The sequence below is a fragment of the Chroicocephalus ridibundus genome, chromosome 1 (genome assembly GCF_963924245.1).
Source record: "Chroicocephalus ridibundus chromosome 1, bChrRid1.1, whole genome shotgun sequence".
Taxonomy (NCBI): domain Eukaryota; kingdom Metazoa; phylum Chordata; class Aves; order Charadriiformes; family Laridae; genus Chroicocephalus; species Chroicocephalus ridibundus.
In genome coordinates, this window is record NC_086284.1 from 20,167,717 (window position 1) to 20,298,915 (window position 131,199).

The following is a 131,199-nucleotide window of genomic DNA, read 5'->3' on the forward strand; positions in this document are numbered from 1 at the left end:
ACTGATGCAACCCATTGTCTTGAGCAAGACAGGCAAGGTACCCTGTGCTGCTCTGGTGGGACCAGCCAGGGTCCTCTGGCAGCTGCCCAGAGCTGGCATGCCTCTCCCGGCCGCCGCCTCCAGCGCTTCTCTGCTCATACCCATTTGCGTGTGATATCCCTGGAGACATTTCCTTTTCCTTATCTAGAGCAACCAGCAGGATGATGGCAAGAAGGTACAAGCACCTGGAATTGCTCCAGGTTATCAAGAACGAACCTGCAGTTGGGCAGGGAGGGTTTAGCCTGGTACCCACAAAACCCAGTTTTCCCTGACATCTTTTATCGGTTTGTGCCACTCCTTCTCTGGGTTGTAAACTGTTCGGGCCAAGCACAATCTTATTATGTATCTAATTATGTAATAATATGTATATATTATTATTATGTATATAAGGTGTCTAGTATGGGAGGTTACCTGGAACCCCAAACTACATCGAACAGCTTTGGGATTTCTGCTCTTGCCTCCCTCCCCAAGGCTTTTCACGTGAACTCCAACAGCTCTGAGAAGAAATGTTGTGTCTCAGGAGAGCTGACCTTTGACTAAGGCATCTGCATCTTTTTAAACTCCTGGATCTTTTTTCTAATTAGCATCCTGAATGCTGAACATTAGGTTGATGCGATTTTCAATGAGCGAGTGGGAAATACCTCAAAAATACAAGATTTATAATGGGATTGAGCCAAAGACCACAAAATGGCCGCAGAGCAGCCATTACAGAGTCATATGCCTCCAGCAAGTGAGTAATACATTTTAAGGCAGCCGCAACAGCTACAAGAACTTGAGTCATTACTCCTCACAGGAGGAAAGAATTACGTTAGGGATCAAAACGTGCTGAGGCTTCTTAATGTAAAAAGATAATCGAGAGATTAGTGCAAGCCCTTGTTAGGTGATGCTGTCCTGAAAACGCACAGAAAAAGCAAGTTGAAAGCTAGTATTGTCTACGAACTTGTTGGGAAATCTTTATTGCTCAGCTGCAGCCTATGTGTCAGACAACCCACACCGTCCTGGTCAAAAGGCTGGTAGAAGAGTCACCCCAGCTCCTTGGGCTGAAGGTGCAGGAAGTCAGTCATTTCTTGGTGCAGTCTTTACTCAAGTGTCTAAAGAAACTCCTCTTTGTACAGTTTCACAACGAATTATTTCCAAATTGAGATTTAAAAAAGAAAATGAGATTTTACTTTCCTTTGGAAAAATCACATTAAAAGAAGCTAGAGCATATCCTGTGCCAGGGAATGGCAGCCTTTGTTGTACCTAACCACAACGCTAAAATCACTAATTAATGGAGAAAAAATATTTCAGAGACACTATGATCTGTAGGTCCAGATTAATTAGGACAACACTTTAATTATTCAGTGTTATTACATGCCACCTTTGAAACGAAAATCATCCAAAGTGGGTGTTTGCCAGCTCAGCAACGACCCCAAACACATCTCTTTCTGCTTGTATTAAGACAGCAAGCAGACTTTATGCAATTGCAGCTTTCTCTGCAGGGCCTAAAGCCACCTCGGTTAGGCAGACTGACTCCCAGCAGCACACCCTGAAGAGGAGAGAGGACTCTGCAGAAGAATATTTCACCCCCAAATTAGAAGAGATGACTCAGACCTGTTCAAAACTCTTTTTTCTCTATTAATCTTCATACCGATCAGGGGTGAAACTAAGAGGGAAAGCACTCACTCTCGGCCTCTTCTCTCAATTGCCCTTCCAATTTTTCATTTTTCTTATTATTTCGAAACATTATTTTTGTACTTTCTCTGAACAAGCTCACCCAGCATAATTTCAAGGCCTTCATCCCCTCTGATCAACTTTCCTAGCACTCCTAGAGCAGCCTGACCTTTTGTGCCATGCCTCTCTTTTGGGATTAGCTTCTCTTCAGGTCGGCAGGCCCTCCTATCACAGAAGCCATATCACCACCAAAACTATTAATCATGGCTCTGCCACAGGCAGGAGCCCACATCAGGCTGTAACTAGAGGCAGTCAGAAAAACAAGGTTTCAACTAAAGGCTGGACATCACTCAACTGGGTAATTACAATTCCTTCTGGCTTCCAAATTACACAGAGTAAACCAGCATTATTTTGAAGACGCTGTGTCCAGCAGCTCTGTGGGAAGTAGGTGATGATGGGATATGTACTTGGAGGTGGCCTTTTGCTTTATGTGGTTCTGGCTGTACCGCAACGTACATCACCTAGCTCTGCCTTAAACCTTACAGTTCTGTTGCTTCTCCTGCTTGGCATGCGCAACAGTTTCCCCAGAATTTTCTGCCCATTTTCTCCTCAGCTATGAGTCAGTGGGTGCTGGAGCTGGGGATGCCAGAGGTTTCCATCACTGGAAACCCCAAGGTACGTTTTGCCCTCAGCCTAATCCCACGCTTGGGCCCAAACATGCCATGGAGCGGAGTCATTATGAAAGTGATGCCAGTGAGATCCATTGTCACACAATTAAGGCCCCCACATAGGAGCTTTGTAATTAAGGAATAAACAGAGGCAATGAGCCATTGCATTTGGTGCTGTGGGAGTTTTAGGAAAGCACGTTTTCTGTAACTCATGGAAATAACACACGACCTTTGACATGACTTCTTTTTTTCTTTTATTGTTAGCAGATGCCATTGCAGACCAGGGAGGCAGGATACCATATGGACACTGTTTTAAGAGAGTCATTTAATTGAGTCCATGCCTTTCATACCATATACTTAGAGTCCTCAGGAAAGCCAGTCAACTACAAAGTAGTCTTCAAATATCTCAGATGCTTGCAGGTTCGGACAACAGCGAGGCTGACAGTGCATCCCAGACACAGAGGACACTGACACAGGCTGCCACTGACCACACAGCCTTTGCCAGCACCCCCACAAGCGCCATCAGTGTTCATATTCAGACACCGATAGCTCAGCCTCATCCCTCCTCTCCAGCTGGTCAGGATTGAAGCCCGCTAGTGAGGACACACATGCCTTTGTGCTCCAGGGTCACAAACATGTCTGCATTCACAGGTCCCTCAGATGTCAGCACAGCCCCTGAGTCCACCTAACGTCCATGCCTGAATTTGGCCCACCCTTACCCCATATGCAGGTCTCCTCCTACCCACCAGCTTGCCCAGCTTGATGCTCACTAGCAAAACAGGTACACACACTCATGCACTCAGCTCACAGGCATCCCACACCCACGGATCCCTCAGGTATCAGCAGAGGCTCTCATGGACCTAACGTCCATGCCCAGACCCCGGAACCTTTACCCGGCCACCAACTCAGATCTCAAGTCTTTCAGGAGGCAGGTGTCTTCCCACTCACTGGCTAGTCCAATTCAAGTTTCACTGGCAAACGTATGCACGTGGGATTAAATTCACCAGGGAAATAACAATACCCCCATTTTTTCCCATTGCTGGCATTTAGCCCTCTTGCATACAAACCAGTCTCTCCAGTCGCTGACAGCTAAAACCCCAGGCACTGGGACCCCCCATCACCTTTCCCAGCTGCTGGCATTTAGACCTTGCAGCACTCACACAGCATAGCAAGACTACAAAGAAAGAAAGGCTCAGGAAAGGATTTAATAAGAAGATAGGATAGATGTGATAGTCAGGCACAGGGCTCAGTCCAGCCAGCCCTTTTTATCCCTCCTTCTCTCCATTGCCTCATGTTTGTTCGTCACCCATCCACCCTGATCCTGATTCCCCTTCCCTTAAACTTCCTGGGATAAGTTTTACATAACCCACAAACCCCTTCTGATATCCCATAATATGCTTCACACAGTCCCACAAGCCCCCTCAATCATCCAACACCACTAACAATAATTGTGTTTTCCCTCTATCAGTGACACAGCTGAGGCTGATGTCTTCAAGGCTGTGCCTGAGTAGTTCCTTTACTGGCCCATTGATCAGCAACCAAAGAGTTTTGGTCTTCACTGTTGTCTCCATTACTAGCTTGCTGTTAATGATTGCAAGTCCTTGTGTTTAATTTATCGCTTCCCTTGTTTAAGGGGGATTTGGTGCATGGGTTTTTTTCCATACTGAAAAGTCCTTAACCAGGTAACTTAATGGACAAGCTGCTCTTTTTTTCCACTTACCCCTATGTGCTGGAAGTACCTTTCCCTCACTGCTGACTATAGACAAAGCCTGAAAAGCTCTTTAACTTAGACAAGACAAAATCAGGCAGTTTGCTACAGCTCAAATAGGCTTAAGGGAATCTCATCTGCTAGGCGTTAGTGCACCTTTCCGGTCACAGGGTAGCATTTCATATGTCCATCACCTGGAGACACTGAAGACCCTATAGCACGTTTCACAAGACCTTTAGTGTTAGATTTAAGTTCTACCCAAATGCAAAGTCACCAAAGATAAAGTAATGTAAGATACCACTCTATTGGATAACCTCTAGCCCATCCTCCCACCAGGGCAGGGGCCCAGCACTTTCTGAAGAGTATATCCATTATTAACTCAGCTTAGCCTTAATCTCATGGACAATTGCATTTAGCCTAATGAGCAGTCTTCACTGCTGGTGCGTAGTGCTGCCTTGGAACCCAACAGCTGTCTCTGTCTTACCAAAGGAGGGACCACAGTTTCTATGCATGAAGTTTTTGGTTCAGGCAGCTGAAAGGTGGCAGGTAAATGCCAACACTTCTCATGCTCAAACTTGAAAGAAATGAGCGCACAAAACTATTTCGTTGAATACAAGTACCCATAATCACAGCTGTAGCATAAGAGGAAAAGTTGTCTTTCTGTACACCTTTATTTCCCATCTGTAAATAGTAGGCTAATAGTCCTTCCTTTCCCACAGGTGATGATGTATTTGGGACAGAAACTGCTCTTGTTCATATATTCACAACATTTCTTGTCTGATCCTGTTAGACACCCAAGTAGTAATAAAATAATGTATTTTTTCTCTGTTCCTAGAAAACATTGTTGTTTCATCAAAGAAACAACCATCAGACAATAAAATTATCATGCTAGAAGAAAACTGTTAATTAGTATCCTGAAATCTATATAAGAAGGAATGAGCAAATTAGGACTGAAACATCACTGCGTAATGTTTCCAAAATCCTGAGCAGTTCCACCAAAGTTCTTCAAAAAAGAGAAACAAAAACAGAACAGTAAAAAACAAGCATACTCAAACCTCTGTTCTTCTGATATAGTTGCAACAGCAGCAGCAGTCAAGATTCATATAACAACTATATAATCTTCTTAAATTTAAGGAAATATCCGGGCTACTTCTTGTTTGAGGACTTTGGAAGGCAGATGCCACATCCTGGGCTGTTCAGTCTTGAGCCAGGGGCTTTTCTCAGTCTTCTGAGCAACAGTTAAAAAGAAGATAGACTTTCTTGCAAATGTAGGCAGTCATGAAACCACAACCAAACTCATGGCCTTTACAGCTGTATGTTATTTTTTAAAAATCTTCTATTTCCTGCTGTATTTTTACATAGCATTGAACTGCTGCAACTGGTACACTAAAAAACATCTTCTGGAAGTGTTTATTTTTGTTTGAGTTCTTGCAGTGCATCCAGAAATGTGAGCCACGAGGAACACTAGATCCTCCAAAGATACATATCTTACATGAAACAACGGGTCCACTGTCAGAAAGAGCCCAGAGCTCCATGCCAGCAACTCTTCTTCTCAGTTATGCTCAGCACAAGGAAAGAGCCTGGAGCTCCCCTACACCTGGGATTCCTGCCAGTATCTGACAACCTGGCTGAAAACGCTGCGCTATCCACAATGTGAGGCGTGAAGCGAGAGATTTCACCTGTGCGGAAGCCTGTACTAGGGAAAGCAACAAAAGTCCACCTGAAGTCATTAAATACATTGGTTAGTAAAAGTTAGTGGGAATTAAAGGCAGGAGGACTTAATCAGTCAGACGAAGAGGCTACTGATCTAAACTAGGGAATACATAGCACCGTTTGTGCAAAATACACGTGAGAACTGGAGCTCAGCAGAACACAACTCTGGCCTAACCAGGTGAGGGGAGAAGCCGCAAAAAAGGTGTGTTGCTCTTCCCATGTTGTTTTCATTCAGGGCAGGGGGACAAGGACAAGAGGGTGTGACTGCTTCTGTCTGATCTACATCCTTTGATCTTTTCCATCACCTCTGGTACATGATCACCTTGTTTTTATGTGAAAGGCAGCAAAACTACACTCCAATAGCATGACGTGTTGCTAACACACAGTGCCTCATCCCATCTTGAGCCAAATGGTCTTTTGAGGTCCTCTGTCTTGACTAAAAATTTCAAAACAAGTTCAAATAATTTCCTTTCTGTCAAAAGTACTTCCTTGCTGTTCTTCACATTTTCTAAGGCTTTACATATCACATGTCCCAAACCTAATAAACATGACATTTACTGACAACATAGGAACCATCTGGATCCTAGTGCTACATGAGACAAAAGACCAAGAGATGGATTGAAAACTAGAACGAACTAACATTTTCAGGGTTTCATGATCCTCATAGGTTGCTTATGGAAGTATCACACACGAGTTACAGAATCATTAAAATTCCACAACTATCATATCTATTGCTTTCTCTGTAAGCCATTCAAAGAAAAAAAAATAGACTCAAGAAATTTTCAAAATCCTCTTTTTTACTTTGTTTCTTACCTTTGTTTATCACCCTTAGATGTTTACTTGCTTTCTTTCCAGTTTGAAGTTATGGGTCAGAAGAGTGTAGGTCCCTGTGTTCTCTTTAGCCTGTGTTTTGAAACATGTTTTTATTCTGCACGACCTCTGGGGTGTTGTCCAATGCCTTTGACTTCTGAAATATAACAACTAACCTATGTGAAAACTTAACCTCAATTTTTAGGGGCTGACCTCATTTAAGATCCAGTGCCTTCAGTGCCCTTGGTTCTCCCCACAGTCCCCACCCCTCATTAGAACATTAAACTATATTAACATGCATTAAACATTCAATATGTGAAACATATTAAACTTTCCCATTGTTAATAAGACCTAATTTGGCTAATATCTTAAGACAAGGAAATCCAATGCTATTCTGATGGCTGCTGCAAGACTCATAGTAGAAAAGTTATATTCTATAGGATATAACTCTTATCTACAGGGGAAAAAATCATGACAATAGTTTTCTGTATAGAAATATAGGCTATAATCCTGCCTTCCTGGATCTGAGTGTCTACAATGCTGTTTCACATGTCTACGTGAGACAGGTGTCTGAGCTCCCATTACAGTCCATGGAGAACCAGTCAGGACATGGCTTGGAGTGGACTCCACATTTTTGGCTCATCCCAAAACCAGCCTCAGTGGGCTGAATCACACTGTCAGCTCCAGTAACTGTATTGACTGTAACAGGAGTTTAGGGACATTCCCTATACTAGTGCTACATCACCCCCCTAAATTTAAGGTGAGATATGTTCTACTACTTGCCTCTCATAGTTTTGTAGTGAAAAGCCTACACAGTTCACTACATTCCCTAGTGAAACTGCAGAATTCATTTCCAAGCAAATTCTGAAGGTTACAGAAGAAACGAAGGATGAGGGTTACTTGCCAGCCAAGGGTAACGATGTCTTAGGAGGCTTCTTAGAGGAAGAAAGGTAAACTGCTTAATGTGAAAACTGGACTGAAGAGAGACATAAGGGGTCCTGGTTGAAATGCATCTACAGGCCATAATTGCATATCAGGTTCTCCTCTGGAGGATGCTGATGGGCATTTGAAAGAAGTTTCTTTCCACATACAGACAACGCACACACAAAGTTTCAAGCAGTTCTGTGATTTAGCTGGGAACAAACACAGACAAGTCCTGAGGTATTCAGGCCTTCACTACCTCTCATTGATGCCTGCCTTGGAAAGAATATGTAAATTGTTTCACTACTGAAGCAATTTCTCCTCTTAAAGGGTTTCTCCCAACAGAAGGAAGAACGATGTTTGAAGATGCAGACACAGAACCACAGCTCTTTTTTTTTTTTTCTTTATTTCCAAAGGCCATTTTTCTGTGATACTACAAAGCTTATCAAAGGTGACAAGCAAGTAGTATAGGACTCCTGTCTGCTTATGTAGCTATTAACCATAAACTGTCACAGATGAGATTTTTTCCCAGCATTGTAGAAGGGAAAAGTTTCATTAAAAATGCAGTTCTTTGAATATATCCTTTTGGAAACAGAGGAGGATTACTTGACTGTAGGGAGAGGGCACACAGGTGACTTTGAGGTTCTGAGCACTTTGCTTCTTGCAGCAATGCGTTTTATTCGCTTCAGGGAATTTGAGACTAAAACAAGAGCCTCATGGCCACAAGAGGGTGCAAAATTACCCAGCACAAAGAGCAGGTTTTGTGCACTTCAAAACAACCTTTCTGCTGCACAAATCACCGAGAGAATAGTGAAAACTATACTCTTTTTCTTGGGCAGTAAAGCTCCATCTGAAAGAACTTTTTCACTGATTAATTTTATTTGGACTGCATAATGATAGAAAACTCAAAGTAGAAATACTGCAAGCTTTGCTCAGAGGGAGAGGTAACTTTAAAGGAAGCGTGAAGATTCCCACGGAGAGGATGTCAAAAAATTTATTCTTTTTGAAAGTTTGATTAATTTATTTAAAAAAAAAAAACGTCCTTGACAAAAGGAACAAAGCTATGGGCCACAAGTCTAGGCAATTTTAGCCAAGGTGTAACATTACACTATACTTGAAAGTCCTTGTAAGTATTTATTAGTCTGCAGTAATAGTATTTTCACATCTCCCTCAAATACTCCAAGCCATCCAGATAGTTTCTTGCTGATTTTTCAGAGATTGGCATGCATGGCATGTTCTACCTCTTTCCTTATTCCTGACGACTATTTCCTCCTTTGAAAATTTAATTCTGTTTAGGGCCTGGTCAAAATTAATCTTTTTTACAAAGTTAGAATCCAAAATGACTCCATCTGTCTTTTGCACCATCAGTTATTTGCTGTTCTTCCTAACACAGCAATGATGCCTTCCTCTTAGCGTAGGTGTAGAAGCTGCTCTCCTTGTCTTTTATGACCCTACAAGTCACTAGATCCACTTCACATCTTAGCCCTTCTGATTTTATCCCTACACATTCCTATTACGTCTTTACATAGACCTCCAATAATTTTCCTTTCCATAAATTAGAAGTGGATTATCGTCCCTCCCATTAAACATTGTCTGAGCTGACCACGTCTGAGCAGGAGGGACTGCACAGTGGTAAGTGAAAACCCCCACAAGCTCTAATCTTTCTGTGGGTCATTCCTCATTAGCAAAATGGGAGTGAAAAGTGTGAGTTTTCCTCTGCTCTGAGGTGGTTTTTTTGGCTAGAACTCTTTATGATATGGGTGGCCTAGTTATGGGACTGGGCAATAGCCACAGCACAACAGCTGATTCAGTCTGCTGATAGCAATACAATATTCATAAATTCTAAAACATAATATATTTGCTGTATTTGAGAAACAGTTTCAAAATGCCAATGCTAATACTATTCCCTTCCCATTATAATGAGTAGAAAAATATATCAAGCAGAGACCTGTGACAGTATTTTTCTGTTAACAGTTCTCAGTCTTCACTACAGGCTGCAGATAGATACCCAACTTTTCTAGGCAACCAAGTATTCCAAACACTATGAACATTTGCTAACTTCCAACTTCAAGACCAGCTTGTTCAAATCCAAAAGATCTCCAAACTCTGTCTACGCATCTTTGCGTTCCCCGTTTTAAATAATAATCCATCAGGAAGACAACCTTCATAAGGATCAACTCCCTCTTTACGACTACTTGTTGCATAGACAGGTATAGAGTCAACTGCTGGCCAATGTAAGTTATAAGCTGGGATTAGGTCTTCAAATATAAGGAGAGCAGGGATCTGCACCCCAGCACAGCAGTGAGAAGGATTTTGCCCAGAAACATGATTGCTCATTACCAAAAGAGATCTCTCCAGCTTCAAAGGGCTGGAGAGAGAATGAATCCCACCAGTGACTACCAGTGGGGACTATGAATCAGTGGGAGAGTCAGACCTGATGTCTCCAAAGAAAATAAAACTCTGAATTAATTAATTTCTTTAATCAAAGAACTGAAAGGAATCGAAATTTTCTGCCAGGCATGCTGTCAAACTGACAAAGTGACTCAGCAAGCAAAATAATTGGTCTGTAATGTGATTATATTTGTGGATTCAGGTTGGGGTTTCGACATGCTGTTAAAGACTAAACTGAAATAACCGATTTAACACAAAGTTGTCAGGCCTGCAGTTTTAAAAGGTCCTGCTGTCTGCCATTAAATAAGTGGGAGCTCAATGTAAAAAATAATTGGCTGCTGTGTCACCACACTCGGGCTTCGTTAGTAAATATCCTTAATAAGCTGATCCAGACATGGAAAACTAGAAGGTGAGGGTGATCCTGTTTAGATTATTACCCTCAACCTGTCCTCCTGCATAACTCTCTGCCTTCAGAAGAGGGAGACGGTCAATAACCACACACTCCATCTCCAACAAACAGACCCTGTCCCCAAGACCCCCACCTACCCAGAAAGGCAACGGCACCGGTCTCCAAGGACTCCCCAGCATCAGGCAGTGCCGGTTACTCAACTAAGAGGAATTCTCATACGGAGATGGTAAGCGTGATACCAGGCAGGAGACGCGTTCTTGCTGGTACCCTCAAATTAACAGGTGAGCTGCAGGCAACGTCTTACAGGGGAAAAAAACCCCAACACGCAATGAAAACTGCGCAGCCAGAAATCTTCTGGGAGTCTCAAACACATTAAGCAGAAGTTGTACAAACATGACTCTGTTACTGAAGTAACGCGTATAGGCTAATTTCAGAAAATGAAACATCACAGTTCCATTGTCCTAAATAATGCAGCCATACGTGCAAAACACCCCAGGACTGGCAGCGACAGAACTGAGGAATCACCTAATTATAAAAGCAAAGGAAACTATATGAGCAGCCGAGAAATAGATTTCTTTTAACAAAAACTTTTATTAAGAAAAGTTGTACTGTTATTAGCAAAATACTTATTAATGGAATGGTCTTTCATGGAGGAGACCTTAAGCTGGGGTTTTCCAGTTACAAGAAATTCATTGCTGGATGTTTAAGGCTGCTGACAATTTTTCCGCAAAGTAATCATACTGAATGTGGCCTCCTTCGGTGTAAAAATGATTCCTGGATTATTTCTTCACTCTCCTGTGAAACACCAGAGCAAAGCTACAGGAAGAGATGGGATGTTCTGTGTCTATAAGTGACACTGGAAATCCTTACAGATCCCTTTTTTCCCCCGCATTCATGGCTAGCTGTTGCCTGGCTTCTTGCCTCTTTGTATCATGAGTCACACTCTATTCCTGAGCAGCATCAGTTCCTGCTACTGAAAATAAAAAATGAAAAAAAAAAATGATGCCACTTATTTTCTCTTGCTTGCTTCCTGTAACACTGCAATTGCTGATAGCTTTTCTGGATCTCTGCTTTTTGTTTAGACTTACGAATCTGTGCAAGTTGCTTGTAACACGAACAGTCAAGCCCGATGTTTGTGGATTGGTCCCCTGGAACCAGGGGTCATAAAATGAAGTTTAATGATTCTAAATACTTTGAAGAACTTGACTGGGTCAGCTAAAAAATTGAATCTGTCGTGATACATATCACTATGAGATTAAAAAAATTATCCCTATATCTTTATGAGCCATGTATAATAAAGAAGGGGAGCGGGGGGAGGAATTCAAGGTCTTTCCTTGCTGTGACAGCAAGGAAGAGAGCGACCAGCAGCTTATTCTCTCTCCTCATAAATTCATTAATCTTCATTTGTAACTTCCTCTATGAGAAGAAAGGTACATTTTTTTTGGCGATGGGAAACTACTGTCTTTGCCATATTCTTGTATATGAAGTATTATGCTCCAGCCCACACAACAGCCTCAACTCAAAGATAACCCCTGTTGGAGCGGGTCCAGAGGAGGGCCATGAAAACGATCACAGGGCTAGAACACTGCTCCAGTGAAGACAGGCTGAGGCAGTTGGGGTGGTTCAGCGTGGAGAAGGCAAGGCTCTGGGGAGACATTACTGCAGCCCTTCAATATACAAAGGGGGCTTATAAGAAGGATGTACAGAGACTTTTTACCAAGTACTGACAGGACAAGAGGTAACACTTTTAAACTGAAAGAAGGGAGATTTGGGTTGGACATAAGGCAGAAATTTTTCACTCTGAAGGTGCTGAGGCACTGGAACAGGTTGCCCAGGGAAGTTGTGGATGCCCCATCCCTGGAAGCGTTCAAGGCCAGGCTGGATGGGGCTTTGAGCAACCTGATCTACTGACAGATGTACCTGCCCAAGGCAGGTGCATTGGACTAGATCATCTTTAAAGGTTCTTTTCAACCCAAGCTATTCTGTGAATTGGTGACAAAAATAACTCAACTGTCAAGCAAAGGAGTTGTGCAAATTCCCTAGAAACCACAGACAATGGACAATGAGGGACTCTGAGGGTGATTTAGTGCGCTCCACTGCGCCAAAACAGTCACCCCACCTGTGCCATTCCCCACAAATGCTTTTCAGCATGTTCTCAAAACCTCCAGACTCCAGAGCTGTGGAGCACAGAGCAGGGTATGTGAGCCCAGCTTGGGCATTGCCACCACTGGCTGGAGAAGACACATCACACATGTTGATATATGCTGGTATAACGCACTCTAAGCAAGTGAAAGAAGCTGCAACAATTGTCAGTGTTACCTGTGTGGGTTACAAGCCATGTATTTGCAACACAGAGGTGTTTTGCTCACCTTTCAGCATCTTGCTTCCAGTTCCTCTCAGTTTTTTTCAGAGAAAAAAAAAAAACAAACACTAAACAAACCTCTTTTTCAGAGAGTCCCTAGTCTTCTTGAATGCAAACATGTCCCATACTAATTTCATTCTGTTTCTGCCTTTTGTCCTTCTCTCTGTAGAGCCCTCACGGACTATGGCTGCAGGGATCAGTGGGAAGGCAATATTGCCACTGATGCTTGGTCTCTAACACAAATAAAGTCAGCATTCTGGCCAGCACATGGTCAAACACCTCACAAACTAGTCCTTCCCTTCTAGTTTAGAGGAAACATTTACCATCACCTTATATTTTTGCATCTCTGATACCGTAAAAATTAGTATTGATGTTTAAATCACAGCAGTTCACAGAAACCAAATATGATGAACAGGCTGGAAGGTGGGTGGGAGAAGTGAGCATCCTCGCTGCACAGCTAACTCAGTTCCTATGAATGCTGCACAACTCTTCTGTGAATCAAGAGCACGAAAATGGTGAATTGGAATCCTCACAACCCGCTTGCTTGTCCTCTCTTCCCACCATTAAAAGACAATCCAGGCTTTCTAGCATTGCTGTTTGCTTAGGCAGGGACTCATTAACCTTTTTAAAGTTAATTATTTTAATACGCCAGAATCATATTACTGTTCTCATCTACCTGTATTCCTGTTTGATTTGTATAAAAATGTACTAAGGAAGACAACCACACCGCTTAACTGCAAGGCTGAACTTGTTTTTCATTAGTGGAGAGGAGGACAACAAAATTATCACAGGCAGCAGTTCCCACCAAGATTTGATTTGGAAGCTTTGCACAGAAGCTAAAAATAAAAGACTGTGCAGTCATAAATCATTTAAAACAGTGTTCACGGACGAGGAGCACTTCAAGGAGGATGTGATCAACTGAAGTGAATGGGATCTCAGGGGTGCACAAGGAGCTGGGATCTGAGAGGACCTTCTGGGTGCTCTGAGCAACCCAAAGCCCAGGTGCTGGGTTGGGCCAAGGGATGCACTGAGGCCAGGGGGGCAAATTCATGGGGTCCAAAGGGACTGCAGTTTCACAGCTGTCAGAGGGAGTTATGTTGGTCAAAGCCTTCAGACATATGAAGTTAATGTCTGTAAAGAGCTGTGAAGATGAAAGTCCTGAGGATTAAGATTTCCTCGGAGAGTTTCATTCTTTTTTTCAGTTTTAAACAAAGTTTTTAAAATGTTTTGTATTTGGTAGGAAATATAAAATGCTATTTATCTACACAGTCTTCCAGACAGCTATACACAGAGACAAGAACTACTCACACAGATGTGAGGTAAAATCCATATCATCTGTTTCTGTTCTGATACTGGCCAAAATATTTTTGCTCTAAAGGGAAAATAACCCAAAAGGTTCCCACAAAAGACTACACTTCAGGAAAAGTGGAGAGATGGTCCACAGAAATCTCTCGAGAAGCATGTGCTGTTTGTAAAAAGAGATAATAGCCAAACTCTGACCGCTCTCTGTCTTCAAAAGCATATTAAGTTGTTTAGGGCTTTTAAAATCACGAATCTATGTTGTCATTACAGATAACATTTTCCCCAGAGTACATACTTTTCAATTCAACAAACCTGTTTGGAAATCACTGGCACATACTCATGGCACATAATTTCAACCAGGTCTCTCAAAACTTCTGCTGGGTGATGGTCCTCTTGCTACCTGCCAACAGCAAAGGGCAAAGGAAATAGGTAATTTGCCCCGAGACCAGTATGGGCCAAACTAGGACCCACGTCAAGCTTTCCAGGTCTGTTTTACGTGGGCAGTTGCTTTCCACTCGCTCTAAATGCAGTTGGCTAAAAATACTGAACATGGGAATACCACATTAATTTTCAACACATAATAAGTAAAGAGAGAGAACTACTGAGAACACCATCCACAAAGTATAATTCAATAAGTTGTTTCAATAAAGCTGAGCCATTCTGTTGAAATACATTGATTTTGACTAAGTTTTCTTTGATGACCAACTAACGCTCTAATCACTTCTGATTAGGGAGAAGAAAACCCGAGGAAAAAAAACCCTTGGATTTCTGATTGTTAAAATCACTATTCGACATAGAGACGCTTTGCAACTTTTGAAAGATTCCTTACATCCAGGTGGAACAAAGACCAACACTATACAGGGATAGCCACACTAGTGGCTAAACCTCCAACAGGTGTTTTTCTTAGAATCATAGAATAGTCTAGGTTGGAAGGGACCTTTCAGATCATCCAGTCCAACCATCAACCTAACTCTGACAAAAACCATCACTAAACTGTGTCTCTAAGCACTACATCTACCTGTCTTTTAAATACTTCCAGGGATGGTGCCTCAACCACTTCCCTGGGCAGCCTCTTCCAATGCTTGATAACCCTTTCAGTGTAAAAATTTTTCCTAATATCCAGTCTAACCCCCCCCGGTGCAACTTGAGGCCATTTCCTCTTGCCCGTTATTGTAGAAGTTCATGAACTTGTAATTTTAAACATTGTATCCTGCTCAATGATCGGTCTAGCACAACTGCCCAGCTGTCTCTGTTTATGAGACTAATGGTAAAGCATCTATGAAGTACTAGAACTATGTTTTAAAAGGACTGCATAATTGCAGGACATCTTTAACTACAAGTGCCTCTACCCTCCCTGGTGTCCTGCCTCCTAGGTGTGACCTGCTACTGTATGTAGAGAGCCCAGAGGCACATCACGCAACACAAAATGTGTTGGTTGCATTAGAGAAAGCACGGTCTGAGTTCTTCACGTGTGGGTTGACGTAAAAAGTTCATTCCACAGTGCCCAAGCTTTGTGTGCCTTTGTACACGTGGTCTGAGAGCAGCTGGTGGCCTGAAATGGCTCTGGTGAACTTGCTTTAAGATATTCCTCAGACTTGAAAATCCATCAATTCATTCTTTTTCAGTTTTTGATTTTTGTAAAGCAAGTATCTTAGAGCATACGTGCAGGAACAAAGAATTTAGCAAAAAACCCCATCATAATTAGCCCTTTGGAGTTAAGTTGAAGGCATTCTTCACGGACCAGTGTAAAGACAATATTTGTATTCAAGATTTCCTAGTTTGTGATTTTTGGTCATTGATGCACAACCACTGGTCACCCGTCAATCTGGAATTGGAAGGTACAGTTTGTCTGGTCTTGAGACAAGGCGAGATGACTTTTCAAAGTCTCTCCCAGCTCTTTGCTCTGCGATTTTAGGACCTTATTTAATTCTGATATTTTATGTGAAAATGGCTTCGAGCAGCACTTGTAAGACAAGATGTGAATAGCTAACCGAGCTGATGTATTTAATGTGGCATAAATACACAGTTATCACTGTACAGCTTCCCCATTGCTGTTATTGCAGGTTTACAAGGCTTCATTTGGGAATACCAACTGATCTCTCATGTCTCCGGATGCTTTTTATAGCCATCCCCAGACGTGTGCTTTGTGGTTGTTGGAAAGCGTTATAGCTCTTCCAGCTCTTCCAATGTTCTCCTTTTTAGTGACAAACAACTCTTTGAATGCGTGACCCCAGTTCAGTAGGTCCAAGAAGTTGCTTGCCTGCGAGGTTGTCCTGGTTTGACGACAGAGGTGGGAGAGGACAACTGGTAGTAAAAGTGGCTTTGTAGATGATGGCATCTCCAGCCGGAATGAGTATGTAGGCTCCTAGTTTAGACTTTACATGGGCAAATTCAATCAGAAGTGGTGACCTTGTGCTCTTTCAGTCCCTTTCTCTTCTTTCCTGGCTGCTATTGCAGGAATTAGGTTTCCACTGTCTTATCCAAGCTGCTCTTTCATTAGGTAGATCGTCTTAGCAATACTTGCAAAGACTTAGCAAGTATTTGCCAGGACTGGCCGGTTCAGCCAGTCAGCCACAAACATTGACCAGTCGGTACTGAAATACCGGGTCTTTGCCTGAGTCACCCTCTCCCATGGTTGACAGTGAGGGTTGGCTACTATTACGTAGTAAAAAAAGGTACAAAAACTGGCATGCCTACGGTGTGTTAGAGCAGCGCCAGCACTCCGGTTCTCCGTGTGACTGTGTGCGTTAGGGTATGTATTGATTACATTTGGAGAACAACTGCTGAGACTTAATATGATTTTACTAGAGTTACACTGGGCTTCACACCATTACAAATGGCAGGATGTGTCCCTTATCATGAGAAGGAGGTAGTCTTAAGTAGATGAAAGGAATTACAACTTTACTTGTTTATGTACTTAATCTGCTAACACTGGATTTATGAAATGTATTAAGTAAACCTTAAGCCTTTCATAAGCGGTTTGTGACATCCATAGAATCAGAAGTGGAGGACAGGAGATAATTTTATTTAGTTGATCCCAAGATAACATCAGGTACATTTGTGGCATTCCTAGGTCTTTTTTCTCTATGAAGATCTCTGAGGAGGGAAAATCCACGGCCTTCCTGAACAATATATTCCAGTATCCACTCTTTTCATCATTAAACATTTGTCTTCCTACTCTTAAATCTGAATTGTCCGTGATTCAAGTCTGTTATGAGTGTGTGAAACTTTATTTCATTCTTTGGAGCTTCCTTTTACATGTTTGAAGACTGCAATTTAGTCATCTTTCCAAATTCTAGTCCTCGGGTTAAACTGTGAATATTTTTTTCAGTATTTCTTGTAAGTTGTTTTTTCTGTTATTTTTAATCATTCTTTTATGCTCTGGAGTCTCTCTGGTTCATAAAGATGTGATGTGGTGGAAGTCTCTGGAGTAGCTGTGATATCTCAGTGAGGTGTTATCGGTGTGTCTGGTGTGGAAGGGTAACTGCCGTTCTTGGTGGTGTATCCTATTCTCCCCCCACACACACTGCAGTGTTTGCCTTTTTCACAGGAGTACGACATAGTGAAGCCCGTGACTCCCTGTAATCTTCGATCCTCTCCTGCTCCCAAGTCAACAATTTGCTCTTATTACATTGGATATTTTTTGGCCAAGTCTAGGTTCTTGCTCTTATCTTTGTTGACTTTTTTTCCTTTTCATGGACCATTTTTTTTCCATTTTGCTGAGATAATTTTGAGTTCTGCTTTTGCATTTTTTTTTTTTGGTTGGTTTTTTTTTTTTTTTACAGCCCTTTCGGTCATCTACAAAATTAAGCAGCAGTACTGTATCGCAACATCCATGTGTGCCCTGCAGTATTTGTGTACACTGGCTAAACTGTTTCCCTGCTATTACTTTTACTGTTGCTGATGGACTTGCTGCGACTTCTGATACCGTTATTCTTGCTACGGATGTAGGTGCTGTGGGCATCACAAGCAGCAAAAGCAATAGGAAGGGTGGCTTTAGAAGAGTCAGGGACCAATATCATCTGGGAAAGGTGCGGTGGAAATGAACTCCAGGATTATATTCTGTTTTTCCATGGGGAAAAACTGGGTTGAAAACCAGACATTCCTGTAATACCATTCCCATTCAGGTCATCTACCTAGATGTGTCCCCTTCCGACCTCTTGTGCACCCCCAGTCTATTCACCGGGAGGCAGAGGGAGAAACAAAGACGGCCTCGACGCCGGGCAAACACTGCTCACCAACAGCTGAAACATTAGTGTGTTACCAATCAGCATTGTTTTGGTCTCAACTCTAAAACACAGCACTGTACGGGCTGCTATGAAGAAAATTAACTCCCTTCTAGCCAAAACCAGTTCAGATACATATATCTGAACATATCTACATAATTGCAGAGCTCTAGGAGTAGGATGAACGTCAGGTTCTACTCAGACTTGTGCGTGGTTTGACTGTCTGGTAATTGTATCGGATCAGAAGGTAAGGTGGCAAATCTCTAATTCCTGAGCTGTTTCTTCTCCCTTTAAAGACCGTCACTGCATTTCAGCAGGTTTAAGATGTGCTGGATTCTCTGTCTCAGACTTAAACGAGTGTCACTTTGCTGCAAAGCAACATTTCTTCTGTTTCCATCTATTGCTGTTCATGAATATCCTCGCACGGGGAATAAATCTTTTTTACACGCTGCAGGTGGGATTCAGCACAATGTTAAAATGCTTTTATGTGGCCACCTGTGAGCTGTGTGTCTAAGTTCACAAAACAGTTGGTGTTGGCCTAATCAAGACAGTTAATGGAGCCTTAGAGAGTGATTCCTCTTGCGCTACTGTAGGTGACCTGGTGGGTTAATCGAATCATTCACTAGGCTCTGGTGACTGTACTGGTTAGGGACCAACGACTACTATTATGAATTTTATTATGTAAAAGCAGTCTAAATTTGGCAAATGTCTGACTCTCTTAGACAAGTAACAGGCAATAGGACAAGAGGAAACGGCCTCAAGTTGCGCCAGGGGAGTTTTAGACTGGATATTAGAAAAAATTTTTTACACTGAGAGGGTTATCAAGCATTGGAACCGGCTGCCCAGGGAAGTGGTTGAGGCACCATCCCTGGAGGTATTTAAAAGACGGGTAGACGTGGTGCTTAGGGACATAGTTTTGTGATGGTTTTTGTCAGACTTATGTTGATGGTCGGACTAGATGATCTGAAAGGTCCCTTCCAACCTAGATTCTATTCTATGATTCTATTCAATGATTCCAATAGATAACTCTTTTACAAAGATTTCCCTGGGACAATCCCGGGATTGTATTATTAGCTTTGAGATCTGGGACCCATGGAAAGCTTAAATCTTCTTTTGGAACCAACTTCCAGTGGTTCTTAACGTGGGGGTAAAATTTCCACCAACTTCCCTGTAAAGGGCGTAGCAGTGACTTTCTTGAAGGAAGCCTGTTACCCTTCCTTTTCACTTTAACTACATAAACACATGCAACATCTAGGAAAATAACGTTACCACACAGCTACATCAATATGTACATGGAAATTACCATGTTAGCAAGCTTGGATTTCTAGAGTCTGTTCCTTAATGCTGGATTAGGCTGCCTTGATTTGCAAGGGCTAAAAATGGCACTTTGAGCTAGGATATAAAGGATCTTGTTTCCAAAAGAGCTACACTTAAAATAAGAGTATAGCAGCCTGTGTCACCACATCTTCTCATTCAGGAGTCCAGCTGGAATCAGAGGTTTAATGATAAAAATATAGCTGCACAAGACAGGAAGTGCTGAAAAAATTTCATCCAGAGACAGAACCCTTAAAGGACCCATCAAAATGTTTCTTCTTTCATAGATTGCAAGAGATTTGTGATCTCTTGCCATGAGAGTTACTATTTATTTTAACATGATACTTTCCAATCAGAACTTGGATGAAATTAAAAACAAGTTGGTTGAACTCAATATGTAAAATCCCACTAAATCATATTTGATTATGTCTCTGGGAATAACTCATTGTTTGGATTCACAAACTGAAAAAAATCAGCCCAAACAGACCTAAGATGGGGTGTTGCTATATTGATTTTCTAGCAAAGCAACAAAAATCCACACTGTTCTTTCAGGTGTTCTAACAAGTACAAAGCAACAATCCACTACTGTTACACCAAGACTGCACTAAATGCAGCATCCCACTGTCTTACTCCAAAGGAAAACACAAAAGGAGAAGGGAAAAGCAAGTGGAATATGGACATATACGAGAACTACCTATCTGGAAGAACATCAGTAACTAGCAGAAAGTCTTTCTTTCCTTTTAGCGGATTTTACCTTAGCTTACATCAACCTCATTTCACTGTACCTCAGTTTACATCAACAGACGACTTCAGGCAATCACCTTGACATCAACCAACCGCTGGTTATAGATAAGGATAACGACACCATGGCAGCTTTTACACTTCATTTGGTAGCTAATGGTGCGGTACAAATTCATGGTGCTTTCCTTCAATTTGAGCAAAAATAACAACCTCAAAATGTGGGTCCTTAATATGAAGACAACCCTCTCACGCATCAGGCAGCTTTCTACAGCAACCACACGGCCCCAGGGAATACCAGGTTGAACAGGACAGCCTGAGAAAAAGCAAGGAAGAAAATGAACATCTCACAGAAGCCTGTTTAGCTCATTTTCCTCGAGACAGACCCAGGCTGGGAATCTTCAAGGTACCAAGCCCTGAGGCAGATGGTGCACTTCGCTGTATCATCCATCCTGGTTCTCTGTAGAGAACTTACTGGCAAACATGATTGAATAAAAAGCTCTGGAGTCGGAATTCCTGCTCAGACCTCACCCAGGGCTTGACTGAGGAGCAGCAGCAATGGTGGTGTGGTGGTGCAGTACACCTTCCCCAAAACCACTGAAAGACCTGGAATGCAGGTGAAAGGACGCAATTCCTTCAGCAGAGCAAGGAAATACAAAGGCAGGGCTTACTCTGCACTGGAAAAAGGTGACATGATAGCAGAGAAACATTGCATTTTATGCCAGGCACTAGGCAGAACAGCAGCAGGCATCATGCAAAAGGAGAATCTTCCTGTCTGACAGGACATGGCTACGTCCTAACACCTGTTAGATCACACACATAGATTCCCTTGAAGAGACAAGTCTCTTTTTCTTCCCCGTTACACCAAAGAGTACATAGGAGCACATTTATAGCAATGTAAGAAATACAGCTTCTGATCCCTGTTCTCCCTAAAGACATGTGAATTTACATTTTCCAACTCTTAGTGCCGAAACAATTTAGGTATTGGGTATTCTTCTGGATAAAGGAAGTCTATTTAAAATATTTTAATATTTATAGGAGTAAGGACTGAACTCTAAGCATACCATGCCTTCCTCATAAGTGCCCTAACAAGCTGTGTTCGCTCTCCTGGCCCCATGAATATTTAGAGACACTTACAAAGAGGAACAGTTTAACCTGAAGACATGCACATCTGGTCTGTGACCAATTACAAGAAGATACTATTCTCAGTGTACGTGATAAGCACAGTCTCCCATTCTGAAAAACTTCTAATAGGGTAAGACACATTTTCCTCTATCACTAGCTTGAGATTATTACCCTCACTCCGTACTTCAGAGTCCTTTCTGGTCCAACGAATATCAGTAGTTTTGCTGAAACTTGAACAAATAAATACGCGCAGACCATGAGTCAGGGAGGAAGACTTTTTGAGGTATAAGTTAGATATCTTTTGTGAAACACAGTGCTTCCCTTGAGGAACACAAATTGTGAGCAGAAGTGATTCCATTTAGAAAAACTGCATCTCCAGCACAGCGCTGGATAAAGGCTTTTCCGCGGCCTCCAAAGACAAGTCACCTCTGCCGCTTCCTGGTTGTCCTTGGGGGTGGGGGCAGATGAGACCAGAGGCAACATACACTTTCAGAGGAAACAATTTTTAGTCATGCTTTACACCACTGTGCTGGTTTTGTCTGGGATAGTTAATTTCTTCACAGTAGCTGGTATGGTGGTATGTTTTGGATTTGTGCTGAAAAGAGTGTTGATAACTCAGGGATGTTTTAGTTACTGCTGAGCAGGGCTAACGCCGAGCCAAGGCCTTTTCTGCGAGCAGGCTGGGGGGGCACAAGAAGTTGGGAGAAGACACAGCCGAAACAGCTGACCGCAACTGACCAAAGGGATATTCCGTACCATGGGACGTCATGCTCAGTATATAAAGCTGGGGGAAGAAGAAGGAAGCGGGGGACATTTGGAGTTAACGGTGTTTTGCCTTCACAAGTAACCGTTACCCATGACAGAGCCCTGCTTTCCTGGAGATGGCTGAATACCTGCCTGCTGATGGGAAGTAGTGAATGAACTCCTTGTTTTGCTTTGCTTGTGCGCGTGGCTTTTGCTTTACCTGTTAAACTGTTTTTATCTCAACTCACAAGTTTTCTCACTTTTACTCCTCCGATTCTCTCCCCCATCCCACCGTGGGGGGACAGAGTGAGTGGCTACGTGCTGCTGGGGTTAAACCGCAACCACCACCAAAGACTGCACTTTACCTAAACTCACTTCTGCGTTACCACATTCGAAACAACTCCTGGCAGCTACTGTTTCACATCCTGTTTGCTCTGTAATCTCCTCAGCAGCCTAAGGAAGATCAAAACTTACCAGAGAATAGTAGAACTGTCTCTTTTACCCACAGCTTGCTGGTGAAAAATTGTACCAATCAGACATTAAATCACCAAAATTATCATGACATCTTATTTTTAAGTTATTTCTCTTGCAGTGACACAGATTTACAAAGATACTACGAAAATAACTCACAACACAGTAGATATTTACCCCTACCAGACTACCTTGCCAAAAAAAAAAAAAAAAAAAAAGTACTAGCTCTTGAGGAAAGTCGCAAAACACCGCCAAGGGACTCAAAATGAACACTTACTCAACCCTGTAATATTTAGTGATCCTTTTCTTAATCTGAGCAGTTCACAACAGGTAGCAGAGCTGTACAGGGCAACGGTTCAGGAGGAAAAGAGCAGGAAGGACGTTGAGACACTTGCATGATGCCTTAACCTCTGCTGTGCTAAGGGCCTCCGCTTGCCACTCCCAGCCTTTCCCTGTAGCGCTGCAGTCTTCTGTTTGCAAGTTTGCACCCTTTCCCTTAACCACTGGGAGGACGCTGTGGCAATGTTTCCATCCTTGACCCTCTGTCCTTGCCCTGTGCCCCCAGCTCCGCACCCGCAAAGCCCAAGCCTGCTATGTCAGGTTTCCCACAGAAAGTGATTGACCCTGGTGAGAGAATCACCCTTTTTTCCCCCCTCACGCTTCCTCATTTTGTAACCTTTACACAAAAGAAAAAACAAAACCTAGTGAATAACCCAGCAGACAGTAGTCCTTTAAATAGCAGTCAGGCATTTCCCAGTGACATCCATACACAAAGCTGAACAATCAATTAACGGGCAACTCTCACCCCTGATCACAGCGTGCTCCAATCAGCGCGAACAGCATCGCAAGCGGGAACAACTGGCAGGGAGTTTGAGCAGGTCTCAACAAAAACTCTGTAGTTAATATTAGAACAGTGTTATAGTGGACTGCCTGCCACACCAGCGGGGATGCCGGGGAGAAGAGTCACCTGGGGAGATCTCTGTGGCGATTTGTTTCTTCTCTGGCCATTGGAGAGTGTTTTTCCTTAAGGTTCTTCACCGCTCCTCTCTATTTCTTTTTTGGTTTTTTATTGTCATCGTAAGTAACTGCTACCATTAAAGTTGTCATTTGCCACCAAAATGTCTCATCATCCTTTGTGCACCAGGTCAGCTTGAAAATACTACTTCATATGGAAAGAAAGTACAGAAAATTCTTGCGCAAGGGGGCAGCAGCAAGTTTATCAGTCACACCATACCTGAGCATTTGTATTACTGCAATGACCTCAACTTAAAGAACAAAGAGATTCAAAATCAGAAAATAATTTTCTGTACAGTGTCTTTTTGCAACAATGTATTTGTGTTAATCAAAACATTCTTAAAATTTACACCATTTTCTACAAAAAGTCACTGTGATAACTAAGCACCGTTATGCTACATAAATAAAGAAATTATCAGTTGCCTCAAAGATTATCAAAAACTCCAAAAGCAGAACATTTATTTTGAAGAATACCAACAGGGACATGGGTATTATTCTTTTGGCTCAGCTGAAAAATTAAAAACTAAAAACACTGTACACTTCTGGTCTGTCAGGCTTTCAGGTTCATGCGACCCACAGCATCTAAACCAGAAACAGGTAACGAGCAATTAAACAATATCCTTGGTTTTAAAATATATTAGCAATACTTAACACGTTGGTGTTATTCTTAACGTATGAAATATCCTTTAATGTAATTTATGGCTTATATGGTCCTTGACTGCAGGGATGTACTCATTCTTTCTTTTTGGTAAAGTCATATGGCTTCCACCACTGTGCAAACTGCAGCACCTTCTTCCTCTGATCCTCAAAATTCTGCCTGATTCCTTTTCTCCAGAGCCGCGGTTCCAAGTCCAGCATGCCACCAATGATTTCCTTTGCAAGTAGAACAAAGAGAGATCATGATAAGTGCAAAATTACCATTACTTAACACTATTTTACCATAGAATATAGAAATAGACATTTTCAAATGATTATTCGTCACTGCTTTCTTCAAGTGCTTTTTATTAAAACTGGAAATTCTGAAAAATACACCAACTCAAAAATTAGAACTGTAGCTGTTAGATGGTCGCCTTGGCAAAATTCTTTTAAGTACACCTTAGCAATGGACTGCATAAACATCCTAACATTGCAAGACTGTTAATATATTAGTACATTTGTGACTAAAAAGAGAAAAGTTCAGAAAAAAAAGCTTTGCACTTTGCTCTTAACTCTTCTTGAAGTAAGTTATATTTCTCCCCAATCACTCTGAATGTTTTTGCAATATTGACTCTTTCAATAAGCGATTGCTGTGACATAATAAAGAGAGGAAGATTTACTGTGGCTCTTCCTATATATATATATACTCTCTATACTACAGGGAGTAATTTAACCACATACGTATTATACTAGGAGTTGTCTGTGAGATTGTGTGTCTATGCACCCTGATTTATCCAAGCAGAAGCCAGTGCACCTATATGAAAATATTATGGCCATGAAACCCCCCTTTTTTTTTTTCCTTATTCTTAAATAGATGCAAGCGTTTTCCATCTACTAGATTATATGTCAAGTATCTAGAGTTCCTATTAATTCAGAAGAAACATGGATACAGAATCTCATTCCGAGTACCAGCCAGTGAAGAAATCAACGGCTCCTTTATTCAACAGGCTAAGTTACAATGACTCACCAAGAAAAGCCAGCTAATAAACTGGGATAAAGTACATCAAAGTGACTGATCTGGCAGCATCTGTTTTAATTACTTAAATTATACAAAACAGAGTATAATTGGTAAATTGATCTTTTACACGACAATACCTTTCCAAAGTAATGAGGGAACTTGTGTTGATCTTCAATGATATGAGCAAATCCTCCTTGAAGGCCAAAGTCCACAGAAAAGTATGGTAATCCTTTAGGAACCTGTACACACAAAACCACATTTTTAGATGTTTATCAGACTGTAGGCATTTAGTTAACCCTGCCTCAATGAATTTGAAAGTGGTTTCACATTTTATTTTAAACCACCTCTCGGACCAAGTTATAAAATTGCTACAGAGAACAGGTAACAACAACACACAACTAGATAAAAAGACACTGAAAAGATGATGACTGGGTGGCAGGACCTCCAGAAGACACCGCTACAGCACCAGGTAAGAGACAGGGAGGGACCAGGCAGCAGCACACACACTGAGCAAACACCTTCCTGACTCCACAACTCCAAACTATAGGGGACGAGTAGAAATTTTAACATAATCACCAGCAAGTTGCATTTATTAAAGATGAAATGTTGTATGATAACAGGAAATACTTCCCCAGAGGAAATGCTGATACTCGGAGGAAGGGGAAACATCTCTATGGAGAATACACTACCAGAAATCCCCACTACATGACTGTAAATTATTATTAACTTGCCGAATCAGGTAATTTGATCATTCATTCAGCGTACAGAAGAGACGCTGGTTATCCTGCCACAAGGAAAGACCCTTCAGTCTGGCAGAGCAAGAAGTTCCTTGAAAGCAGATCCATTTATTGCTAGTAATTTCAATTGCTAGTATTTCAAGTAATTTCTGCTGTTTTCTGCAGCAAGTTATTTTCTGCTCTTTTAAATGTGGAGGATGTTCCTCTATAGATAAGACTTATAAAGCTTCAAATTCATAAGTATTTCCTCTGCTACAGTCCAAATAACTGCAATTTTCACAAGGCATGTTCCATATATTGCTTGAAAATTGAGTCTAAAAATACTTAAGATTTAATTTGGAGGGGCAGTATAGCACAGCAAGAAACATAAAACATTTTAAATGAACTAAAAAATTGTTATATAAGGAAAAAATGGGTTGGTGGCTGACACCTTAAGGAAAATGTCAGCTTTTTCTTATTTGTGTCTAGCAATGTATCGGGTCTGTCTGGGATGGAGTTAATTTTATTCACAGCAGCTTGTATGGTGCCATGTTGTAGACTGGTGACTAAAGCAGTGTTGACGGCAGTGTTTGGGCTATTGCTGATCAGTGTCTGCTGGTGGGTCAGCTCTCCTGGCTGTGTCCTCCCCCAGCCCGATGCCCACCCCCAGGTCCCTCACTGCAGGGAGCGGACGGAGCAGCGAAGGCCTTGATGCTGTGCAAGGGCTGGATGCTCAGGCTCTGCCTCTGGACACCACAGTCCCAATTTCTGCACACAATCTGCCCGTTAGATGATGTCTCAGCCATGTCTGACCCTCCTTCCAGGCACCACCATCTCTTAATACAACTCTCCAACTTCCCAAAACCCAGCTCGGTTTCTAAACTGTACTTTCATACCTTCCTGAAGGCTACAGACATTTCTTTTGCCCTAAAATAATGTCAAAATCACACAACTGTGTAACAACTTATACTCAGATACATTTTATTAATTTAAAAGAAGTGTTGTGACTTAATCTGGCCTACCTTCAAATGGGTATATAATACAGTCACAAAAATGTATGGCTAAGAAGGATTCTTAAAGAAATCTAGTGTCCTGATGTCCTACCATGTGTCAAGAAAATTATACTTCATTTATTTCTGACAGATGTTGGCTTTCCCTGTTCTGAAACACCAGTGAGCAGATGATGTCCAAAACACACCTATTTTGTTTTCCATTTATATCCATCTTAAGTTTTCCCTAGGTCCTTGCTAAAAATTAAATTATTTCCTTCTTGTCTGTACCCAATAGTGCTAGAGAACAACTATATTCTTTGAAACAATCTCCTATATACAGAAAACTACCATCACATCACCACTACACCCATTTCAGTCTTTTCTTTCTTAGACCGCACAACCACTAAAGCACTTTCTTTAGTTAAGTTTTCTAACCTCTGCTCTCCTCCAACTCTCTTAAAATGCGGTGCGCAAAACAAGACCCAAATTTTCCAGGTGAAGCCTCACCATAAGGAGACCCATAACTGACTCCCATTACATTTATATGATTTTTCAGCTTATGCAGCAGAAAAAAATTTGTCTTTTTGCTATATTTGCTACCACTGTTGGCTTAGTTCAAGAGTCATCACAACATACAAAACCTCTCCTGCGATACAGCCACCCAAGCCCCTACTTTTCTGCATTTAATTTCTCTCTTTTTGTCATATCAGGCTTCATGTCTCATTACTAAAACCCATTTTCTCTTCCTCCTAAACTAGGATTTTTTTAGTGCAAAGGTGCTACGTTTATTAAAAGATACTTTTGGAAATTAAATGTTACTACATAGCAGTAATCTACTTATGGTAAAGTCTATATACCACACATCTTTCACTTTAATTTTAAAACGATGGAACAATCTTTGAACCTAACAGCCTCAGCATTATTCCTTTAAGACTTGCATATACAAAGATGTTTCAGTTTAGACAGTGTACCGTTCCCTGGTTTTAGAAAAAAAAAGATTTATAATGCTATTTATATTTACGCTTCATAAACTTAACAACACAAAAGGCTGTTATAGGTCAATGAAAAAAGACACATCATATTTTTTCCAAGAAAGTAATTTGCAAATCTTTGATCTACCTTAATTATTAAAGTTAATCAAGAAAATTATGCTGGTACATGTCCTCAAAATGCCAGCTTTGTTCTCAACCAATGCTCGCAGCTCAGCCCACCTTTTGTTGAAATAAATGGGAATCTTTTCCCTAATGTCAGTTAGGAGTTCAGTCAGACTTTTAGTTCTCATCATGCCCATGCCATCTCCTGAGCCACTAATCTAATTGTGTTCCCTTTCTTCTCTCTTTGAAACAGTTAATAACAAAAAAAGATGAGAAGAATTTGCTGAGAAATTCTGTGTTCAATACATTTCATTACTTACAGATTTCCGAACATCTTTTGAAGAAAGATCAATTAACTTCTTGTTCACGGACCACTCTTCATCAGACTCCATTATAGCTTTCTGTAAAATCATTTTATCTAAATGTGAAAACAGTCCTTCATAGAACAAGCAAAGAACTAACTTTTCAATGTAGTGAAGTACATTGCACTGCAAGTACCAATTATTGCTTAACAAAGTAACCTTATTTTTGGTAATCTTTCTGATTTCCAGAACATACACACTTCATAAAGGCATCGTATAATATCCTCAAACTCACTAAGTTCCTCTTTTTATTTTTTTTTTAAATTTAACTTTTGCCTGACACAAATTATCTCTAACAAGTTTAAACTAAAAGGTCACGTTTTCTTTTTACTAAGCTCATACAAAACCTCTTATGAATTCATTACATTAGATTAGCATTTTTTCCTTTTTTTTTTTTTTCTTTTTTTAAACCCTAAGAAGAGAATCCAGCTTAGAAGGCTGACTGCGCTTAAAAACCTTTTAAGCTGCCTCTGTATCCATCATACTATGGAAGTGGGTATAGGGTAGCAGAATGTACATACCTTTTAAATTTCATTTGCTTTATGTTTTAATGGTGGACAATTCTGAAAGTTTTATGCAAATGACATTGCATTAAATCTTGTACTTTGTCTTTTCTTTAGTATTCAGACAAAACACAAGTTTTACCAGCACTTGAAGCATAGCAATTAAATCAACCAGGTGGAGAGTATCAAATATGGTAGAAGTTACTGCATTGCTGTTCATCATACTGATTGTTACACTTCATCAAAAACCAGAAACTGTTTCAAAGAACAAATAACATAATTCACTTGTAAAAGGTAAATCATGATCCAGACTCTGAAAGCCCAAAGGCCTCAGTTCCAGGCAGAAGCTTCAACAAGTTTCTCCTTACAGAGTCAGTGGAAAGAGACCAGAAGAGCTATTGAAGAAATATCTATCATGCTGCCTAACGTTCATCATAAACCTAAGACACAGGTAAAATTTGGGTCTACTGAAATAAGACGTGAATGAAACATAATACATCAGTATTTCTTAAAACAGTGGACATTATTTACCCATTTTATGCTTGCCAAGGCACGTGTATGGGGTTTTAAGTTTATACTACAGGACTTAAGTGAGAAGTATTGTAATTCTTGCAGCACTTCAAGAAACTACTCATCTTCTCTCATCTTTTTTACATTTTTTCAGTGCAGTCAGGCTTGAAGCAACTGCAGTGATATGCAGCTCTTCCACTGACTACTTGAAAAACAGAATTACCTCACAGGACTTGTTTTCAGATCAAGGAATAGGATCAAAGAATGGATCAAGAAGTAGGATCAAAGAATCCATCTTTTCAAAAATCGTACTTGAATATCAAAAAAAGTTTTCCAGAAATAGATGAATTATGATAAATACATTCAAATGACCTAGAGAAAAAACATTTTTGTGTACCTTAAAGTAGATTGGAGCCATATCTCCTACTTCTTTTGGAAGAGGAATGCATTCGTATACCATGTGATACCTTTTCTTCATACTCATGTTTGTTTCTAGGAACACACAGTCCAAGTCTTTAGCTTCAAACATTTTCACCAATGCATTTCGGAACATCTGTTTAAAGAAAAAAACAAACATATAATTTGGATTAACTTTACAATGCTTTCAGATATAATATTTTACATTATTTCACTAACATATTTATTCATAATAAACTCATAATAAAATGGGTAACAGCAGCAATCATACTAGGAAAATTCCATATTATTCAACAATTTAATATGAACTATATTTCCTACAATACAAACACAGGAAGTCTAGAAAACAATTGTGAAATATGCGCTGCAGTTTTAATAAATAGTGCATATTTTTATAGTAGAAATTAAAACCATGTTGAACTCCATAACTGATGCTCCATAGAACAACATGGCTTTAACAGTAGGTCCCCAGCTTGCAATTTCTGAGAAGTTAATGTCTTGGTTTGTGTTGACACCTGATATCATTATCCTTCCACTATTCCTTCCAATTACACAGTTTTTTTTTAAAATGACATTTCCACTAGGCACGCTTGACCTTTAAGGAAAATACTAACATTGTCTCAAAAGAAAGCCATGGCTATAACCACCACCTTCCCTGTACAGAAGCTAACCAAATGCGAGACTGTAATACGTATGGTCTCAATGTACACGTACCAGTTCCTGTTAGAGATTAGGTACTGCACCTATTCAAAGTGTATTTCAATTTATAATTTTGCTAGGTCCAGCATCAGCCAGGGCCCTGCACACGTTCAATAGGCTCTGCAGACTTTCCTGCCTGACCAAGCTCTGGCTGCCCATGCAGATGGGCAGCTCTGACACAGGGCAGCTCTAAGCTGGGATCAAACACAGTGGAAACAGCCAAGGAAAAGAAAAAAAAGAAAAGAAAAAAAAAAAAGAGGTGTGAGAAGTGGGGGCCTGGCCCCACCCTTCACTCAGGAGCTGCAATTAAGCTCAGGCCTACACTTTTGGTCCTTGCTTGAGGTAAGTTTCAGGGACACCTGTGCCCAGCCATGTGCCTGCCTGATCTAGACCCTGCCTTGACCTTCAACCTAACTCACCGCTGCAGACCTGTCTGGCCATCACTGGGCTGTGGCTGACCCTGTCTACCATCACGGGACCTGCTCTTCTCCCGGCTTGGGTACCATGGGACTGCGCCTTGTCAGTGAGGTGGTTTCCCCCACCTGCCTTGCCCATCACCTTCCACCCCTGCTTTGCCTTCCCTGCGGAGCAGCCCATTTCCCAACCAAATGTTGGGAAGGACTATTACAGTTGCTACCCTGCAATATCAAGTGAAATACAAACCCACTGAAAAGCCCAGAATATCTGCAGGTGTTAGCTAGCGTTTCCCAGACTGCAATTTCTCGTTTTTAAATACATTGCAGTTCTCCTCCAAATTCTGAGCAGCAAAACATCAAGGATAATTAGCACTGGAAAGGGCAAAACCATTCATAAAAGCAAATAAGAGGACTTGGCTTATGCTCAAATGCACACGACACTGATGCATGTAACAGTTTAAGCAATAGAGAACATGTAAAAATGTATATCTTTTCATATTAAAAAAATTACATGCATATTTACTTTGGCAAGTGAGAACATCAGTCCGAGACACACAATATCATAGAATCATAGAATCTTCATGGTTGCAAAGGACCTTTGAGATCATTGAGTCCAACCATGCACACGCAAAAAAAAAAAAAACACACACACCAAAAAAAACCCAACAACCTACAATCTTTGCCACTAGAGCATGCCCTGAAGTGACACATCTAGATGTTTCATAAATACCTCTAGGGATGGTGACTCAACGACCTCCCTGGGCAGGCTGTTCCAGTGCCTGACCACTCTTTCAGCAAAGTAATTCCTCCTCATATCTAATCTAAACCTCCCCTGCTGCAACTTCAGACCATTTCCTCTCGTCCTGTCATTATTTACCTGGGAGAAGAGGCCAACACCCACCTCTCTCCAACCTCCTTTCAGGTAGTTGTAGAGGGCAATGAGGTCTCCCCTCAGCCTCCTCTTCTCCAAGCTAAATATGCCCAGCTCCCTCAGCCTCTCCTCATATGACTTGGACATTTAACATATGACAATATGTTAAATTCAAGTGCCTAAAGGCATACAGTATAAAAGAACCTTTCTTGCTTTACTCCAACATATCTTAATATAAATATCCCAGCAAAAATAGTTACCTAAAACATGTGCTCGATACAACATTTTATGAATATTTAAAAGTGTGATAATTTTTTTTTCCCCCTACAGCAATATAAAATATGGCTCTGGCATCAGAGTTTAGTTTAGCCACTGAGTAAATGTATGCTTATACTCTTGCTAAAATTTTCAAGACTTCCTCCTACTGAATTACATAGAAGCTGGAAAAAAAAAAAAGATATCTGTGCCACTCACCTCCCAAAGTAATTTGTTGCAAGGAAATGTTTAAACTGCCTATGAATGTATTCACAGGGTCAATGGATAACAGTTTTACCAACCAGTTGCCTTTTCTAGGAAGGAAAAGACTAGCATTGAATACAGGAACTGCATTTGCTTCTTTTCTTTATCTTATTTTCGTTCTCATACAAATTTGGAAAAATTGTCATCTATTTAATTAAAAGAGGTTAGGATAAATAGAAGATATTGAATAAACATATTTATCACTTTTCCCCATGCTCTGTTGTTCTTCCTGATCCCTATTTGTTGCACTTACTTGCTTCTTATTGAACTCAAGTGGGCATTTCTGTCATATACAAAAGAACTCTTTCCACATATTGCTTGGGAGAAGCATAATTTACTATGAAACATTGTACGAAAATTACGTCAGCCATGAGAATCAATGTGGGGAGCAAATTTGGAAAGTCAGAGAATTCATTTGCCAGGCTTGAGGCACCATCAACATTACTTAAACCATTTCAAACTCATGAACTAACATGCTTTTAAATCTAATCAACTGCAAGCGATGAAGACTTTCTCTAGTCTGAAATAGTATCCAGTATTTTGATATAAGGGGTTCCAAGTTGGTTTCCTCGTAGTAATCCTGACGGCAGAGCGGGAAGACCAATCACTGTTAATCTCTTAGTCAGAATCTTGTTACATTCCTCCCTTGATTTTCCTTTTCCAAAGAAAACAGAACTCAAAAACTTCAAAATGTCTTCATAAGAGTTGGAAAACATGACCCATCGTGCTTGGCGCTTTATTGTAATGATTCTTTTCAAAAAAGTAGGAAATTGGATTCTAACAGGGACCTCACTGACTTGAAGGAGATCGTTCTCTCTCAATTGACATCCCCCCGGAATCCAGATTATCTTCAACAACCTGAAGATACGTAAACAACGTATCTTCAGCTTGTGCTTCGTTTTAAGTGATCTTTCTGCCCTGACAATCCCCAGCGCTCCCAAGGGAATCTAAACTGCCAAGACAGTTATTCTACTTTCTGTAAGGGATCAGCTGTACCTACATCCTCCCCAAGAGATGTTCCTCTAACATCGTTTCAAAGACCTCCAACAACAGAGGTTCTGCAGCATTCCAGGCCACTTTTGCTAGTGTTTATAAATGAGAACTTCTCTTCAGTGGTTACCCTGCATCTCCCTTTTTCAATTTTTTGACCACTAATTTTCATCCATCGCATGAGAATATTCTACCCCTTAGTGGAATTAGAAAAGAGCTGCCAGGCTGGAAACTAGGGAAACAGGTACTTCTAAGAAGTGTATTGTTACACAGAACAACATTATTTTACAAAAATGTTAGAACATGAGACAGCTTCTCAGCTGACCTGGATTTCTTCCCAGATCTCTTCATCCAAAAGAGTGGCTGCAGTGTGGTGCTGTAGAGGGGCTATCAGGCAGTGACCTTCAGTAAGGGACTGGTAGCTTGGTAGAGACAAGTATACCTATAAAAAGCAAAGAAAAACTGAGTGCCTATTTTTCTAGCGTTAAAAACCTTCCCATAGCTAAGGCTAAGAAACATATCATTTGCTAAAATTCAAACCAAAAGAAGCCGTTACCTTCCAATTACAGCAGGGTATTGGTAATTTTAGTGTTTTTAAAAAGGTCCCATTATCTATCAGTAGCTCCAATGAGCTAGTAGTATCCAGACCACCAACATGGCAGTAATATCAGCCTTAATAGACCAACCAGTATCCTATTACCAAATCACATTGTTCAGTCCATTAGAATACATTTTTTTATATAGTTATATATAACTGTATGCATTTTTCATGAAATACAATATATAAATGCATACAGATACAGATATATCTGTATATTTATCTATTAGATATACACATATATATATACACACATAAATACATATCTGTATGCATTTTTTTATATATATATATACATATATATAAAAAAAATAAGTGTGACGTACCATAATACATATCTATGCATTTAATTCCTTGGCCTATAAAAAGTTTCAAATCAAATGACAAACATCAATAATTAAGAAAAACTTTGGAGAAAGAAAGACGACAAAGCCAATACTGAAGCATTTCATATGTTATAAATACAAACATTTATGCAATTTTTAAAAGCATTACAGAAACAAGAAGTTTCCCCAGACAAAACTTTTGTATGTTTGAAAGGATTTTAGGCTTAAAAATTGAATTCTCCACTTAATCTTCTTTGAAATTATTGAGATACATTTCTTCACCAGTTCAAATTTCCTCCAGGGCAGTGTGATTTAGTCTTCCACAAATCCACCTACAGTCTAATCTCTGCACTCAGATCTTTCATTACTGCTCCTGTCTTCCACAAATCCACAAGGCCGAATTTCTGATACCAAAGCTTTATAATTCACAACAGATTTAGATCTTTTTCTCCCTCACCCTTGAGGAATTTGTGAAATCAATTGGAAGGGCAAAGAAAATAAGATGCAGAACAATAAATCATTTCATAGAAGCAATTCCGTTTTTAATCGTAGGCACTCTAACATTAACACTGCCTTCCTTTACTTCTTTTTTATTTTTGCATTTGTGTTAAATTGCTATTTTCTTACCTTGGTGCCAATTGCAATAATAAGATGTTTAGAAAGTTCACTGCTATCAAAGCAGTATGGGCACTTTTCCATGCGTGCAGCAAGCTGCTGGTGCTCACGTATTGCTTTTCTTCTTTGTATTTCTTCCTCTTCCCCACTGCGCGCTCTTTTGGCTGCTTTGGAAACAAACATGTCATCCAGAGTGTAGTACTCTCTGTCAGTTTTTTCCATAAACTGAAAAGACACACAGAAAAAATTGTGTGTATATAAGCAAAAAAAAAAAACACTTAGCTCTTTGTTTTATCCTTTATTGAGAAAAGCCTAAAGTACGTAAGCGGTAGCATTGCTTCCTTCCATATGGCATCGCAACACACACAATCATCAGGTCCATCTCCAGAGAGCAGTCACACACACACACTCCCAGACAGCATAGGTATTAAAATATAGATGTGTCACAGCAGTGAGAAGAGTATATTACTATATTCCATCTCCAGTTAAGTGCTAGGTATTTCAATATTATCTTGACATAACTTCAGCTTTAAACAGATGCACAATTTTTTAAATCATATATAACCGTATGTTTTATTTCAGTCTTCCCCCTCCTCCTCCTCTCCTATTATGACTATCGCTATCCATTAAATCATCTCTTGTGAAATAACTAGACCATGACTCTGTACCTCATATTCATATTCTGTGAAAACATGCTAAGAGTTATTTCTACCAAGTGAACAGTAGTAAGCCATTTTGTGAAGAAAACAGTCTTTGTCTTCAATATTTAGTCTTTCTTGAGAGACGTGGATAACGAACACAACTAGCACTTTACCAGAAACAAGGTTGAATGATCCACAGGTTTTTTCTTTGCTAATTGCTACATTTTAATTAAATAAGCCATATTTAAAAGGAAACTCTGAAAATACTAGATTTGTTATGCCTCAGGGTCAGTGGTATCTTACAGGGTCTTATTGGTGGAAACACACACAAACTGGATATGTCTCACCTAGGCAGTATTTGGGAGGGACAGAGGCAGAACACTTATATATATTTAGTACTAGGCTTTATCAATCTTTTATTATTTTGATGACAAACAAATTCCATGGTGTCTTGCCTAAATCAAGACTTAGCAAGTCTTGATTGTAAAGATTAACTTTTTTAAGGATTTAGGAAAGTACTTCTCCATTTTCTGCTTTGGCTGCTCTACACGACTTCAAATTACGTGCCATTAATACCATAAATATTCAACGCGTATAGCTAAAGCAAATGTAAAAAGAATTCAAAAGAATTCTTTCAAGTTTTTCTCTTTAAATTAAATCCCAGTGCTGCGATATTTTTATGCTATACTTGACTGTAATTTTACCTTGAACAGTTTCAGTAATCTCCTTATCAAAATGACAGGGAGAAAAAAAAAAACCCACAACACAGTACACTATACACTTTTCTTGATATTGGAGGTGCTGGTCCTTCAGAGTCTTGGCAGATTTGTGTATGAGTAGTTTTGCTCCAAGAATTGCTAAGGAAATGGTAGAAGTGTCATCACAACAAATCCTTGTATTTTAGGACACTGACTGGGGTAGCCATGGCAAAGGACTAATGTCAGCTGAAGGCATTTTGAAGGCGTGCTGTCATAATTGAAACATAGTCTCCAAATAAGAAAAAAATCACCCAAATATCCCACATGTAGTTTGTGTAGATAACCTGACGTGAAAAGAATTTAAGACTTTATTTTGTAGTGTAGATAACCAACTTCCCCCCGAAAAACACAGACAAGAACTTTTGCTTTTCCTGAACGTTGCAATTCTCTTAACACAGACCAGTAGCTTATTTAGTATATGCTCAGTACTTCATTACCAAACAACTGAGGAGCAGCCTCCTTAATATTACTTTATTTAGCTGTAATACATTTAACCGCTTATGTGCGTTTCCTACTGGAAGCCACTGCAGACTAAAATGAACAGTTCAATAGCTCAACTCTGTTCTTGTTCTGTTTTACTAAAATGCTGTAATCTATATTTAAAACAAAAGGGAGATTCCTGAGCCATAGAAAAAAATATTTAGTGGTTTGGGTGGCAAAAATCATTGTCATACAAGCATAAGAAAGGTAAAACTGGAGCTTCAACAGAAGAAACACCAATAAGCAGTACTTTTTGTTTTGTTATTAACAAAAGTACCATGAGAATGGAAATAAACCTGAAACAATACACCTGGCTGACTACAAAGAAAAGGAAGAACTGAAATCGAAACACCTCAGATACCAGGAATACCACATGCAGCACAGAATACCATTACTATTTTGCTTTGGTTCCACTTAGAAGTAGTCATGGAAATTCCTGGTTATTTATGACCTCTTTTAAATAGTAGTACTTTTCGAAACACCTTAAAAACACTCTACAGATCCTTTTATAAAGGTCCCTTATGTCACAGGAACACAAGTCAAGAATTTTGTCTAGTGATGAAATAAATATTAATCTTATTAAATGGGCTGGATGACATCTTTCTTCAACAGTGGATAAAGCGCTATATACAATAAGATACCTGGGACCCAAAAGAGAATGCTCAACTAAAAAGCAGTAAACTTTAAAGAAGTACGTGCTGCCTAAAGACAGATTTGGTTTCTCCTGTTAGTGTCACGACCGACAGAAGATCAGTGTATTTCAAAAGGTAATTCAGTAAGACCAAAAAGAAATTATGTTGCTGTTCTTCAGGATTTATACTTTTCTGCATCATGTTCGACACAATATGAAAAAAATATTCATAATTCAATGACTGAAACCTAGCAGTAGGTCTGATGCAACATGAAGTCTAATAGATGACCTTAAGTGGAGTCAAGTCATCTTTCCTAAGTCAGGAGACTTAGAAAAACAAGCTACAAATGCAACACACACACACACAAAATGGAAAAGGAAAAAACAAACCAACAAATAGCCACTGGCAAAAGTTGGAGTCACACAACAAAATGGTGAGAAAGATTCCCCAGTTGCACCAGAGTTCTCCTAGTGCTTCCAGGAAATCCAACAGTACTGTTTCAGGATTCAAAATTAAAAGTCCTCAAAGTGAAGGGAAACAGTAGAAAAGATGAAATAATATCTTCACTTCTGATATTACTGAACAGACTACATGCATTCAAGGTAAGCTCCTCGTGCAGCCTGGATCCCACCCAAGGTCTGTGCATCAGGCTACAGTAAGTCAGTGGGGAATCTTAAAACTAAATTTTGGATTTTTCCTGGAAATAAAAGGATGTGTAGAAGAGTTCTTCATGCAGCTAGAGGCCATGGGAGCCAGACAACATTGCACTTCTGGTTTAAGATGTAATATATGTTGGTCAACAGAATTAGATGAAGCACACTGAGGAAGGAAGTAAAATAAACATACTGTTACTTTGGAGAAGTAAGGAACAAGAAAAGGTAGGTAGCAATGCAACATTTTGGGGAGAGAAACCACAGTAAAGGGATATTTAGATAAGGAGTATTCACAGATCAGGTTCAGATTACCTCTACCACAGAGTCTCTACCAGCAACAAAATTACAGATCCCATTGCAGTGCTAACAAATAACAAAAGGTAATAACGAATGCAAAGCAGTTCAAGAAACCAATACCCCAGCTTCAAAGACATTAAACAAGTGCTTGAAACAAGCAGAGTATAAGAAAAACGTTACTTTAAACATTTTAATCTGCTTGTGCAATAAAAAAGCCTAGTAATTAATAATTCATGTCCAACTGGATGCTCTTCAAGCACCACACGCTTCCCTTGCTGAAGAAAAACAGACAAGGACAAAGCGGAAAAATGAGGAGGTATTTTTTTCCCCCTTTTTCACACCTTTAAGGAGAAGTTTATGAGACCTTTATTCAAGTCGTAAGTCTAGCACATCAATGCACAATCCAATTATATTCCAGTTCTGAGACAGAGAGACCAAGTCACAGATGGTCACCCTATCCCTGAATCTTCATTTCTTGCCATTTTATCTCATCCTTTAGGTGACTTTAAAAGAGTGTTAAAACGGAATACGTTGTCACCTCCAAAAACAACAGTCAGGAAAGGAGTAAGAATTTCTTTGCAGCTCCTGTACTGCCACAGTGTCCTTCCAACATACCTCAGAACAGTTCAGGAAGTACAGAAACCTAAAAACAGGCAAAAATATGACCCAGCAAGAATTGTATGTTCCTACTGAAATAAAATATGATATGAATATAAGTGGGAAAATCCACTCAGCAATATTTTCTGCCTTAAAAACAAGCAAAAACCCACTAAAGATGCTTAGTCTGCAATATTGGAATAGTAGCAATGAACATGACTGACACACTCTTTGTCAGTAGTAAGGGAAAAAATATACATATTTTTCTAAGGGCATAATTTCTTAAATATCATCATCTTTTGAATCCTACAAGTGCCAAATATCAATGTGTCAGAACTGAAATAAAATAAAATGTAGCTGCTACCATGGCTGACTAGAGCTACTGCTACTCTAAATATTGGCCTTTTTGAAAAGTTATTTGGGAAAAACATGGAAATTCTCTTTCAAAAAATGTATACTCTTTTACAAGAAGGTGCCCAGTGTGTTCTGCCAATTGCATTATTTCACTATAACAAAATCTCTCCAAACAAGTTAAAGGGGAATTGAAAGCACAAGAAGAGAGTGTTCTCCAAACTGCCAGAAGGAAAGCAAGTAATCACTTAAAAACTGATTTCTTTCATACATATCTTCTTCCATACAAAAGACAGAACTAGTACAAATCCAAAGAAGGAACTATGCTGATGTATTAGATTCACTGGAAAGCTGCTGTTCTGCACCAGCTGAAGCATCACACCTGTTAAATGTGAAAGTCAATGCGTGCTGGAAGTTGTGTGCTTAGTTCCTCACCGTGCTGGATGCTGTGCTCACTCTACTTCAGGTGCCGCCCAGCGATCAGAAAGAAGCAGGTAGGCACCCTTCATATATCGTTTTTAAGTTGGGATGTCCTAAAAAACCACCACTGAACTGCCCAAAGTTAATAGAAGAAATTCAGACATTTGTAAAGACAATGCACCTGAAGTTCTTGTTTGTACCAGACACTGGTCAAAACCAAGAGCTAACCTAAACTGATGTTCTCATAAGACAGATCACCTCCACAGTCCCTTGTCTTCTCTTTCCCATTTCACTTTTTTGCTCTGGGCTCATCTGACACATTCTTCCTTCGTACGTGCTCTCTGTTTTCCAACTTTTCATTCCCTTTTGGCAAGCACCAGTTAACCAGAGAATACACAGGCAGCTTTAGGACTCTTAGCACCAGGCAAAATGACATGCCTCGACACCTGGTGTAACTGTACAACCGCGACATTTCTACCATCCATCTGACGAGGGATCTGTTTTGAACAACTAGGATGCAGTTTTGGTTTAGCCAACAGGGACGGCATCACAGTTTTGCTTGCCCTGGCCAAGAAAGGCCTGTAATACACAAACATTTAAACAGCAGTCAGGGAAGGCATCCAAGCTTTCAGGAGCAGATAAAAATCATCCTTAGGGCACTCATTTGGATAGATCTAATGTGTGCAAATGCGGCCAAAACCCAAAACAGGGAGAGAGTTGGTTAACCATTCAGCACAGGAGTTCAGAAAGAGATCGGCATCTGACTATGCAGAAATGAGAATGATTTGAGAGAGGGGAAAATTACAATGTTGTATTTGCTTAAGAAATCATTAACATTATAATTAGCATGAATAATATGAATAAATTACATGAATAATTTGGTTATATAACATTCTTTTCATAAAATAATTCATGTCCTTTTTCATTTTTTACATTACTGAAGCCATTACGCACCTTGGCACGGGGCTACCTCCAAAGGTAACGCTTGTCGGTCTGTGTCAGGTACGCTCCAAGCGTTCAGAATGATGGAACTGTATCTCATAGCTTAATTTTAAAGTGATTCTGATTTTCTTATTGCTACAGTAAAACCCCTGGAGTCTTATAGACTGCTGGCTGCCTACACACTCCATCTGAAGCGCGCTGCATGCTGCGTCCCTTATCTCTCCCTCCGCTGCTATTACTTGCTCTTGGGGTGCGCCCTTTGGAAAGAAAGCCCTACGAAAAATTTAGTATCGTTGTGATACCAAAAGGAAACCTCAAGAGACAGAGCTCCTAATCATCGGGGATTATTCCTACATAACACCCCAAGTACACTTTTTTCCCCTCTTCAAATTTCCTCTGAAATTTGGGGGTGAAACAGGAAATTCCATTATATGCAGTTATGGTGATAAAAATATACCTGCGTCTTTCTACTGGGGGTTATTTTCAGCTTTGTTGTACACGTATTTTCTGCTTATTTTCTTGTTCTATTTTATATGCAACTATTGAACTGCTTTTCCTGTTTTCTCACTAACGCAATCATAGTTAAAGTTACTTCCATATAAGCTAATAAAAGTGCATCTGCTTGGAAAATTTGTGGAAAAAAGTCTATAGATTGTATAAAACATATCAGTTTGGTTTTAAATTGTCATGGCAACACTGACGTCTTCAACTTTAAATGACAGAGTTAATATTTGTGGAATGCTGTACTCATAGTATATTTTGGGAAGCTGCAATAAAGAAGAATAAACTATTATTTTAGAATATAAACCTGAGTGACATATGAATGCATCTCCTCACATTTAAATTCATTAAGCATTTAGCACTTATTGTTTACACCAGAGTCACCTCAGAAAACAGACTTTCTGATCTCAAATAGTGTTTGCTCAAGCCAAACCAAGGCAGAATTTTATCATGTTAATTTTATTAAAACTCCTGTCTCCCTACGACCCCAGACATCTGAATTTGTAGGTTTAGTTCAACATATAATTCAGCATATAGGCATTCCCCAAACCTATCATCACAGTGAAATAAGTAAGATTTTAAACACATAGTATTAAAGGATTTTAATATATTAACGCACAGAGTGCTTTTAAGGCCTATGTTTCTGACAGGAAAATATTATGAATCCTGCTGATGAGCAGGGTAGTCCAGGGCTACCTTGGAGCAGCAGAAGCCAAAAATAAACAAAGAGTAGAGTACTGCTCAATGGTTAGGCACCGCACTCCTTCTGGCTTCAGTTATTTGAAATGAAAACTATAGGTTTTGCTATAATTAGTTATTAGGACAAAGAAAACTTTATATGCAAGACAATGAAATTAAATGTAAGCCAAACAAAATACCTTCACCACTGAATGCTGCTATTAAAAGTGCAATTAGCATTTAACCTTAGAGTTATCCCTGGACGTAACTTAAATACCTAGAAAAGACTGTCCTGCACAAGTCTTCATTTGCAACATATCTTCTAATTTTAACATAATTCAGGAAAATCGCCAAATGCTTATGCAGTCATTTCATAGCAACTGCATCTAACAGTTTCTTCTTTTCCCAGGTTTTCTTTCTGAATCCAGCTGTCACTGCTCTTGATTTGTTTCCACATGCAGGAACAGCTTTGCCTTTGTGTCTACACAATATACACAGAAAGTTGTTTAGTGCATTGAACTGAAATGTAGCGTAACGCAGAACAAGGTGTTTGAAATTATTTTCTCTTGGGTTTTCATATTAATTTTTTTACAGCAAACCATGCACATGCGTTAAGTAAATGTAAAAAGCAACAGTGCACCAGAGCTTTTTTAGAGTTTTATCGTGTCTATTAAATACTGTGCTGAATGGATTCACCATGTGAAAAAAAGAGAAGAAAAAGCTTCATTACATAATAGTAGCAGCAGCAACAGTCTGCATTTTTCACATTACCTTTTAAAATGTTTCTAGACTATTATTTTGGTTTATGGTGATGAAAATGCAAAGCTGTGCAACAGGCAGGTTGGCACAGCAAGTAAAACTGATAAGGCTGAAAGCAATTTTCCATTTTACAGACTTCAGAACCAAGGAAAGGCAAATTCCCTTTTTGCAAACCTATAATACCAGCATACCTCTTTACTAAATCCATAAATGAAGGTCAGCATTATTAATATAGTTCTGTAATTTTTTATTGCTTAGGATTACTGTAGAGGTTTTTTAAATAAAATGAGTTTATGGCCAAAATTTAAATGGTGTGAAGAACAATACAAATTAATCTTCCTCACTTTCTTTCAGTAAAATGTAATCAAAAATTAAAAAAGGACTTAGAAATCATGCGTACAAATGGAAGGTAATTACTATTGAGGTAATGTTCTAGAAATCAGCCTCTATACACCCACAAGCATCTATTGACATAACTGAAAGGATTACATAAGTCTTAACAGCATGAATTTGGGAAAACTGAACTTCCTAGAACAGTCAAGGACAGAAGGAACTACAGACACGCTACTTAAAGCTCTCAGGAGCGAAAACCTAAGACTTCACATTCATTTTGTACTCTAAAACTGGCAGGGGAAAAACAAAAATCAGTTTTCAAATGTTTTGTTGATGTTTTTGTATCCTATAGTCATGCTTCTGTAGCAGTGAGGATGCAACCTGCTTTACAAGCTGTAGAAAGAAAACAGTAACTTCAAACAGTTTGGTTTTTTTTTTTCTTTAGGCATAACACTGAAACATGAAAGAAACAGACTTTAAGAACTGCTTTTTTCCATATATCAAAAAGATAAAGGTTGGACCAGATGATCCCTGAGGTCCCTTCCAACCTGGTATTCTATGAATGTATGATTCTATGAAGATTAGTGTTGTGGTTTTAATTTTTGTTTAAAAAAAGCTTTTCCACCACTGAAAATTAAATATTTGACACTTTTTGATGCATGGGATGGCTGTGGGAGAGGCTGTATTTAAAACTGCTTGAGACAACTGACGTCCACATCAACCTGCTGTGAACAGAAGCCAAAAAGTAACAGGAGATAAGATCCTCAAGCACAACAGGTTTATATTGGAACCATAGCTAGAAAAAGAAGAATGGGCAAAAGAAGTATGATAAAACAGAATTTGCTTTTCATCTAAATTTAAAACATAGGCTCAACAGGCAAACAAATGGCAAGGAGATGGCATATTTCCTCTATTTGATCTCATGGAGCTCTTGAGAAAAAGAAACTCTACAGGTGGGAAAAAGACTTGTAAGGACAAGTATGGCTTGACCATCACAGACATTAAGTCTGTGACTCTGAGGTGGGAGTCAGGCATGAGATAATGTCATACAGACCTTCATTTGCCAATGGCATTAGACAGAGATCTCACGGATAGAGATTTTGGGTATATGTACTGACAATTCTTACAAGTCTCACTTAAGAAAGTAAATCCTTTTATGAATGATATCTTTCTATTTCAACATCCTCATCTCCCTTTACAAAAATGCAATTATGTGATTATCTTCAGAGACGCATAACAACTAGGCTGTATATCATTTGAAATACCATTAAAAAACTAAATAGCAGGAAAGTAATACTCATGTGGAGCAGGCAGCTCAGCATTCAGCTGTGCAAAAACCAGAAAATATACTGGTGTGTCTTTCTCCTTCCATCCCCATTTGTGAGAGTGGTGCCCACTTCCTCTATCCTCAACAGCCGTGAGGCTGGAATTTTCTTTTTGGCATAGTCTGGGAAAGCAGTAAAAGCCCTGGGAAAATCCATGAAGGAAATAATAGTGGTGTAGTCTACATGCTTAGTGGTAACCACAGCTGACCACAGCCACAGCTGGATGGGGAATTACACTGCTGGCTGGTCCAAAACATCGTGGGAGTAGGAGCAAACACGCTGCCCAAGACTGAGGTGATGAAGACAGGGAGGGTTTAGCCTCCTCAGTTCACAGCAGTAAATTCACATCGGGTTAAAGGTGGCAATAAGGCTGACCACAGACTATAACCAAAGAGCTGTAAGGACTGGAGAGCCACCTTGCTGCCAGACACCAAACATGCACTGCACTGAACAAGATACAGACAATATGGAAAAATAATCTGATTGATAGAGAGATAGACAGACAGACAGCTCTAAAGATAAGAAGGTCTAAACAAAAAAAAGTCAGATGCATTTGGCTATATCATGGTAGCAGAAGCTCCTTAAGTTTGTAGCCTAACTTTTCTTTTCACTTGGCTGAGCAGCCAGCAATTCCAAGACAACTAACAAATGCCACGGATTAAAACAAATAACCAAATTGCTTTTTGGTAATTCAAACAAATGTTCGTTTGATTTCCGTTCAGACAAAAAGAGGCATCCAACTGAACCTAAGGATGAGCTACCCCTCAAACATCCATTTTCCTGCAACTTATGTTGGCATCAGATTTGACATTAGAACTTATGGAAGTAAAAACAACACCGTAATGAGAAGCAATTGTGCAATAGAGATCTTTAAAGAAAGGTTGTTTATACCCTATATACCCTATATTTCATTCTTTAAAAGCAATTACCTTGACTGCAGTGGATAACTTCTATCCCAGCAGCCACACCCAAGAAATCACAACAACCACTCAACAAAAGCAGTTCAGAAAATGAAATTATTCAACAGAATTTAAGGGATAGGATCTCCCTTCTCCCATTCTAGGTAGGATATCATGTATAGACTTTCAGCAGTTTCCTCCCACTGCTCTTCTGAAAGATGACAGATTCATTTTTGTGGATATTTTTTCCACTTCTCAAATGAAGGCACAAAGAGAAAGTAATGTGTATGTGTCAAATTTGTGTACTATGTTATCAAACTAAAATTGACAAGAGATATGGTTGCTAGACTTCCTGATGGACGTAAAAATACCTTAACGAATCCACTTAGGAGAGATACAAGATTTTTTTGAAGATTGTCTCACTGAGCCCCCATATCATAATGCAGATACTCTCTGTAGTAGAGGTTTATAAAGTACATAAAGAAACCATCTGGAATATCTGTGATCACAACCAAATTTTTCAGACTGCTGCCAACACTTCAGCACTAACACTGATCTTGCAATGCTGTGAACAAGAATGCCTTCTACCTAAAGACATGGAAAACTCAGGAAGCCTAGGAGACAGTTTCTTAATTTAGGATCAAGAAACAATCACCATCTGGGGAAGACCATCACATTTTGTGCTAACAAAAAGCTGGAAATCACCTGTACAGAAACTACCATTTCAGATTTTAATGGAGAAGAAGAACTGGCATCTATGATGCCTCTTTTTATGAAAGCCAAACAAAAATACTTTCAAAACCTAAATGTGACATTGCATGGCACTGGAGGACTTTCAGTACCATGAATTAAGATTTGGACAACTAAAAATCTATTGCAACAGATTCCTTTTAAAGCCAAAAGAGAACAACCTCATCTGGAACAGTAACTGACAAAACCATCTATTTTGAGCACACGCTCCAGCACACTTAGCTAGTAAATAAATCATATGGCTCAATCTTAAAATATTAGTAAAGAGCCAGCTATTCATTCAAGAAGCTTGTTCTAACAAAATAATGTGATGCAGTGCATCTTTGACTCATAACAAAAAAGAAACACCATACACAGCATCTGACCCAAAGCTTACTGAAGTCAGTAGGAATTTCAGCGCCTTCACAAACTAAAATAAAGCAGTTGCATACGCCAGGAAACACAATACATTATTCTAACATTACTAAGAAATTTTATCCTTAAACAAAACAAACGAAAACAATACCAAAAAGGAAGAAGCTTTTAGAGTGAAACATACTAAACTCAGCTGCTCACTCTAACCCAGAGCGATCATTTTATGTTGCAAAAATCAATCTCCAGCAATGGCTAAAATGTATGGGAAAAAGCATTAAAAAAGCACATAGAACTGATGCTTCAGCTACACACTTGCAGCTCTCGAGCATTTCACCGAGCAAATCCTGAGCCAAAAAGCCTATCTCAGGCTCCCTATTTAATATTTACCACTGAAACTGTACTTCACAAAGCCGCTGCATCTTTTTTCCTCCCACTCGCACTTAAGGCTTCCACAACATCACATGCTCTACAATGCGAGTTCTACAATTTCCTTCTTCACTGAAAAAAAAAAAATAAAACCCCACCAAAAACCAAAAACCTCCTTTGTGTTAAACTCCGCTGTGTGACCACTTCAGATATGAGAAACAAAAATTGTTGTTTTCTATTAAACTTTTACGCTAATTGTGTGTTCTAGTCTACCAGCTGCCTTTTTGCCCTTGCCCCCAGAGTGACGAAATGTTGCTGATTTAGGTTTTCTTCAAATGGCTGCCAGTCTGTGCCTGTGACCACAGGCTACGAGCTACGAGCTCGTAGAATGCTACGAGCCTGGGTAGCATTCAAGCTATGGGTGCACTATAGTAGCCTTATATGTTTTAAATTGGTCCAAATTTCCTTTTTTTCACAATCCCCAAAATTCTGTTTCTCTTTTTAATCCCACCAGCACCCAGACAGTGTTTGCAGACTCGCAATGACTCCCAAATCAAGCAGTACCAGCCTCTTGTGGTACATGCACAGTTACGGCTTCACTCAGCTTCACGATTACCATCATTTTGCATTCATCAACCCTGACTTTCATCTGAATTTATTGCCTCGATAACTATGGTGGGATCTCTTCCTCCTTATTTGAGAGGTCTATAGCATAATCTCCTGTGTCTGAGCTAGACATCTTAATTCCTTTTATACCCATAATGTCTTTCAGATGGCATTCAAAATAGGACAGATGACTCACACCACTAAAATATGTACGTCTCTCCAGCAACCCTCCAAAGTGAATCTTCAAGAATCGGTTCAGATGTAAATTTCACAATGTTCGAAAAATCCCATCTTTGTATTTTGAAATTCTACAATTTACAATGACCTTTATTTTTAACAGTCCTGAATAATTATGTAACAATAACAAATTGTCAGGTCGTAAAGTATCCCTTCCTTCAGATGGTTTATGCATGTCTCGAACAGAAGAGATTCCTGATGAATCCACTGGTAATTTCCTCTTATAACAAAAAATAACCATTTACTCCTGCCCTCTGTTTTCTTTTTAAAGATTGCCATTACACATATCATCTCCTGTTCCTCAGGGTGAATGAAGATGACACTCGGCAGTTCATAGTTCAGCACTTCTCACCTGACTTCTTTTAGACCACTTAAGTGAGGACCATTCGCTTTTAGTCACATGTTATTATTCATCTCAAATTCAAGTGTCTTTTTAAAATAATGAGTTTCTATAAATTTGAGCCAAAATTCATTTTACTGACACGGTTAACTTGAGACAGTCTTCCACTTATTCCTTGTAAATAATAGCTCATACAAAAGAATTGCTCTGACCTCATTATAGAGGATATTAATACAAACAGTTCATTAGTTCTTCTGGCGTGCACTTATCCTTCCTAAATGCTCTAATTATACCTTGATCAGGTTTTTTCAACACCACATTCCTGCAGGCCTCTTGCTTCCAATGACTTTAACTCCTAGTTTTATGCTTTTAGCAAACTCAAAATAATTAAAGTAATTCCCTCAAGATAATTTTTCAATCTTTCTTATCAAAGCTTACTCCTAAGCCTGCTAGGCTCACGTTCTTTTCCATTCTCCTTACCTGGAGACAACAAGTACTTTTTAAATAATAGTTGGGTTCTGGATTTGATTTTTCTTTTAACTATTTTTATTTATTTTACTTTTAAGTATTACACCGGTTTTGAAGCAAAGTTTTATGCGTTTGGGTTGGGGTTTTTTTGGAAGGGAAGGTAAAGAAGGAAATCAAACACTGGCAACAGGGCATGTTCATTTAACTGGACACCAAGGGCATCTTTTTTTTTTTTTTTTTTTTTTTTTTTTCTTTTTGAAGATGCCAGTGGGAGAGAACGAGAACTACCAGAAGCAGCTGAACAAGAAGATGCATAAACCACACTAGTTTCTAAAGTTCTGGTAATCTCTTCAGAAGAGCTTCCTGCCAGATGGCTTATTGCATCAGGTTAAATATTTTCTACTGGGCACTATCATGGCTTTTCTGGTTCTTCCAAGTATCACCTGAAGAAGCAGAATTTTAAAAATAAAAATAAACCCAACCAAAACCTACTCTGCAGGATCTCGTCTGCCTTCTAGATAAATGGAAAACCAAGTTTCGTCTGTGATGATATTAATGCCACGCTAACAAGCTTTTTCAAAACCTGCTCAGTGGTACAAAAAATACTGGAGCAGTGACCTAGTAAAATCTGAGGCATGCTAGAGAAACTGCATGTTGTAGCTATTGGAAATCATCTCTGTCAAACACTTCCATATCAAGCACAGAAAGTATCCTTTATTATTCAGTTTGGGTGACAGAAATTAATCATTCATTTTGCACTGCAGTATCTGTCTGTGAACTGGACGCTCTTTTAGTGGAATCACTTATGGAACCATAACGTATAAATCTGTGTGGCCTACAAGTATAAATTATCCAGGACATCCTGATGGAATTTCAGGTAGTTCACTTCAAATCTCAGTGATTCTTGTAACTTCTTGACCGAAGACGTAATCTAAACACTAAGAAAATGCTGCTTTTATTCATCACTAATTTGGGGAAAACCTGCTTTGTACAGCACACTGTAAAAGCGTTCACCTCAAAAGCATGAAATTCTACAGGCAAAATAACATCACAATCACCTCTATGAAGAAACTGAACGCATCAAATTTCCTACGTGCGTGCACGTTTCCATCACTTCAATAACATCTACCAGGACGATCTTACAGCAGACTTTATTATTCAAGACAATCAGAATTCTCAACCAAAAGCAACATACCTAGACCACTGAGGCCTCATGTCCTACCTAATATTTTTAATAATAAAATGCTTAATTAAAAAGCCACACATATGACACCTTACCTTTGACGCCATACGCATGAACAGTGAGTTTTGATCCTCTGCTGTTCTCATCTTCTCATTTTTGACCAAATCCTTCAGGTTCATACTATCATCATCCTGAAAATACCTTACTCTTTCTTTATCTACATGAGTAGGGATCTGGAAACAAACATATTGAAAATAAGTATCAGCCTAGTGAGAAAGATCAACTATAAAATTCAGATTCTAATAATTTCAACAAGTTTAAACAATCATGAATCAAGCTAAGACATCTGAAACAATTGGGCTTGCTGCTTCATTTGGCCTAAGGGAAATGACATCTTCCCCCTTCTTCAATTGCATCAGTACATGTAAATAAAAATATAGCCTCTTCCCACAATTGCTATATCCTGTATATGCTTAAGCTGTAAGAGCTACAACATTACCACTCAGGAAAGACACACAGTAATTCACTGAAACAGTTAATCAGCTCACAAAAACTGAATATTCCAAAAAGTAATCTCCATTATTTACGGAAGCTTTTGAATCATCAAGTTACAGACGCTACTGAAAACTTGCATAAATGTGGTACCTCTGCTGGGAAACGTTGCCATCTTAGACAGAGTGCACAAGAAAACAGTTTGTACTTTAGGGCAGGACTAAACTAAATCCTGAAGGAACATAGGAATGGACATTAACATAAAGCAAGATGGAATTTTCCAAAATGGAAACAACAGGAGGATGACATCCAATTCCTCACCCTCTTGTGCCTTTCACTCCCCCACAGCAGTGTCAAACTGATTTGTCCTGCTAATCAAGAACGTACTTGCTAGAAATACGAAGTATTGTCATCTCTTATCCCAAGACGACCAAAATATTAGTTTATTTACTGTTGCAAGCAAAACAAAGATTAAAACACTGCTCCAGCCTCCAAGCTTCTCACTGCTCCCCAAAGTACTTTGTTACAAAGATTAGGTCATAATTTTTATTATCAGCAGTAGCAGTATTTTTGATCAGGAGAAAAGCAAAGGAAACTTAGCCACTGAGACCTGAGTATCTCAGTAAAATCTTTCTTATTTTGGAAATATTCACCTCTTCTAATCTTCATTATTTACATAACTTTATGTAATAAAAGCTACTTGACTAAGAGACTGTGATAATTTGAAAAACTCACTTTTCCTTGAATGTGCATTTAAACCAGCCCTAAAGTGATCCCTAGGGAAGCGCAGTCTGAAAATAAACTTAATATATGCTTAATAAATATGTACTCTAACACTTTAATTACAATCATCTTCCGAAAGGAACTTTTTAACTACCTGTTGACATTCTGATAAGACACTCATATTAATTATGGCATCATAAAGCTACAAAATCATTTCAGAATTACACTCCAATATGCACATCTTTAAAACTTACCATCTGTCGCTTTCTCCGTCCTCCTTTTGGCTCCTGTGGTTCAGTTGGTGCGGTCACAGGCCATGCCCTTCCACTTTGATCTGTTCTGACAAGGACCACTTGTTCATCTTCTTGACGGCTTGAAGCCTGTGTCAGGTTTTAAGATATGTTTTAAAACAGATGATACAGATAAAACCAAAAGAAACACCTAATCCACACTAAGTAAACGTTTAAAATCCTAAAGAGTAAATAACAAATTCTTTACATTTTGTATGTTCATTATAATTCAAAGCAGACAGTATTACTTTACACAAGGTATTCTTTTCCACATTCAAAAAGAATAAAATATTAAAAATACATTCAGCTAGTTAAGTGCAAAGCTAACAAATCCTTTCCAAAAAGAAGGAAGTTTGTATTCTTGGTCCTTTCTCATAACGCTTCATCCTCAGAAGAAATACAATGCTTCTGAAGATTTAAAAAGGTGATATTGAATTAATATACAACACCACCAATATAACAGCATATTCCTGAAAACCATCTGAAAAGCTGCAGCATGTAACCACTTCTGTGCTTTTAGTGGATTGGGGGTGTTGGGGTTTTTTTTGTATTTTTTTCCTTTAAAAACCTGGCTAACAAACTAGCCAAAATGTGAGCTATCACTTTTCAACACATTCCATTAGATCAGACTTTTGTTTCCTCCACTGCACCTACCACCAGTACAGATCACTTTTATCACAATGTAATACTGAAAATTTTTTAATCTTAATTCTAGGATATGCAGAATAGGCAACACACAGCTCAACACAAGTATCTCTCCCTATGGTGAAGAAGAAACAGATGAGTAGATGTATATTGATTATTTAGGTCAAATTAAATTACAGACTGAGGCAGAAATGACAACGTTTAAATCATCTGTTTGTGTGTTGAAAAATATGGAAACAAAACCAAGCTTTTACCTGATATACACCAAATAAGTCATTTGCCTTTGGATGGCAAGCACATTCAGTCTCACATGAACTACACTTGTACTTAATTCCTGCTTCTACATACCAAAAAAAATTTGGGAATCATGAGGAAGGTATCTTCTAAACCTGACTAAAACAAGCTCTTTAAGTGCAGGAGATGCGAGGTGAGAGGAACACACAGGACAAGGCAACAAAGGAAGCTTTCATACATTTACCCTTGGTCCTCATGGTGGAATGGAGCCACCAGGTCACCTGCTGGAAGAGCAACGTAGTAGGGCACAAGCAATCCAGACTTCAAATGCAAGTCGCATTGCAGTGGCACAAATGCTGAACAAACTGACTAGCAGTGTTGCTCTACTGAATTTTCTACTCATAAAGCTAATAAACCAGCCTGATCAGGGACGTGGAAGACAGCAGCTGCCTTGGCTGCAGCAACCACAACACAGGGGAGCTTAAGATTCTAAGGCAAGTGAGGAAGGCAAGTAACAGAACAAAGAAAAACCCCTGGATTATAGGAAAATGGACTTCAGCTTATTCAGGGATCTGCTTGGCTGGATCTCATGAGAGATGGTCATGAATGACAAAAGTGCTCAAGAGAGCCGGTTGATCTTCAAGGACAACCTCCACAGAGGATAAGAAGGGTCCGTTCAATCTGGTGTTTGCCTAAATAAGGAACTTCTAACGAAGCTCAAAATCAAAAAAGAATCTTACAGAAGGAGGAACCTGAGACACGTTACCCAGGAGGACCACAGAAGCACCTTCCAGGTATGCGGGGATAGAATTAGGAAAACTACAGCTGAAGCTGAAACTAGCAAGAGATGCAAAGAACAAAAAGAAGGGATTTTATGAGCATACTGGATATCTTTCTACAAACAAGGACAACACAGATCCACTGCTGAAAGAGAGGAAAGACCTAGTGACAAAGGACATGAAAGAGGTTAAGACAATATCTCGCCAGTCTTTACCAGCAAGGTCTGCTCTCGGGCTTCTCAGGCCCCAGTGCCTAGTAGTAGAGTTTGGAGGACAGAAGTACTATCTGCAAGGAAAGAAGGACCAACTTAAGGACAACTTAACCAAACTGCAAACATGCTAGCATATGGATCTAGATGGGATGCACATGTTATGCTGGACAAGAGGTCTCTCCCTATCACAGCTAAAGATTAGTGGTGACTGGTGGATGCCCCTGGAAACAGGTAAATATATACAGTAACCTTCAAAAAGATGAAGAAGAAACACCTGGGAAACAATAGGATGACCACCCTCACTTCAGTCCCCAAAAACTTACAGAATAATTCCTCACGGAAACCCCTTCCAAGCACATGAGCAAGGTGACTGGGAACAGCCAACATGGATTTGCAAATGGCAAATCACACCTGAGAAATGTGTCCTCTGCAGTGAGACGTCTGGTTCAGTACACAAGGAAAGTACCAGGGAGGCTGTTCACCTTGAAGTTTGCAAGGTTTTTAATGCAGTCTCATAATATTTTTGTTGCCAAATTGGAGGGATATGTAGACTGCAAGATGGGTGGGAAATTGGATTACCAGGCTGAAAGAGCAGCTGCCGATACTTCAAAGTCTGACTGGCACTACTCGTAGTTTAACTAGCACATTGTTACATGCCATTCTTCAGGGACTGATCTCTATCAACACAGCTTAATTCAACACCCTGGACAACAGAACAGAAAGTGCTCTTGGAAACAAATTTGTGGAGACACCAAATAGGTAGGATGGGGACATGGCAGATAGACTTGAGGGTAGGGGTGCCATTCAGAGGGAACTTAATAACCTGAAAAAACAGGCTGACAGGAACCTCAAACAAATGCTAAATCTTGCACCTGGGGACAAACTCATGCATTGGCAAAGGTTGAAGACAGACTAGAGGGCATCTTGAGAAAAAAGACTTGGGATCCTTGGCTGACAGCACGTCAAAAAATGAGTTTGTGAGCCAGCTAATCACATCCTGAGCTGCGTTTTCCATCTCATAGATTGTACAAAGTAATGAGAATTCTAGAGAACAAAATGCTACCCTTAATCGTGCACATGCAATTTGTTACACCAATTTAGAAGAACCACAAAAAAGTCATTTTCAAAAGATCCCTTAAACTAGTAAGATTACAGAGGGAAATGGGCAACTGAAACAAGCTTAAAGCGTTCATTCTCCCAAAACTGCTCGAGCTCTGGACAAAATATAGCAGAAACATTCAGAAATATCTCTTTTTTTTTTTTTTATGATATAAGTATGTAGCCTTGAAACATGGCTGAAATAATCAGTTTTGTCAAATACTAAAAAATGTATATAGAAAGCTATAATTTCCCCCATCTGTAAAACTAAACAGAAACAAGTATCTTGTAAATGTATTTTCAGATTAACATCTTTTGTACTATCAATTAGAAGTTTTTCAGCAATTTTCTACACTGTATTTTAATATTTAACATTGTTACAGATACGAAACAGTCTTTAAGCAGACTTCCTGTGTTCTTTATATAGAACATAATACAACTGCTTATTTACAATGGATGTAGAACTTTGCAAGTCTCCACATTGCCTTTGCTTTCCTTGTAATCAACAGATACCAGTAAGAAATCTTTTATTCTTAGCAAAAAACAGTTTACTTACTGTTATTATTGTGGTCAACAAGTTCTAACCTGTTCTCTTTAATGACACAAACAGCGCTAAATGCACATCTTACCAGCTATTTGACAATTACTATTACCTGACAAAGCATGGAGACCTTTTTATGGCCTATGAGCCAAAAAAAAGATGATTATGTTTTTTTTTTCTTTAATATGCTTAATATAACTGGGGTAAGAGTTCAAAACTTACAAACAAGAACTACCTGATCTAGAAATAGTGCAATCAGTCAACTGAATTCTTGGTCTGACATACCTTTTACGTAAACTGAATAAAGACCAATAGGAAACTAAAGACGAATGGCGTCATTTTCTTTTCATTATCTCTATCAGTATTCCGAACACATTTTTTTTTTTTTTGCAATACTGGAGTTCACAAAGCATCACGTCCCAGGACCTAAACCAATAGAAGAGAGGACCTAGAACCAGTCCTCTGATTTTTTTGAGTTTTTTAAACTTTCATTTCAAACTTGAAAGGCATATCACTCCTGAAGACGTATCACAAGATCCATGTCACTCCTGAAGAGGTATCACAAGATCCATGTCACAACTTACACAGGGATGCTATCAAAAAAAAGTGCACGTCCATTCTGCATGATGCTCCTAACCTATTTCAGCTGAAGGAGAGAAAAGAAAAAAAACACCAACAAAACCCCCTACTCGCTATGACTGACAGTTCTTCTGAGATTATTTTACAAAAAGGCAAAAACAGAACAGCTGTGAACACATTAAATGCTGGGTATCAGAAACAAAGAAGTTGACAGAGTGGTCCTTACCATTAGACACAGAAGGTTAATATGAAAACTACTGGTAATGTTGACTTTTCCTTAACAGAAGCCAAGAAGCAAGCTGTCAGTTGCCTGGCTTCAGTTCAATCTGTCAGCCAGCGACAGGTGAATGGGTCGTAAAATCATTATCACTCATATGAACACAGAGGAGACTCCTCAGTTTCTTGTACAATAGGAACATTTTGCCAGATAGTGTAAATCCTTATCATATGGGGAAATCTTCAGAACTGTAAGACCACAAGCAAACACTTGCCTCAAGGAATTCCCTACAAGTGAAGTCATCTTAGTTTGGACAGAAAAGTGTAATCCTCGAACTCCTTGGCTACCCTTCAGCACTTAGGAACTTATGGGCACCTAAGTTTTTATCAGTAGAGTTCTATAGTCATATCAAGTTATGCCTCTGAACATGCACAAAACTGCTCCCATTTTGCCAGAGACGGATGGTTTAATATCTATTCTATATCCAAACACAACTAGAATGCATAGACCAAGCAGCCTTATCCCTAAGTTTTACCCCTGGTTGGCTTAGTTCACATCCAGCGTTCATTAACGCTCTTGAGTTCATTATAACGAGCTGTGGTCACAGATTTCATTCAGAAAAATAAACCCTTTTATAAAAATGTTCTGGAGGAAAATCATTCACTCAGGTGGGAGATTTAACTTCAATGCAGCTCTGGAAAATTACAAATCTATCTCCCACGACTTCTCTACCCACCAAGCAGAGAGAGGAGGCGGCGGCAGCCTGGAATACCTTTACAGCAGGAGTGAAGAACAGACATGGAGGACTCATTAAGCCAGACAGAATTTACCAGCACGTATGAAAACGGAACATTATCATATAGCTCAGTGATGAAGGCATCCCCATGGATTCCAGTCCTTCAGGCAAAACACCAGGGAGACGAATGAATATATCCATTTCCCAAGTGACTGCTTAAATAATTCATTATACTTCAGCTATTACAAACTCCATTTCTAGGTATTTACAGTTTCAGCTTAGACTATTGTTGCCAGCTCCCTAAAAGTAAAGGACAGGAGTGCTAAATATTGTTCCATATCACTCCATTTATGCACCCAGCCCTCAGTCCTCCCATACCTTCGTCTGTTCCCACCAACTACCTTCTCGTTTGGAATGGAAGTTACTACCTTTTCAGCTGACGGACGTCCGTTCAGATGATGGACATCCTGTCAAGAGTCAGGTCAGCTCAGCACCCTCCAAATCAGGGACAATTAACACATTCCCACTTCATGGGGGTGTTCTCAGACTTAAATAAAGATATGTGGGTGTGCATATGTGTATACACACACACACATATATATAAAAATAAAAAGGCAGAGATTCTCCACCAGAAAGAATAAGTATTTAACTTTCTGAAAATATTAATAACAATAAAAAAATAATTAAAAACCCTGAAAGCCTCTTGATTACACTACAAAGATGGTTAGGTAAGTCAGTTGATTAAATTAGAGCAAATAATGGGGATATCACTAAATCTGGTGATATTAGGACAGCCTTTGTCAAATCTTATAAACAACTTTATTCATCTCAATTTGAAGCTATTTTCCACCAAACAACCGATGTCTGCTTTACATCTGCCATCCTTGCTTAATGAAAGCTTGTCCCAGAAACTCCAAATAAAGTCTGAAGATTCTGTAGATATTGAAGTATGCTAACTTCAATGGCTTTATTATATTTTTCCAAGAGAAGTCACACAAAGATAGAAGTTATGGATCAAAAAGCTGCCAAGGTAAGAAAAACTTTTCTCTTCTGTATCAGCAAAGGCAAATCTCATTTCGCAAAGCAAACCAAGATGTCCAACAATGGTCTGGCTCCAATAACAATAATCATATTTTCAGAGAATATACATACAATACTACTTATTTCCAGCATCAGTCAGATACCTGCCTCAGCTGTTACTTTTTCACAAGATAAGGCGTCTTCCCTCTACTGGGAGAAAAGGTGATTTATTGCTACAGGAGAAAAAGGCTGTGTGCCTCCAGCCCACGCTCGCCATGTGCCAAAGGTCAAATCTGGCTGGAGAAAGAGACAGCCAGAGAGGGGGGACTGTGTTTTCATGTGATCACTGTGCTGTTCCAGACAGGTGTGAGACATAGTTATCACTACAGCATTAAAAGCACTATTAATTTGAAAACATAACGACAACAAAAATCATCAGCATTAGATGAGCAAAGACAAAGGACAACAGGGTGGAGGAAAGACCACAACACGAGGGAAAAGTGGCAAGATGTACACCACACTTAAATGGGATATAAATGCAAATGAAGTATTCTGGATATAATAACAAACAGATAACTGGTGCAAGTTGCTAGGGCATGGGTCGTTTCTTTCTGAGTGTAAAAAAACCACAAACAAAACATGCAGACATTTGTAAATACTGTAATGCTTAAACAACCCATAACTTAGCAAAGCTCAGTACTGTGACAGAAAGTAGAAACAATTTTAACAGTTAAACGAGCTGGGGAAGGGAAAAGACAAAGTAAAAGCAAAGTTTTAAAAACAAGAAAGAGGAGAGAAAATAGGTTTCCTAAAGAGTACTTCACTTGACAACAAGAAATTCACCCATCTGCAACATCTGGTTGAAATAAGCACATTACAGGAGCAACGCTGCTGGGCTCTGCAACTGCACAGAATAGTAAAAATCAGATTCTCACGTCAACTTACAAGTACCTAATTCCATTTAAAACATCCATCCCCAGATTTAAGTGTCTAGACTAAAATGTTTAAAATAGACATTTCAAAAAGGATGCCATTGTTGAGCAGCCTATTATTTTCCCAAAATGAATAGAATTCACAAGGTGTTGTACATGTCAGAAAAAACAAGACTTTATGTGCCTTTGAAGACAGGCTCAAAATGTTAGATCCTAACAACAGCTGCATTGTTTTTTCTCATTTCTACATGCCGACACATTGACATACAGGCAGTAGAAGAGTATCTTCTGGATCTGAACTACGGAATGAGTTGGGGTAGGGGCAGAAACTTAGTAAAGCAGAGCTGCCTCTGTGCCCACTCGAATGCTTCTCCTTTCTCTCCTTTCTCTTAATGCATCTGGTAATTTTTCACTTAGTTTCCATCCTCAGGAGGGTCAACTGTTTCACTTCAAATATTACACTCCCCGTAGGCTGCTACCAAACTTAAAACATCTGGCTGAAGATCAAGCAAAAAATACAACACAGCAATCAAACACCTAAACCCCTTTTTTTTTTTTCCAAAAGGCCTTTTATAGACTAAAAGAATAAAAATGATCAAGTCTGACCATAAATTAGGATTAACTTCTGACATGGAAATATGATTTTGGACATGCTTCTGGAATGTTTTTAAGTATCGTGTTTGATACAAATACCAGTGGTCTGTTTCCATGTCTAATGATCACCTACATAAATAGGCGTATGTTTCCTTCCCACCTTTGTACTGTTTAAAACAGAGTTTACTCTAGTTCTGCCTCAAAAATGACTTTCTCAGCTTCCCGATAAATGGCATTCCATGAGGTCCTTCAGAGTTGCCTATTTATTCTAGCAATAACCAATTCACAATTGAACATACCTCTGGAACATTTCGTTATTTTAGCATGATATAAAACTCAGTAGCTGCCACCAAACACAAAGCTGCTATTAAGCTGCTGGTTTAGAAGTAGGGCTCTCTAGGTACAATCCTTTCTCCCAGTGATCTTGGAGATGCAGAATGGTTCACAAACCAAGTAAAGTTACATTTTGTGGAAATAAACAAGCATTACACTGGAACATATAGAGGAGATGTATGCCAGTATAAGCTGACTTGCGTGGGAATACTTCCCTTTTTCCACATGCAAGACTTCAGATGGCCTCACACCCTATTTGGGATATCACACTTCAACAAAGATGCAAACTTAACAGGACAGAAACTGGGAAAAAGGAGAATGACTAGAGAATAAAAAGCTATTTAAAAAAAAAAAGTTGGAAGAGAAGGAAGAGAAAATTAGGGAACACATGCTGGTAGGCTGCAAAACCTCAAAAGGTTTTGTCAAACAGACTATGTGATGAACAAGAGGAAAACCAAAAGGTATAAATTACAGAAGAAATACAAGTTACGTATTAAAAAAGATTTTTCTAACATTAAGGACTGTAGAGCAACAGTACTGTTGCCTAGGAAGAATATGGAATCATCACCATCATGTTTTGTTTTTGTTTTTTTTTTAAAAGCAAGAAGGACTAGAAAACTAATAAGAACCATAGATTCATCGTGTACAATGAAACTACAGAGGAAGACAGTAGGGCATTAGAAATTTGTAATGAGAGATTTCAGCAGGCTCCCATTTACACAACATGAAATGATGCAGAGAATAAACATTTAGATATAAAACATACTGAATCCTTTGAGTCAGAAGCTTACAGCTGTCAAGTTTGGGTTTTTTTTGTGATTTTTTTTTCCTAATTTCAAAGAGTCCAGAGTCAGTCCTGACAGAAGGCATATGAGACTGTCTATAACATATTTAACATTCTAGAGAAAAGGAAAAGGCAAAATATTAATAGTAATATTTACCTTTAGAAGACGAAGTACAAAAAAGCTGTGGTCCATCAAAGAGAAATTAAAAGGGGCAGATAAGAGGATAAAATAATTATGGACAGCATGAAGACTAATGTGAACTCAGGTTAGAGACTAAAACTAAATGCATACTATGAACCAAGATGGATCCAATGGATCAAATATGCCAGACATGATTATTCATAAGATTAAAGAAATTATCAGAGGTAAAGACATCTTTCAGAAGTCAAAATCCTGTCTAAATAGAACCGAATCAAAAACACAACATAAATATACAAAGTTAATTGCATTAACACAAAAAGGCAAGGTAAAAGTTGATTTTGAGGAGGATCTTACAAGAAATACAAAAGCTATTTATAAATACATCAGAAACAGAAAGCTTTCTGTCAGAAAAAAAAATTATTATAGCAGTATCAGAAGATGACATTTGAAGAATAAATTAGGTATTTGCATTCTAAATATAAGATTTTCCTATTCCACAAGTGTTTTTTTCTTTAAAAAAAAAAAAAAAAAAACAACAAAATAAAACAGAATAAACTTTAGGAATCATCCACAAATTGAAATGACAGTAAAAGGAGCTTTCAAGCAAGTTGCCATGAAGAGATGATTTTCACAAGAGGTCCCCAAAAGAATTCCAATACATAAGCACCCTTCAGCATGCATTACAGCACTCAAATAGGCCTCAGTGCAAAAAACAACGGAGACTGGTAAGTACAACATAAACCTTTAAGATGTGACAAAGGCTGATTCTGGGAATAACGGGGTGATGCATCTAATATTTGTAATAGAAAAACTCACACAAATATAACAAAGAACAGAATTCCCCTGCACTTGAACAAACGTGGCATACTGGGAAAGTGCCTTTGCAGGGAAAGCCATGACTCACAGAAGGATTACAATTTTCTGAAGGATTTAAAGGAGGGTGGATACAGATCTACTTAAAACTCTCATTTTACCTGTTTATATTTTCTTCACACATTTATAGGCTTGCATTCCTACGACTGTATGACCTGGCACACAGTAAAACCCATGCGCCATTCAGCACAGCACAAGAATGGAGTGATTACTTTCCTTCTTATTAGCAAACCGTGAGATCATCCAGGAGACCTTACAAATGTGCCCAGGAACTGTTACCATCTTCTATAAAAGAGGTAATAATTATCTTCTTGTGCTTTATGTAGAGATTCACCTAAGTCCGGCTTTTTGCTTCTGTTTTAACTTCCTCTTAACATCTGGAGAGCGTATTATTTCTTCATGCAGTGGCATGGCATTAAATAGCTTTAAACCTCTCAAGTTTCTGAATTAATGACTTCTCTTACTAAATAAATATTATTAAATATTAAACATATTAAGCTATATTATATGCAGAAATTTTGGTGATAGTAATATAATAATTACCAATTACTAATTATACTCAGGTAAATATCACTATATATATATAAGTACAATATAGGTTTAAAATATATATATTGAAGTACTTTAAATATGATACATATTATTAAATGTTAAAATTGAAACTGGAGAAGAGGTCCAGTCACCGTCCCTGAATCTTGTGATGACTACTCCACAAACAATGTAATTTACAGTCTGTAATGAACAAAGATAGCGTGTATTTACAGAATGAGAGGGGAATTGTTCGTTGCCATTAATTGATGAACGTGAATTTTTACTTCAGGCCAATTAAATATGCAAAGTACACAGTTATTCTCACCAAATGTACAAACCACTATACAGCGATTAATACCCAACTGAACAAAACAAAGCAGACAAGTCTGGTTTTGAAAGATAAATGCTTTAAATTAAATGCATAAATAAATAAAATGCAGTTCTAAAAAATATTTTTAAACTCCCCAGAGATGATGTCTGTTCCATAATCCAGCAGGAGGAAGTGGAAAAGCTCCACCACCAGGTGCACGGCTTAACTTGAGGAACGGACACTGGCGTAGCTGAACAAAGGCAGCAAGCAGGGAGTAACATCCTGAATAGGATCTACTCAATTGGAACTTGTTTTCAATGTTAATAGCTGAAGAGAATAAAATATATTTTAAGAGTCAGTATATTGTGGGATAGGAAGCAACTAGAGCTAGGAAAAACAAACTTTTTTTTTTTTTAATTACTGAGCCAACAAAAAGCTGCATGCTGCGTGGCTGAGAGCTGTCTGCAAACGTTTGCCGAGAGCTACACTGAAGTGGTACAAGCACAGTGTAATGATAGAATAACAAAGCTCAGCAACAGTCTTCAGCAAGGAACAAACCTCTACAACCTAGTTATGGACAAATTAGACACTGGATTAAGCACACAACCTGTTTCATTTCTCTTACAGCCTATGGCGAATGGAAATGTTTTGAATATTGTCTTATCCCTCTATTGTAAAAGTCTGTCCTTATAATACCAAATAAGTGTCTAAAAGACATCTAGCACTTCCCAGCATGCTGGACGTAGCTATTTCTTCCACCCGTTGCCTCCCATTCTCTTTCCATTACTCTTTCTTCTCCCATTTCAGTCACCCTTCTCTTAGGTTCTCAGGTTGCATTTACACACGACCACCACCACTATCTGCAGGATGAGTGAATCCCATTCAGAAGGAGCATCTGCCTCCTTCAGCACTGACTATTTCTAAGGGCACATCTCGTCACTGAGGAGTCACTGTAGTCACTACCTGGAGTCCCCATGTAACACAGGTTTCAAAGCACCTGAGCTATCCTTCAGGCTCTGACATTTGTTGTGAATAATGGAACCGTCAACTTCAAGGTAAGGCTTATAAAATCCATAGGTAGATCATTCTGCATGGCTCGACCAAGGTTTGGATCTCACAGCAAGATGAAATTAAAATTGCTGTCACAGGTCTGTAACAGCAGTCCACTGTATAAAACTTGTATCTTTGATTTGGGTTTCTTATAGCAGAAAAAAAAAAAAAAGATTAACAGAAATAGCAGCATGAGGAATGGAAGCAAGAGCAAACTTCTACCTAGGTTAAAAATTTACTATTTCAAGAAAGACGTAGTAAACATAGTAATAAACATCACCATTACAACTTCAAAAGGTATTAACCTAATATAGAAATGGGAATAAAATAAGGTTTTACAAGATCAGAAAGCTGGTCTGGCATAATCAGGACCTTGCGTGTAACAGTGAGGAAAAGCATTGGAAAACCTAATGCAGGCTGTAACCCAGAAAAGAACTAGCCTACATAAGAGGATCTTCATCAGGTAATGCTAGATTTATATATAAAGTATGAGACTAAAAAAAACAAAAAATAAAAAAAAACCCAAACCATAGCTTCTATTTATAAACGAAAACATTAATTATTAGAAAAGGGTTAGGTACTTAGATAACTACTGATTGTCTGGTCTCTCTCCTTTCTTGCCCCAAGTCAGTGAGTGACGCAGGTTAATAATATGTTATGTAAAAAACTTAATTTCTTCTTATTGATATAAAATCAGTTGCCCTTTTAATGCAAAAATTCTTTGTTCTCATATTACAAAAAGGGGGATTTTAGCTAAACTGTTAATTACTCAGACTAAGTAACCTGACCTTTTTAACCCCTCCTCTTTATATTGAATGCCTCCAATCATCGCTGCTTTCAAAAATCTTTCTATTTGCTCTCACTACTTATTTACTTAGAGCATCTCTGAGATAGGGCGATCAGAATAATATCTCATGAGTAGAATGAATACACACACAAACCTCAAATCAAATTCAGTAAGAGTCGTACTGGCAGCCTGTGCAAGTGAGATTGGAAATAGCAATGAGTAACTTACAGCAGCTTGTAACGTGTCCAGTGATGTGCCTAGAAATGGGGAAAACTAAAGCAATTAAGTCTAACTTAACAATAATATTGGATGTCAGGAAGCCACATAACTTTGCAAATATAACTTAAAAAAAAAGTCTAAAGATACAGTTTGATATATTAAACTGTGCGCTGCCCTTTGAAATGGTTAGTCATTTAACCATACCATCAATAAGCCACTGTAGGTATGGGATGTAAGAAAATTTAAAAAAATTTAATGCCTAGATGGCTTGTTTCTATAGCAAGAACATCTGATACAAAATTTATCTGTATACTCAGACTATAAAAAAGAAAAGTATTGCAGCAGGTTAGTTGTTAAGTCCACAAATTCCTGTTTCATCCTATCAAAGACAGAAATGTAATATACAACTAAGAAGGGGATAAGCAGAAGTTTGGCATATATAAATAAAATTAGCATTTACTTAAGTAAATATAAAAATTTAGTAACAAGTAAATAAAAAAGTCCAGTAAAAATACCGCAAGAAGTTTCAAAAATGTTCAGGCCTCAATATTCACTATTTAGAAAAGAGATTTACCCTAGCTCTGGTATATGGGGTATTTTCAGAGACTGTAGTATCAGAAAAGGTAATTTTACAAACTGAAAGCAACAGATTAACCCAACGAAAAAATAGTAATTCAGGCATATGAGGGAGCTTTATTAGAAAAAGAAGTAGTCCAATCTGAAAAATTATTATTAAAGGAGTATATGTAGAAAAGGGTCATCAAAAAAAAGGGTAGAGGAAGAATGTGGACAATTAGATGTTGCAGAACAAAGATTCAACTCCATATCCTTTTAAGCTTCCACTTATGTATATCCATACCCTCAAGCCATTATCACTGCTGTTACTTTGGGAGGCATCAGAAGAAAGCCAAAGACTTGAAAAAGCCATGAGCCTGTAGCATCATCTTACCTGGAAGCAATCCCTCTGGGCTCACAGGCAGAACAGAATGGGAAAGAGAATACTGACATTGGTAGTGGCGCATCTGCTCCAGAGATGGGTGGAGAGCCCCACGCTCTGCAGCCCTTAGTGCAGCGCCCGAGAAGAACCTCTGCAAAAATCCCACGTCCACAAATACGCAACCCCTGCTGCAGCTGAAAGTACCTCGTTATCCAGATGTGCTGGCCAAAAGCCAAATGTCTTAATTCCTTTTAGAAGGATGGGTGCACAGTTTAATCGCTCCGCTTAAACAGCCTGTTTCTATAAAATGTTTCTGCTTTATATTGGTAGCAATGGCTAATGAGACCCAATCTGTGATTACGCGAAAGACCAGGTGGTCCCAACAGTCATTGTCTGATCAAATTCTCCTTTCCAAACCTCATTTTGAACAGAACTGTGTTTCATTGCTTACCCATACAAAATACATTGTTAACTCCTGGTTCACACTTTTATAATTGGTTTTACTTATACATTATTTTAAATCCAAAGAGGTGTAATACCATCTCTTTACTAAGGCTTTGCAAAGACTAAAAGAAGCATCAGTGAGGTTCTACCTTTTGATTTCAAATTGGAAGTATCTACTGTACCAGAAAGGCTTTCCAGGAATGTTTTTACTTATGTTTTTTCTTGGTGTAGGGGTGTCAAATTTGTTAAGAAAAACAGAATTCACTCGAGCAAACAGAGTGACAGGATAGACACTGCAGTAAAAATATGCAGAAATTCTACTTAGTGTCAGAAAAAAAACCAGAGCCAGAAAAACTGTCACCATCAACTACAAGTGCTGCATGGCACTTGGAAAGGACTTTTGCTTCCAGTGTCAAAGCAAATTCCAGAGCTTTTGTATTACCAGTCTGAACTCTTATGAAGTTTTATCCGCTCTGCCCTTTTATACCTGTTACATGTACTGAAACCAGAAGATATTTTATATCATTAAGTTACTGATATAATTTCTCCAGTACTTTTTAATTGTGAAAACCAATTTCCTATAAATTACATTCGGGAAGTTAAGACAGTTTGTCTTAATACATTTTTGTCTTATAAATAATTGTCTAATCTTCTCTTACTGACATCAACAAGAGTGTTCAGGAAATACACTCACCAGAAACTGCATGTACCTATTATTTTTTAAAAGTATGCACTAATGATATTAAAGCTGTTTCACGAAAGTAGGCCCACTTTATTACTCCCTGTTCCAGTTAGAGTGTATTGGGTTTGCGTGGCAAGGTTTTGGTAGCAGGGGAGCTGCAGAGGTGGCTTCTGTGAGAAGCTGCTAGAAGCTTCCCCCACGTCCCATACAGCCAATGCCAGCCGGCTCCAAGACAGACCCACCGCCAGCCAAGGCCAAGCCCATCCGCGATGGTGGTAGCACTGCTGGGATAACATAGTTAAGAAGTTATCATTATCGGAACCAATAGAGTATTATTTCACATTTGTTCCACAACTGATACCTCTCAGGTACTCCTAATATCATATGGTTTACTTGTCTCGAGATAATAACTGTGCTGCAAATAATTTCTCTGGATGAAGATCCAGCGTGTTCCATCCTGTCTCTTAATGCAGAACTATACGTAATGGCACACAATGGATGCTATTTTATCATAAATAGGATTTGAAGTATAAGCCAAGCGTTCGTATTCGGTTTCCTGTCTGAAAAATTGTAAGTGTTAATTCTTCAAAAGGAAGAAAAGATCATTTACACTGGGTTCCTCAGAATTCCCTCTCAGTCGGGACTCTAATGCAGCTCAGGGTTACAAATTAAACATCAGACCTTCAATACATCACAATTTGTGCTCAGATATAGTTTGTAAAAGGTGTTGGAAACCTAATCATCCTTCTTATTTATACTTGGGAAGAATAATTAAATTAAAAAAGCAGAAGCATTTGAAGTACATGAAGCTCTTGATTTTATGAAGGTTTTCACTAAAAGACAAGCCCTACTTATGCCATAAAACTAGCTAAAATAATTTTTCCTTGCACTATAAACCTTCTACACCTGAGATGCACAAGCAATGGACCGGAGAGTGTTACTCTTACAGAGCCAACAGGTAGCCTAGAAAAAGTTTTCTCCTTTAAAGCAGTACTATGCCAGTCAGATGCCTACTGTGAAGTGACACAGAGTGCCTGCCAAAATTGAAGACCGTTGTTCTACAGATATCTTTCATACCCAAGAGGCTTCACAGAAGCACTACATACTCTTCATTAGAAAAATGTTAGGAGATTTTTTTCTCAGTTTTTTTGCTGTCTTGAGGAATATATATCTCTCTTGTGGAATATATATATTTTTGTATTTTTGTATGTGTGTGTATATGTATCTATCTCAATCACTGTTTTATTCCCCATGATTTAAATATATTTACTAAATGAATCATACTAGACTGACGGTTGAGGGATTTTCTTAGAAAATTCAGTTATTCAAATGAAGATTTGCTATGCTGAAATCCTTCATGTTTTCCTTCCAATTTCTCAAATGCATGGCCGGAAAGCCTGTGTTTGTTTCTCTCTACTTTTTCAGATCTTCACTTTGAAGATCTTTGAAATACTCTACGATACTATATGCTCTACGATGTTATTTTGCTTAAAGTACCAGCTTCCACCTTTCACTCAATTTTGTATTGATTTTGTATTTTAAACACAATTCTTCATTAGTAAGAACTGTCTCTACCAACTGCTCAGCAGAGACTACTTTGTTTCCTGCATACTGATTAAGCGCTATGGAACACAGTAACAGGCTTAGCGTTGAGAAGGTTTTTTCTTACAGGCTATACTTAGCATGGAATTGAAAACCATTTTAAAAGATGCATACACTTACACTTCATACGTCCACCACCATGAACCAAATCTAGATTTACCTAATTTTGTCTCATGTCAATATATTTCCTGATTAAAAAACACAAACACAATTAAGTCAGTCTGTAGCAACACAAAAGCAAACTGTCTTTCATTTAGCAGATTTGACTCTAATTCTTATGCAGGGACCATACTGACAGAAGTATGATAAAAGACAGGGAAAAAAACCTGGGAAAAAAAATCAAAAAGGCAAAGCACACCAATTATGGACATCATAAATTATTTAGAATCATCGTAAAGAACGTTTTCTATGTGTGGATTAAAACATAAAAGCAGCTATGCTGGATCAAACCAAAGCCCAACATGCCTTCTTCCAGCAATAGCCAAAAGTAAATGCCTATTGAAGAGTACAAAAAGAAAGGATGCCTCCGAGCATTTGCAACTCAGCAACTAAGAGCCAGACATCATTGCTGCACAATCCTCAAGGGATTTATTTTTCATGAATTTACACAGTCTCTCCCTGAATCTACTCAAGCTTCCAATATCCACAACATCCTGGAGCAACCATTCGGTGAAAAATCACCTTGTCTCCATTTGTTTTCAGTCTGCCTCTTGCTCATTTAACTTTCTACCTCTCAACTTTTGTATCACCAAAAACCATTGCAAATGATCTACCTCAAAGGAATGCTAATGTTCCAGACATATTCTGTTAAGTAGAACTACAGAACAAAAGCATAAATAACATCATTTATGACTGGTACTAACAATGGCAAAAGTAGAATCCTCATAACCAATGTACTCAAAATCAAGAGTTGTGTGGCATTTCCAGATTACAGCAATACAAACTGTACTTAGAGGTAAACCGTGAACACATAGAAGTTATTTTTAAATGCTGAAATCTACAAAATTTTCTGCTGTCTCCTTACATTCAGTAAATACTCATTTTCATCACTTATCCTAACTCAGAAACTCTATAGGCCAGCAACCTTCTCTTAGACAGTTTCACTGGGGCTCAAAGGGCAACTGTGCTTCTCTCAAAATGCCCATGAAAACTTAGAAATAAGCATTTGAACATAAGCACTATTTAATTCTATCACAAATGAAATTAAAATACTTAATTGGTTAGTCCCTTCATACAGACCAAATGCCACTTTTGCATATTCACCCTGTTGTTTGATTTCCATAGACTCTGAAGGTTGCCTCCTGCTAAAAGGTAAAGACAAAACAAGCAGAATCAACACTTTAAAAAGGATCTTTGCATGTGCATTCCTTGTAGTTGTATACATGTGACTCAAGTATTTAAGCACAATAGACTTTATCTTCCCCCCCCCAATATCAAGAGAATCTAAACACTTTTTCACCTGTACTGAATTTTAATCTGGGATACCTTCATACACAGAAAACCTACAACATTATTAGTTGTGATTGCTCATTTTATTTAATAGAAACGGCACACTACCTACCAAGAACTGAAAAAAAAAAAAAACCATACAAGACAACAACAACAATCCTCTTCCCCAAGACAAATTTTGGCTATAAAATTACCCAGGTGGCCTTACTAAGGACTCTTCTTCTTCAGTATCTTGTAGAATTTTCTTGCTATTCTAGGTTCATAAAGATGTATAGATTCATGCTTTTTGGCTTCTTTCAGCTGCGGATCTCTACTTTCAATGTCTAAATGCACTATAAACACCAGGTCTTAAAACTTAAAACTACAGATGACTTTTTGGCCAAAAGGAAAACCAGTAGCGAAACAGTGTTACCAGGACCTTTATGCTTGGTGAAATACATCAGCTGATATATGTAAGGTTTTTAAACACCAAACATTGGTATTTGAAAATTGTACTTCAAAACCATGATTTTGGAGTTGCTTGGGGTAAAATTCTTGTCTAAATCAAACAAACTATAAAAGCCAGGTTTGCCTCTATTCTCAATTATTACAAACAAATAAATAAAACCAGGATTTAAGTTACCACTTTACAGTGCTTTCAGTCCGTAGTTTCTTGATCACTTCTAGGCAGAATGATCCAACATTGCTGTTAAAAGAATTGATCTTGTCCTCTGTACAAACGCCAGCAGCCCATGCACACCCCCTTACACTCGCATGAGTCTTCACTCAATCACACAGTGAACTGAATTGGCAAATTGATCCATGTTCAATTAATCAAAAAGGAAAAAAAAATAAAAACTTCCTAGGGAGATGAATTCAGAATTGCCTTCACTCCTTCCTCATTTATCTCCCCAGTTCTACCAACAAAAGTGAAAACAGGGCAAAGGCAAGTTTCAGGACCTTTCAGCATGGCATTGGCCACGCTGCTCCAAGGAATCAGAGACAGACTTGCCTGAAACAAAATGCTTCATGTTTGTTATTGCTAGCGGAGGCAAAGCTATCAAAATTCGGGATGGATGGGACATCCATTTGGAAAACTGCTTCAGGTATCTTACTTCGAATACAGCTGGCTGAACTGATTGAGGCTGTCACTTGGGTGGTCAACATTATAGCAAGACTGATTCACACGTATCAAATACGCTTTCCCAAATAAGCTGCACTTGTGTAACAAGATCATTTCAGAACATCTGGGCTGTTTATAGACACAATGTGATACAGCTGGCCCTTGATACACAGCAGCACCCCACACATTCTGCTTGTGTCCCAATAGCCCACAATCAGTTTGAAGACGTAAAACCAGTAAGACCAACCTGGCAACTATCGCAGGGACAGGACGGAGGATGGAGCGACCATCAGCTTTGCTGGACTGCTCAAACTCAAAAGCCACGTAATACAGACTAGAAGTAGCCACGAAACAGGCACGGCATATTCATAAAGAGAAGGCAGCAAATCTCTACAATGTACACAAAGACCTTCACGCTCTGGAATTAAAACCGGAGTGACTTAAAGTAAGCTTCAAGGTTTTCACCATGGTTTGGGGAGTCCGCCAATTTACTGCAAGCCCAAGAAGTTGAGCAACTTTACAGCAAGTTATAAAGAGGTTGATACTGTTCCAGCATGATGCAGTTCAATAACTAACCATTTGCAGAATTACAGACATCATGCCTGTTTTATGTGGAAAGGACTATTTGCATTGGCAAACCATGGAAAGTCCAAAACAGCAGGACTGTCAACAGTCCTGGTTCCCACAAACTAAAGATCGTTTCTGCAAGACAGATGGGCTCTAACATAAAAATAAGCATCCTGAGATGAACAGATGTAAAAACCAAGCTCCTACGTCTGGAATTATGTAAGAAGCTGATCGTGAGCTTCAGAGAAAGCCAACATGGAACTCACAAGGGCAGACATTTTGCATCCAAGACACTTCAGAGGGGAAAGAGCCCTCGTTTTAAATCCCTTCAGTCTTCCAAAGAAGCTTATATCAATCACAAGAATAAAGCGGTCAATGGGGGGCTTAGTCAAGCTCCCACAGGAGAGGAAGAAAAAAGAAGGGGCAAATTAGGGGTATTCACAGCTTCTTCCACCATGATTAAAGGGAATGCAGGACAAGGACTGGACATGCCCTGTAAGTCCCTAGACCCAGCTGAAGTAAATACACACACAAGAAGGCAAAACTGAATATGGACAGGGACACAAAAGATAAAAGAAAAATCATAACTATCTTAGAGAATATTCATGAATAGAAATGACTAAGTCAATCCCTTTGAAGCTTTAGGACTGCAAGATGGTATTTCCAATATGGCCAAGTCTGTAATACACTTTTCTTTTTCAGTAAGGCTCCTCCTAGACTACTCATCCATTTTTCAAATGCCCGTCCAAAGACAGATAAGGACCCATGTCAGGCCAGAAGGATGCAGACTATTTCTTTGTCAGTTTATCCTTCTGAATCCCCAAACTCTTTCATTGCTGAGCTTGGTCTTTCTACACGTAGAGAGGAATCTCCCTGTTGCAGAACAGCCTATCACTCGGTAAAAGCACAAGCTGTGAGATCGATGGCCCTCAGGATGAAGAGAGCTAGAAAGAGAAGCCTCATGCTAAATATGTTTTCACTTAGGTTTTTGAAATTATTTTTCCTTTCTGAAAATTGAAATTTGGCACTTTTACAACAACAATGTGCTGTTAGTTTTAAAAGTCCTTTAATTAAAAATTAAGATAAAAATCAGACTATGTTTAAGACTGAAGCTGACCAAAATTATTATTCCTAACTCAATTTCTAAGCAACAGGTCTTTATCAACATTTTTGAGGATCACTCATAACATGTCCTCTGCTTTCAAATTTTAAAATCTGAATGGATTTTTTTTCCTGTGTAATTACACAACTCCAATCGCTTTATTCAGGCTTTTTTTTATACACAAAAAAAAACATGCCTAAGAATTGCACTGCAACAAAGCAGAGTCTACCTACACAGAGCTTTTGTAACCTTAAATTCTTGTGAAATCTTGTGAAATTATACTTTAATACGATTGTCACTATGTAGTCAGCAAGAGGCCACACATTAACTTCCAGTTCAGTCTGTCTTCTAAAGACTGGAGAAATACTAGTCAATGTATGAGGTTTGAGATGAAGCCTTTTCGAAAAAAATATTAGTGGCTTTTCAAACTCAGCTGACTTACAGGTGAATTTTCACTGTGGAATTGGAGTCAAATTGGACAAGAACATTAGTTTTTGCCTAAAAGTTTCCCCTCCATCATGAGGACAGAGCTCACAAATAAAGATATTGACCCTTTTTCCTTGCAGCTATATCAAAGTTGGTTAGGAAAAAGATTACTATACATTTCTTGAATGACACCCTTTAAAAAGAATAACATTTGAAGTGTCAGCTTCTTCAGAGACATCAGAGTTACTTAACAGCCTGCACCAAATCCTGGCAAGCTAAACAAGATGCAGGTCACCTGCTTTGGTGCCTACGTTAGTCACTGCAGAGTTTGAACGGCAAGACAACCCAGGTTCCAGAACACAAGGTCTAGGCCTCCTGGGCAAACAGTCAACAACATGACACATATCAGTTTTATTTTTAATGGAAGATATATATAATTGCTGAGAAAATATTACCAGTTAAAAAATCCTATGGAAGATGCTAAAGTACAATGGAGAAAGTACAATTTACAACCAAAAAGTACAATTTAATTAGATGAGTTACTGTTCAAAACTCACACCTTGTAATTTTCCCAAGTACATTTCATGTTGTCTAGAATTCAGCTGCTACCTGTATTATACCATTGTGTCAGCACAAAGAAAATAAGAGTATTTTCCCCTTACCTCTCTGCCAGACTTCGCTGGAATCTGCCCTTGAGTCTCCCTCAATTTGCGTGCGTTCTCAAGTTCTGCTTGAAGTTTTGAAGCTAACTCCTTCAAAGAAAGTGGTAGTAGTCCATTAATTTAACCATTTTAAACTTTTATAGACCTTTATATCAGAATTAAATACGCATCTCACGTCTTCATGTTTTGATATTTTTTTTAAATTCTAATGACACAAAAGACTAAAGAAAACATGTCAATATGTTTCACACAATTCTTTAATGGAGATTAAATTAAAAAAAATATTCAGAACAGAGGTATCTAAAGTATAGAAACATTTATTGTCGTAAAAACACCAGAAAAATTATGCTTAAACATTATTCAATTATACTAATAAATGCTCTGTGTAGCTAAGCACAGACACTACTTTATGTATAAGAAACTAAATAAAGAAGCCTGAACACATGAAGTGTATAACCTTTCCAGGTTACGGTACATATTCTTTTACTTATTTTTATATATATATTTACACATACACACACATATATATACGCACACACACAATGGGTCAAGGGAAATACCTCTCAGAAATTTTTGCTATGCAGTTTCACATCTCTCTCTACCACATGTCCCAACTTTGCCTGTTAAGACCTTACCTTAGGTACTAAAACGATCCAGAAGTGAAAAATGAAAACTGTCTACAGTCTTGTGTAAATTCCTTTTGATGCACCTGCTCTCTCATCCACCTCTTTATTAAATAAATACAAGTATTTTAGAATATCTTGGTTTACTAAGAATTGCTAGGTGACCACCTACCAAACTATAAGAAACACAACCATTTATACTCCGACCACTTTGCCAGTTTCATTGACTCCAGCAATCAAGCCTATACTTGTTGCCCCAAAATTAAGTCATGGGATCAACGCCAAGCAGCAAGTCAGTAACAAAAATAGGTTCAGAATTCATTTGTCCCACATGGTCAACCTTGAGCTCTGGCCACCAGGACATGCTGTTACATACTTATTTGTTCTGGTGTGCAGGGATGAACTTGTTTAAACAAGCTGCATTTTCAATCTGATCAGAGAAGGCCCGTGAAAAAATATTTAAAGAGCAACAAGGCAAAGATCATTTATTTTATTATTTATACTGTGGTTTGGTTTTGTTTTTTTAACTAGGCTAACTCGGAGTGCCTATGTAGCAAAATGTATATATAAAATTAACAGTAAACGTTGTAATGTTAGCTACTGCTTTGTGATTCTTGGTCAAAATAAAACAGCAGAATAATAAAAGAATCACTCTCTCCACACAGAACTGTATATTTTTATTGGAATTACTCTTATTCGTTTACTGTCAGTCTGAAAAGAAAAGCCTCACACTTGTGCCCAAACTTTTATTTGGACAATGCTATTGAAGCTGAACAGTAGGAAAAAAAAAGAAAAAAAAAATTTTAAAATTTTTGCTCTTCCCCATTAAGGTCTTTGGAAAACCTTCCCCTCCCCAGTACTTTATAGCAACTAGTGTATAGATAGCTTCAATCATTTCCCCCTGTAGGAAAATGTCTTCAAATAATATCTTAACTAACTAACACCAGTCCCACACAGGCTTATCATATAATTACACTCATAAACATATTTTTTCCTCACCAGTGTATTTTTTGCATAATAAGTAGGAAAACTAGAGATTAAAACATGGAGGCATCTATTTAAATCATGAACACTCGTATCTCAGTAGAAAATACACTGCTTGAAGTTACTTTCAGTTCACTTTTGAAGTTGGTAAGATTTCAAATGGACACGATTTCTAGAAAAGGTGTACTTGTTCAAATTTTGTAAAGCTACGTACACACGTGTGTGTCTGAAGTCTCTGGAAAAAGAATCCATAATATAAAATCATTTCAAAATAAAATATTTATAAAATGGACACTTTCTCCTATCAAAATTTAAGTTCTGTGATAGCGGCTTCAACAAAGATCAACACCATGTTCTAATCCAGCACTAAAATCATATGCCAAACATCCTCAAACTTCCCACAAATCAAAGAAACAGTGGCTCTCAGGAAGGATTAATTTGGCACTTGAAGTCAAAACATGCCTTATTTATTGCTTCTTAGTGATGCAGATTTTGGTGCAAATATTCTGTCAAAAGAGGGAAGGTAAACAGGTACATTAAACGTTAACCTTAAATATATATATACAAAGGCCCATAGTGATAGGATTCATTTATAAAAAATGTTATTTTATTACATCCCTCAAAATAAATCAGCAATACTTCCTTACGAGAGATGTTCAGAGCACGCCCTTGTAAAACACAGCTTAAAAACTAACAGACTATGACCTTGGTATAATTGAAGCTTCCAGGCAGTATTACTGAATGCAATTAACTCACTATAGCCATATTTAATGCAATTTAAGAAAAATAATAAAATGTACTTCCAGAGTTTAGAGTGTTCCAAAGGAGTGAACTTCTTGATCCTTCAGGTTTCTGTCTGAAACAAGCCTCCTAAAACACCATTAAAGGTGCAGCTGTTTATCTCAGCTCCGTGGACCCAGTCTCACCCAGGGCAGGAATTTTGCGGAGCTGACCACAGAGCATTCCACAGCTGTTCCCACTGCAGAGCTGCATGCAATGGCCTGTGTGGTTCCTTTCAGTTTTATATTGTCATATCATAATCTATTGAGTTATGGTTATACAGCAGAGCTATGGACCACAAAGCATCTACTTGCGACAAAGTTGATGAAAACACAAAAGCTCCAGACACTACCTTGTAACAGAGTGACAGCTTTGTAGTTTTCACCTCTTCCCTGCTTAATAAAACCACGGAAAAACCTATGAAAAAGGCAAAGAACAACTGGTTTGGGATATGCTGCCTAGCCTACAAAACCTGGGGACCTGAATCCTCTATTCTACTCTATGAACTATTGCATTTAAAGCAGAAGTTACAGTAAAAGCAGTATTTTATTTAAAACCCACCTAATCAAATTTTGCAGGACTTTATTTGCTTGAATCAAACGCTTTTTTAAAAAAAAAAAGATAATGAAATCACTGTGAGCTTTAAAGAAAAATTGCATGACAATTTTTCAAAGACGTTACCATGTCTCCCATGAGTTCTGCCTTCACAATCCTCGCTCCCAGTCTGTTCATCTCCTCTTCACTAAGGACCCGAGGCGGCTCATCCTTTGCGGTATGTCTGTAAAACACAAGCAGTGCTAAACCCACAGAAAAACAATGTAGTATTCACAATGTGTAATTAAGTATTATATGCCTACTGTACTGGTAAATATGCTCCTATTCTCAAAATAATTGATAAGAACATACTATAAAAAATATATTTGCAGTCAGAAGTTGCCAAGGATTCTGAAACCAAAAAGCTTGAATAAAATTTTTATGAGGTTTGTTTCCTTTTACTTTTGGGATCAATTAAAATGAAAAGCACTATCTATGAACACCTTCTCAGCACAAAAAAAACAGTCAAGAGCCAGGAGCAGGTGTAAGGAGACAAAAAGCAAAGAAAGGAAGATCAGAAGAGTAATTTAAACCCACTCTGTAACTGTCCTTTCTGGCTTTGGTCATGCTTTTACTTCTCAGCTCCAGCAAAATCCCCTGTTTCCCAGCAGTTCCCCTGTACACCCAGTGGCCTTCCATTTCGGAAAACTACTTATGTGCCCGCACTTATCTGCTCACAGTACAACCTTTGCTTCTAAAGGCATTATGGCTGATATGGTAGAGTTTCCACGGAAAATTAACTGGGACCATTTTTAAAACAGGAAGTCTCCCAGGAGAAGCTATAGCTAGTAGTAAATAATATTGTATCTTAATTTTAATATTAAAAGGTGGGTGTATGAGTTCTTGTGATAATAAATAAGGTCTCTAAGTATTGTTGCAAAGAGGCATCAAACATGTTTGGCTCTTTTTTCTAACCCTAGAGAAGACTAAAACCAACTAACACTAAAAGTAAAATATCTAACACAAAAGAGACATAAGAGTACGGTTATTTTACTGCTATTAAAAGAGAGAGAGGGAGAATTCACTCACTACTCAATGTCGTTAAACCCTGTAGGATTTGAAGCGCGGGAGAACTTTGAAGATGGTGTCATCTTTAACTGCCAGAGCTCCCCAGCCCGGAGGAAATTACCAAAGCTACTTTTGTCTGTTTTGAAGATGCCCAATCCAAAACCCAAAAACTCAGCAGAAGCATTTACATTAACTTCATCAGAAATAGAACCTTCGAAGATGAAGTTCCCACTTTTCCTTAACCTATATTTTTCAAAACAAGGCAGACTATTTCAGTAAAGGGAGCAAGAGATGTTTATTACTTCATACATGATTTTTTTATTTTTATTTAGCACTTTAATCATTGTCTGAGCTTTTTGAGACTTAGAGACATTGTTTTGTTTTGCTTTTTATCTTGTCTCAAATTAAAATCTAAAGCAGTCACATTATTAAGTGTGATTTTCAGCAAACGCTAGTTGGATGGCCTTTTCCTCTGGGGAGATCACTTGGACATCCAATCAGCACTTTTAATTAACCTGTGTCATAACTGTCCAAAATACTTTGATTTATAGGCTGAAAACTCTCTCTGTGTTTTAGAAGGGATAAAATTTAAAAGGTACATTGTCAGCGTGAGAGATGAGGAACTGAACCAGCAACACCTATTAATCCAATCCTTAACGTCAATGAAGATTTACTTTTTGTGATTGATTGAACATCAATGAAAGAGCGCATGTATTACAAGACTTTAAACTTCAGGAAGAAGAAAGTAGCAGCATGAAAATTGTTCCCAACAGGTAACTTCCCCACATATCCAAAACTGAAATGTTCCAAAAGCCAGAATTTTCTACAAAATTCTGCAAAAAAAGACAATTCCCACCGAAGGAAACAGGAAGACAGGTGATACCCTATCTCACACAGATGCTTAGGAGTCAACAGTCAGCTTAAAAGAACTTGGAAATAAGTCAATAAGCAGAGGCTATATGGTTTTCCAGGCCTAAGTAATCTCCACTTTATTAATAAATCATCTTAGTAATTGTATTGGCTAAGAAATAGAATTAAATTATCAACAGAAGATGCACAATCAGGTTTAACAGTACTAAAACAGAAAACGCATGCAAAAGAAAGTACCAGCTAAATAGCTTCTAAGATTAGTTCTCTTCTGTGAGGAAAAGGGAAGAATTATCTTTTCTATCATAATAATTGGATTCTTTGAACTTCAATAAGTGAAACACTTCCGCACGCAATCTAGTTTCCCAAAATTTGCAGCTCTGTTCAGTTACAGTTAGCATCGCATCTACTACACGAGGTAACCAACAGCGAAAAGGTACAGGTTTTGTACTTGCAATAAAGAAAATAAAATAAAATAAAAGTGAATCTCCATCATTCTATTATTTAACAGGAAACTAAAAACTAAGACTGTAAAGGAGCAGTTGCTTCTTTTAAGACAACAATAATGAGGCAATGATATCTCTAACTTCTACTCAATAATTACATGCTGTGCTAGGTCTGGCTGGGATGGAGTCCATGCGCTTCCTCGCAGCCTGCATGGTGCTGTGCTTTGGCCTCAACTGGTGACTACAACAGAGCTGATAACACACCAGTGCTCTGGCTGCTGCTGAACCGGCCCTTACACTGCCTCAAGGTGCTCTCGGTTTCCCACTCTGCACCCCCAGCAAATAAGCTGAGGTGGGCAAGAGCCTGGGAGGGGACACGGCCAGGGCAGCCAACCCAAACTGGCCCAAGGACCATTGCATGCCACGTAGCACCATGCTCAGCAATAAAAGCTGAGGGTGCAGTCTTTCCAAAGTGGCTGCAAACACGCAAAGCAACACCCAGCTCCACGCCACCCCACCCCTCAAAAAGAAAAGATAAATAAATAAATAAATAAAATTAGAAAAAAAGTGCAGGGTCTTCTCATGGTCCCTCTCACTCAGACTCTGCATTTTGGACAATCACCAATACTCTCTTATAGTCAGCAGTTCACTACAGTTCAATAAAGTTTACTGTACGTCAGAAGTCCTATTTGCCATCAGCTGTACGACACAGCTGTTAGATCTTGCTTTCTCCTTCTGGAAGTCACGGAGGAAACAACTGACAATGAAGGCAGACTTACTAAAAGATTATGTGTCATTTACACTGATTATTTGCTGTTAATCAGTGAAGTATTTGGTGTTCTTTTAAAAAAGTGCATGATATTTAAGATGAAAGATAAGACTATAACCATGCATGATCATGCCTTTTTACATGCACTAAAAAGAAGCTTCTTAACAGGGTGGGTTTTTTTCCACACATATAGTTTGAGTGTATATTTTCATTTCCATGGAGTCTGTGCCTGAACTGCAGTGCAGATGCACTGTCCCAGCTCAGCACAGCATCCCTCCTTACATGAATACCTACGTTTTCTTATGGAAACCAATGCACTACCCAAGGCCTGCAGAAAACAACTGTGGATTGTGCAGACCTTGTACCTGAACAAAGTCTTGAACAAAGCAGGACTCAGGAGCTGAGGAAGTCTCATAGGCTCCAGCTTAGACACACCATGATTCACTCTAACCAGAACTTTACAAAGTGCGTTGAAGCGGTAAACCCCAGGCACTTCAGGACAATAACTATTTGGACAATATCAAGAAAAACAAAGAGGATCACTAAATTCAAATGTCTAATAAGGTCTAGTACATCACAGGTTTAATGCTACAAGATCTTTTTTTCAGAGTATCTAAAATAACTATAAAGATATAGTTCTCATTTTCCAGCAAACTAACACATAGGCAAATAGTAAAATAAACAATAAAACAAGACATGACAAACACATGAGTGGGACTTCACATAGTGCCTACAAACTGTTTGTGCCAGAATCAGAAACAATTCCTGCCATGATGTATATTCAAACTCAGGCTTTTTTTAAAAAGATAAATAAATAAATAAGATTAAGTGAACATCATACAAACAATTTATCTTCCCACTATCAAAGAAAACGTAAATTTCATTGCCTCCTATCAGAGTAGAAAATATAGCAAGTAAAAGCTGGAAAAAATACGCAACCTATACAATATAAAGAATTGTGTAGACTAAGCTGCCTGTTTCTGGTTAGTCATGCAGTACTCATTTAATGTACTATTTTTCTTTGCAAATCCACAGTGAGGTATCTGCAAGTACTACACACAGGGGCAGTTATAAATAAAAGAAATACTTTTAAGGTATTGTCTTGTTATTAGAATCCAACAATTAAAAGCAAATTCATAATCCCACTATAAAAAGTTTTTCTGCAAATAACTGACAGGCATATAAGAAAAAAGGAATTACACTTGATATTTCATCAAATGCTGTTTCCAACTAAATCAATATCATCCTTCTTACATACTCCAACCAAGAATATTTACTTGTCCAGCTTTCCCAAGTAATTAACACCATCCTGACTCTAAAGTACTTCTGCATCTGCCTACTTATTATTATTAGGAAGATCTACAGTAATAACCACACTACTCATACCACTGGAAGAACCAGCAAACTGGTAATATTGGAGAACAGGTAGCCTCGAGTAGAGCAAAAGCTCAGTTGTCTACAACTTACTTTTCTGACCACCTCTCCTTACTACTCTCTGTTGTCTTTCACTAAAGCAAGTCAGGCAAACTGAAATTCCTACCACATACTAGTTTGCATTTCCCTTCTTGCTCCTGTGATCTTCCCTCTTTTCCACAAAAAAAAATGCATTTTTCTAATCAATACCTTCTACTGTTTTTCATATGCTACTACTTCAGCATATGAGTTCATCACACAGGTGGCAAACCTACCCCTGCTGCATTATTTCAGTTTTTAGTCAGAATTTTCTAACATTTCAAGCTTGTCTTTTATAAATTCAGTAACAGTTAAGATATTGTTTGCAGGTTTTTTGCCTACGAGGCAAATTTTACTGCAGCGTGAACTAACATTAGAAAGAAGGAGAAAATAATCTATCATTAACAACTCTCAAATATGGTGAGGAGACAGGACAAGTAGGGGTGCTCATTACTTCTACAGTGGTCTGTTGTAGCTGCCCTGAGCTGGGAGGCTAGCCTCCTCCTAACTAAAGAGATCTGATATGATCAGATCTAACACCGTCACAAAGAAGACAGAGTTTCTGGTATACTTTGCCATGAAAAATACAGCAAATAAAAGACAAGTAAAGATGTTTGTACAATACCTAGAACACGATGTTTTATTGTCAAATAACGTTTGTTTCTTCTCAGGGATATCACTTGGGTACTCCTGTTGTGACCTCTCCTTTTCATCACTTGGAGCTCTTTCCCAACTATTGTCATCAATTTGTTCCCCTGTACCTGATAATTTCTGATCAGATGTTGATTTCTCATTGTTATCTTTTGTGTGTGTTTTGGTCCACAGTGCAGTATCCTCACTAGGTTTTTGGAAACGGCTGCTCAAAGAGCTATGAGCTGACAGTTTGGAAGAGGACTGTCGTGAATTGTAGTCTCTAGATGAACTATAAGATGATACATCATCTTCAGAGGGTTTCAGAAATTTGTGTTTCATGTTGCTTAGAGATGAACTCTTTTCCTGAGTTCGTTTTTCATCGGAGTGTTTTTCTGCTTTGGAGCTGTAGCCTCTCAATACTGAATCCGTGCTACTGTGTCCACATTCTTGGTCTTCTCTTGACATATCTGGTTTGTAACCTTTGTCTTCTTGCGCCCATCCTTTGCTGTACTTCTCCCTAGTATAGCCCCCAAACATGCTTCTGTTTCTATCATGTTCATCTCGTGTCTCCTTTTTCACATCCCGTTCTTTCTTCTCTTTCTCACTTTCTGAATAGTCATTTTTCTTCCATCTTCCACTTCTATAATCATTTTCCTTTCTGGATGCAACTTTTTCAGCTTCTTCTAATCGTGACTGAAATACCTCCATTGACTATAAGAAAAAATAAAAAAAGTCATACTGCTTTTAAGATCAGGGAGTATTGTGAAGCTCCCTACCAAGTATTACAAGAAAGGCATCATTCTGTGAAAATGACTCAGCATGCTAAGGGCAAGGCATGAGCCACGGAATGGAAAGGAAGACCATTATGAAAAAGGGAACTTATAGACTGGTGTCTAAGATACTCTCTTGGGAAGGCTTTCTCATGCCTTTTCTTGGACTATTTCTAAATTCCATCCCATGGCTCTAAAGTGCCAAAGCACTCCTGGGAACAGGGACCAGAGCCTCAGAACTATCTTTTGGCAACTGGGAGATTAGGGGCTTGAGCTAGGGAGAAAGGCTTCCTCTGTCTCACTCATGAACTTTACATTTATGCTCACCAGATGCGCAGCTTATGTAGAACCAACGCACATTTCCACTAAACCATTTTACAATCTAGTTAAACTCCTAAAAATACAGAAGAGTGGGTTCAAAATCTTTATCTTGAACCCCCTGTCTCTGGCTTTCTGGACAAATACTCTATCCATTAGGCAATTATGCAAAATGTAGACTGTTCCTCTTCTCTCTTTCCAGTTGAATTAAAAGCCATCAATTACTTTTTTTTTTTTTTCCTCAAAACATTATATACTGAAGCAAATCAGGCAGGGATATCTTTCAATCACTATCCTGCAGCCAGAGTGGTTCATGCTGTTTTCATTCTAGTTTCTTGAGAAAGATCATTAAAAATAATATTCTTTACAATCACTGGCATCGAATAATTTCTGCCAGCACTGATGTTGCTGGTTTCATCACTCAGGAGTGACTACAATTCAGTTCAAAGACAATAGTATGAAGTCATACTGTCGTATCTAAGACTTCCAGAAACAAACAAACCTAATCAAAAAATCCACAGAAATCTCAAAAGTAACACTATGGCCAAGATTTAACATCCCACATCTTTGACCAATGCTTTTAAAAACAATAATATAATATGTAGGGGGGGACGACAGGCTTTAAAGAGTTAATATTGTTATGGCAGACTGTTCTATTAAAAATAAATTTTGAAGACTTTTAAACCCTTCAGAAGCAAGCAGCTTTCACAACATATCTGGACTAAGCACAAGTGGCCAGAAGATTCATACTCGGTAAGATTTGACACAGCTCTCCAAATTGTCTTGCCATTATTATTATCCTCAACGTGCATTATTATCTGCTACGTGCAGGAGAACAAAATATATTTTCTAGTACAGATCATAATTTTTGAAGCACTCAGGTATTTTGTAACTGGGTAGGAGATAAGTATTTTAAATTTACTACAGGATCCCGTATATTAAATAGAAAATACTTAACAAAAATATATAGAAGGCTGGGTAGCTTTAAACTCTTCGTCACTTGAGAGAAGCTTCAGAGGCTGGTTTTTTCCTGCGTCTTCTTTCCTTACGTCTTACACTACACATTAAGTATTTGTGCCTTCACATGAAAGTAACCTTTTCCAAGCATCTATTAGTACGAAAAAAAAAAATGTAATTGAAGATCCTTACCCCATATCTCTCAGCTACAATTTCCTCAAAATTTCGTTTCTCTCTCTCAGCCTGCTCCTTCATCCTTTGGTATGATTTTCGTAACCAACTTAATCCAGCATCTTCTACCACTGTAACTAAAGTAGAAAACAACGAGAGGTCATAGTTTTATATCTCAGTAGTTATTCCTATTTAACACCACTCTGTATGTGACATTAAATCTTCACCTGAACTTAATGTAAAAATTGAAGATGTGTAAAATAAAAAAAAAGAATGAATATAGTAATACAATTACATGTTTTCATAACTTATTGCTGGATATACCTCAGTAATACCACTGATTTAAGTTAAGCTTCTCCATTTTACCACAGAACACGACAAGCAGTTTCCAAGACAGGAGCAGCATATGAGAAGTTGTGGGGGTTTTTATGAAATTAAATAACTTTCTTACTGTTTCCGCTTTGTGTCCATTCTTTGGCATACTCCTTACATACAAACAAGTAAATTTATGAGTAACCCATTGCTTTCCATTTGAGAAGCTTGCAGAGGTCTTAACACTCAGGACACATACTCACTGATGCCTGTCACCTCTTACAGCTTGCTGATCTCTGTGACTCCTGAAAGTGGGCATGAGGCTAATGGTTTGCAGGACAGATTGTCTACAGGGAAAGTCTCCCAAAGAGATAAGCCAGGGACCCTACTGTTCCCTGCTGACAGAATACAAGGACCCTTCTTATCACATAATAAACGTTTCATGACATTATGAAAAACGTTTTTCTAACTGCTCTTGCAGGAAATAGGCAGGATAACCCTAGGGTAAGAAAAGAAGTGAAAAGGTTATAGAAATAATATTTTTCACAAACTGCATCTCTAATGTACTTCATTTTAATGTGACTCAGACTTCTGTGGTTGAATATTTTAAAACTATAATTTGTGTAATGGAATGAAAGGAACCAAATGAGATGACAACAATTTATCTTGTCTTGGTTAAATCATGCTTTCCTCTAATTAGTTCAAAATGGAGAATTTCTGTAAAAGATATTGAAGGTCAAACCACTCGAGATTAAAAACCCGTGAAGAGAAATTCTGCAAAACGACATACTATAATATTAACCCAATATTCACTACTGAATTTTCATCGAATTTTTACTTTATTACATGTTAATATTCATAATCTCTTTACATCAACGTCAGTAGTAACTTGTTAGCAACACAGAGATCAGAGGCTGGAGACAGAAATTTAAGATTATTACTAAAAGTTGCTGTTTACCTTTCTTAACTGAAGCTGCTTCATCGTTTTCTGGTGGCAAACCTGTACCACCGTCTTTCCAATAGGGATTGAGTTCTCTCTCAGACAGCATGGCCTAAAACAGAAATAATTTTAATGTGTGCGTAGCACATGGTTTGTATTTTCTAGAATATTTGATAAATTTTGTGAGACTTGCGTGAGAACAGAATAGCTTACTCATAACTTGTGCTATCTAAAGACAGGTAGAAATAAACATAACTCTCCATCCTGCGTAAAAGCTCTCAAACATGTGCTTAGTTGGCACCCTTATTACACAGAAGCAGTTTTACTGTTTGACTTCATTTCCAGTGTAGCATTAATATGCACTGTGTCTGAAGCACTGCTGTTACTGGGGCTCCAGCTTAGTTTTACCTCAAGTTACTGCTCTTCACCCTCAAACTAGACCACTTACTGTGATTCTGTCAACTGACTTCTCTGGAAGCAGACAAAAGTCCACTGGAGAAAACAGCTGATTCGGCTTTCTGGCACTGACAAAATTTTGAATTTGTCTGTGCTATATCGTCAACTCATCACCACCCCTAGCACGCTGTAAGCATCTGTTTGGTTTGGGCATCAAAGAAAGGACAGACATTCTGGTGTAGAAAACAGAAAAGTATAAACCTGCACAGAGAGAAAGTGTTTCGGTGGCAGAGTCTATAAAAATCGTATTATTCTCAGATCAAGTATACATATAAATTAACATTAACCATGTAATACATGCTGACATTCTGGTGATTTGAGATCTTCACATTAAACAGTCCTTCAACAGTTCAGAAAAAATGTTCAGCAAAAATTTATGTGGGGAAAAACCAAAATGACTGATCCCTTCTCAAAAGACACTAACCAAGCACCGCATAACACAAAAGAGCAGCGCTCCAGGTCAATCTGGTTCCTAGCCACAACAGAACTAACTGGAAAACCGAACAGCAACAAATGGCCTACTGTGAGTTGTGAGGACAAGGAAATATTAGATAGGGATCAGCAACTGTGTTTTCAGATCAGACTACATTGCATTTAAGGAGCTGATGGAACAAATGAAGTAGTCAGCAACTGTATGTAAACAGAACTAATTTAATGACAGCAACCCCTTCCCCAGACGGATCCTGATCCACCCATTTTTTAGGCACAGCTGTGGCACGAAGGGCACAGCAACTGCTATGAATTCTTTCTTCGGGGGAAAAAAAAAAAAAAAAAGCCTCAGCACCCTACACTTTAACACAGAAACTTAGGAAAGCTTTTATCACAGCAAACAATGACAGACCTTTCACACACACCGTGGGGAAGAAGGCCAGACTGTCACTGTTATTAAATAAAACATCCCATAAGCACTTCAAATATTACAGAACTTAATCCTAACAAAACTGGCTTTCTCCTTACCTAGAAGATAATTTAAAGGCTTTTCTCCACAAGAGAAGCCTGCTGTATGAGCCTTTCCTATCACAAACAAAACAAATAACTACACAAAGACTTAGGTATTTGAATCAATTAATTTTGTTTATTCGTCACACAAAATTTAGCAAGATGCAGAAAAAAGTTGATTCATTAATTCCTCCTACCTGCTCAATTTCTTGAGCTTTCTGTCGTTCCAGTATTTTTTCTTTGTGTCTTTCACCTTTGACAGCTGCTACTGACGTGGTTTTCAATGACATGAAGTCTAAATTCATCCATTCTTCTCTCTTTAAAATAAACACAAAGAATCAGTGTTCATGCTTCCAACAAAAACATGGCTTAAGTACAAATCAAACAAGTGCTACTATTGACAAATATTACTTACAACAAAAAGTATAGGTTTTATGAACACATATGAAATACTTCAATGAAAAGCAAATACGATTTTAAGAACCCCAATCTTTCAAGCTTTTAATATTCACACAAATAAATTTCTTTCTATAACTTGAAATACAACTTCACAACATATTTAAGACACTAGTAAGCATGCAAACCATATGGACTGATTATTATTTGCTTAAACAAACACTGTACATCTAAACCAATTCTTTTTCATCTTGGTAATTCCGACTTCATGACAGCTTACATCTCTTTTAGTATATACAATATCTTCAATCACTTACTGAGAAGAGTTCATACGTCCAATATCTAGGCACAAACTGCACCCTCAAATTAAACAGTTACACGCCTAAATTCTGTGCACTGTACCCACAGTAACAGGGCATTTACAAAACCTAAGCCACACCAAGGACATTTTAAAAATGAGGACTACCCTCTAAAGAAAAGCAGCTTATAAAAAGCCTAGATATACCTACTACCTTTATACACACAAAACCTAAAGCCTCAGAAGAAAGTGGTGACATACACATTATAAAAAACTACTCTGCAAAAACAAGTATTTGGAATTTGGAACACTTCTGTGGATAGTATAGCAACCAAAATGACAAGATTACACCTATTTTGAAACATGTCCTTGCAGAAGAGTCTTCATATCTTCAGTAGGGTTCAAGTCTGAGTTGTCAGTCTGAACAGATGCTATATGCCACGCTTTTTCTGTTATTTAAAAATTACATGAGGCAACGCATCAGAGAGTTTCAGAGGTGAAACACAACATTCTACTTCTCAGATCTCCTCCAGGAAAGAGAAGGAACTGAAAAATAATCTATCTTCAAGTAATTCAATAGTATCTATGCCCCCACATTAGCAAGTAATGTGGACCAACAGAAGTGGATGTGCATGGGACCTTTTTTTTTTTTTCAGAGACTGGTCCCATGGAGCACCTTAGCTGCACTTTGAGAGCATACATTCTAATTTAGTTTAATCTAACAGGAAACGGATTTACATGCTCCAAGACTTCTTCATAATGTGAACCAAAATAAAACAAGTAGGGAGGACCAGGAAATTTCTTTCAAAAGCACACTCTTCGTCCAAAATAGACAAGCCCAAGGGTGCACATCGTACAATAAATATTTGGGAAAAAATGGCTTTGTAGTATAAATTATCATGACATACATAAGGATTTATATTTTGTTACTTTATACTTTTCCAAGAAGATAGATATGATTCAGAGATCTTTTTTATTTCTCTTAACAAGATGTACAAATTCAGAATGAGAAACAGGGACTTCTTCAGGAGTGGAATTAGACCTAAATTAAAAATCACCATTTTCACACAACTGGGGATGTTCTGATATGTGACTACATTTATGTTACTAAAATCACAGTAGCTCATTTGAGAATGACTCCATTTTTCAGAACAGACACTGCTTACTGAACACAGAATTCACCTAGGAAATTCGAAAAAGGCATTGATTCCATACATATTGTTACTGCAAAGTTCTACACCTCTCCTCCTCATATCTGTTTAAGCATCACAGAAGCAAAAACTCATTCAACTGTAGAATAGCCACCAAAATTATGCAGAAAAAAATACTATGTCTAGTCAAAATCTTTAAGTTGACCTCTTCAAGAAAATCAAGCTAAGATGCTAGAGCCTCAGAACATGATGAAAGGAATTGGTGCTAGACAACTTTAAGCATAGTGCCTTGTTAAGTACTACGCAACTACTAGGTAGAGAAGTCTTCCAATGAATGAAATGTAACATGAACCTAGCTAAGCAAAGACATTTGTCTGTAAAATAGGTTTTGTTCAACACATTGCAAAAGAGTTGTCAAGAAACCTAAGCACATTTCACATTTGGTCATGCTGGATTTATTTCTGGAGTAGTTATCAGACTGCTCACCTGCAGGGAGGGTTCTTTCACAGCATCTGATTGCTTGTTGACCTTCCAAGCCTTTTCTGTGTTATCTGACTGTGACACATTTGACTCAACCCATTCAACTGAAGAATCCTAAAAAGAGTTCAATGTAAAGAAAAACAACAACATCTTAACATAATATGTTGATAAAATACAATACTTAACAAGCATATTGGTAATCAAAATTGATGCTGATAGCATCACTAATGTAGTACTGTCTATTATTTTAAAATACCAATAATAAAAATACAATATTGATATTCCCATAGGAGATTGTTCTTTCATGGTCAAAACATTCCACCATACTTCATGATCACATCACAGTATGTATCACTAGTTCACACTGGCAGTTTATTAGCATAATGCTACTAAAGTTAAAACTGTCAGAATAAAACCAAACCCAACTGTTTTTACGTCATTACAAAAACAAAAATAAAAAAATCTAAATTCATTACTATTTACTACATTACATTAGAAAAGTAAAACCAGTAACACACTAAAATGTAAAGCACTGTACACACTATCTCCTCCTATTTTCATATCCAACTTCCTACACTTGCAAACAGTGTACTGAGATTTTATACTTGAAGCAAACAGGACTCCATTGAACAGTGGTTTTTTTGCTCTTTACATGAACTTGTCATGGGAATAACAGACTTTGGATCAAAGGTATCAGCCAGGACAGCACTGTATCCTGGAACTCACTGATGTGATCTGAGGGGTTTTGATGACTCCCGTGGGAAATGTGGGACATTTGTGCCTTAGGTTACTTTCCAAACTGAAAACCATAGTTCACCTCTGATATCAGCCCCTGGAAAATAAATCTCATCATACTGCATATTCCTTCACTCAACAAGAGAGACTCTCTGAGAAAAGAAGAAAAAAAAAAAAAAAAAATCACAGTGCTACCTGACTTACACCCAAATGCTGGGAGGATGTTTTATACAACGTGGCGAGAAAGCAGCACCCAGATTTCTAATGCAGTCTCTGTACTGTTTTGCCGGAGTGCCCCTCAACGTGAAGGCATCCGTCTACAGATTCACAAGTTTGAGCCTTCCTTCAGAGGCACGTGCAACTCCCGTGTTGTTGGGAGTTTCCACGGTTGAACGTTCATGGAGAAAGGCAGTAGTAATTCACGCTTAAAATCAAAGTCAAGTATTTCCAATTTTAGACGCATCATTCTACCATACACCACTGACGACAGGGAACCTATGAATTCTTCCACTCTATCCTAGAATAAGGATTTCTTTCATTTTCTCTCTGCTGAAAAACTATAAATCCCTTAGTTCCTAATGGGTGAATTCAGTATTATAAAATTCACAAGCACTCACATAACAGCACCTTTTAAATTGATTAAACACTCAGGTATATTAAAAAGGCAAACTTTGCCACGGTTTTTCACAACAGAAAATACTAAGAATAAGTCTTAATTTTATGAACAATGTGTACTCACGGAGACTAAAATGGTGCAGGTTTTAAAAAACGTCATTTGAAGAATTTTAAAGTTTCTTACTTACCGAAGAACTATCAAGTAAGTCATCCTTCTTTTCAGATTTTTCTTTCCTATTTTTCTTCTTTTCTTTCTTAGCTTTTTTTGAATGCTTATCCTTTTTCTTTTTTTTATGCACAGAATGTTCCTACAAGTAAATGTTTGTAAATGAGATCCAGCAAAAAAAATCACCCACATACAAGAAAAACAATCACAACCTACTTACCAAACCACACTGAAAAACATAAAATACACACAGTACATTTTACTTCTACTACCCTCTCTCTCTTCTATTGGGGTGAGGTGGGGAGGGCATGCCTGACATCGACTTTTCTTCCCCCTCTTAATATATTTTTTCACTGGAACTAAGGCACTATAACTATACCTAGAATATCTTCTACACTACCTTTATTTTGGTCAAATATACTTCCTTGGGGATCACTACATCACCAATACATATCTGTCCTTTGTTGAAATATGTGCACAAATTTCAACACTAATACTAGAGGATGCGATATTCAGAGATCCCATTAAGGATTCTCCTGTAAATGACCACAAGCGGGACGGCTACGAAGCCTTGGATTCTTCTAGGTTTCTTCCCATGAGACTATTCTTGCCTGGCAGCACTTGCTCTTTTGCATTTGGTAGAAATTAAAGCTGTAATTGAATGACAGCTGTTTTTCCTCTTTGTGAGTAAAAGATTATTTCCACTAAATCAAGCTAATATTGAAGCATAAACAATTCAGAAACTGAGAGGTTTTTAAAGATCATCTTGAAGCCCTCAAAGCCTTCTGTTCATAGGAACACGCTGCAAAGATAATAACACAAGTCAATGATTTACAGTTCCGTCACCTTTTCCAGTTGCTCCACACGTTCGTTCACATCAGCAAGCATCCACGTATCTTCACCTCGTAGATGCTTTAGCAGCTTGTGCCTCTGCTCCTTTTCATAACTAATTTTGGCCTAAGACAAACAGAGAAGAAAAATAAAAATAACCAGATGGAATTCAGTAGCATTTACTTACAGACATCCCTTTGTAAGCCACACTGACACAACCACACACAATGTTGAGAACTGTGTTTGAGAACTTTGCCTTTTAGAGGACTGCAATAAAAATAATTTTGTATTACATGTTAAAGGGGAAATTCAGCTAAAACATATTGGATACCCTCCTTCCTCAAGCGACAGCTTTGCAGCTCCTCTAGCACTGATTTCATCCTATCATCCTAAATAAGAGTGACACAAAGATATTCAACCTCTGTTCTTCATTCTAAGAATTCTCCTGTTCTTACAACTTTCATGAACTGCATATGATATGATATTAGTAGACTTCTGATTTTCTATTTCAAAGCACTCTCTGGGCAATTACTCCACTGCAAAGTGCAGCTCACTATCTATTAATCTGAGAAATTAGCAAATTTATCTCTGTGCACATTCAGCTTTGGAAATATCTCAGCCAGGTGCAAAACTTGGAACTGCAGAAGTCCACACTCTCAAGGAGTATACAAGCACATAAGGGTTAGCATTTTGGACTGCAGAATGTTCTTCTCTTTCTGGTTATGGAGATAAAAGTAGAAATTATTTTACTACTACTTCTGAAAAAGCAGTAATCACTGCAGACAGCTTCAGTTCCTGAAAAGGATTTCTATGAACCACATCAATAAAATAACGACCTTTTCAGCCTCTGAATGTTCCTCTATTACTTTCAGCAGAAACGTGACTTTCACAAACAAGTTTACTTAAAAATAACTTGCCATTAGAAAATTCTTTATCCCAAAGTACGATATATCACCACACCTGATTAAAAAGGAGAAAAGTTACTTTATGTTATTACAACCCTAATTTTGTGTGAAATAAGTCTTGCAAATTTGAGCTTCCTTCTGGTTTTTTGTTTGTTTGTGGGATTTTTATTTCAAATAACTAAAGGTGGAGCAAAAACTAAACGTAGAGTTTGGTTTTCATCCTGAAACACCGAAGTTTTTTTAGAAAGTGTTTTCAAACATAAGCCAAGAGATCACATACAAGGTTAAAAAAGACCAATATTTGAAATAATCTCAGGAGAGTAGACAACCAGTTGCAGTCTCTCCTCTGGTCAGCCATTAGTTCTCTGTAACAAACTCTAGATACAAGCCTGTGCACTGCACAGGACAGTAGGCTCCCTAGCATGGGCCAGTTTCTCTTTCTTGATACAGTGAAGAAAGAAATCTGCAGCTTTTGTACCGATTGAAAACAAGGCGTGCAGGAGGATAACCAGTATGACCAGTACACCATAAAGGTTCAATAAACAGAAACACAGGCCAAAAAAATAAGATTTAAAGCTTTAAAAAAAGTTAACTCATAAGGTAGGAGTACTGTTGTATTTTTGAACACTGTTAGCAATATTGAAAGTGGCAAAAAGAACAAAACAAACAAACAAAAAACAACAACAAAACCCCCTACACATCTGTGCCCAAACAAAGTACCCTTTTAAAGCTCCATTGTCTTCTTTCTTGGAATCTCCAGGTGATAAACTTTCTAATGAGCTTGAATGCAAGGGAAGCAAGGCAGTCACACAGACTTCTTAATTTTAAAAGAAGGGACTTTGCAAAACCAAAAAAATCTCTCCATGATCCAGAGAGCTCTTAGGCTGCCCACTCTACAACATTTATCCATCTGGCACAACACTCTTGAAAGTTCATGGGGAAATCACTGACTGATATTTTCTGGTTTAGACCATACAATGGCCCTTCTATCTTAAAAATACATTAAACTCAGTAAAATAAAGTAACTAAGCATGCCACATTTATGAGCAAGCAAAAGGTAATAACCTCAGCTATGCAACTCACAAAGTGTCTACACGCCACATACACACAAAACTTAAGCTTAAAACTGGACAGAGATGAAACAGTGGAGATAAAGGGAACTTGAATATAGTTCTACATGGGAAAAACACAACAAAAACAGACTCCAAACTTGTTTGCTCCACAAGTAAACATGAAACCTGTTGACAAGATTTAGACTGGGAAAAGGACAGGCTTTATGCATACTCCATTTCACTTTTGCTTTAGAAAGACCTGCAGCTGGAGTCAACAGTTCCCTTCCACCCTTCTAGAAGCTCTTGTGCATATAAATTTATAAACACCTCAAATAAAGGCCAATAAAGATTAGCTTGTCAAAATGTCTTTATTTAATATGCTCTTTGCCTGTCTAGGAAGATTTAGCTTCTTACCCTTCTCTATATAACTGGTATATTTTAAATAGAATTACTATTTCCTCCATGTTACCAAAGTTAAAAATACACATTGCATGAAATGAAGTTAACATTATAAATAAGGTACAAAAGGAACTTTTATAATTTTTATTAGATCTAAGAATAAACAGGAAAAAAATACATGCAAGTACTTAGGTAATTGAGGTACATGATCCTAATAAAAGAGGTGGATCATAATTTTGGCTGAAGTATACAAATACATATGCAGAACACAGAATGACTAGGAATCATCAAACTGCAGACTGTTGTCTCCTGAATACTAAATGAAACAGGATAGGCAAGATGAATCTGTAGTGGCAATGCCACCAGACTGTTAAAAAGAGAAAGACAGACACAAAAGCATCAGGTGAAAGCCTGCTTCTTCTTCGACAAAGATATGAAATATAGAAGATTCATAACAACATCCATATGTAAAATAAAAAAAAAGAGAAAGCTGCCTAGAGGTTTTAAAAGATGAAAGCAGTTGTATTTTCAGCTAAATTATCTTTTTAACACAAGACTAAGTTAGCAGCAATACACCCTGATCCTTTCTAGCTCTAAAAACTATCTGGCTCCCTCTACCATCAAGTTACAATATTCATTTTTATTGTTGCTGAATGGTTTCCCCACACACACACCCCCACTTATTTCAAGTGGGGGGAGCAGGAAAATCTGTCTACACTACTTTATTAGCTTCGAAACTTACCCTTCTATTCTACTTGTCTTTTATAATAATTCAGGACTTGTTAGCATCTGACTAGCTTTTCTTCCTTTTCTACATTTTATAATTAAGTCCCCTGTCAGACTTACCATTCTATGCAACGAAGGCCGACTCTAATAGTTTCACATCTGCCAACTCACAGGAGTTCAAGTACTTAACTCATTAACGTTTGTTAATACTTTATGATACCACAAAAATATCCAACAATTTATCCTTTCCCCTTTACAGAGGAGTACTTAACATGATGTTATTATCTTAGGTCACTACTGCAATATTTTTACATTTTTTTTCTCCAAAAATATAGGATGCTACATTTCTGAAATACCTCTATTTCAAAGTAATGTATTAATTATGCGAGTGACTGAGCATGCTACACAGGAACACAGAGGACCGTCACAAGCAACAACCTGTCACGAAGGGCACGCATCGTGTCACATTACGTACTTCTGCGACACCCTGACAAAGTTGTTTATAGTCTCCTTTGCAACATGCAGGAGGTGAAGTACAATGCTGGCAAAGCACTCTGAAAGGTCTGTTGGTAAGGTGCTATAAAAACAATAATTACTCTACAGCACTATGTTAGCAATATTTCCCAAGGTGAACAGAGCCAAGCTTTGTCGTCTTTATCACAAGCAGGCCAAAGGGCCTTGGATTTCACAGCCCCATCTGAATGAGGAAGGAAATCAAGTTCAGAGAAAGTGCTTTCTGGTTTTCATTAGGCAGGTCATTAAGGCCAGCCCACATAGCTGCTGACAACAGTATCTGCTAAATGAAGAACAAATTTGATCCAAACAGCCTGTAATACACTGCAGACACAAACACCAAAAGCTGTCAGAATTACACGGTGCCACCCCAGGAAGAAGCAGAAAAGACCAAAGACACTGCCAATGGCCAAGGTCTAGGTCACACAATAAATGGAGGTTGTTACATGACAGTCCCCCAAAGATGTCCAGAAAGGATGGAGGGATGTCACCTGGGGAGGGAGGCTAAAACACTCCCTCCCCGGTCCACAGAAACTCTTGACCAACACGCTTTCCTGACTCCTACTCTATTTACCATTTCAGCTCTCACCAAGGCCAGAGAAAAATTTCCACACCTCTACAGAGACCATGCAATTTCCCATCTTTAACTGTGGTCAACCTCTAGTTCTTCAGATGATAATCACCACTATTTAATAGCCAACTTCTCCACCCAAAAGAAGAAAAATTCTCTTTTTCTCCAACAAGCAATTAGAAGAAATTCTAAAAGACAACACTAGATCAATACAGCATGACAAAAACATCCAACAGAGAGAGCAACAGCTAAGCTGCTTTAGCGGCTATGCCACTGAAGGGCAGGACCCCATTCCCATACCTCTCCTCTCCACACTCCTACTCGCATGTTCCCACCACGTTCCCTGCACAGGCCTGTCTCTGCACTCTGGCCTCAGGGGAAGCCACTTCAAGGACCACCCTGAACAAGGAGAAAAATGTGTACTTTGGGGAGGAAGGCCATACGAGGAAGAAGTGTGGAAAAAACTCCTTTCAGCAACAGCTTTCTGTTACAGTAGTTCTAAAGATCTAACACCTACACAGTCCTTCAGACAGCAACATAAGGCACTCACAGTCTAAACAATGAGCTTTTATTTCTAATTTCAGGCCCCCCTCCCATCCTATCATACAATCCATTCCATTCATTTATCAGTTCCAACACTCAGCTGTCAGAAAGGTTGCTGTGGCCTGTGTTATGCTCCCAGCTTCCAACACCCCAAAGCTCAGGGCCGGAGAGTCCTGGTTACACGAGTGCCTACCTTCAGGGAGCCTGAACATACCTTTCCTTGCAGTTCTGATGCTCTTACACCAATTCTCTATCTGAATAACACACTTATTTTCGTGAGTGCTCAGACTATTTTTCCACCCTCAATATTCTGATTTCTGTTACATCCACAAAGCTTTCCTAAAGGAGGACAGTAGTGGAAGCACAGGAAAAGGCTTAGCTTCCACCCCCAACTTGCCAAATCACAACTGAGTCAAGAGTGCTGCCTGTGCCTCCACATCCTCCAGACACGGTGTGCCAGCTGGAAATGTCACTGCTCTCTTTCATTTTCACCTACTAAAAGACACAGAGACAGGTCACTGAAACAACCATCACTTCAATCATCTAAGCTTCTTGTGATCAATAATCATTACAGAACAGTCAGACGTGATTTAAGGAGCACACTGTAGAAGTCAACCTTCTCTCAGGAACATCTGGGAGGCAGTGACTGTTTCTGCTGGTCCAGCTGCAGACACAACAACAAACAGATGCACAACAGTAGCAACTGCTGCTAGGAAACTCCAGGCAGATACTTCATGTTAATGTAGGACCTCTCCACTCCTGTGACAGAGCGAGCTCTAGAGCAAGGACTTGCAGAATATAACAATGAAGACATCTGTCTTCAACCCTCACCTTCTAGAATGACCTGTTAAAATCAAGGATGTTGCTTGCAAAAATGCACGCAGAGGGGCTTTGTCAAAAGTCTGAAAACCTTTTGTGAAAAGGCAGTATTAATTTCTCAGTACTGTTACTCTCCTAATATCAATCAAAGATTTGAGTGAGTATAAAAATACTGACATGCTTATTTCCTCCAGCAGAGAGAGTGAAGGATGTTACACTTGATAACAGATTTAAAAGGGAAAGAACAAAAAGGAGGTGTTTTGTGTTACAGCACAGAAGCAACTTCCAACAAATAACAGCTCTATAACCCCTAGCAGTGATATATTTTGCGATTAATTTCTGTCTAAGGAGAAATTTCTGTAATTTTCCACTGAAAACTGAAGTGTAAAAAATACTGCCAAAGCATTCCACCACCTCAGCAAATATTAATAACTGCAACAACCCAACAGTTAGGCTTTTATGAGGAAATATCTGATCATACTTCACTGGAAAAACCTGCTGATTTCACAGCTTGTTTAGAGCTGAAATACAGTGAACTCAGTGATATTGTTACACATGGGGGGGGTAAATTTTAGGTTCTCTTTTCAATGAAAATAGAACAGAAAATGTAAAACAAAAATAAAGTTGAGAGCGCTAAGACAAAAGCCTCAAACAAGATGTTTCCAAAAATAACAGCTTGTGCATCTCAAATCTTTTTTTTTTTCAGAAACCTAAATAAGTAAAAATAAATACATAAATTTTTGTTTGTGCACTGAACCTGTTTCAAGGTATCATTTTATTTACATTGTTTCAAGAACATATCTTATTTGTTTGGAACACTGAATGAGGTCTACTTACCTGCCATCAACTTTTATTTTAAATCAATACGTACTGCTATCAAGAGAAACTTGCAATTTATCAGTAATCCTTAGCAATTAAAAGACAGGATTTCTACATAAGCAATGGTCAAATCACATCAACCTCAGAGACCAAAGAGTGAAAGACTCTGAAAATCCATTATAAAACCAAGCAACAGAAGAGCAACCCTGAGGTACAGAAATACCATGTCATAGCATAGATGCAGGAATAATTCAACATTGAATTATTGCTGATTTTTACCCCAAAAAATGTGTTTATATCTAGGAAAAGTACACATCTCTGCAGATGTGTACTCATCAGATTATTTTCTCTTTCTCAACTTGCAAAGTGAAACAGTAGTGTCATGAACTATCGCAGTCATCAAAACAAGATGCTATTTCTGGAGCTTAATAACAATTTGCATGTCAACACTTAATTATTTGATTACTGATCATTACCATAAACATTACCAGCTGCTGGGTTTTACCAAGGCAGTTGAGAGGACAGACTACACAAATAAAAGAACAACAAATTTTTCCCAAATTTAGAAGAGAGATCTCAATGAGTTGGGTTGTATTTTGGTTCTTCAAAAGAAAAAGAAGTTCATAACCAGCAAAAAACACGAAACAGTAAACAAATTGTAAAAAATCAACAAGAAGCAACTTCTTCCGTTCAGCTTGCTTTAAAAGTAAAAGGTACTAATGATATCCATTCTACTTCTACAGCTGCTTCAAAATCTACTGTATATTTAACCTCCTGATTTTTGTGGATGTGAAACATGCAAGAGTGAGCTAATCCCTGATTCTTCTAGTAAACTCAGTGATCAGGGGGAGAATTATTTCTGAAGAGACAGTGAAGTATCTCAAACTCCTCCCTGTCCCAAATATCAAGAAAAAGATGGTATCTGTGATCAGAGTTAAAGATCTCCCTCTCAACGTAGTCCTAACTACAAATTCTATAGAACAGAAGACAGACTAATAATTTGCAATATTTCATAACTAAAAGCTCCTTAAAGGCAAGTTAGTTGAACATCTCCTCTCACCTTTCCAGAAACAGAACTGCCAAAGTACAGTCATTTCTGTAAACTTCTCAGATTATCAGAAGCAAAGACCTACCCAGCTTCCCAAGTGTCCTTCCCACAGCAAAATGCAGGAGCTTCCAAGATTGCAACCACCAAATAATTGTCTTGACTACACTAGCCACATGTGAAAAGTCCCTGTGCATCTCTTTTTTGCCTTCCCAAGCAAGAAGGTCCAAATGCACTGAGATAAAGCCTTGCTGAAGTCTCCCCTCAATCCTGTTCCCCCACTATAGCAGCAGACAGCTTGACCATAACCAAAGGAATCTAAGTAAAGCAGAGAAAGTCAATACACTAAATACATTAACCTATTCTCACCGATATTATCAATACATACGTATTTTAATGAACAGATTAACATCTTTAGGAGTCCATAAACTTCACAAATACTTCATGTTCTTCAAATAAGGACCAGTTTTCCTTCCCCAGTAAGAAGCAGGGAAGCAAAAGAATCCTACCAACTAATTTGCCATTTGTAACTTTTTTCCTGCATAAAGCTTCAGGCACAGTACCCTCAAGGGGGTGTTAGGTTTTTTCATTCGTCTGTTTTCTGCTTTGTTCTTTTTCTAAGCAGACAAATGAAAAGAAAGATTTCCAACCCTGCTCATGACAAAACCTGCTTTTAACTTCATTCAAAAGAGAGTTTATTAAGAAAAGCTCAAACCATAAAAATCAAAAATAGAGTTCTAACTTAGCTAAGTGCTGACTATTGCTAGATGTGTGATACTTAAAGGGGACAACATCAATTACTTAAGCTAAATATAAAATATTTAACCACTTTATCAAATGCTACGTCAGTAAGTGTCTGAAGTACTAGTACATATTACGTATATATCTATATCCTGTATATCTATATTCATCTCCTGGCTTTGCAAGTTACAGTGTCTCTCAACTTCAAGTAAGACAGAAATGTATTCTGTCAGCAAAAAGGTGGCAGCAAGTCAGTTCCACTTCTGAAAAACTGACAGCAAAGTACTTACATGGCAACTACGACATCCTCATGCTTCCATGTTACAAAAGGCTAAATTGACTTCTCACAGAAATAACAGTAGCTACATGAGAAGTCTTGAAAATTTTGCCATTTTACATAGCTTAATGTTAGGTTATTCAGTCCATAAATGGGAAGAGGAAACATGCAATAAGGTTTTTTTTAAAAAAGCTTCATTCCTAAATTTCTCTATCAGCCAAAATAGGGAAAAAGGAAACTCTACAGCATCCTTTGTCCCACATTGACTTGAATAAGATAAAATGCTTATTATACACTTTTGCTAACATACTCTAAAACTCTGGAACAGACAGGGCAGTGGGGGAGAAACTACCAGCCTTCAACATGTCCTCTCCTTACCTCAACTTTTAGTTCTTACTGCAAGGAAAAGAAATAGTTCAAGGACATATATACGATGATGAACACAGCAATTCCACAGGCAACCGCAACGAAAACCATGTAATCATTACTGTACATTACAATACCTCATCACAGTATTCCAACGCTTAAAGGGCACCTACAGAGAGGACAGAGTCTGTCTCTTCACAAAGAGGGAGCCACATGGAGAGGACAATGGGTGGAATCCCCATCACTGGAGATTTTCAGGACATGACTGAACAGAGCACTAGATAATCTCATCTAGGCTCCCCTTCTCACAAAGGTTGGACCAGGTAGTCTTTCAAGGTCCTATCAAACAGGGCTGTTCTACGATTCCAAGAGAGAGGTACACCCCCACAGAGTTTGCTGTACAAGTGGCACCAACCGAGAAGAAACAGTAAAGTAGGATAATGGTGTCCTACATAAGCTTCACTTCCAGTTAAGAGCATTTTCTGAACATCCAAGAGGTTGAACTGAGCAAAAAGGCACTCAATAGTATCATACGCAGTTCAAATAGAGCAAAAGACATCTTAGCAACAACAAACTTTTGCAGGATAGCATGATTCAGTATTACTAAGTTAAAGAAATTTCCCTCCAACTGCTTGTCAAAAAGGGGGAAGCACATGTGCAGCAGGGTCACCCCACACTTGTCAAGTCACTGAAGGGAACTTCTATTGCCTAGAAATGGTTCCACGACTGTGCAAGGGACACACACTCACAATATATTACCTGAAATCCTCTGTCTTCCTACTTTGCCTTGAGAAAAGACATCACTACCATGTCATTCTCAAGCTCTTCAGGCCATTTTCCCATTACTTTTTTTCTGAAAATATCTTTGCCCAGTAAGATTTGGTTGCTGCTTATGCTGGCCTTTCTTCTCTTAAAGGCCCATCATCACAACCTCATACTTTTTCCATACCTTGTCCTCCTCTTACTTTTATTTTCCTACAGTTATCTGCCACTCCTTAAACTTCAAGTCATATCATCTAAAGTGTATCTAATGTGATGTGCATTTACTGTTTTATCATTCACTTTACCTACAAGTTACAAGAATCAGCAGCTTACTGCGCAAGTACCAAACATGGCATATTGGCAAATTTTTAATAAAATGCATCAGGATTAGCACAGGTCTCCAAGCCACAGCAACTCTACCAAAGCTTTTGTGTGTGGGAGCCTCCTAATTCTTGGCTAACACTACAGTAAGATGTAACCAAGTAAGTAACATCCTGGCACCACAAAAACAGGCTGTCCCACTTCTGTTCAAGTTATTACCTACTCCATGACTGGAGTGTTACAATGGAGAGATGTTGACTCTCAAGAAAAGATAGGCCAGGAAGACAGGAAGGAGCAGTTGTCTTTTATGTCTCATTTAAGGAAATGCTGAGAGCTGGGATAGTTTAGCCTAGAGAAAAAAAGGCTGGGGGTGGTGTCACCTTTTCAGTGTATACAAATATCTGAAAAGAGGGTGTAAAGAAGACCAAGCCAGGCTCTTTCCAATGGTGCAAGAGCAAAATCACATAATAAATGAAACACCGAGCAGATCAATACCACTACAAGTGGCAAAACGCATGAACTCAGGTGACTGTCACTCAAAACTCAGCTCCTGGTCCCTTTCTGCCACTCCCGGTACCGCAGCCCTGCTCCCCCCGGGGCAGAGGGTGCTCTCCCCAGGACGACCCCCTTCCAGCTGCCGTGGCGGGCCTGCGGGCGGGAGGCCGCGGCCAGGGGCGCCCTCAGGAGCGCACCGGCACCGCGCAAGACGAGGCCTCCCCAGCACCCGGCCTGGGGGAGGGAGTGGGGCTAAGCGGCCCCCAGGGAAAGGCCAGGCCAGGCCAGGCCAGGCCAGGCCGGGCCGGGCCGGGCCGGGCCAGGGACCCCAGGACCCCACCTGCGCCAGCAGCGCTTCCCGCTGCCGCTGCCGCTCCTCCTTGCGCGCCGCCAGGCTCCGCTCGCTCTCAAACCCGGACGCCATCGCCAGGCCCCACCGGAAGCCGACGGCCGCACAGCAGCCGTACAGCAGCCCCGCCGTATGGCGAGGTCGGCGGACTGTCGTAAACGGCGTCCCTAGCAACGGCGGGCAGAACGGGGACGGCTCCTCCCGCCGGTGCCGTGGGGCCCCCAGCCCCCACCCCGCCGGGTTCCCCAGCGCCCTCCTCCTCGGGCCGGGCCGGGCCCCCCAGCGCCCTCCCCGCCAGGCAGGGGCTCGCCGGGTCCCTCGGCGCCCTCCCCGCCAGGCAGGGGCCCTCCGGGGCCCCCAGCGCCCTCGTACGGTGTGAGGCGGCGGGTCCCTGGTGCCCGCGGCCGCCAGCTCTCAGCCCCTCTGGTGCCCCTCGCCAGTGCCCGGCAGTAACAGTCTGTCTCTCGACGGAGTTTCCCCAACTTCTCTCATGGCATCGGAATTAAAGTCAACCTCTGGAAGGCCTTCCACGGCCTCGCAGATGAAGGTCACAGCAAGCGGCGTGTCGTGACACAAGCCTGTACTGCTTGACTGACAGGACCACAAAGCGCCGGCATGGGGACCCCAACCTCCAGGCTCGCCCTCCTGCTGGGCCAAAATTACCTTGTGGGAGCCCCGGCCTACTCGGCTGGACCCACATTAACCAGCAGTGAAGAAGGGACATGTGGGCTTACCCGCACTCGCACGTCCGGTGCCACGCAGCACCTCACACTCCGCATTGCCACGACCCACCTGCAGAATGGTCTCCCAGCTGCTTTCTGCCCTGTTTGCAGCTGGTTCAGTGCATCCATGCTGGTCAGTGGCTTCTGTAATGGCAGGGTGCTGGCTGCTTGGGATGTGCCTGGATGGGAGGGGGGAAATTAAGAAATATGCACGTTCAAGCACTTGGGAGTTGCAGTCAGCCAACAGTGTTTGACAGGGCTGCTATATCTCAGGTGAAGCAAATGTTTATCTGAGACATAATTTCTTTGGGATGAGATCAGAGCATTACTAATGTGTCTGACACCAAATGTGTTCACAGTTGCCAAGTAATAACATTATTTAGGTAAAGGTCTGAGAAAAGTGCTTGGGTAATTTGTTAGCTATTTGCATGCGACAGTATGTTTTCAAAGTGATAATGGTAATTTAATTATCATCTCCATGGTGGTATTAAAAGTGTAAATTGCATTTGCATCTTTGTTCAATTTATGCTATGAGAGTTAACAAGATCTCAAGAAAAACCTGTTGCAGATTACCACTAGGTAAAGAATGATAACTGATAGAGCTTCCAAGGCACGATTTAGAAAAGCAGCACGTGAACCCCTGCTGGAGAGCTATTTACAAAGCAAACAGATAGATACAAAAAACATTCCCGCAGGATTGACTAATGCTATGATCAGTCCTTAGCTATATGCAGCAAAGTACACTGGTTGAGAGAGGAAAAGCAAGAAAAACACATGTTTGGCCTGGTAAGAAAAGCCTCTTCTCTGATCATGATGTGCTCTTCTTACCAACAAACTGGTTTCTTTCCATCCCGGTGTCACCACTTTCTCCAGGCAGCCAGCAGAGCATCTCAGGTGGGTGCTCCCTAATCTGCTCAGCACACAGCCAGGCGTATTGGCTTAACAGATTTGTATTAAATCTAAACAGCAAATTGATAGTCCATGAGCTGACCTGACTAGTTGTGACTGCATCAGTTTAGGATGTACTTAGAAGAGGCAGCATGAGAACAGAAAGCCTGGCAACTGTGTCAGAGGTTAGAGACAGCTGTGGATAATTTCTTCCCCCAGTACAGGAGTCAGAAAAGGGAACATGTTTTCTACAGCAAGAAATTACAAAGAAGAGAACTCAAAACATATTTGATGTTATTCTTGATATCCATGACCCTCCACATCATTAATAAGGTGGTACTGTAAATTTTCATTTAAAAACACATTTCTAGTACTCCTCTCTTCAGGAGAGAAACCATGATGCAAATACACTCTAGAATCTCAAAAACAGAAGAACAATAAAAACTAGAAGGCCATTTTATAAATATGATCATCATGCCTTTGGGGTTTTTGAGAGCTGATTTGAATCTTGAAGTCAGCAGTTAGGGAATGGATGACATAATTGAATCTTATTTCCTCTCCCCATCCAAGAAAATGATTTTCTCAAGGAAGCAGGCAAGAACAAAAGTTTAGACTTATTTCCTTCAAGATGTTAGTACGTCTGAGAGCTCCTCACATGTTCAGAAATCTCCAAGGAGCCTAGAGAACAAGTCCTTGGTATACCACTTTTAATGGTCAGCTGGGCACCTCTGTTCAGTTGTCTCATTCTCAGTGCCAAAATTAAACTCGCTAATAAAACAATAATGCTTCAGAGATACTGATCTTTGCTGAACTCATACAGGGAGGCACTGACCTTGCAGAGTGTAATATTATTTCCCCTTTAATGGCATATTTTATACTTTTTGTGAAAGAAGAATGGCATATTTTATACTTTTTGTGAAAGAAGCTGGTGTCTCTCCAACTGACCTGTGTTATAAACCTCCATGCTGCTAACATTCACTGCTTGCCTTCAGCACTCTGTTTGATATTTTATTTTTATACAAAAAAGATTGGGAAAAAAACCCTCTCCACTCAGTGTGATCTTGTGCAGTTTTCTGTAAGCAAAAGGCAATGTTTCACTCGGGAAAGGAGTTTTTTACTTTGAGAATGTGAAACTTTTTTTCTGCAGTGCCATTGGAGAGCGTTTCTTACCTCAATTTTAACAACACATTCTGAAGTCTTCATACTAAAGAAGCACGATATCCAGTAGGATGCTGGGGAAAGGACAGAGAGGTGGTACATCTAAGTCAAAATGTGCTTAGTTTCAGTTAATTCTCATTCTGTTCATTTTTAAAACCACCTGGTTTTCAGTTGCCGTTGGTACCGCTGAGCAGTCATTTACATTTGATTCTGAGGGATTACTTGCACTGGGATGGGAATTTTCAATAACTTGTCTAAGAAATAAAAATATCGGTCCCCGGAGAAATTGCAGGGGGAAAAAAACCCCAATGAATGACGCAAATATGGGGAAAAGCTTATTTCTTTCATAGAAATTTCATTATGTTTCCTCAGGAGAAAATTAAAGCAACTGTGCCTAAACTCAGTGCCATAAAATGACAGAACACTTTGCCCAAAAATCAATGCAGTAGCAATGCCTGGTTTATTAGTTGCTTGTACCTGAATTGTGCAGTGAGGGCCTGATTGAAAAACCAGACAACTTTCTACTGTCCATCAAAAAGAGTGCTCCTGGCAGCAACAAAAGAGCCCCTGTGACACTGAGGATCCTGACAGCCTGCCTTGGAAATGAGAGCTCAGCTTGCAATGAAAATGAAGGAGGAGACTTATGGTGGATTGAGGAATGACTCACCCATTGTTCCGTATTCAATAGCAAATCGTGTGTTGTCTGCCCCTGAGCAATAGTTATTTTGTTAATTTGCTCAGCTACTTTGAAAACAAGCCATCTCTTCAGCTGTAGTTTGCCAGACCAGGGGGGTGGAGTGTAGAAACTTCCATTTTCCCTCTCACCACCCCAGCTTCATGACTGTAACAATGAGAATTATTCATCTGGGAAATTCTCCAGTGACAACTACTACTAATAGATGTTTTGTGAGGAAGGTGTTACACATGTGAAACGATAACTCGTTCAGTTCGTTTCTTGGGGGGCTTTTACATGCTTTCCTTTTTTTTTTTTAATCAGACGGGAAGCACACAGCAGTGATACCGCTCATCCTGTCCTTGCTTTATTGAATCTGGTAACATGCCTTTTTAGAAATTATTTGAGAGAAATGCGTAAGTCCTTTCTGGTGCCTGCTCAACTTGGAGATGTCCAGAGGTTCACATATCGCAGGGAGCTTCAAAAAAGCTACTTCCGAAGTGAGACATAAATTCTGACTCAGGTCAGGCTGCGGCAGGAATTAAAGCCCTGGGGCTTTAGTTTATCAGTCCTTATGCATCATACCAATGCAGTAATAACTCAAACAATCTTAGGCGGAGCTTCAATGCAGTGCAATGGATCAGTTTTATTTTTAAAGTGAGATTAAAACGTATCTTTGCTTCTTAAAGGTAGGTCAGTTCTGTAAACCAGGTTGCAGCCTAGTCCCGCAGACAGTTATATCAGTTATAAGAGCAGCAATACCTTAAGCTGATACTGCAGACACTCTGTACAGAGAAACCACAGCCTTTGCCCTTTTCTCCTGCAGTGCTGCTGCTCAGCCCAATGCACACTCACCTGGGCAGCACCCAGCAAACTAAAGGAAGCTGCTGCAACACTCCCAGCTGGACTCCATGTGTGGAGTATCGTAGGAGTCTCCTTTTGTTGCAATAGAGAATCAAAAAACACACGGCGATGGGAGCGTGTCTTTAATGAAATGGTGAACACTCACGGAAAAAAACTGGTGAGACCTGTGAGATCTTGCTCCGTGGAAAGGGCTCCGGGGCACTACAGCACTGTAATGATAATTGTAAAGAGAATTTGACTGCCACGGAGAGTGTCCATAATTGTCTCTTTTGGCAGCAACTTGAACAATTGACTTCTCTCCAATTTTCACCCCACAATTCCTGAAATTGCTTTTCATTTTTCTTTATTTTATACTACCGTGTTAAGAGGGAAGGGTAATTTCATATCTAATTCTTGTCGCAGCCCTTGACCCAGAAATAGCTGCAAATACTGTCTGAGTAATGTGCCTGACATCCCAAGCCACCGTCTTTGTCACTGTTCTTGACAGCAAACCCTCTGAGGAGTGTAACACTACCAGCTTGTCTTGCCGCTCGACTCATTTTCAAGCACAAATGCCCCTCCAGGCCCCTGTTACCGTGAACACACAGGCTACACCAAGCAAGCATACCTTCAGCATATGTCACGGTGTTGGATACCACCGAGTCGGAAAAGAGACCATACAGTGGGAGGACCTTGGATTTCTTTTAGCGTGTGCTTTAGCCTCTTCTGTCCTACAAGTTTCAGAGTGGGAAAGACCAAACATAATATCTTTCATAGTCAAGATCTTGATATTTCTCTGCAATGTGGTTTCAAGCTCTCACCTTGACTGTCACAAGCATCCTAGGGAGCTGTTGACACTGTCAGAGATACACACATCCATGCAGGGCATCCTGCCTGGATGGGGGATTCAGAAAGGAATCCATCACACAGGAATAATGCCTTTTTATAATGCCTTTATGCCTTATAAAGCCAAGCACGCGTCAGATAGAGTAGATGGGTAAGAAATGATATCTGCCCCTCTATTTTCTCCAGCCTGTTCCCCCAGGAGCCTACCTGGCATGCCGGCCTGGCCAAATGATTGACTCAATGGAGAGGATTATTTGGGAAGAGCAGAGCTGAGGCAAGAGTTCTGGCCATCCTAACACCGCTCTTACTAGTGATCCTGGTATGATAAATGTACCTGTGGCCCGCCAGCTGGCTCCATGTCTTTCAGGTTTTGTAACATAAAATGAGAGAGAACAGGAATAGTGCCATAGATTGCCAGACTTTGTGTTTATTTAATCTGTGAGACATCAACAGAAAGAGACAGACTAGTCACAGTAATTCCTCTAACTCAAAGCACACAGATAAGCCAAATCTTCGTGATCAGTATTGCTTCGTTAAAGGGAATTGGTGCCAATGTGTTTCACTGCAGATCACTCTCTCATTTACATCCTTGCCACCTACAGACTGGGATCCAAGAAAAAAGCATGATAAATAAACATGCTTTTTTTACCACCTTCTTAATTGCACTGCCTCAGAAAGAAGGGTTAGAGATCTTTTATAGCAAAAAAAAAGCAACAAAACTCAAGTCCACGTTCAGAACTGTGCCTCCTGTACACTGACACAAGAAGCATTCATGTGAGGAAAGGTTCAGCTCTAATGAATGGCGTGGTGAATCACTGCTTGTGCTACGTGTTTGCAATGAAGAATAAGGTGATATGGGCTAGAGAGATCTTAGTACGCATTTCAGTCTAATTTTAATTGAATACAGACAATGATGTGATGCCCTCACTCCCCTAGAAACTTTGTTTCCTTGTCTGAGGCTTAAATTAATCTAGATGAGAAGGACACCATGTTATTTTGTGAGGAAGCAGAAGGGAAAGTACTGTCATGGTTTTCCTCTGGTCTGCATGACTGTGAAACCAAGTCAAGCCCAGGGGCAGGATTCCTGCACCCCTCTCCAATCTTAGCTACCACCAGAAGTGCTGCTGCACGTAGCCAGAAGCAGTAACCATGTGCTTTCTGATAGGAACCAGGCCTCCTCTGGCCTCCACCGTGGAGGCTTGCCATAGGCACTGCCTTTAGGCCCACATGCAGTGTTAAAAGCTGCAGGTGACAGCCCTCTCCTGTCAGTGCCATAGAAGGTCTTAAACCAATCCATCTACTGGAACCAGATGCCTTTTAATGCACTGTCTGAGGCTCTCTCTGAAAGTCCAGTTCCCAAAGGCCAGAGTAGAGAGCGCTGATGCTGGAGGAAAGTCTAATTCATTTCTCGTTAATTTAAAAAAGTATTAGACTTGTCGGAGGACTCAAAAATATTTCTATGGTCTGAATATGTATGCTAGTTTCCAGTGTCTTTGAAGTAATTTGACTTCAAGGTAATTTGAGAGGAAGCAATCTGAAGGAAAATGGGGAACCAAACAATTGGTCCAGATGAAATATATCCTCTCGTTCTGGTGGCCTAGTGAGAGGCAGTGATGAACTCTAAATAAAGCATCCTCTGATCCTTCTTCAGAATATGGGAACGCAGAGGGAGGAAAGTGAGATGTGAAGTGAGTACACACTGCAGAAATCATTAGAGTAGCAATAAAAAAAAATGAGATAGGAAGCATTCCTCAAAGAAACCATGCTCTCTTGAAGGGCATAAGCGAGAAAAGGGTCATGCTAGAAACTGGTTCTTATGGTAAATTAATAACAGCATCAGGTTAGTTATGAGACAGGCTGTTTACTGAAGGGCTTTATGCCAAATTTCCCAGGCTGAGGTGCCTCAAAAGAATCTATTTTTCAGGAACGAAAAATTGCTCTCCAAAAATTAATGTAGACTTAAAGCTTAATCATTAAATTCTAAGAGTAATTCCTTGAAGCTCTGTGGAAGTCACATCTTTGGTCATGCTTGCTCTTCTGTGGATACCTAAGACAGAGACAGGGTTCAAGGACTCATCCAAAAAGGGAGCAGCGTTTGGCCAGTGTTGAGGCTTGTGAGTAATCCAGCCCCCGGAGGAGTGCAGACCTGATGAGGATGAGACAGCCTGCTCTTTGAGGCTCCAGGGTTCACATCTCACATAATTCCTTCACATGGACAATACGACCAATATCCTTTTAAAAGCCAGTGCTCGATTAAAAAAAGAACCATAAAACAAGTGGGTTAGAAGTGAAAAAAGGCAGATAGGGAAAAGATTGCATGAAGTCCGGCAGTGAGGAACAAATAGAGAGAATTTGAATGGGAAATATAAAGTATTAGTATTTTCAAGGGACTCGGGTATGGCATTACTGTAAGTCAAGACATTATTTCAGTAGTGGTATATTAGTAAGTCTGATGTGGGTGAGAGTTTAGAGGCCATGAGGCCAGTGAGAGGAAACGTGTACATTAATGAAGGTGAAAAGATGGACAACACACACAAACAAGGCCTCAGAAAGGGATGTTGGGCACAGAAGATTGATTGGGGCCAGGGGTGGGGGTGGGGAAGGAAAAGAAATACAGCAGGTTTGTGTTGCTAGATTTAGGGAAAACAAAAGAATGTATTAAGTCTATCACAGAATCACAGAATTGTAGGGTTGGAAGGGACCTCTGGAGATCATCTAGTCCAACCCCCCTCCCAGAGCAGGGTCACCCAGAGCAGGTTGCACAGGAACGCATCCAGGCCGGTTTTGAATATCTCCAGAGAAGGAGGATCCACCCCCTCTCTGGGCAGCCTGTTCCAGTGCTCTGCCACCCTCAAAGTAAAGAAGTTCCTCCTCATGTTTAGGTAGAACTTCTTATGTTCAAGTTTGTGCCCATTACCTCTTGTCCTGTCCCCAGGCACCACTGAAAAGAGCCTGGCCCCGTCCTCCTGACACCCACCCTTTAAGTATTTATAAGTGTTGATAAGATCCCCCCTCAGCCGTCTTTTTTCCAGACTAAAAAGACCCAAATCCCTCAGCCTTTCTTCATAAGAGAGGTGTTTCAATCCCCTAATCATCTTCGTAGCACTTTGCTGCACCCTCTCCAGCAGTTCCCTGTCCTTCTTGAACCGGGGAGCCCAGAACTGGACCCAGTACTCCAGGTGCGGCCTCACCAAGGCAGAGTAGAGGGGGAGGATGACCTCCCTCGACCTGCTGGCCACACTCTTCTTGATGCACCCCAGGATGCCATTGGCCTTCTTGGCCACAAGGGCACATTGCTGGCTCATGGTCATCCTGTTGTCCACCAGGACTCCCAGGTCTCTTTCCACCAAGCTGCTCTCCAGCAGGTCAGCCCCCAACCTGTACTGGTGCCTGGGGTTATTCCTCCCCAGGTGCAGCACCCTACACTTGCCCTTGTTGAATTTCATAAGGTTTCTCTTTGCCCAACTCTCCAGTCTGTCTAGGTCCTGTCTAGGGACTGCAGAATTCACTGTAATTATTCTAACAGAGCTTCAGATATTGTCAGATTGCAACCGGAATGATTGCTGAAGAGAGCTGCAGCACACTGTAAAGGACTCTGCCTCCCTGAGATGAATGCTTTAGCAGTTCCTTGGTTGAAAGTTTCTACTTTGAACTCATCCAAGGGTACAAGAAGCTTGACATTAAGGACTGATGTGTGTTTGAGCAGTAGAATGTGACGAGAAATGTGTTACTCCATGTTCTGCTCTGCACAAGGCATCAAAGATGAACTAGTTGAGGAGACAGGGTGTCTCAGCAACAGACTATGAGCTATTTTTAATGTTAATAATTTCTAAACTCTGTCTAGGCCTTGAAATCACTATTTCAGTTTTGATCTAGATTCTGAACAAAGACATCACATGAAGAAGCACAAAAATCATTTACAAAAATATGTATTTCACACCAATTTATTCTACTGTCTTATGCTTTGGTTCAGTAGTTTTCCTTTTAATTTACATTTTAGTAGGAATATATGACAAAGACGTAGTCAAGAATAAATACATCAGTATCATTGACTGTTGTGATAGAACATTGATTTTCTTTTTATTTTTTAGATAAAAGGCATTAGTTTTACAACAAAGGTAAGCTTGCCACCATGTTAGGGTGATAATACAGAGCGTTTCTGCATTGGAAGGAGAAATTTAGTTACTAATATTGCAATGACACATCTCTCCCCCTTGTTTACTTGTAAATTGGTAATTCCTTGCCTCTGCTTTTGTAAAATCAAAGGAAAAACTGCTGCTGTCATTGGGGTTGCTGCTTTGTAATGGCAAAGCACAGGCATAGCCTGCTTAAGGAGGGGAGACAAGTTTCCAGTCAGAGAGCTGCCTCTGTGTCCCTGATTGAGTCAGTGCCCAGATGTACCTCCATAAAGCTGCCTATATGGAGGGGCTGCCTACACTGAGGTCCTGATGCCCTCAGAGCTACACGCACCTCCGCTCTCCGCATGCTACGTCAGACCTGGTGCGTCCAGCCCTGCTGGCTAAGCCACCTTCCTTGGAGACTGATCAGAAGTCAGAGGGGCAACTCTCCATCAATTCCCAGGAGGCTGTAGAAAAATTCATAAAATAAAATGCTTAGACCACCTTATTTACTGGAAGAGAAGGGAAGAAGAAACAGACAGGACAAGAAATCCCTCTGGATTGTCTCTAGCTTCCTCCTCGTGTTATCCTTGTCTCTTCAAAGCCACAGCTATGGTTGACAGGAAAAATGCCTAGCTTTGAGAGTCAACTCACACAATCCCCGATATTTGATGTTATGACAAAGTCACACATTAGAGAATTTAAACAAGACTACCTTTGAAATAGCTTAAAATCATTGCAAAGTTTCTAATAATTTTACAGTATTCACATCCCAGCAGTGACTTGCTGCAAGTGCAGAAGTACAACAGGATTCTGCAACCTTAAACCTCGACTTCTTTTGAACAAATAAAAACCAAATTATATTTTGTGAAAGGTCTTAATTTTCCTTGCAGACCATGATTTTACTTATGACTCTTATCCCTGGTTGCATTAGCTCAGCTATCTATTAACCACAACAACCCATCTGCATGCAAAACCTTCCCATTAAAATAAAAGCAAACAACAAATCCAGGGTTTCAGTAAGAGAACTGGGGCTTAGATGACCCATACAGAAATTATATTGATATTTCACTTTAGCTTAGACATGACCTAGCCCATGGCAGGGGGTTGGAACTAGATGATCTTTAAGGTCCCTTCCAACCTAAACCATTCTATGATTCTATGATGCAGGGGCAGTTCTTACCTTGGGAATGGTGGGGTCCATCTCCACCAGAACTTCAAAGCCATCAGTAAAACCCTTTGGAGTCTTATTTCTCTCTTGTACCGGGTGCAGACAGTGCACATGTGAGTACCAGGCCAAGCAGCACAGCACCCTAAACAGATGCTGCCCCTGCAGCATCTGGGGGTGAAATCGGTAGCCCAGCTCAAGTGCATCTACACGAATGCACGTAGCATGGGCAACAAACGGGATGAGCTGGAAGCCATTGTGCAGCAGGACAGCTATGATGTAGTTGCCATCACGGAAACGTGGTGGGATGACTGTCATGACTGGAATGCTGTGATGAAAGGCTATAAGCTCTTCAGAAGGGATAGGCAAGGAAGGAGAGGTGGGGGTGTGTCTCTGTACATTAGGGAATGTTTTGATTGTATAGAGCTACATTCCAGCGATGATAAAGTTGAGTGTTTATGGGTAAGGTTGAAGAGGAAGGCAAATAAGGGAGATGTGCTGGGAGTATGCTATAGATCACCCGGCCAGGATGAGGAGACAGATGAAGTATTCTATAAGCGGCTGGCTGAAGTCTCGCAATCGCCAGCCCTTGTTCTGGTTGGGGACTTCAACCTGCCAGGTATCTGCTGGAAATATAACACAGCAGAGAGCAGGCAGGCTAGGAGGTTCCTTGAGTGCATGGAAGATAACTTTCTGACACAACTGGTAGGGGAGCCTACCAGGGGAGGTGCCTTGCTAGACCTACTGCTCACAAACAGAGAAGGACTAGTGGGAGGTATGGTGGTCGGAGGTCATCTTGGGTTTAGTCATCATGAAATGGTCAAGTTTTCAATTCATAGCGATGTAAAGAGGGGGGTTAGCAAAACCTCCACCTTGGACTTCTGGATGGCGGACTTTGGCTTGTTCAGGACACTGGTTGAGAGAGTCCCTTGGGAGACAGTCCTGAAGGGCAAAGGGGTCCAGGAAGGCTGGACGCTCTTCAAGAAGGAAATCTTCAAGGCCCAGGAGCAGGCTGTCCACAAGTGTCGCAAGTCTAAAGGGCGGGGAAAATGGCCAGTCTGGATGGACAAGGAACTTCTGATGGGACTTAGGAATAAAAGGAGGGTTTACCACCTTTGGAAGAAGGGACAGGCCACTCAGGAGGAGTACAGATATCTCATTAGGTTATACAGAGAGAAAATTAGGAAGGCAAAAGCCCAGCTGGAGCTCAACTTGGCCACTAAGGACAACAAAAGAAGTTTTTATAAATACATCAACAAAAAGAGAGCCAGGGAGAATCTCCATCCCTTACTGGATGCTGGGGGGAAAGCTGCAACCAAGGACAAGGAGAAGGCTGAGATACTTAATGCCTTCTTTGCCTCCGTCTTCAATAGTCAGACCAGCTATCCCCAGGGTGCTCAGCCTCCTGAGCTGGAAGATAAGGATGGAGAGCAGAACAACCCACCCATAATCCAGGAGGAAGTAGTCAATGATCTGCTTCTGCACCTAGACGCACATAAGTCTATGGGGCCGGATGGGATTCGCCCAAGAGTACTCAGGGAGCTGGTGGGAGAGCTCACCAAGCCTCTCTCCATCATTTATCAACAGTCTTGGTCAACAGGGGAGGTACCAGATGGCTGGAGGGTGGCTAATGTGACGCCCATCTACAAGAAGGGTTGGAAGGAGGATCTGGAGAACTACAGGCCTGTCAGCCTGACCTCGGTACCAGGAAAGATCACAGAGAGGATCATCTTGAGTGAGCTCTCAACGGCAAGTGCAGGGCAGCCAAGGGATCAGGGCCAGCCAGCATGGGTTTAGGAAGGGGAGGTCCTGCTTAACCAACCTGATCTCTTTCTATGACCACGTGACCCACCTTCTGGATGCGGGGAAGGCTGTGGACGTTGTCTATCTGGACTTTGCTAAAGCCTTTGACACCACCCCCCACAGCATTCTCCTGGAGAAGGTGGCGAATCACGGCATAGGCAAGTGTACTCTTCGCTGGGTTAAAAACTGGCTGAATGGCCATGCCCAGAGAGTTGTGATTAATGGGGTGAAATCCTCTTGGTGGCCAGTCACCAGTGGTGTCCCTCAGGGCTCAGTTTTGGGGCCAGTTTTGTTTAATATCTTTATCAACGATCTGGATGAGGGGATTGAGAGCACCCTCAGTAAGTTTGCAGATGACACCAAACTAGGTGGGAGTGTTGATCTGCTTGAGGGTAGGAAGGCTCTACAGAGGGACCTGGACAGGCTGGATCGATGGGCCAAGGCCAACTGTATGGGGTCTAATAAGGCCAAGTGCCGGCTCCTGCATTTTGGTCACAACAACCCCAAGCAACGCTACAGGCTTGGGGAAGAGTGGCTGGAAAGCTGCCCGGCAGAAAAGGACCTGGGGGTGCTGGTGGACGGCCAGCTTAACATGAGCCAGCAGTGTGCCCAGGTGGCCAAGAAGGCCAACAGCATTCTGGCTTGTATCAGGAATAGCGTGGCCAGCAGGAGCAGGGAAGTGATTGTGCCTCTGTACTCGGCACTGGTGAGGCCTCACCTCGAGTACTGTGTCCAGTTCTGGGCGCCTCTGTACAAGAGGGACATTGAAGTGCTGGAGTGTGTCCAGAGGAGAGCTACCAGGCTGGTGAGGGGTCTGGAGACCAGGTCATATGAGGAGAGGCTGAGGGAGCTGGGCATGTTTAGCTTGGAGGAGAGGAGGCTGAGGGGAGACCTCATTGCCCTCTACAACTACCTGAAAGGAGGTTGGAGAGAGGTGGGTGTTGGCCTCTTCTCCCAGGTGAATAATGACAGGACGAGAGGAAATGGTCTGAAGTTGCGGCAGGGGAGGTTTAGGTTAGACATTAGGAAGAATTACTTTACTGACAGAGTGGTCAGGCACTGGAACAGGCTGCCCAGGGAGGTGGTTGAGTCACCATCCCTAGAGGTATTTAAGAAACGTCTAGATGTGGCACTTCAGGGCATGCTCTAGTGGCAGAGATTGTAGGTTGTTTGGCTGGACTTGATGATCTTAAGGGTCCTTTCCAACCATGAAGTTTCTGTGATTCTGTGATTCTGCACAGCAGCCCTTAACAGCGAGGGTTCCCTGCCAGCCATAAAGTACAAGAGCTGATTCTTCACAAGAGGATGCATCAGAGCGCTAAAAGCTAAGAGAAGAGCTCTCTCCCACTTTACTGGGAAAGCAAGGGAGATACAGGCGTTTTCCCAGTGTAAGAGCAGCTCCTGAGGTGGTGTGAAGGAAGAAGCTCAAGGAGAGCAGTATTGAAGGGTTGGTTCCCTTTGGTGCCCAAAAAAGGACAAGGGCATAAGAAGTGGTCTGAAGCAAAGCAGAGATCGGTGAGCCTGGCGGAGCCTGGCACTCTCATCTAAGGTCCTGCACAGACTCAGACACACACACTGGGCAAGAAAGAACAGGAGCACCCCTGGAAGTCTTCAGTGCAGAAAACTGGTATTGCTGGCCGTTGCATCATGTACACTATCATCATGTACACTATTTTTATTTTTTAACTTCCAGGACTTCTTAAGATCTCCTTTATCTTTCACTTAACATTGGTTCACAATACATCCCAAAGACCTTGAAAACAATGGAAAAACAGGATGTGACAAAGAAAGGATCATTAGAGGAACATAAAGAGAGTGGCAAGACAGTGAAAGTGAGAAGCTGGGGAGATAACCTCTGCAGTAGCACACTGGATATAGGTGTCGAATCAGATGTAAATATGGTAAAATCACATTGCTGAGACCAAATGAAAATAAATGTTGCAGCAAGAAAGCCATAGAAACCTACAGCTGGAGAAAGGCTGACAAACTTTGTTTTAGCCACAGTGAGGTGTGTCTGCAAGACAGCCAAGGGAGAACCACGCTGAAAGAGTTGGGGTTGTTCAGCCTGGAGAACAGAAGGCTCCAGGGAGACCTTATAGCAGCCTTCCAGTACCTAAAGGGGATCTACAAGAAGGATGGGGAGGGACTCTTTATCAGGGAGTGTAATGATAGGACAAGGGGTAGATGTTTCAAACTGAAAGAGGGTAGATTTAGATTAGATATCAGGAAGAAATTCTTTCCTGTGAGGGTGGTGAGATACTGGAACAGGTTGCCCAGAGAAGCTGTGGATGCCCCATCCCTGGAAGTGTTCAAGGCCAGGCTGGATGGGGCTTTGAGCAGCCTGGTCTAGTGGGAGGTGTCCCTGCCCAGGGCAGGGGAGTTGGAACTAGATGATCTTTAAGGTCCCTTCCAATCCAAAGCATTTTGTGATTCTATGATTCTAAGTGGCCACAACTGAATCCCTCTCCTTCTCTTGCCTCCTCACCAGGAGTTTGCTGCAGAGGTGCTTGTTGCATGCAGGCAACTTGTTCCTGTGCCTGGGGGGTTTAGACTGGAGATTCAGAAGGAGATGTCAGGTGTGGCCTTTCAGAGCAGTTTGGACAAAGACATGCAATTCTGATTCTGCGTCAGGAGGACACATATTAGTTAATGCAGGGCAAGTTATTTGCATAATAGATTAGGGTCCAAATGCCACTGTTGTCAATGTAATCACTTCATATAAAGCGCATTAACGCACATGAAAGAGATTTGCAATGATGAATGAAATGTCTTTCCCTCTTTTCTCCCCAATGAATTACAGAAAACCATAGTGACACACAGAAAGTGATAATGACAAGAAATCCTTAATTGTAGCAGCAAGAAGAATACACAAAACAAAGCACACTGGAGACAGTAACTATTAATCTTCTTTAGTATTTCTAGACAAATCTTTACCGCTTTCCCTTTGCAAATGGAAATTGTTTCTGTGGTATTTACAGGTATAATATATCTGATCTGGAATTCTGAGACTAAAACTCATCCAGATTCTGGTAAACCTTGTAATGTATGGAAAATGTAATCACTCTGAATCCCTCATAATATAAGTGTTTGGGATGGCTCCCCATCCACCCAGTATTTCCCATACTGTCAGGGGAATACTTTGTACCATTCAGAACATTTGCTGTATGCAGTGACAGCTGCGTGACATTAATTTCTGGCACACGGTTCCCCAAACGTGCTCGGTGCCGTTCACTTTATACGGAGCACGTTTGAGCTCTGCTCAGCAGAGACTTACCTACACAGCTGACTTTCTGTATTGTTTTCAGAAGTTCTCTTCATCCTGTATGCACACCAGCAGCTTGCTATCACTCAGACTGATTGCTGTTTTTCTAGCCTATATTTAATATCTCTGATAGACATTTACTTTAATTGTTCCCACTGGGATCATGCCATTTAACTGATCACTATGAGTCTCTGCTCTCTGCTGTCGCGGTCTATTGATATTAAGTTGTAGCTTCTATTCACCAAGCTCTTCCCTATAACCTTTTCTTATAATCTCTCTCCTTTTCCATCTCTTAGTACAATTAAGCAACTTCTTGACTTCTTACACTGCCTTATAGCTCTTAAAGACTGAAATGCGAGTTAGTTACCTTATATCCAGTATCAACACGGATGTGATGGAAATCAACTCTCTCAGTCAAAAGCCAGCAGCAAGAGGCACACTTTAATCTTACTTGTACATATGAAACACATCTGTATTTGTATTTATATGGACTAGAAAGTTGAGCACATGGAGAAGGTTCATATTCGTAATAGTTCTGCCAAGGGAAGGAGATGTCTAGTCCTGGCATAGGAACAAGACGTTACCATTTCCCAAGGCACGAAGAAAGACAGAGGAACAAATATTAAAAGTCGGGGAAATCACAAAAAAATAGAAGTCCAGCGAGTAAAGGGAGTGAGATTATTTCAATGAAGAACAAAGCAAGTCACAAATAATATCTGGTCCGTAAAAGTTCACACTGCTCTTCATGGGTCTTTCCTCAGAAGGAAAACTCAGAACTCAAGTGGTCCATGGCCACGGGGGTGAGATAAACACTTCTAAGAGAAGAGGACAGAAATCTTTCGGGTTTGAATTCGGGAAGTACATCAAACGTGGTTTCTTTCTTCTGGCATTAACACCTTCATTGTTTAGATTTTATAAATAAACACTTAACAATTGTTTTTTCCCTTAACACTGTTTGAGTTAAGGGTGACTTTAATGTAGTTAGCTAATATCAAGTTACTACGTTCCATTCTAGTCTTCAGACAAGGGAACAGGAACATTTTCACTACATCCAACACCAGCCACCCCTTAGGATATATAGCAGTGTAACAGAATGTGCTGCTTCTGAGCTGCATGGATTACTTCAGGAACTGGTAATACAAAGGCCTCTGTGGAAGAAGTTTTTTACTGCTAGTGAGCATGAGCAAAAAGACCTCCTTGGCCCACATCAAGGTTAGTGGAGAAATGCCCACAGAAGTTATGGTATCACAACTTTTGAAAAAAATATTAAGTTATAACTTTGAATTTAAGTCTGGTTTGAGGAGTAGGTTGGACTACATGGCTCCAGAGGTACCTTCCAAGCTGATTCTTTCTATGATCTGACACCTGACCCTCGGGCACTTTTTAACACCCCCATCAGCCATTTGCATCGTTTTGCTACTTCTGCCTTTCCAGTTACACAAGTTTCATTCCCGTCTCTGACTCAGAGTTTTCATCTCCATCTCCTTTTCGACCCCTACCTCCCCCATTTTGTTACACCACGTTGAGCAAGAAGAGACTGATAACATACGTTCCGCATTGCTCTTCATGCCCTGACCAACAGCATCCTCCTTTCCAATCTCTAACTTGCAGCTTTCCAAGCACCAAGTGCCCATTACACTTAGGATAACACTTTAGATCTTTCCACCTCAGCGGCTCCATTGCTTATCAATTTTTGAGGGAGCCTCTGCAGCTACCTTCTTTAAACACGCTTGCCTACTCTTAATCTTCTTCTTGTTGTTCATTCCTCCTACCCGGGCCTCTTTTGCTCCTTCATATTCTCCCACCACAGGAACCTCATTACTAACAGCATGTGAAACAATTTTTCCACTGATTCCTCTTCCAAATTATTCTTTTCTGTAGGGTCTATCAACCAGTGCCTCCTATCCCCACCTTTCTTTGCTTTCTCTAGGGTCCCACATAGACAGCTGATCAAGTGATACCCAACATTTTTAAGGTTACTGGGACCTGATGGGATACACCCAGGGGTGCTGAAGGAACTGGTGGATGAGGTTGCTAAACCACTCTCTACTATATTCCAAAAGTCATGGCAGTCTGGTGAAGTCCCCACTGACTGGAAAAGGGGAAACATAATCCCCATTTTCAAAAAGGGAAAGAAAGAGAAATCAGGGAACTATAGGCCAGTCAGTCTCACCTCCGTGCCTGGTAAGATTAAGGAGGAGACCCTCCTGGAGGTCGCTAGTTCTTGGACGTCGAAGTATTGAACACATTTTTCTACTCAAAAAAAGCGACTTCCAACCCTACCAATTCTATGATTCTATGATATAGGAAAGAGCCTGAACTGGGCATGCCTTCCAGCATACCAGGCATCTAAGGGGAGGGTCAGATGTGAGGGGATACTGCTACATCATCTGCCATAGTCCAGCTGCTGAAAAGAAATCCACTCTTTTTTGACCAGAAGAACCATGATTTCTCTACACCCAGCTGTAGAGGCATGTGGGAGAGGTGGTGGTGATGGACACACTTTTAGTCCATGTTCTGGACAGCATCAGGGCATGTCACTGGTGGAAAGACATAGCCTTTTCTGTCTTAAGTGGCAGAGATCTCTGACCCCCACTGAAGCTGTATTGAAGTGTTCTGGGATTGAGAGATGCCAAAACCTAACTGTATGAATAGTCCAGAGTTTTAGCAGAGGAGGAAAATCCTTGGCTGTCCCACCAGTTTCCATAGGGCAGGGATGGGGGAGAGGGAGGGGCAGGCTGCACATCTGCATTACCAAAACTCCTGCTAACCAGCACAATTCAGTACCTGCTCCCCCCGGCTGCGGTTCTGCAGACAGAACAGACTGGGCACAGGATCGTGCGGACCAGTTTGCAGCCACAAACCCCCGTGGCTGCTGAAGCCCAAACCGGGCAGAGAGGAAAAGCAAAGCACAATATTGCCTGCAACAAATTACTGATTCATTTTTCCAGCCCATAAGACAGTGACATTTAGAGATCATGGCTTTGTAGCAACGTTGTGATTGTTTGATTAAAATAGCCCCTTAAGAACAAAGAAAGAGGAGTGGAAAGGGCAGAAGAGTAATACGGCATCAAATGATCTTCTTTTTCCTCTTTCACCCTCAAGTTGCAGCAACACAATCCTCTACTGCATTTCAGAAACTAAAACTGAAGTCAGACTAGCAGAATCTTTGTGCATTCCTTATCCTCCCAGTCTCTATTCAAAGTTGTCTTTAAAAAATAAGGCAATCCCCCAGTGGGGATTAGTACAAGAAAGTAAACAGCAGCAGTCTGAAGAATTTTAAAAAAGGATCTACGACCACATGCCTAAGTCAAAACCTAAGCACGTAGCTGAGCTATTTCATTTCTTTTTTGTATCCCCCTGAAACTGCACCGAGAGCCGGGGCACCCCCGGAGCAAGAAGCTGCAATGCAAAGTGCTAGATCGAGTTCAGCTGACAGCATCCAGACGCGGCGGTGACTTTTGACGTAGCATCTTGTAAACACATCTGGTAAGGGTTGCCAAGGATGCTTCCTCTAACCACTTAACAAAAAGATATATGCGCACAAACACCCACTGAAAGTTTGCTTTTACCGCAGTCTGCAAACCCTTAGTCTGGATTAGACGAGGTAAACGCCGAGTGCTTTGCTGTCACCTCATTTGTTCTGGTAATAGCAGGGAGGGTCTGGGGAACACGACACCACATGGATTCTAACCTCTTTTTATAAACTGGTTGTATGTTCAACCACTGTCCTGCTGGCTTTACTCTTCATGCAAAACAGCACCCCACTGCGTCCCTTTAAAGGAGGCAGTAACCGATGGCCATTGGCTGGCACACAGCCCAGACCTGGACAAATGGGATGAAACAGAGGGAAAGTAATTTTGTTCCAGCTTTCCTGCAGTGGCACAGGAATACCAGAGTTGCCTCGGGAGCAAAACAAGGAATCAAGTCATGATGGGTAATCGTAGAAAGTTTGGGGTTGGAAGGGACCTGCAAAGATCTTCTAGTCCAACTCCCCTGCCATGGGCACCATCTTTCACTAGATCAGGTTGGTCAAGCCCCGTCCAACCTGGCCTTGAACACAATCCAGTCTCAGATCAGGAAGAGGGAATGAGGGATGCGTTTGTCCAGCACAGCAGGCTGGTTCTGTCTGCACAGTAACGTACGTGTTTCTGTAGAGCAGAAAACCATGTGAACTTTTCCTGCTGGAGGACATTTCGGATGACTTTGCCCTAAATTCTGAAAACATGCTACAGCAGTGAAAGGATCTGCTGCCAAGAAAAAGGATTGTATTTCTCCTCCTTCTTCTCACATAATTCAATATAATATGGGGGTCAAGAAACCTTTGCAAAGTCTGTAGCTCTGTTATCTGAACTACCACATTTTCCTGCAGGAAGAAAAATCTGTGAAGACCAGGCCCTCAACCAGCCACAAAGCACAACCCTGATGGCTTGCCGCAAATGGCCACACTTCCTAAGGAGACACCAGAGGGCTAAATTCAGATGGTGTCTTGACTCCGCACTTGGGAGACACAGACACCTAACTTAATGCCATACAGGACATCTCTCTCCCTGTGGGATTTTCAGCCATTTTCCCTCTCCTGGGGTTAAATCGGGCAGAAGGGGTCTGGCAGCCCTCTGCAGATGGCAGTCTTGGGCAGAAGGTGGTGCCAGGCTGGGTCTCAAACCTACCGGCTTGATTTTGCACAAGGATTCGTGTGGCAGCTGCCTGGCTGAGGGAGATCCTGCACTTTCCTGGGAAGCTGGTCCACCTCGTGTTCATGCTGGCTGCGCTAACACAGAGCTGCTCTGTGGCTTGGTGTTTTTAGGGCCAGCGGAGGGATTGCTCACAGTCCCACCACAAATCAGTCTCCTCAGCCTAGGAGGAACCTGGAGGCACACAGGTCCAGCCTGGTGGCATCCAAACTGACCTTAAGCACTTAGGCAAACTACTGGGTGACATTAACTGCACCAAGGGACATCACAGGAAATTAGAAAGATCCATGTAAAACCAGAAGTTGTTGGCTTTATCCTTGGGAATTAATTTCAGAGAAAGATGCATGTAGCAGTGCTAGAAGTGGCGATTTCTTTCTACAGTTTTTAAGTGTGGGTATCTTTTCACGCGAGAAAAGTGCAAAGATGAGGGACAGGATGAAATTGCAGTAAGCTCTACTGCTTTGCATGGCACATGCCCACCTGTTCCAGAGGCTTGGGATGTGACAGCAGGTGACAATAAGGGGAAAGAAGCAGACAGAGAAGGTGTCACCTCTTCCCTCCCAACTGCTTCATGATCTTTCTCTTTCTTGACTTCAGAACAATCCCCTTCAAACCCTGGTCCTGTGCCAGACTGCCAGCACCTGTCCCCTGCGGCAGGGAAGGACGTTTGCAGGGAATCAGACCATGAAGAGCACGGGAAGCTCCTGGCCGCGTTCTGCTGTTCCCTGTGCTGTCCACTCCGTGCCGTAGGAAACAGCCAGCGTGGCCGTGCCAGTGGCACGGATACTGGAAGAGCATCAGTCTGAAGCAAGGGGAATAGGGACAGAGAGGGAGCAGTGAGGGAACCACACTGGTGAGCGATTTGCTGATAAGGGTCAGGGGAAAAATAACAAGAAAATATTGGAGGTTAGTTGTGGTCACAGAACAATTTGGGTTGGAAGGGGCCTCAGGAGCTCATGTAGTCCAACTACACTCAAAGTGGAACAAATTTCAAAGTCCAACGAAGTGGCTCCGGCTTTTGCCGAGCTGAATTTTCAAGATGTCCAAGGACAGAGATTGCACAAGCTCTCTGGGCTGTGTCCCAGGGCTGACACGTGTTCAGCTTGTTGTCATCCAGGAACCCGGCTTCTTTTCTGCAGACATGCCACCTGGCCGGTCAGTCCCTCGCCTGCGCCAATGCACAGGGTTGTTCTGCCCCAGGAAGTGGAATTTGCATTTGTTTTTGTTAAACTTGCCCAGTTGCTGTTGGGCACAGCTGTTCATGACCCCTTAACACCAGGGAACAAAGCAACTCAAGTACTGAAGCCAGGCGATCTAGCAGTAGCAAGGGTTGTCTTTCCAAATTCCACTACTCTCAAATTGATTTTCCTTCCACACCTGAAGGTAAGCCCTCCCCTTCCCAAAACATTAAAAGGATTCCCACTGATGGCATCACACCACTCCCTGACCGTCTCCCTTGGACAGCTGGGCTGCAAGCTCAGTCTTTAAAATATTCCAGGAAAATCAAAGATGTGACCCTGCAGGCACATCCTTCTCTCTGAGAGTCGCTCTCTCTCAGACCACTGAGCTAACAGCCCCTGCCGGGAGCCCCTCTCCACAAGCTGCTTCATTTTCAGGGAATCCCACCAGTCCTGCCCTTTCTGTCGGATTGCATCCCTGCACAGCTAGAAAGCGAGCAAACATCCCTCTCAGCCACCTGACTCCGAGCAGAGACAGAAGCATCACAAGAATAACAACTACGTGTCTGTATCTCCGTCTGCGCACGCACTGGCACAGTGACCTTCCCCATGGACCCGCATGGACCCAGCAGCTCCCCGGTGGGCTCCGGAGAGCGCAGCTCGCCATGCATGTTCCTGCAGATCCTCCCCCCTGTCGGTGCTTAAACAGAAGACATCAAAGCAAAGCAACTTCAGAGAGCCCTCATACCCATCTCCTTTCCTTCTCTCAGTTTTGAAATACAATGTGCTCACTCTTCTAAAGCCTTTATTTCACAGCCACGCCAGAGCCCAGATGTGCCTTTCACTTGACCACCTCTGACACTGATACAAAACCAAAGCTGGTCCAAGGACTCTTGGCTGCAAAAGGAACAAGCTGTCCTATTAGCCAGAGTGTATTGTACCTTGATTCCTAGCAACATGGAAACAGGGAAGATGGAGACAGATCCAAAGTAACGCACATGGAAAATTGCACTGAGAAAACATCCCATGCAATAGCCTCGTAGACCTGAGGGTTTGCACAAGGCACTTGCAGTTCTGCTTTGTGTATTCCCATCACTAAGCAGAATCACAGAATCACAGAATCTTCATGGTTGGAAAGAACCCTTAAGATCATCGAGTCCAACCAAACAACCTACAATCTCTGCCACTAGAGCATGCCCTGAAGTGCCACATCTAGACGTTTATTAAACACCTCTAGGGATGGTGACTCGACCACCTCCCTGGGCAGGCTGTTCCAGTGCCTGACCACTCTTTCAGTAAAGTAATTCTTCCTAATATCTAATCTAAACCTCCCCTGACGCAACTTCATACCATTTCCTCTCGTCCTGTCATTATTCACTTGGGAGAAGAGGCCAACACCCACCTCTCTCCAACCTCCTCCTACAGCTACCTTTCAGGTAGCTGTAGAAGGCAATGAGGTCTCCCCTCAGTCTCCTCTTCTTCAAGCTAAACATGCCCAGCTCCCTGGGCTTCACCTGCCTCCTCTCTACATTTCAAAGCTGTGCCCAAGCCTCAGGAGGTAGCCCTTTCTAAAGGCATCCTCATCACAGCTCCATGAGACTACGCCCCTCCTGCAAAGTGTGGTCCACTTCTGTTTTCACCATGTGCGATCTGTAGAAACACGTACCAGGAGACAGGGGACGAAGTTCCTATGTCAAGAGCTTCTCAGGCCTCTTGACCCCAAACACTCATCTTCATCTAGAAGTGCCTATTTACTGCCCCTTGTGTTGAAACCATGCCTCTGAGTCGGAGGGAGACCAGAAGGACATGCAGGATTGTAAATTCAGCTCTTGAGCTCAGTGACCTACAAGTTTGGCACAAAAGAATTTTAGGGGAATCTCACTTTCTCTGATTCTCCTGAGCTGTAGAGAGCTGAGGCATTGGCCGTTCCCAGAAGAACAAACAACCTGACACCAAAGCAGGTCTCTTTAGCCTCCTTGAAGCTCAGAGATACCTTGAGCTTTTCCAGATCAAACCATGAATCAGTCAGAGCATGGACAGATGCAAGAGACCTGGCTCTGCTGAGGCTAGAGAGATGCACCCCGTATCAGCAGCAAGGCCTGATTTGGACCCATCATACAGGCACAGTATAATTAGCGCCATTCTGCCCAGAAGATCCTTTATTTTCAACACGAACTACCAGTGGCTTCTCCCTGCATCGGCATCAGACTACCACTATGTTTGTCAAACCCTCGCTAAAATACTGCCCCTTTGAACAAGTCTGCAATGTGTCTGAGACCAGGATGAATTATCCTCAGCTCTAGACATTTTGTTCCTGTACTTCGCAAGCCACTCTAAGTACGTAAATTGGGAGGAAAGATCTTGACCTAAATATCTGCATCTCTTGTACAGATTAATTGCTTTGTCTGCTAAGAGCAGACTGATGGTCTGCAGGATTAGAGGCTGGTATCTGGCAGATTCTTCTGAACTGCACATCTTCCTAAGTCCTCATCCTGCTTCAACATTTCCTACCATGCAATAGCTTTTCCAGAAGAAAGAAACTGGAACGCTGTTTGCTAACACAGTGATGTGTGAATTCTCTATCTTGATGGTTCGTAATTCAGCTGTCGCTTCTTACAAAAGCTTAGTATAAACACGTCAATATACTCGTAAAATGTTAAGGAGAGAATAGGCAAAGCAAAAGCTTGGGAGGGGGTCAAATACCATCTCCTGCCATCTGGACCCTCAGTACAGGTCTGCGTGGGTCCATGGAAGAACCTTGAGCTGGGGCATCTCATCTGTCGCAGGCCTCTTTCCCCCTACAAATCATGTATCTCCTGTGATTTTTCTCCACGCAGCTACCTCAGAGTTTTCAGCACAGCTGAGAGATGGGATCTGCAGCTTAAGAGAAGACACATCTCAGTCTGCCTTTGCTGGTGAGGAACACACCTATGGAACCAAACCCCATGTGAAATACAGCTGCAGAGGAGGAGCCAGCTGCACTCACACTACACAAAGAGCAGACACCTCACAATGTACAAAGTACGGCAGAAGAAAACAGGGATACAGACGAGGGAAGCAAGGAGTCACCCAACCGTGGGATGGGCAGTAGCTGTTGACAGCACAGCACTCCAGTGTTGTCCAGGCATCGCTGCAAAGGAGAGAAATAAGGGGACGAGATAGTACCTGCTATCAACCATACAGAAGACAAGGCAGAAAAGTTACCCAAATCCCATTTTTGGCATTTGCAGAAATATGGACCCCAGTAACAAGGGAAATTCGTGGGCTGCACATTGAGACCCCTCCCAGATTCACACAAAATGGGAAAAAACCAGAATAACCAGCCAGTCCAAGGGCTGAAGCATGCCTTGCCACGAGGGAGAGTACTTGGGATTTTTCTGTATTGGCTTTTTGTTTTCATGTTTGATAAACATGGGGTTTACTTAAAATTAAAATTTAAAGTTTTTTTGTGCTGTTTCTTGCACGTGGAAATAGCATTTTTTTTCCAGATGCAGAAATTCACTAAACACATGCACAAATTTTTCATCGCGGGTTTCAATAAATCATGTTGGAAATTGTTATGCACACACAAATAAAGATCTTGACAAACTCCCCTAAAAATAGAGAAACAGTTCTGAAAAAACAAATACTAAACAGAAAAAAAAAAAACCAAACAGGCAAGTAGCAAACTTGAGACTTCTGTTTCTCAGTAAAGACCTAGATATTCTCTTAGAACAATCATTTGGAAGCTTCACCAGAAATAGGTTCTCAAGTAGATTTTGATACTTTGATCAAGGACTGACAGATAAATCTATCTTCCATCATATTAAAAATGTTGATGTTCCAAAACAGAGAAACTGCCTTTCCCACTGCATTCTCCTCTACGCGCTGACTTCATACGGCCTTGAGGAGCAGTACAAGAGCTCATCTTCTGCTCACGCTGCTGAGGCCAGTCCTTCAAGCTCTCTGAAGAGACACTGTGGTCCCCACAGCTTTTTGGGGCCCTCAGTCAGCAAAGCACCACAGTCAGCATGTTGTCCCTTGCCATCTGCTGTCCTAAGCTTCTCCCTACTAAGCTTAAGTTGAGCACTTCCAGGGAAATCCAGCCTCTCTGAGGTCTGGGGGAGTTTTGTCACTGGCATCACTGCACCAGGATGTCAGTCTGAAGGACCTCTACGAAGTTAAGAGAAGCCCTCAGTGCTTTGCAAGTTTCATTTTCTGTCTGCCCCCAGGACAACAAATCACATCACGATGTACGTAGCTCTAAGCCCACAAACGTTTTGTCAGGGCAGGACAGTGCAACACATGAGCGGACAGGGCTGTCTGATGCAGGGTCAGATGGGGTGGCCTGGTGGTCCCTGGAACAGGAGGCTGGGAACAAGAGGGACAGTGACCCCAAAAACAAACAGCCACCTCTGGTCACACCACCAGATGTTTGCCTGCACATGCCCAGAGCTAAACCAAGGGTCATATTTGGGCCAGAGCAGAAATTCCCATCTCCCCGCACCTGGGTGCACTGAGGCACTTTTGAGGATGGCTGGGGGAGGGGGAGGACTGCAGCAGGAGAGGCATCAGCATTCATAGAATCACAGAATCACAGAATGGTAGGGGTTGGAAGGGACCTCTGGAGATCATCTAGTCCAACCCCCCTGCCACAGCAGGGTCACCCAGAGCAGGTTACACAGGAACGCATCCAGGTGGGTTTTGAATGTCTCCAGAGATGGAGACTCCACCACCTCTCTGGGCAGCCTGTGCCAGTGCTCTGCCACCCCCAGGGTAAAGAAGTTCCTCCTCATGTTTAGGTGTAACTTCCTATGCTCAAGTTTCTGCCTGTTACCTCTTGTCCTGTCGCCGGGCACCACCGAAAAGAGCCTGGCCCCATCCTGGCCCCATTCACAGCACAGGTGATCCCCACATGGAGGTCTGCCGTCCCTTCATCTTCTTGGCTGCAAATGAATAGCCATTTAAGCACATTTTTTTATTTAAATAAGGCCAAAAAAAGGAACATAATTATGAAAACCACTGCACTGTGAAACCTGTAACATTTAAATCCAACTGTTGACCTTAAAGAGTTTTGGCTCATTACACTTCCAAGAGGTAAAAAGGGGCAAGCGAGTTCTGCAGAGGGCAGCTGTGGTGGCACGTAATCCTGTGTTGTAACGAGCTCCTCAATAAACTTCTGCAATACGTTTTGTTAACATATATCTGCTGTCCTCCCTTGTCATTTTCTCCTTCACCACATGATTCCTTTCTCAGCATCTGAAGAGACTGCCTGACTTCAATCAAAGACATATTTCACAACGTTTCCAGATTCAGAGGATGTCAGAATTCTTTCAACTCTTCTTTGAAGAGCTGACATGCTCCTGGGACTGGCCTCCAGCTCACAGCCCTCAGGAACACCAGGAAAACCCCCTTAGGTAATGAGTTATGTACTGCATGTTCAACCCACGCATCAGCGTTGCCCAAGCCAGTGTTCTCCATGCCAGATCCCCTTCCAGAATCGGGATCAGCTGAGACCCACCACCGCCAGGCTGCCTGGGACAGGGAGAGCAACACTTTCTGCTCCGGGTCAGGGTGACACGGATGGGAAATGCTGCTGTGACTTAGCTAAAAGCTGTTGGCTGAAAGGAAAACCAACTGCTTGTAGCCTGGAGAAAAGGAGGCTGAGGGGAGACCTCATCGCTCCCTAAAACTACCTGAAAGGAGGCTGTAGAGAGGTGGGGGTCGGTCTCTTCTCCCAAGTCACAGGTGGCAGGACAAGAGGAAATGGCCTCAAGTTGCGCCAGGGGAGGTTTAGACTGGATATTAGGAAAAAATTTTACACTGAAAGGCTTATTAAGCATTGGAACAGGCTGCCCAGGGAAGCAGTTGAGGCACCATCCCTGGAGGTATTTAAAGGATGGGTAGACATAGTGCTTAGAGACATGGTTTAGTGATGGTTTTTGTCAGAGTTAGGTTGATGGTTGGACTGGATAATCTGAAAGGTCCCTTCCAACCTAGATTCTATTCTATGATTCTATGAATACTGATAGTATTCGAAGGCTGATGGCAAACTCTGACTCTTCTCAGACATCTCTGGTGCTTCACTGTAGAACCGGTGAAAGAGGGAATCCGACCTCTTCGTCTATGTGGCAGTCAAGAAGTGATGTTAATCAGCCTTGGCAGTCAAGAAATGCTTAATGGCACACCAGACACGGCCTAATGCTGCCTCTGCCAGGGAAGTGGAGGGATGCAGTGGGAAGCAGCAGAGCTCCGGGGGAGCCACAGGGCCTGAGGAAAAATAGATCACTTTGTTACACGAAGTCCACATTCGACTGCTCAGGGTTTATGTCTACTTGGTGCATTTGAGCCCTAGGTTAGAACAGCGCTTCACCCCATGCCCAGCCAGAGCCAGCGGTTAATTTGGAGGCAGCACCTCTGACCTCTTCCCAGATGGAGGAAGAGTACATTGAGTAATCCAGCGCTGCTGCAGACCGGATTCCTCATTTGTCACACAAGGTCAGGATACAGCAACACTTTGGGCTGTTTCAAGCAGCGCTTGAGTTTCTTGCCAGCACATTGTAAATCCTTACAGAAAATGCGCCTACGGGCACACGGAACAGAAGCTGCTGTCTGCTCAGCAGGAATCCAGGCACCGGCAAACACATGGCCATGCAGACAAAGAGTGCAAAAGATGTGGTCCTCCTACTTTTTTTCTGCATGAATGCAGTTCACGATAATCAGAAATAACAGGCAGCCCAATTTAGCGAGTCAGTCACTGCACAGACACCCAGCGGAGGCTGTCCCTGTCCCCCGTCACTGACACGGTGTGACACTGCACCAGGAGCCATACGGGCTGGCTCTGGTCCCACAGCCCACCTGGGAACTGGGTGGGCTGCTGCAACCAAGGACGGTATCCCAGCACTGACGCCAGCTCGGGGGCCTCAACGCAAAACTGTGTCAAAACCACCCCCGGTGGGAAATGCAACTTTCTGGGAAGCATCCCAGAAGTGAGGGAGCATGCAGGGACACCCCTCCAAAACACAATGCAGTCTTAATAACTGGTCGGCCGGTTTCTCAGCAGTATGTAATGCCAAGTAAAAGTAAAATAACGAATAACAACCCAGGTCTCACAGCTGATTTGCCACATTTCTTTAAGTTTTCTTAGCTTGAATATGTATTACTCAGTGTTGTCATTTACTCATGATAACTATCAGCACAGCATTCCTCCTGCATGTCTTCCCAGGGCCACCCTCTGCCCACAGCATCACAGCTGGGAGAAGACACGAGGACAAGCAAGTCCCTCTCTAGGCCAAAGGAAGAGGAGGAAAATAGGAAACAGCAAAAACAATGATTGGTAAGAGGCAAACGTGGCAAAGGAGCAAAAGCAGAGCCGGAGAACGGGTACCAGCCCTACTGAATATCAAACGCACACCATCACTGCCTGCAGGCTACACTTTAGGGTATGGGAGCCTCCCTTCTGACTGCAAGAGCCATGATTAGCCCCTCTCACTCCAACAGTAGGGGGAAGCCCCGCTCCAGGCAAGGGCAAGGAGGAGGCAGTTGTCTGGAACTGGGAAATGAACGGTTTGCTACCCTGTAAGCATTTATAAGATTAGAGGGATAGCCTGGCCCTACAAGGCAGTCAGGGAATTGATCACATTTCCATCTCTGCCTATGGCATCAAGCAGTTTACTTCACTCTTGGGACTCAGTTTCTACTTCCCATCTTGGGCTTTCTTGCTTAAATCAAGGCTTGGAGTGACAACTGCCTTCTCCTGCATGCCTGCACACTCAGAGCACTGTTCAAACAGTGAGTTGCTCCCGTGACAGAAACTGCTTCATCAATAGTGTTAGTTCTTCACTTTCCAGCACCGTGTTTCCCCTGATGACACCAAGGCCTGCTCACATCACAAGGTCTTGAGCAGCAATGCCCAACAGCCTGACCACAGATGTTATCAAGGAGAAAGAAAGGCTCCCCCTGCAAAAACTCACCAGCTGTGCTGCATACCAGAAGTGCCAAACTGTATACGTATGGGAAGTCCAACACTTCCCAGCTATATGGTATTTATTGAATGTGTGCAAACCAACTCCTGAACACGCCCAAGAAGGTTCATCTGCCATGGACATGCCACTCTGTCCCGCTGTGGCCCAAAGAAATCAGCTAGTACAGGGCTGCTGCTACATGGACAACACGTGCAGCTGTGGAATGAGGGTGGTGAGACACTGGAACAGGTTGCCCAGGGAAGTTGTGGATGCTCCATCCCTGGAAGTGTTCGAGACCAGGCTGGATGGGGCTTTGAGTAACCTGGTCTAGTGGGAGGTGTCCCTGCCCACGACAGGGGAACTGGAACTGGATGATCTTTAAGGTCCCTTCCAACCCAAACCATGCTATGATTCTATGATCTCCTTCCCCAGGGATTCTTTGGAAGCAGCCAGCGAACAAGGCACAGGCTGGATGAATTGTGGTGACAGCAAGCTCCTCTCTTACCACTGTCATTCCCCTCAGATTTTCTCCGTTATATGATGAGGGGAAAATGGCAGAGCCCAGTAGAAATGGTGACCGGGAGCAGTCTGCCGGCACAGCAATACCTTTAACTTGCAAGTCTGAGGGAGGCAGAAGTAGGCCAAGGGAACACAGCTGTCCTTCAAGTCCCCATGATTCAGGATGGCCACCTCAGTTTAGATGCCATCAGTTACAGCAGCAAGACCTGCCCATACCATAGATCTGCTACAGCTACAGGCGATGAATCAATGAAACGGGCAATGAGGGCACAGCCTAGCAGTACCAGTTTTCAGAGGCACCAACAGTCACTCACCATGCCAAAGCCAGTCCATTCTATTTTAATTCCGGAAATGCACTGCAGGTGGCACGCTCCTTTGGTAGCACCAGAGCTGTGTTAAATAAATTGTGCTAGTCATTGCAGGCAATGGCAGCCAG

The 131,199-nt window shown here is 40.5% G+C and overlaps 1 protein-coding gene across 2 annotated transcripts; it reads right to left on the reverse strand.

Annotated features, from left to right (window-relative positions):
* Positions 1-22,847: 22,847 nt before the first annotated feature.
* On the reverse strand, positions 22,848-101,070 carry CWF19L2 (CWF19 like cell cycle control factor 2). 2 transcript variants are annotated; one of them, XM_063330296.1, is made up of 18 exons: positions 100,940-101,070; positions 90,261-90,371; positions 89,437-89,556; positions 87,905-88,012; positions 85,771-85,890; positions 84,197-84,290; positions 82,948-83,063; positions 80,703-81,421; positions 75,623-75,719; positions 72,555-72,644; positions 50,930-51,055; positions 49,556-49,693; positions 34,903-35,115; positions 33,677-33,793; positions 29,837-29,992; positions 28,385-28,465; positions 25,400-25,501; positions 22,848-24,481 (listed from the first exon to the last, which is right to left on the reverse strand). In XM_063330296.1, the coding sequence occupies exons 1-18, from the start codon at positions 101,021-101,023 to the stop codon at positions 24,341-24,343; spliced, it is 2,733 nt and encodes a 910-aa protein (XP_063186366.1). In that variant the 5' UTR covers positions 101,024-101,070; the 3' UTR covers positions 22,848-24,340. The 2 variants fall into 2 exon arrangements, with proteins under 2 accessions (XP_063186366.1, XP_063186376.1); XM_063330306.1 differs by lacking the exons at positions 22,848-24,481; positions 25,400-25,501; positions 28,385-28,465; positions 29,837-29,992 and adding an exon at positions 32,333-32,411.
* Positions 101,071-131,199: the final 30,129 nt, after the last annotated feature.

Bases quoted from the DNA above. Each gene is read 5' to 3' on its own strand.
- CWF19L2 (XM_063330296.1), bottom strand. From the start codon at position 101,023: ATGGCGTCCGGGTTTGAGAGCGAGCGGAGCCTGGCGGCGCGCAAGGAG. The intron at 90,372-100,939 runs GTGGGGTCCTGG...TGTTTGTCTTAG, and splicing joins GGGAAGCGCTGCTGGCGCAG to GCCAAAATTAGTTATGAAAA. The intron at 33,794-34,902 runs GTAAGAAAATAG...TGCTTTTTATAG, and splicing joins TTATTGCAATTGGCACCAAG to GTATACTTGTCTCTACCAAG.